Here is a 144179-nt window from a genome sequence, read left to right on the forward strand (position 1 = left end):
CACTACTTCTCCATTTTAATATATCTCTTTTCTTTCCCTCTGTTTCTTTGTTATCCTTCCTTGTTTTTGCCATTTTTCACTCATCTTGTTTTAGTTCTTTCTCTCCATAATTATAGAATCATTAAGGCTGGGGAAAGACCTCTTAAGATCACTGAGTCCAGCCACTATATGTTTTTGTTTTTCCCTCCAGCTTTGATTTCTGTGAGATATTTTTCCTTCGTTTGCTCCTCATAAGAGAGCTTCTGTAGTATTTTCCCCCAGCAAGCATCCACTTTAAGGATTTTCCCCCCAACTACACTTGTCAAAGCAGAGTAATGAATGAATCTTTTTGGTAACAGAAAACAAAGTCCCAGGTAAAAGTTGCACTGTAATGGCTATGAGGTCTTGCACTGTTTTAGTCTGGCTGAATTTCTCATTCGGACTTTTAGGAGAGAGACCTGTGCTCTGAGCATTGCTAATTTAAATCCATGTCACACATTGGGTTACTCACTCAGGAAACCTGTCTTGTTCCTGACATAAATATATTCCTTTACTGGATAATGTCAGCCTAAATTGCCTCTGTGATTATCATGGGAGCTGACAAAAGCAGTATAATCGCCTTTGGCTTGGCTTAGAGAACATATCCTAAATGCTGCCCATCAAAATGTTTTTGATTATGTAACATTTGTAATAGAAAATACAGATTAATCCAAACTTCAGTATTTTGCCAGATGATGGATCTGCCCTTCTATTCACTGTCTGGAGGTGAAATTGCATTTTTTAGGCCAGCTCTTTGGCATTCTAGGATATTCAAGAGGATTTGAGGGCACAATTTGCTCTTCATTTCAGAATCACTGAAAGGATGGATATTATATTCTTGCTGCTCTTGTGTAGTGCAGGATTCCCTTATTATAGGAGTCCTGCTGGGGGGCCTGTGAAGAGGGGAATTTTTTGTAGCATGACTTCAACTTAGACACAGCCAACACACATATAGTCAGGCCTGCACCATACATCCTCCAGGATCCAGTAGAGGCAAAAAAGAAGGTGGGCTAGGGGAAAAAGATGTCTTCAAGAAGCTCTGCAAGAGCTGTTGCCTCATCTCTTCCTCAAGGTTCTTCTTCCCCTTTTGTCTGAAGTCCTGGGGAAGAATTAATTCTAATTGGGACTATAGCCCAGAAATTATGATGCACACCACCATGTGCTAGGCCATACATTTGCTTCTTCTTTCTGTGGATTTCCATGCAATCCTACTGCTAGGTGGGAAATGGCCTTTAGAATCATGACAGCTCTCCAGTTGATTAGTGGAAGAGTGGATTTTTTTCTGGTAAAAAACACCTTTTGAAAGGAAATCTACACTACAAGGTATACTACACTACTGTATTCTAATTACCATGCTACAAATGGAATCTGCTTGCAAGTGCAAGATAGGTGAGCATTGACTTTTGAGTTATTAATCAATGAATAAAAAGAAATTAGAAGATAGAATTCTAGTTGACAGGGTTTTTTTTCTGTGCATCAAGGAAGCACCTTGTTCATCTTTCCTTTGGAATCAGAATTATGAACTCAGTTTCTCAACAGAAAGGAAGTTATAGGTAATATTCTCTGACAATTACAGAATGGAGCTACACTGGGATCAGCATTTTCAATGTCAATATTTAACATTTCTGATTGTATTGATATTGTAAGGAAGCCAGAGATAAAAACAACTTGGCAAGTGTTCTCCTTATTAGTTAAAAAGTGCTCCACTCTTATTAAAGTGCTAGTGCAAACATCTATAACCTTCTGAAATGAAAATACACCCCTGAAAATGGTCAATACATTTTAAAACTTCTTGAAGGAAAACTTGAGAAAGTAAAAATGTTCTTTTTTCCATGTTAAAAGAAAAATGACTGGCTCCAATGCATAAGTTCTCAACTCCTATGAAAACTGCAAGCCAGCAAAAACTGCTCCCCAAGTGCTTTGTATTGTGTTATTGTTACAGAAAGAATTTCTTTTCATTAGCTTATGCCTGGCAAGGAGACATTTTATACCACATCACGTGAGGGGAGGAGACAGTGAAGGTTGTGATTCATAATTTTTGAATGCAAAAGTCTGGCATAAAATATAAAACCGTTGAACAGGCACAGCTAGCTCACTGTTCTGCTGGTTTACATGGCATTCCTTTCTTTCCCTCTCTTTTTCTTTGTGCCTTCACAGAAATTGATCTTGTGAAAGATCAGTTGATTTTTTTCCCATAAGTTGCCATAGTTTTACTCATTTATTACAAAAAACTATAACTCCAACTGAAAATTCCATTGCTAAGAGCTGTAGCCTCACCACTATGCAGACAACAGGCCTCATTTTTATAGCACAGTTCCTGGAATGGTTTGACTTTCTTTGTCTCCTTAGAGTGATAAGAGGATAAGAAATATTTATTATCCACTGGCTCCTGGAAGACAGACAAAATTCCTTGACAAGATGAAAATTAAGTATTCTGTTTATTTCTAGCAGGACCTTGATGAGCGTGGATCGAAATTATGAAATTAAGAAATTATTGGTTCTGTAGAGAGCAAAAGGGAAAGACATTTGTCACATATACACTGCACTGAGTTAAGCAGTTATACACTCCTAGGAATCTCCATTTCATTTTTCAGAGTACACTGTTTAGAAATAAATTTTACAAGAAATGTATTGCACAGATTAAGCATCATTATTTTCCTGTTTTTAATAATAATAATTATCATATGTCAGTATTATTTACACATCCTTAGGTACACTAACAGTGCAGCCACCCCTGTTCTGTTGGCCCCCAGGCTGAGCATCCTGTGCTGTGCTCTGTCATGTGAAAGACACCAGCAATGGGTGGAGCCACATTTGGAAATGCACCAAGGACAGATGGAGCTGCAAAGTACAAACCTCGCAGACCCACATGTAAAGCAGAAAGCATGTTTAAATTGCAGTAATTCTGTATTATTTAAAGGGTGCAAATTGTGCACAAATTTTCTTCCTTTGGGATGGCAGGAGAAAGAAAGGACTTAATGGTAATTCTCTCTGTTTTCTGCCAATGACTTTGAGCTCCATATTGGCTATTTTGTCTTCTGGTGTTTTCCTGCATTCTCTATTGCTCCATTAAAGTAATGTTTCTGTTGTTTACCAGTGATAGCTAAACCTAGTTTCTCTCAAAGGAAATAGAGCCTGTTCTTTCTTACCACTGAACAGGCTGGTTCATAGATTATGAATGAGGGACAAGTCCCATCTGGTAAGTCCTAATTTTCTGCCTGGTGTGTGATCAAGTTCTGACGTTGGACCTCAGACTACTCCAGCCCGTGTTTATCTGAGAACAGTGCAGAAAGGCTTGTTTTCCAGAGTGTCCAATCTTGAAGAATTCTTCAATAAAGTATTATCTGATATTGTATTTTTAGATTCTACTGCACACCGATGCTGTGCTGTTTGCAAATAAGACACTGGAAAGTTTTTTTTAATGAGGGACAATTAGAAGAGTGTATTTTTGTTTAGCAAGGCAAAATAAAGCCTGAAAGAAGAAGAGACTACTGCCTAAAAATAATCAAAGACACAAGAAAGACAGCAATAGTGAAGAAGGGCATTCATGCAAGTAATGAACACTATCTGCATAGGAGCAAAAAGGTCTAAAGGGGTGCCAGTGTATGGATAGACTGTAAATTTGACAAGATTTATCCATTTGGGCAGGCAAGCCTATAGCAGCCTCCCAATGGGAATGGCAGATACAAAAAAACCAAGCTGTATTTGTGATTATGCTGAAAACATGCATGAAAAGGGCATTTGGGGTGGTGCATGGATGGCAAAGAGTGAACCTCAGCAACCAGTGGGTCTCTGGTAATTCCACATTCACTGAGAAAGATGTGCCAGTGAAATGGTGCCAGGGACAGCTGTAGGAAGTGCTGGGTGAGGTTTAATGAGAACCACAGGCTGTAGCACAAGGTGAAATTCAAGATCATGAAAAGGATCCACAAGTTTCCCAGCTGCACCAGGGTAAGTATCCTCTGCACTTCCTGCGTCACACAAAAATCATGTTTTCTGATGACATATCCATGTCAATGCCAGGTGAAAAATCAATCTTCCAGGGAAAAAAATGTCAGGACACACTCCTACTGAGCAGCTGCAGCAAGATGTGTGATCAAGCAGGCATTATGGCTCTATTTGCCTGTAAAGGAGGTAAAAGCCTCTTAATTGGAAGGGAGGCTGTCAGCGAGGAGGAGCGGGAGGGTGAGGAGAAAAGGACATAGACTGTAAGCTGTGCCAAGGGAGGTTTAGGCTGGATATTGGGATGAACTTCTCCACAGGAGGGGTGATTAACCATTGGAATGTGCTGTGGCCTGGCTGACGGTGCGGTGTTCAGCCATAGGCTGGACTACACCATCTCAGGGGTCTTTTCCAAACAAACTCTGTGACAGGGCAGCCATAGATGGACTCCGGGCACACAAGGCAGCCCTGGGCGGCAGGGCCGCAGACAGGCTCAGAGGCAGAATCCGGCGAGACACCTCACGGCTCCAGCGGCCATTCCAAGGCCGGGAAGGCGGACCCGCCGTCCCGGGGCGCCGCCGGGCCCCGCACTTCCCTGGGGTGGGCGGGGCCTGCAGTCGGATTGGGCGGCTCGCCTGTCAATCAGCGCCCGGGCGCGGGCACCGCCCTCTCTTCCCGTCGTGCCTGCGCGCGGCGGGCGCTGAAATTCAAATCCCGGCAGCGGTTGGGGCGAGCAGATCGGCATCGGCACGGCCATGGACCCCTTCACGGAGGTGAGGGCTCGGCCTGCCCCGCTCCCCTGGGCTGGCAGTTAGGGAGGGGCCGCACCGTCAGTTAAGGACAGGCGGCGGGTTGTCAGTGTCCGGGACCGCGGGGACACGGCAGGGAAGGGGCCGGTTGGGGTCCGGAGGGAAGGGAGTCACTCCTTGCCGCGCTCTCGGGGCGGGATGGTCGCTCCTGGCTGAGCCCAGCCAGCCGCGCTCGTCCCCGCTGGCCGCGGGGTTTGCGGGCTTGTAGCGGCCCTCTTTCTCTGCAGCGGGGTGACCCTCGCTGCCCCGCCCGCCCCGCCGTGCTCCTGCCTCTGCCTCTGCTCCTGGGGCCGCCCGGGCCTTGTCAGCTCCTGCCGGCTCCAGGGTTTGCGGAGGAGAGAGAGGCCCTTTCCCGAGCCGGGTGTTTGCCTTTCTGCGCGTCTGGCAGATAAGATTTCCAGCGTGGACTGAAGGATCCCCGGAGCGCTGTTGACACTCTGTGCCTGCCATACCTAGAGGTCGGATTATAAGTCTGTCCAGAGTGGAGACTGTCTGATAAAAAATGCGTCCTATTTGGCACTATTGACACCTGCGGTTGGTCACTTTTCTGGCAGGCACAGTTCCTCTTTTTTTTTTTTTTTTTTTTAAAAGGCTGCTAGTTGTTAGGGTGAATTGGCTCTGTGTGTGTGCTTAAGTTTTACAGAGGCAAAATTGTAGTAAAATGAGGAATTGACCACCTTGGATCTGTATGAAGGTTGAAGGTTTCTTAAAGATGGTGTGCTGTACTCTGATTTCATGTCAGAGGTGTGAAGTTTTGGAGCTGTCTTGTCAGTGCTTTGAGAAATGTCATAGTAAAAAGGGCCTTCAATCCACAGCCTGCATAAATAAAATCTTAACTACTTTAAAAAAATTCAAATCAGGTACACTGATGAAATACTCTCTCTTCCCCTTGTAAACAATTTATCAAACTGACATGCTTTAAGTAATTCGAGTGCTCAGAAAAGGTGACTCCACAGATCTGATTTTAAAGAAGGGTTGATCTGAACAGATTTACTAAATGTGTTATGCTATGCCAAGGCAGTTCTGCCCTATTCCCATGTAAAGTCTTGCTAAGTGTAAACATCTAAAGCCTCTTTCCTTAATTGGTAGTGAATGGCATGATCCAACTTGTCTTCAGTAAACTTCAGCTCTGGACTACTGAATCAAGTTTAAAATGGTTTTGCATGTTGGGAGATGGTCCAACCTGTACACGCCCTTCTTGTACATAGCTGAATTTGAAATGCTTTGAAAATGACCAACTGTGAGGCCGCTCCCCAGAGTAAACTTCATTCAAGTGTTGGCCAGTATTGCAGAGTGCATAAAAAGTCGCCTTATCAAGAATATTTCTGCTGTGGAGGACATTCCACTGTTGTGTAAAGTTCTGACCAGTATTAGTGTCCTAGTATTGAAGTTAAGTAACTCTCCCCAAAGTTCTGTGAAAAGAAAGCATTTACCACCTATTTTTAAATATTTATGTTCTATGGCTTTTGTTGCTTTTTTTTCTCCTTTTTTTGCTATAACCTTCCCTTAGTTTAGCTGTTTTCAGATAGTATCTGTCTCCAAATTACCATGCTCTGTTACTTGCAGTGACCTGGTGAGGCATCATAAGTGTTGATTATGAAAAACAATGTAATTCAGGTCTTAATTGCCCAAAGCATGCTGTTAATTCAGTGTATGCTGATCCCTTTGCAGTAGCACATTTTGTCTCTTTCTCAGGGGATTTAAGCTCAAATGAATCTTGCTGTAAGATTCAGTGGAATGCTTTCAAATCAGTTCTGAAATAATGTATATTTTGGTTAATCTTGCCATAAAAAGCTGATAACCTTCTGAATCTCAACCAAATTATTAATACAGATATCACAGAGGAGATGGTGTAGTGGGTACCTTTTCAGGATTGCAATGAATGTGCTGTTTGTGACTTTGTTTATAGCTGATTTTGTAACTCACCTTTCTTGGACAAAAGGGTTTGTGTTTGTTATTACAGAACATTAAAATAGTCTAGGGTATTTTGTACTTTGAAGTAGTTTTTACCAGTCATAGAGGCAAGTATAGTTTTCTAGTATGGAGGATGAGCAAAGAGAAATAAGGGATGTGGTTGGTTGGGGAAAATTTGCAAATGTGAGGTTTGAAGTCAGACTGTTCCTTCATTTGCTCCCTTTGCTCTATTCCGCTAGTAAAGCAGGGAAGTTAGAGCAAATTCTTGTAATCATATATGAGCCTAGGTATTTTCTCTAATATGTACTTTAAAACATACTTTTGAAAAACTGAGGTTGTCCATTAACATTTTGAAGTGGGAAGGTTTTTTTCTGATTTCTAGGAAGTGCTTTTGTAACACAGACTTTGACTTAGTAGTCCTCAGATTCCTTGGTATAGTAAAATAGGTAATGGTCTGAGGCACATAATGTGATTCTTGGGGCTGTTTTGTGCAGGGTCAAGAGTTGGACTTCTAGCGGGTCCCTTCCAACTTGGAATATTCTAGGATTTTAGACTTCTATGATACTCTGAAACTTTGTCATCAGAACAGCTAGAGAATGCATGTGTAGAAAATACCCTGCTGATGAACTTGGAAAGTAAGCCTTAAGCTGTGGAGTGTGGCTTACTCATCGTGTGTAACAGCACCGTTGGAATTATGGCAGTTGAATGGAAAAATTTGAGAAGCAAGAAGCCAATAGGAGCCAGAGCTGAACAACAGAGGCGTGCATTCTTGGGAAGTGACATCTCATTTGTAACAACTGAAACTGCCTTCTGCTCAGCTAACAAAACAGGAAGGAATGTGCCTCTATTTGAATAGAACTGTAGGAATAGTGTTGTAAGACATAATCAACTTTTTGCCAGGCAAACTTTTAATTTAAATCGCCTTTAGGATTTTTTAATGTAGATATTGCATGTTCTTTGTAGTTCTGCATTGTAGAAATAAGGAAAGTTGACTTGTGGACACAACTATCGTGGAACCTGCATTGAAGGCATTCATGGCATTTCATGCATTTTATTTTTGGGATTTTTTTTTCCCAAATTCCTCCTCTTCTGTGAAAGTTAGCAAAACTGAGATTTGCTTTCACAAAAAAACTGTTGAGATTGACATTCCATTTGTCCTGTGTTGCCCTACAATGGAACATTGTTTAAGACTTCAGCCTTAGACAGTTAAAAATGTGAAATGTGTATTTAATTGCTGTGCAACAGGACAGATAATGGCTGGCACAGTTCTCACAATAATTTATGTGCCACCAAACAAGTGCAGTTTATATGCTTCCTTTTAAAGGCCGTTAGTTCAACTGCACAATTTCTTCTCTCAACCTTAAAACCTAGATCAAAAGAGTCATTAAGTATCCTTTAGATGTGATCAAACTGAGTGTTAATGCCTTACAAATGCTATTTTTAAAACAAATAAACCACAACCTATTTTATACTTGAGTACTATAAGGAATCACTTTGTACTAGTGTGGAATGTTTACTAAAACAGCTATTTTATATGGAATATGATCAGTGTACTCAAATTTCCAGTGGGTAGGGAATGAAAAAGAATGTTATGTAGCTTAATTGGTATCTCTTCATATGTTTTTCTGTATAGAGATGTCTTAATAAGCAGGCTATTTACCATAATATAGCTAGGTATAACATCAGTCTGTTCTTAAAGTTTAAGCTTGAGGCAAAGAAATTTACCTTTTCTTTTAGAAGGTGTAATAGCATTTTTCTTTTTAATGTTGAGCACCACGCTTTTATTTGTTGAACTTTTTTATGACCTCATGACAATTGCTTCAATGTTATTTTGTTAGCAGGTTAGTGCCTGTCAGGTGACTTGACCAGAGGCTTTAGCAATGTGTCAGAAAACCCTGCTAGCAAGACTTGACAGATAAGACTGTCATGTGGTGATTCAGCATGCAAAAAAAAAAAAAAAATTACTTTCAAATGTTTCTGATGACTTTGGGGTGGATAGGAGCCCCTTTTCTTTAATGTTGCCATTGCTTGTGTCCCTGTAGCCCGATTTTCTTTCAGAGTCAAGCTAGCTGGGGACTGTAGTTGATTTAAAGATTGAAATTTGGAACCTACTGGCTATATATGCTAAAGAGAATTCCAACATGTTTTACTCTGAGCTGTTACCAGTTAACACACTGCAATGTCTGGTAACATGTGACTTACTGACCACTCAGAAACTCCTGGAGAGAACCCGCGCCAGGCGAGAGAACCTGCAGAGGAAAATGGCAGAGCGGCCCAAGGCGGGGGCGAGACCCACAATGCAGACCAAGAGGGCCAGAGAGCCTTTGGCAGAAACTGGCAACCAGGCATCTCTTCCCAGTGATGAAGGTATTTTGTAATGTTTAATAAAGATTGTTTTGATACCAGTCCCATCTTTTTTCCAAAGGGAAAGTGAAAACATTGATCTTGAACTAAGGTGTGATGGATACATTTACCTGGCCACTAGGGCTAGCTCCTGTTTAACTGGACCTGAGAGCAGATGTGCCAGGTCATTAGTAAGCTATTTAGAAATAATTGTATAATGCCAAAGAGAGTGCCTTGTGCTTGGTGCATTTGGGAAGGGCATTTTTTTTGAGAAGCATATCAGGGTATTTGTAAATCATAACTTTATTTGCACTACGATTTTGTGTTGTCGGAAAATATTTTAGATTGTTTGAATACTAATTTGCTTGAATACTCTGTTTACCTATCCAGTAAAACCAGACACAAAGCCATCACCATCAAAAAGGCCCTGCCCTAATGATATAGAGACTCAAGCTTCTAGTTTGGAGAACATACAGCCAGTTCCTTCAATTTCCACAAGCCGTGATTCTCCTCAGATGACTTCAGAATCACACGAAACTGCTTCTAACAGTGCTTCATTGGTTCAACCTCTTGAGAAAGAAAAACCAAACACCAAGTCAGAAACTCCTGCAGCTCTTTCAGTCAAAACACGTATGCAGAAGTTGGCAGAACAGCGGCGCTGCTGGGATAGTGAGGGTATGTTTCACTTGCTAAGCACCATTGGTGTCTCTCAGTGTTTGCATTGACGATTATGTTGGCTAGAAGAAGATAATTTTGTGTAGGAAATTTAATGCTTTCTTAAAGAATTCTAAGACAATATGAGGTCAGGCCTAAAATATTGAAACTGTTGTCTACAGCTTAATTTTACCCTTTTTTCCCCCTCTAATAGTCTGATGGCTTGCTCCTCACAACACTGATATAAAATTAGTGAACTGCTTGATTAAAAATGCTTAATTTGCTTAGACTCACTGCTTCCAGGGCTAGTAGTTTGATTCTGTTGGTGGCAGGAGCATCTAGTTGTTGATAAAGTCAATATATAGTATAATGCAAAAGATGCAACTACATCTCAATATATTTTATTAGCAAAATAAATGTGTTTTCCTTTTTTTCCAGATCCCTCTGAATGTGTTCCTCTGTCTCCTCTCCAGTCAAAAGATCTGTCTGTTTCTCCACCTAAGCACACATCTAATGCCCTGGCAAGCGGAACCCCTATTGGGAGAAGAGGCCGTTTAGCTAACCTTGCTGCTACAATTGGTTCCTGGGAAGATGACCTAAGTCATCCATCTGCAAAGCAAAACAATGCACAAGAACAGCCTGGCACTACTTGTTTATCCAAATTGTCCACTACAAGTGGAGCATCTGCTAGAATCAATAGTAGCAGTGTAAAGCAGGAAGCTGCATCCTGTTCTCAAAGGCTTGTTGAGGCTTCTATTAATAAACCAGCAAACTCAAAGAGAGCGGTGAGTGTCTGATTTAGTTGCTGATTAAAAATTGATTTGAGTGTTGTATTGGGGCGGACACAATGTTAGCACATAACTGTTTAATCTGAATTAAAAGATTTGCTGTGAGCAGTCAGTCTATTTACAATTTCTGTTTTTATTGCAATCTCACATGCTCTTTTTTAGTAGCAGATCTTAAGCAGCTTAGAATTCCTTTTATTGAGACTTAAAGATGAGAGTACTTACATGTTTTGTTGATGTCAATGTACCTGATTGCTGCTCTTGACCATCAGAAGGGGGCTTGTTACAGAGATACCGGGTTTCATTCTGTAATTTCATGTAGTTGATTGAAATTGTAAATGTTATTGCTGTATGAAGACTCAACTAGAATGACTAAATACATAGTACCAGACATTGTTCAATTTCTGCAATGACAATATCTGCCATGTGTATTCTTGTTAAAGGAAACGTGACATAATACCTGAAATAGCTGGCAAGAGCACCTGGAATCAAATGCTGAGACAATTTGAATACTGGATGAAAAAAAAAATCTATCAAAAGCTTAACACTTGTTCTTGGATTTTTCTTTTGTTAAAAGAATAGGTGTATTAGGTAATAATATGCTGTGCAGGGTGCTTTCCTTCTTTTTCCTCTTGAGAGGATAAGAACATGTGTCATCTATTTTTTTTTTTCCCTTTTTAAGGATCCAAACAATTTTTTAACACAATCTTCAAGAGTCACTACTCCTTGTTCTAAAGAATCTGAAGTACAGCAACAACCAACAGGGAATCCCTGCAGTCCTTGGAAAACTGAACAGCGTACACAAACAGCGAAGTCAGCTTTGCCTCAACCAGTTCAGTCCAAAGCAGAGCCAGTCAAAGGAACACATGTGCAACTTGAACCTAAGGGTAAACCCACAACACCAGGTAGGCTGTTTTTAGGCTTCAGTAAATATTCATTCAAATTTAGGCCTATGTGTGCTATGTTGAAAACTACATATTAGTCAAGAATTTAATGTACCATATCAGATAATGCCTATTTCCAGCTGTAACTTAAGTAAAATGCTGATGAGTTCTGTGGTAATTATTGTAAGTTGTATGGCTTCTGTATTTTGCAACATTTCTTCAACGTGGTTTTAGTAACTTTAAAGAGCAAAAGCAGCCTAACATGTTAATTGAGATTATTCAAAGTTTATTTCAGATTGTTGGATACTATATGTATCCCTTTGATATAATGTTAAGAGCCTGCATATTTAGAAGAAATCAAAGTTTGGTGCCACACAGGTGTTCTAACTTTGCAGTGTCTTTATTTTCAGTGATAGCATTGATGTTAAAACAAGTGAACACCTTCAGTTTTAAATTCAACTGCTTATTATATCAGAAAACTGGACTAGCAGCCTGAAATCTTAAAAATGATGGCCAGAAAAAGCAAGTTTTAGATATGCTGACAGTAAAAGATAAGCTCAGTCAAACAGGGTGGATGCCAAACAACATATCTTCCTCATGAACTAGGATCTTCTTTCTGTGAAAGATATAAGTGGGGCTGATTGTAGAGGAAATTTGGAAAAGGCAAACCAGTTTAAATAACTAGTGTATTACATGTGGACTGTAGTAAGACAGACATCTGCTTGCTTTGATTTACTGTTTTATTAACATCACTGTTACGATTTGCATTTCAGGTTCAGTTTGTATAAAGTATAATGGAGTAAGAGCTGTAAAGGAGACAGCTTAATTGTTTCACTGGGAACCTTCATCAGGATACAAAATTGCAGTGATTTTTTTAATTTCGAGAGTTTCTTTCAAGGCAAAACAATTGTTGTTGTAGGGGGATCAGGAATTAAGACCTTCCTGGAACGCTTTGGGGAGCGCTGTCAGGAGCGTAGTGCAAGCAGCCCTGCTACAAATACTCCAGGGTGCAGAACACCCATTGTCACCCCAAATACAAGGACGATCCAGGAGAGGCTTCTCAAACAAAATGAAAATTCCTCTACTGCCAGTTTAGCGCTTCAGCTTAAACAGGTACGACTTGTTACATTCCTAGCTAGCTTGTAAGTTTGGGGGAGGTTATTACTGTTCTGTACCAACCTGAGGAATCTGAAATGTTGTGACATCTTAAAGCTGTCAGCTTTTCTCCCATTTCCCTTCATTCGTTTAGGAGCGTGAGCGAGAACTTGCATGCCTTCGTGGCCGATTTGATAGGGGCAATCTGTGGAGTGCGGAGAAAAGTGACAGCTCACAGACAAAGAGGAAGCTTCCAGAAGCTAAAATGGTAATGTGTTACCTCGTCAATCAAAATACGATACTCTGAATTGCTTTAACATATTCTGAATACAGAGTTAGATGTGGAAGTATGTATGAGGGATAAAAACCTATGCTTTGGGAGTGCCTGGGCTGCACAAGACCACTTGTTGAGTGATTTGTATGATTATTAACAAATTGAGTTTTGTTACCTCTTGTAGAATCAACTAAGACAAATGATACTGCTTTGAGCCAATTGATTTATCTACTTTTTGATGATGTTAAGTGTGGGGGCGGGTTTATGTTCTATAACTGCAAAAGCAAAAGAACTCCTCACACAAACATTTAATATTTACTACTTCAGCTAAATATCTTAGATAAATAAATAGCATTCTGGATAGGCAACCTCTGTTTCCTAGCAGATGTTAAAGTGTGTTTCTTTCTGGTAGTTTTTTTAGTTACTTTGAACATTACCTCCTCAATGCATTCTGTTTTTATTCTTGCCAGGAGAGCCAATCTCAGGCTAGTCCAAAACATCCTCCTAGTTCAGATGCCTCTCCTCTTGGATCATCAGAAGACACATCAGCAGGTGACAAGCCAGCAAAGTCTCCTAGCGTGGAGTCTTCAGGTGAGAACTGTCACAGTTTGCCTGTGACTAGTGCTGGACAGGAGCACTGCACTTGATATTCATGAGCAGAGAGAGAGGCCAGTAACACTGATGTGTGCAACTGGATCTCTCCTTTGGTTACTGATTATCTTATCTAAATATCCTCAAATGATAGGAGTACTATGCACCTCTGTACCACTTGGAAGGATGGTAAGGCCAGACTGTCTTTTTGTTTGTCAATGGCTATACCTATGTTTCAAACTTTAATGGAGGTTAAGTGCAGGGAAGTGAATGAGAATTGTCAGTTACATGTTTAGTCTATCCTGTACATGAGTATCCAGATTTTCACCAGAATCTAATGGGAGGGAACTCTTCCCATGTAAATATCTCTTTATTATATTAATTTTTATGGTACGACACATGAAAAGAATTGTGAGATGTTCCTGACATCCCTTCTGGTGCTTACAGACTGGCAGAATCTTCAGCTCTCTGTGAAAAAAGTGTGAACTTAATTAACACTCTTGGTAGCCTGTTTACTTGTAAGATCTATCAAATGTCCCTCTAGAAAAATGAGGTTTGTGTGCAGTGGTTTCTGTGTAGTGGATTTTTTTTTTAACTTTCCCTTTTTGCTCTTTAGTGTCTGCACTCTGCTTTGGTTTCAGCACTGTTTCTTGTGATGTCAGTTTTCTGATTGTAAGATAAAAGTCTAGATTGTGGAGGGTGTTCTAATATTTTTTTTCCAATGTGTGGCTAACTGGAATATTTAATCTAGTGGTCTTTGTGTTAGTATATCTTGTAAAATTCAATAACTAAAATAAAGGCTAGATATAATACTTCTTTTCTTTATAAACCCCTTAGATATTTCTAAATGTGAAGAGGCTGATAAACCCAGTCCTCTGAAGACTGCAGAGTCAAAGAGCCCTGTAAAAGCAATGTCTGTCTCAAAACTTGAACAACTTGATGAGAAACCAAAAGGTTTGTATTGAGTAGACATTATATTAGTGACTTTGCTCTCCATTGGCAGTTGTCGAGGAACAATGCATTCACCTTCCATTTGCTGATCCTCATGTGTTTTGTAATGATATAAAACAAATTAGGAAATTTCTTTTATCATATGTAACTCTCCTGTCTTGATGTTCAAGTCTTCAAGGAATATTAAAAAGCTGATATTAAAAGTTCATTGGGAAAGAATAGAAATGACTGCTCTACTGCTGGACTTGCAGTTAAGTTTCAGATGTATTTGAACTAAAAGGTTGAAATTTGTCTAAAATATGCATCTTTTCATTTCCTTTCTGCATTGTTTATGCCATATATGTAAGAATAGTATATTAAAATAGCCATGGAAGTGTACTTTTAGATTCTATATGCCTGACTGTAAGAAGTGCTTTTTAATCAAGCTTCCTTGAAAAGCAAAATGAGTTTACTTCTCTGTTTGTTTAATGAGAGTTTTTATGTTACTAATATATTTTAAAATGCCGTCCTTCAGATGAAATGTACGAAGGCAAAATGCGTGTGGATGATGAGATGAATAGCTCAAAAGTGATAAACGAGATTTTCGAAATTCTTCAAGAGGATGGTCCAGATATAGAAAAGCTGAAGAAAGAAATGAGCATGAGCCTGGAAGGTGAAAGTGATGAGGATGAGCAGGAAGAGTCACTGAACATTTCATCAATGTCTCTGTTAACCCCCCTAGTGGAATCAGTTGGTTCAGAGGTGAGAATTCAGGGAGGGTAGGGAAGGGCTTATTTATCACACAGAGATCTCCAACTGGCTTGTGAGCTGTGATATTTTGTAGTATTAGGATATCTGGGCAAATAAAGAAGTTACAAATGATATTTTGCTAATGAAAGCATAATGAGATAAAGTTATTTTTCTCTGAAAATAATGTAGCATATTGGATGCTCTTCTAAACAAGTGGTCTTCTGCTGAATCAAGCCTGTTACTAGTATTGGACTTGCGGTGGTATGCATGCGTTCAGTGGAGTGACTGCTGATGAAAAATCTGAAGAGAAGTAATTACGTAACTACTGATTTGGAAATGAAAGGTGGCATCTCATTGAGTTCAATAATCCTTGAATAAATAAACTTGCTCTATGTCCACATTTGCAAAATATCATCTGTTAAATAGTTTAAGCAAATTTACTGTTAATACATAAAAAAAGTAAAGGAGAGAGATAACAGATTATTTTGTGAATAGATATCTGTAATGTAACGTTTTTTCCTCAGGCCTTTGGTTCTCCTTCTAAGTCAACGGGGGAAGGTAGCAGCATCAGTGATGTAAGTCTGAAGTCTGAGAAGTTCCAAAGGACTAGAGTTCCCAGGGCAGAATCTGGAGACAGCATTGGGTCAGAAGATCGCAACCTTCCTTACAGGTAATAAACACAACTTCCCCCCCAATTCTGTAAGTGTACAAGTTAAAACACTGTTTTTTTTAGCTCTTCTAATGATGCATACTGCTCAAACTACAAATTAAGCTTTTTTTGCAAGATCTCAGCTTTTATCAAAGATTGTGTGGTCTTTTATGTATCTTAAATTCAGCTGATAGAATACTTCCTTTAAAGCCATTTAGGCCAGTTGGAAAACTTCAATATATAATGCATGTGTGTATATATTAAAAAGAACTTGGCACACCTGTGAAACATTTTTTGGCTTTCGTTTTTTAAGTGTTGATGCATACAGATCCCAAAGATTTAAGGAAACTGAGCGTCCTTCAATAAAACAAATAATTGTTCGCAAAGAAGATGTTGCTTCCAAACTAGAAATGAGAAGAAATGGCCCATCTGATCAAGTCAATATCAAAAAGAAAATGCAGGTACCTAATATGCTTCTTAAAATCCCTTTTCTAATTGACTGTTTCCAAATTTAATTGCCCCAGTGAATGTCCAGGACATTAACATACTGCTAAAAACTGCAAAATTAGATTGTTTAGCATAAATATCGTAATAGTAGGGCATGATGATGCATAATCTGAACAGCTAATGCTTCTCTCAAAAGGATCATGTTATAGATTAGGTCTGTAGAGAACAGAAGCTGTTATTTTGAGAAGGAGACAGAAAATCTGTGTCTTAGCACACTGCCTTTGAATTAGCCAGAATTTGTAACTACCTACTTTCAATAGGTAATATTCTGATCTTTGCTAGTGCTTTGTTCATCTATATTGCTGAATTTCTGGTTAGTACTGCTTCTCCTGAAGGAGGGAAGACTAGACGGGGTATGGAGCATACAATATTGGAGTCTTTCACTCCCCACCATACCTCAGGTCAAAAAAAAAAAAAGTTGTGCTGCACTGTTCTTTTGCTGAAGTAACAGTAGCCTGGAAGGCTTTTCTAGTCTGTCTAAAGGATAGGATTTTCTTCTGAAGTATTGCCCTACAAAAATGCTCATCTTGAGACATTTCCTTGTTTGAACGTAACACTAAATCTCTTCTTGATAATTGTTTTCACTATTTGTTTACTCTAGGAACTGAACAATGAGATCAACATGCAACAGACAGTGATTTATCAAGCCAGTCAAGCTTTGAACTGCTGTTTTGATGAGGAACATGGAAAAGGGTCACAAGAAGAAGCAGAAGCAGAGAGACTTCTTCTCTTTGCAAGTACGTTTTTATACTCAAGTTCAATTCTTTGTAATGAACATTTAGACAGGGTTCATAATTTCTTCCCCACGCATTTGTGTTACATTGTGGCCATTTATTAATAGCTCTTCACCTGGAAAAAAGAACAGGATAGCATCTGTTCTGTCTCATCTCTTTTTATAGGCAAGAGGACATTTTTAGTATCTACCTTGACTGTTATATTCCTACTACTTTTTACTAATTGTAAAACAATTAACATTTAAGTTGCATTTTACATACTTACAGCAGAAATGAATTGTTCGGTACTTCTGTAGAACTATAATTAATTTCTTCATGCAGCTGAGAAGAGAACTGCTTTATTGGAAGAATTGAATAAACTGAAGAGTGAGGGACCACATAATAAAAGAAATAAAGCTGCTTCTACATCTGCTGAATTTGCTCCCTCCAGGGGATCTGTTTCCATTTCAGAAATGCGTCTACCTCTGAAAGCAGACTTTGTATGTGGTACAGTTCAGAAGCCAGGTAAAACTAGCAAACAAAAGCTTTATTTCTTTTCTCCTCCTTGCTCATTCTCCCAATATATATTTCTGGTTCATTCTCCTTGGGCTTTGGATATTTTTGTCTTCTGCATTGATGTTCTCAGAAATCTGAGATAATGAAATATTAGCTATTAGGGGTAATGACAATTTAACTATTGCATTAAGTTCATCTGCTTCTGACTAATTTTTCAATGTTTCAGTGCAAGCTGATATGTGGTTAAACTGGCAGACCTAAGGAGCATAAAGAACTAAGATTATCTGCTAATCTGACTGAAAGTTCTTCCTCTCCCCTTTCACACACTGTTTAGTGTAGGTCTGGCCTGAGATGCCCCAGGCAGTAAAGCAGTTGCTGTGAATCCTGTGGAGACAATGTTACTAGTAGACACAGCATACAGAAAATAGTAAGATTAAGCTTATAAGCAAGTCTCATCTGTAACTAAATGTTTTAATTTTTAAGTAGGGTGAAACAGAGATGTGCTTAATAGCAATGCAGTACTTGGGGGGATTTTTTTAGATACTTGGAGTCCTCTGGCTAACCAAACCATCTGATGTGTACTTACAGAAGCAGGAAATTACTACTATGTAATAATACTGAGATCTGGAGGAGAAAACATGGTTGCAACTCCATTAGCAAGTACTGCCACTTCCTTGAATGGGGATGCTCTTACTTTTACTACGACATTTACTATGTAAGTATAAAGAAACTCTTTTTTGAACCAGTTTTAACTCTGATGATGGAGCAGGCACAAAGACATTTAAAGTCTTAGTTATAAGAATGTCATATTCTACAAAAAACTATGGAGAGATTTTGTGGTATAGCTATTTCCTTCTTCAAAAATAGCTGTAAGACACTTTTCTTAGGAAAGCAACCTAGACTTATTCAACCATCTATCAGCTATTTCATCTCTTGCATTTTCTGCGTTTTGTTCTTTCCTGGAACACCTGCAATGACAGATGGATTGCTGTGCTTGAGATGTTTTTTTCTCTTTTGCAGCAACTAACATTTCATATAGCTATTTGGTTTCTGTATCTGGAAAAAATAGTGCTCTTAGAACTAAAACTTCAACTCTCACATGTCAGTTAAAAAGGTATTGTGAGTTCAAATGGCTGTTTGTTAGTAAGTCTTCAAAATAAATAAATAAGCTCTGTTTTTAAAGTTCAATTGTACTGGAATTTTCACTTGAAGCTATTTACTCAAAAACCCAATCTGTGACAGGGGAAAGTGCAGTCTGAGAAATGGTAGATGTACATTATCTGCCCTTTGTCCTCCCCTGCCCTTTTCTTCTCTGAGTTCTGGAAAGCATTCTTAAATAGTAATACACTAAAATCTTTTTGCTCTTTGGATGGTTATAAGGAGCAAAAGGAGGGAAGAAGTGAAGAGTAACTTAAAACCCAACAAAACCAACCAAAACAAACAAAACTTCCCACAAACCAAAACAAAAGCCTTTTTGCTTCAGTATGTTTAACTTGTTTTTTCTTCCCTTTTAGGCACGATGTGTCAAATGACTTTGAAATAAATATAGAAGTTTACAGTTGGGTATGTATTAGTTCATGTCAAGAGGAGGTGTAAGGGAGAATGATGTGCTGTACTTTCTCAAGACCTTCTTGCCTTACAGGTGCAGAGAAAAGAAATTACAAGCACTGATAAAAGGAAAAAGACAAATAAATCTAAGGTAAATGAAACCTGAAAATCACTGTGTAATGTTTCAACAGAAGGTGCACTAGGAAAACTGACTGATAGTCTTAGGCAATCTGTTGCTTGCTTTTACTCCCTTTTTGGAACATCTGCCATGACAGATGGATTATGGAGACCTACAGTAATTAGTCGATTGGACCTGCAGCACTTGGTTGAGTCTGAAATATGTTGGTGCGGAAGAAGTCTTACTAGTTCTGCAAAATGCTATGCTTTATAGACCTTTATTATTAGGCGTGGGGCCTCTGATAGGGATTTAGTGCCCTTTTTCTCCACTTCAGTTAAATCATGCCAGTCAATATGCCCTACTCTGGAGTTTGAGTTGTCTTAAAGATTTTATTACTCAACTAAAAATTCCTCTTTCTCTCTAGTATTAAGTATAAGCACTAGATGCTTACTTTTTAAAGCAAACATTGTTTTAATAAGGGTGTGCATATGAAGTGTTTGTGCTTTATTAAGGATATGTAAATCTAAACAAGCCTTTCTGGAGGTGCTTTGGGGTTTTTTGTGGTGGTTTGTTTATTTAGGGTTGTTTGGGGGGGCGTGTGTGTATTTTTCCTCTTTTCATTATAATAGAGCACAGGGAACTAATGGCTTCAGGTCTCATTTCCTCCTTGACAAGATATCTATCACATGTAGAAACAAGACACTTGAGTGTCTTTGAAAACAATTGGAATGAGTACTTCAGTCCTGTGTCTGCAAGCAGAAATAGGAAATGTCTTTATTTTTTGATTTGGTACAGTGAAAGCTTCCACCTATTCTCTAATAAAAGTTTCAAGTCCCAGGGTTTACTTCACTCCTGTGCTGTACTTTAAAAGAATTTTTAGTTGAAACTGAATGATTTTGTGCTACTGTAGGTAAGTTGCTGATATGCAGTTATAAGTTTGCCAATGGCATCCTTTATCTGCTTATTGACAAACTGTTTAGACTTGTCATTCACCCTCAATTAGAGTAAATCATTTCAGTTTGTGTTTAATGTATAGTCTCACTTAAACGTTGAGATTTTAATTTGAAAATAGTGATGTATAACAGCAGTATATTGAACATGTCCATATTTTTATTGTTAACTCTTAGCTTTACTTAAGCAAATGTAACTTTGAAATCCCATTATATAGGTAAAAAGGCCTACTAAGATTATGCCAATATGCTCATCATTGCAAGTTAGTGCATGCTTTAACTTTTCTGCAGTAATTATTTTTGATATGGAGCATTTCTTCCACTGAGATGTATTTCATCCAGTCAAAACCCAAGACTTATTCATAGTAATGAGTACTCATTCAAAATTTGAGATCAGCCTTCAGTAGTTTCACTGTTTTCATGCAAACGTGGTGGACAAATTCAGTAGCAAATGCATTTATCTTCTTGTCTTTTGTAGGTTATTACTCCGAAGAGGTTATTAACATCTATTACCTCAGTAAGTATGAATGTAGTATTGTAACAAGATCTGGCTGTAACCCCTTCCAAAGGCCATGTTCTTACACATATTAAGGCTGCGCCCATAACAGGTTCTTTCTGTCCCTTAAGTAAAGCTCTATAAATTGTCCACTTTCCTGCCAAATTTTCCAGTCATCAGTTCAAGAAACAGCTCTGTTACAGATGTAATGCTGGAAGTATGCAGTTACTACACATTTATTTGGACTGTCTTTTCGATTTTTTTCCTACTTGATTGGGTCTTTAAAAGTACTTCAAATCTAATTTCTTTTTACCTTGGCTTTGTCTTCTGTAGAAACTTTCAAAAGTACTTTTTCACTAAGCTTTTATTTCTCTCTCTTTCTAGAAAACCAACCTTCTTACTCCAGGTAAGTAAAGTAAACATCTTATGCCAGGATGAATAATCTACACTTGCTGTCAAAACTACTATATCAATAAGTAATACTTGTAACAGATGATAATTTGTGAGTAATAAACATTAAATTTTCCAGCCCAGAAACTGGCCCTGTGCTTGTATCTGACCTATCATTATGTTTAAGAGAAGATATCTTTACAAAATCAAAACAAAAATCTGGTATCAGATATCTGTGGTTTACATTTTTTTCCTGAAAGTATGAATTCTTACTATTTTAATGATTTTTAAAGTAGAGAACCAGAGTCCGCTGTCAACAAAGTAATACAGAATAATTGGAAAATATGAACAGATCCTGAAATATTGCTTGTGTGTAGTGTTTTATAGATATATATTTATATATAAAATACATATATAAACTTGTTTATGTATTTTTGACTCTTGACAGGGAAAAACAGCATCTCTAAGTGTTTTTCTAAGTATATAAAAATGTTATATACTTCTCTGCCTGAAGTATGAGATACTTGAGCTAGGTTTTGCAGAAATTGCAGCAATAAGGAGCTCATGAACTAAATCTGGAATGTGTATCATGCTGCTGCAACTAGTAAGATTCCAGAACCTGAGTTACAGTGTGTGTTTTTCTTGATGTAAGTGCAAAGGAAAGGCATACAAATTCTGGGAGACTGCAGGGTGTCACTTGAGAACAGGTTAAGAGATTGAAAAGTCACATTCTTACTGCAAGGCATGTGCGCTTTGTAGTGTGCCTCACCATGCTCTCCATCCCCCAGAGATTTCAAATGCTTTGTTTTCTCCTTTGTGAATATCTTCAAAGAGTGTTTCTAAAAGAAAAACTCCACTGAGGAGGATTGGTGTGTATCAAGATTCTCTCTGTATGTGCTGCTGAGCTGCACTGCAAAGAGCACTTCTGGACTACTGAGTAGGGCATGCATACAGTAGTGCAAATGAAAATACTTTTTTTTAAGACTTGAAGCATCATGATTGTGTGTTTTGCTATGACTTCACTTTAACTCTTCTCCACAGCCATGGCCAGTCCAGGTGGCCCAAATGCCATACGCAGTACAAATTTCATCCTTGTTGGATCCCACAAGTTGTCACTGTCTTCTGTAGGAAATACCAAATTTGCACTGGACAAGGTAATGGAAATTATTGGTTACTAATCCATACTCCTAGAAAAATGAATGAGTCTGGGTTTACTTACCAGGTGAAAGTACCATCCTGGAAATGAAACATACATATTGGTTTGTAGATATGTTATTTCTATAGACATAAAATTTTTTTGCATTGTTGTTACTTACATACAATTTCATATGAATTAAATGTAATTTTTAAATAAACAAATAGATAAATGTAGTAAATGTAAAAACATAGATAAATGTAATTTTTAGACTTACATTACTGTGCTAGATGCTCCTTCATTTCTGTAGCTCAGTATAAGCTATGGTTATGCAAAGATAATCAAGGAATATAATTACTGATTTGCTTTCACTGACAAAAAATTGATGTATGCAGTTTGCATCTCTATATGTGGTCTTTATATTGTTGCTCCTAGTCTTGCAGTTATCACTAAAGAAGGCATTTTTAAATGCACTAAAGAAGTGTGTTGTAATGATAATGAAGTATTTGAATTTTTCTGCACTTAAATGACCTAAAAATTGCCATTTGAATATATTTAGGAGTATAAGGTTTTCCTTTCATACCCAAATTAAATTTGTAGAAGCAAATTATCTTAATTTTTTGAGAGCTATTATTGAGTCTTATGCCATTACTTCCTTGTCTAAACAGAATGTTTATTGGCTTTTGCTATGAGAATTTTAAAAAACACATTCTTCCGATCATTGTAATCTCTAACCTTGTAATATCTAATACCTAAAACCTGTTTTAATAGGATAGCTACTGACATAAACATCTAAGCAAGTTTAAATTAATTCAAAAGTTACTACAGTTTATAGTAGTAATAAATCATAGCTTTAGCTACCCAAACAGCAGTATAAGAATAATTTTTTGTTTTGGCTAATCAAGTCTTATTGTGATGATAGTATTATTGCAATTACAGCTTCTGGTGAGAGATGAGAAAAAAATAACTAGTTGTGTTTGTGCATAAGCCTTAAAACATAATATCCCAATAATTCCAACTTGCATTTTAGAAGTTTTACTTTTTGTAGGTAGAAGCAGATTCCTTTACTGAAACAGCTGGCAGGACTTAATGGTTAAGTTTCACTGTTGTTACTGACTGCGAATTTCAGAAGTAGCAGCTTTGGTTCTTCAGCATAAATGTTCCTCTTAACCAGAACTATATCCAGAAATCTTTGTGTGTAGCTTCCTGATTGGAACCCCTTGTTCTTGGAGTTAATGGAATCAGCTTTTGTATTATATTCAGCAGTTTAGGTTTGGACTTCATTGGTTTACATTGTATGACAGGACACTGGACTGGACTACTGAAATACAGCAAAAGCACGATGTTCAAAAAGAATTCCAGGGAAACTATTGCTTGGTTTATTTTTTGCAGATGCAGTCCTACAGTTATCTGGCAAAAAGGGGAATTCTTATTCATTACTTGTTTGGTTTTTTTGGTTAAATTACTACCTCAGTAAAATTTCACTTTTGACTTGGTCTATGGTTGTACCAAACAGCTGCTTTTTAACTTTTTTCATGCATGTTTCTGATGTGGAATGCTTCTAATATGGAGCAAACTGATGCCACAGTGGTTTTTTGAGTATCATTCCTCTCTTTTACATATGTACTGTTAAAATTCAGGGTATAAAGGACCAAAATATACTCATGTATAAGTGTGTCCTTTTTTCTTCTAGATCATAACTTTACACTAATTGCATTGAGCATGTTTCTTTTTTCCCTAGATAAATTTTGAAGGGGAGGAAAAAGAACTGTTGGGCTATTTGTTCCAGGACAAGGTTGCTATGATCCTTTAGTTCATAACTTCAAATAGGAAACTGCTTCCCTAGTGCATGTTGCTCATTTCTGTCTGGCCTTTTTTTCAGCTTTAAAAAAAATCTTCTGTGAAAAAGCTTACAATGATTTACTAACTAAACATAAGATGTTAGAAGCCTCTAAGACTTGCAGAATTCTACCCCTTGTCTTTCACAATAATAAGCATGCTGCTAGAACTCAGTTATTTAGGTTGCCCAGGGTTTTTCCTTAGCTAGCATGTTTCTCTTGTCTTCCTAGATCATTAGAGGAGGATGTTTCTTGCTTCAGAAAAAATTGATGTGTTTCTTAAAGATTTCTAGTCAGGAAGATTGAGCCAGCTTCTTAATAAACTACACAGAACATAAAATCAGCTGCTGTGCTGATAAGAACCCGAGAAAAATGTCTGTCAGCCTAAATATTGGTTTAACTCGTTGTGCTGAAGAAAATTAAAATCTCTCAGGACCTGAATAATCTTTCTTCTTATTCTAACCTTGTTCTGACAAGGCATATCAAGACTTTTTTTTTTTTTTAACAAAAAGTTTTGAAAATACAAAGTATGTAAAAAAGAGCCTCTTATTTGTACACAGTTGTATGAACTTAAAGTATTTTGGTTGGTGTACATGTTTTTGGCTTTAGAAATTATGTGAATTGATATCCTTAACAGAAATAATTTGTCTTTAACCTATGAAAGTAGTTTCATCTAGTTAATAGTTTGAGTCCTGCAGAAGAAAGTGTTTCAGTTGAATTTTCAAGTTTTCTCTCAAAATTAAGAAAGTGACAATTTTAGTACTGTTCATCTCCTTTTTTTAGTCAAAAGTCTCCTAAGAAACCATTTTTTTGAAATTCTTGAGTTATCTTGAGACCCTTTACAGATAATCTTCTATCACAGTAAGCTGTGTTCCTATGGCAAAGAACAGAATGACTACACCAGAACACAAGACAGCCTAGTGATGGGCTTTAGTTCTCTTTTCATCTAGCTGGGTATTTGTCAAACTGCTTTCTTTCCATCACCTTTAACCCTTTGAAAGAGATACTTTAAGTAGAACTCAGTATTTTCTCATTATGTGTACAGAAGGGTGTTTTGAGACCTGCATTATTGATTAGTAATGACTGTGTTGTGTTTGTTATACAACATCTTTGCTTTGCCTGTCACAGTTCTTCACTGGTGGGGAAAAAAAATGGATTCTTCTGATGTAAAGCTTAAAGGGGATGCAAAACCCATAAACTTGGAGTGGTGAATAGCCAAACATCTCTGAGGCCTTTATTCAGAAATGGGTTTTACTGTGATTTATTAGGGTTATATGCCATTATCCCCTGGTGTAGCATGTGGGGTTATACTTGTCTTTGCTGACAAGTTGCATCAGTCCTGAATTTTAAATTTTTCTTACATGTGGAAGTGTTTTACTTTTTTTTGCTTCTCAAGTGGTCATGCAGACTCCTACCTAATGCTTGGGATTTTTCTGTGCTATACTATTCCTGTTGAGTACAGGACCAAGCCATGCATGCTGTTCTAGTTGAGTAGATCTAACATATAGAAATCATTTGATCACCTGTTTGTGCATGTCTTATGTCTGGGAGGAAGCTGCAGGATGTCTGCAATTCAAAGGTGATTGATTTCTAACCACAGCATCTATTTTGGTGTTCTGCAAGACTTACTGAGGCCCACAGACGAACACTTTTAACTATTGAGGGTTACTCCTCTTTGTCTTAACTACTAGCAAAATTTAGTTCCATTTGATTGGCGTTGATTCCATAGTTCTGAAAGCTATTTTGTTACTGTGTACACATGCCTGTGCCTATTCCCTGGCAAACAGTTCTTTTTTCTGTATTTGAGTAGCAGCATCCACTTTCCTGTTTTTTCTAGTAGTACAAAAGATGAGTATTTCTGATTTTTTTTTTGTCAATTTCTTTTCAAGATTCTTAGAAGTGTTGCTTATTCAGATTAGCAATAAAATACAGTGTGCAGAATGCCGTGTAGATCGTCATTTGCTTGTTGAATTAACATTTTGCCTCAGTTTCCTTGTGAGGGGGAAGAAAAAAGAAGGGGTGTGATTTCATGGGAGTAGTCAAGGTAATGAGGCATTATGTGTGGAAGGATTGGGGAAGCTCAAAGCAGACCTGTGTATGCTTTTCCTCAAAATTCTCGACTATTAAATAACTGTTTACCTGACGTCTGGTACAGTAATGAAGCTACTTTTTTTTTTTTTTTTTTTCCCAGTGGCGAAAGATAGGACTGGGAACCTTTTCTGATAGAAATTACTTAACAGATGTCTTTAACACCTTGAGTGCCAATTGAGAACAGTTTTCATTACTTTTCCCCTTTCTAGGTTTTTTTTTTTTTTTAAACAAAGATTTATGTGAGTAGGCACTACTACATCATTATCTGCCAAAACTACTCATGGTATCCAACTACCATTCCTGTTTAAGCTCACTTTGATATTTTCCAAACAACTTGGTGTCAAACTGAGGCAGAAGCTTGAAAGGTGTGGACTGCTGCCTTCTGTTGTTTCTAACCATGCTTGCAGTGCCTGTTTTTTATAGCAGGAGTGCATGTTTATATATAATGTCCTGAGCAAACTAATAAATAATTCTTGGGAAGCTTCTAAATGAACTTGAAAGCAGAAGTGATTATTACTGTCTTGCTTGAGTCTTGACTGATTGCTGCTTTCCAACTGAAGGTCCTAAGAAAAAGATAGTGCTAACATCTTGGTGCAGGTGGCTTGCTTGAACTGGTAAGACTTAGTTGAGAGGTGTCAAAATTAAATGATTGTTTTGCATTTTGCAGGTTCCCTTTTTGTCTCCTTTGGAGGGTCATATATATCTGAAGTTGAAATGCCAAGTGGATTCTTTGGTGGAGGAGAAAGGGTTCTTGGTAAGTTATCTATTGTATTCACTTCACACCTCTGCCTTGGAAATTACAGGTCCTATTTTAAATGTAGTAGTTTTTTGATGTCACTCCTGTGTTTGAAGCTTAAAACTGGCTTGATTTTTTTTGTTTGTTTGTTTTGGTTTGGTTTGGTTTTGTTTTTTTTTGTTTTGGTCATCTCTGACCCAGACCACGAATGTTTCTTAGTTTATCTTCTAAACATATCTAAGTTATGGCTACCTTTTAAGAGTTTGTGTATCTCTATTCTAAACAATTTTTTTTTATTATTTTGAACTTCATTTAACCTTCTCTCACTAAAATCTGTGGTGTTAGATGAGATTTTAATTTCTATGGCAGAATATTTTACAGGACTCTTTTTGTGTGTTCTAATAAAAGCAAAAGATTGAATTTTTTCCATTGTGTTCACAGCCTTTTGAAATGACAAAGAAACAACAGCTTTTTTTGTGAAACATCTTGTGCAGCTCTTTCTAAAACTGGACCTAGAAAAGGCAGCTGGTACTTTGGGCCTAAGAGCTGGAACTGTCGAACTGTCCACAAGATGGCAGTAAATGTGCCTGAAAATGAAACATTAATATTTGCTGTTATTTTGGTGTTTCCAGAAATCACGACTTCTTTAGACTCTTTCCAAACACTGCTTTCTGTCTCCTTTCCCTTTAGTTAATTGAAGTTGAACAGATTTCATTAGATGCAAACATTTCGCATACTTATGTTATTTGCTGTCCCATATTTCTGTGTACTAATTTGAGAAAGTCCATATTTGCTTCTACTATACAATATGTAAAACCTGAAGGATGGTGTACGTGCATAATGAATTTGTTCAGAGTAAGAGTTTGGAAACTCCCTGCACCATTAAAAGTTATAATCTGAATTGTGAAGAGTGAGAATCACAAGACACACATTAATTGGAAAAAAGGTGCTGTAGAAGTTCAAGAGGTATCAGGAATAGAAGTCAGATACTAAACTCTCCATTCCAGTACTAAGGAAATGGAGCTTGAAATTGACAAAATCCAGCATCCAATAGAAGAACTGCCAACACAGACATTTAAAAATCAATTTCTAATTTCCTTTGAACTGACTGGACTCTCTTGAGTGTGGCCTCTTGAATAGCTGCATGGTTTTTAATCCTGATTTGTAAGTCAAAAATACTCAAATATCTAATAATAATAAACTGTTTTTTGAACATATTTTGTGAACCATTCATACTGTATATACCATAAATAACCCTTCTTTACCTTAAAATAATTGGAATGCTTGTCACCATCAACATGAAATCTGGTAGCTTTAAACAGCAATGCGAGGTGCCTTTTAGCAAAAGGCTGCAAATCTGAAAATGACAGTGTGAGCTAATTTTCTATGCCATCTGGAAAATAAATATACTGTCTGAGTAGAAGCCTCTCTCAGTATATTTTTTTTTTTTCATTCTCTTTCATTTGGTCCTATGGAGGGTTGCACTTATAGAACCATTCTGGTAGAAAAATAGTCAAGTACAGACCAAACTTTAAAAAGTTACCCCATTTATTTCTTTCGTTTTTAAGACTATGTTTGAAGATGTCAGTGGATTTGGAGCATGGCATAGGCGCTGGTGTGTGCTGTCTGGAAATTGTATCTCCTATTGGACATACCCAGATGATGAGAAACGAAAGGTAATGCTGTTTTGTAAAGCGTAAGTCTAAAGGTCTCTAGTACCCCACACAAATATTTATTCATTTTTAAGGACAGTAATGTTTAGGCTTTAGACTGGTAAAGCATGGGATTCAAGCTCCTAAAGCTAACTTGGGGAATGGTGGGAACTTGTCTTCCTAAAGCTGATCTTAAATCAGGGCAAACATAGAAACTGACTTCCCTGTCTAGTAGGAAAGGGGGAAAAATGATGGAAGATCCATATTTAATTTCCCCTTTAGTCTTAAGGCCTTTCATTGTGCTCATCAAGTCACTATTTAATTGAAATCGACTGGACTTGTAGCGCTTAATAAGCAGACTGTATCTAGTTGCCTTAAGTTTTAGACAAAATGATGACTAACACTTAATATGGTGAAAAATTAGAGTGGGCAATTCTTGTATACTGCAGAAGCATAGCTGTAATTATTTATTTCATTCAAAATCCTTGTCTTCTGGCTCAGCACTGTAGCTGGAACTGACGCTTCTTAAATGGTTCTCACAGAAACCTAAGTTCTTGTTCAGTTAATGAGACAAATCAGAGATTCATTTGTCATTGGAGGTGAACGTTCTTGTCTCCTTAGTGTGTTCCTGAAGTGTACTAAAATGCTTCCTGCTTCTTTTAAAGACTGCTTTGAAGAGGGTTTTTCTGACTTACTGAAGTTATTTATCATTAAAGACTTGTTTATTAGTAGAACATTTTCTTTCCCAAACTCTGGTCCTTTTGGGACTTTCATGTCAATCCAGATGCCTGAGTTTAGTTTCTTCCCTGCTAACAGAGAAAGACCATATGCTGATAGTTGACATTGCCAAAATATATCAATGTACTTTCTTTCCCTGCCAGGAGAGAAGGAAAAATCTCTGCCTACTGTAAGACAAGATAGTAAAAAAAAAAATAAAATCAAATCAGTTAAGCGAGGGGACAGTTCCTATTTTGCTTTTGTCTTCAAGGAAGAAGATTTTGTTTGTTTTCCATATTCCGTTCTGGAAAATCTTCTAGACGTGTTTCACTATTTCTCTGAGAAAGTGTCAGCTGTATTTTTGTGATCTACAGAGATATAACATGTTTTAAATGCATCCCCTCAGCCCTACTGTATCTGTTCCATCATGCAGATATAGATACAGCTCATAAATATCAGTATTAGGCCATGATTACTTTAAATCGTGAAATGTTTTTTAAAATAAATTTCTTACAGCTGCACATATATTGCCTTTTTGTATGGAGTAACTGACTTGCTTAATATTGTTAAAGTTGTCAAAGCATATGTTGTTCAGAATTACTCTTGATAGTAGTGTTCTTGACTGATGAACTGATTTCACTTCCAGCATCCTTTGGGCCGGATAAACTTGGCTAATTGCACTAATCATCAGATTGAACCTGCCAACAGGGAGTTCTGTGCCCGTCCCAACACTTTTGAACTAATAACTGTCCGACCTCAAAGAGAAGATGACAGAGAGACTCTTGTCAGCCAATGCAGAGACACACTCTGTGTTACAAAGTGAGTGCATAAAATCATGGAGGTTGTGGGAGGGTGTTTTACCTCATGTAGTAGCTTTAGTAACACAGGAGCTTTACAGCTTTGTCATAATGATGCAAAGCTCATTTAAATGCTAAGATTTTGAGTGGCACTTGAGCTATTTTGTTCACTTTTAGTCCTAACTGCTTTCTAGAAGTGAAAAGTGCCAGGTGGCGTGGTAGTGGGATTGTGGAATGTTTGACTTAATTTTTAACCCTACTGTTTGGGCTTCTGTGGTTGATCAGCTTGACATTTGTCGCAATAACTAATTGGAGGTGGAGAATAATCCATGGGGTTCCTTGCCTTCTAGGAACTGGCTGTCTGCTGATACTAAAGAGGAGCGTAACCTTTGGATGCAGAAGCTCAACCAAGTCCTTGTTGACCTTCGCATGTGGCAGCCTGATGCCTGCTACAAACCTACTGGAAAGCTTTAAACTCTGGAAGGGAACTACACAAGAAAATAATTTAAATGAAAATGTGGGAAGTCCTCTGGGTCACTTATGCTTTAAGTTTAAAAGAGTATTTAACATTATACAGGACTATGTTATGCAGTATTTTTATTTCACTTAAAAAAGTTTAAAACCTTTTTACTTCCTAGTTTTGAGTATGGTAGGAAGCAATTAGCTGTTTCTAAATGTGCTAAATATTTATATAACTCCTGTTTTGGAAGTCTTCTAGCTAGGTGCATTCTCTTTTATAAACAGCTAAATTATTGCAGGAAATTACACTTCAGGGCAGGAAGGGAGGCACTAGCTAGTGAAAGACAAGCTTTCTGGATAACTCAGCTCTCTGAAAGAAACCATAGTTCAAAATACTCTTAACAAGGATGCTGCTGAAGCAAAAGATTTACTGTTGTTGCATTTGTTGGGGTTCTTTTGTAATGATCAGGCATAGAAGTAACTAGTCAATTTTATTCTACAACATGCAATATAGATAATTCTGCTTGTACAGCATCCTTGTCGTCAGAACAAAAGACGTGCACAAGATATTCATACTACTTTTGTAATTTCTCGTGCAAACTAGTACGGATAAGTGCATGGCACGTACACTATGTGATTTACAGGTGTGGAATTACGTATGCAGTATATTGCACTTTGATAGAAATGGAAGGTCTTGAATATTTTTGTTAGGACTATTATATAAAAAATAATCAAACAGAAAAATTTAGGTTTAGGGTTGTATGCATCAGTATTTCCTGGGACTTGTGGTTTTTACAAACTAGAATTCTCCATTTGAGAACCAGGAATAGGTTAATAGTTTGTAAAAATGACCATTTTATGATTTTGTTTAATAATAGGACTTTACAAAGCTGCTATGTACCAACTAATACTCTGCTGGCTGAAAGAATGGGTCTTCTTCCCCGTGATAGAAATGTCCACAAATCCATATAAAAACAGTACTTCAGACTCATCATGAAAATGGCAACATTTCTCAGTTAAAACTTGCAGTTTTCACAGCTTTTCACTGAGCGTATTGAAATACCAGCTCATTACTTCACTAGGAATGCAGTAGTAGAAAATTTAAGATGGCTATTGCTGTTATATATTCACACTCAAAACACTAAATTTTGTTACCTTATACTGTTTTCATCCTGCCCCTTTTGTACTTGCTTTTAAATCTCATTTTCTTTTCTGATGTCTTTAAATATTTCCAAACTATGTATTGAGATTTATTTTATTCATTTAAAATAAAAATTAAAATGCTTCCTGCTTTTTTCATAATGTCCTATATGCATTTGACATACCAATTTATAGGCTGAAGAAAAGCTGGACTCCACACAGTGTTTAAGAAAGGATTCTATTTTGTGCATGTATCCCAGAATTCCACTTGATAATGTGAAGACTTGGATGTAGCTAGCAGTGAATTTTGTAGTGGGAGGCCAGATTGTCCGTGTGCAGCAGCTCATCAAATATGAAGAGGAGAGATGGTTCTGACTGAGACATGGCAGCAGAATAACACAACATGGACAGTGCAAAAGCAGATTTCAGCAGCGGATGTGTGGTAGGCTGTCTTCTTAAATTCCCAAATAAGTCTTAAAAATCATTAGATTTTTAATTATGAAATAAGTCCACAGTAAGGTGTTAAGAACAGAACTGGATGATAGTCAAGGGAACATTTTTATTTAGGCTAATTGGACTATTATCCCTTGTAGAAACCACGCTGTGTTTGTTCATTGCCCAAGAAGTTCTCCTCATAAAGGAAAAGGTATAAAGTGCAGCAGGTGGTGTTAAGTTAGAAAAGCTGACCTGTGGTGACTCCTGGGCACAAGCTGTGAGTGGTGAAGACATGGGCTTGTGCAGGCAGCAAAAGCATGGGATACAGGCTTAGCAGGAAGCCTGTGCTTATGGCTCTCCTGGCTGGCACTGCTGGGTGCTGCCTCCTCCTCCCATGTTCCTCTGCTCTTTTAAGGCTTTGTGGTGAAAGAGTTTGCAACAATGGTTAGCTAGTTTTTCCATGTTTGGAGAAGATCCTTTGTGAAGAAGCCAGCCTGTGGATTCAATAACTTCCGATAGGTTTAGATGTTCTATACCTCAAAAAGAGTTTCTACTGTCTGATTTCAAGTGAAGCTTTAAGCTTTGTAAAAACCATTTGCAGAGTAACATCAAGAGAACCTTCCTGTGTGCAGGGTGTTGAACCCAGCCAGTGACATAATCCTTCCTATGTTCATTCACATGCTCTGACTCTCCCCAAAAAAAAGACCTTGACAGGCCATTCCTTCTAGAACTACATACTGCTAATAAACTTTGAAGTGCAAGGAGTTAAAATTAGCTTTCCAAGAGAAGCCTTTTTTTTTCCTGTTTCTCTTCACTGTGCATTTTTCACCTTCAACCAATCTAAGCACCAGGAGACAGTTAACCTAATGGGATAGACTAGAATGCATGGTTTGTCACTGCTTTGGTACAAGTAAGCTTTTTTAGCAGTGTTTTTTAAAAATAAGACATGTATTTTTAGAGTGGTATGGGTAAGTGATTGATGGTTGGGGGTGCAGATCTTCAGCTGTTTTTTGCATTTGAAGTAATAGAGAGACATAGTGGTTGTAAAAGCTGATGGCTTAATAGTCCCAAACTTCATCTTTCTTTGCAGATAGACAGTTACTGCATTAATAACCTATTAGGCTTCTACAATGCAGCTGGGTTTGGAGGTGCAGAGCTCACCTTGAGGCACAAGGACATTTGCTTTGGGTATTATGCCTTCAGCCAGGGGCAAGCCCATTCCTTGGTGTCCCTCAGAGACCCTGTATCCAGCATGGAGCAGTTGTACTGGGCAAACCTTTGCAAGGGCTTTGCTTTGGGATTTGGCTGTGGAGGTTTCAGGCTGTCTTTGAAAGGATGTTCTAATTTTATGAGAAGCCCTTTTTTTCCCCATTGTTCAGAAATTCAAGAAGTTCAGAAGTAAGAAAAGTCTGCAAGAGAAAAATGCTTTGCTCTGAGCAGTGAAGCTTATTTTAGCTGAGGAAATTTCAGTTTTACTACTTTGAAAAACTCCTAATTGGTGTTACTAAATCCCAACCTCAAATGAAATACAATAATTTGCAAAGAAATTGCGTTGAAAATTAGGCTTCCAAACATAACTCCCTTCCCCCTTATAAATGCTACACTTCTGTATGTTGATGTAGAGAAAACAATCTGATATTTTGTAATTATTGCCTGTGCTGTACTGGGGCTGTAGTAAAAACATGTGGATGCACTTGTTTCTGTCTTTGTGTTGTATTTAATGAAAGAGTCTTGAATGGGTAATAGGAGGTGCTTTACTTGGGCAGGGTACGTGGAATGTTATGTTGTTTGAAGAGAATTTCTACAGAAAGCAGGGAGATTTTCTTTTCCTTCTAATGCTATATAGTCTTCCCCAGGCATGCCTCTCTGGAGTTGAAACTGTTCCTTAGGAGACTGGATATTTTGGTAACATCTAAATGCCTTGAATGAATTGGGGCCTTATTAACAAGTATCATTCAATTAAGAAATGTATTCCCTTCTGGTTTCGTAAAGTAGGTGACTTGAATATTTACTTAAATGTTAGCAGTCATCCCAAAGGAATTTCTATCTTAATTTCTATCTTAATATCTTAAGAGACCCAGCATTGATTGTACTCTATGAAAAGGATCAGGATCTAGGAAAGCAATAATACATGTTTCAATGAAAATAGAATCAGCCAAGTACATCTCCTGTCTGTTCAAAATGCTGAGTGGGTGCATGTCCTACAGCCAGGCACGATCCTTGGGTTTGGACCACAGCCCAAGAGCCATCCCATGTGTGACACAGCCTTGTGCAAGGGCTGTGCTCAGAATAAGGAGCAGAGCAACTCTACCTGAGCTTTGGGCTGTAGGGGTGGGTTTTAGTCATGTCATGTTAATGCTTACTATTTACTGGATCTTTTCCACCCATAGTTAATGCCATTTTATGCTCTCTATTCCCTCCATCATCAGTAAGGTTGTGAGTAGGGTAGAGCTGTCTCTAATTTTTAAATATTTCTTTATTTTGCTAAGAACATTAGATAAGCTGGTGAAAAACACAGTAATTCTCCATCTTCAAGTCTGCCTATGAAGTAAGGGCTACCTAGTATTTTCAGTGATTCCCTCAACCATGCCTGTAAAAGACAGGACTGGGCATATTATATTTCTTAGGAAGTAAAAAAAGTGAAAATGCATTACAGGTTCAAAAGCCTGCTTTAAATACATGAAGTGTTGTCAACTTAATATCTTATTAATGGGGAAAGAGAACCTGTGCTCAATCAGCCCGTGCTGATGCTGCCAGGCACATCAAAATTGTAGTGCCTTGTTATTCCTGGCACACTTTAATAAGCAAATAGCAGCTAAATAATGTATTGACAGTCAAGGCAATTACATACACACAATTTATAGCAACATAATGAGTTTAGGATCTCCCCCCTCTCCTTCTGGGATCAGATTAACTTGAAACAGTACAAATAGCCTAAAAATGTTCTGCAGAAGGAAAAAAAAATGAGGGGTAGGAGTTTGCTATATATGGAAAAAGAAATATATGGATTTTCAAACTGGTACAATAAATGGTCTAGCTGGCAGCTTTCATTTGATTTTTATTTTTGTGGCTTCAGAAAAAGCATAGCCTACTTGTGCAAATGAGATACAAACTGAAAAGAATGCTCTTGTGTTCTGTCCACTGCTACTGGCTTTGATAACTTCCCCTTCCCCTTTTTTGCGTGTGTCTTTAATCATCTTGACTTGTGGAAGCGCCACCATAAATTGCGTGAGGGTTCCGGCAGTTCGGAAGTCAGTATCCACCTTGATCTTTGAAAATGGCTTCGATCTGGTCGTTGAATGGATTCTCCTTGCCAAGCACTTGAGGCCACTCACGTAGTGCCTTCTGCCAGGTAATGGCTGTTCCAAGGGCTGCAGCAATCTGCAAACCACAAATGCTGTCAATTTCTTGTGCCTCTATAATACAGTCATTTCATGCCAGAGTTTGGAAGACCCCACCATAAGGCAGACTGCCCAGTATAATCCTGTGATGGACACTAACCTCTAAGTAAAGGAAATACCCCATTCCAGTTCCTTGAGCAGGGCAAAATCCTTCAGAACAGTAAAAATAGGGTGAGGGCCATATATCTGCAGCTCCATGACCTGTCATTTATCTAATAATGGTAGTCTGTCCCCAACCACTTCCAGATGCCTATGGTGTCTAGTCCATTAACTGCTATTTAAAAGCCCTGAAGTCTGATTTTAATTTTTTTTCTCCTGTGAAACATTTTGAAAGTACATCAAATGCACCACCTGGATATAATGCATAAAAACTCTTGCAAGTCCAAAGAAATTCATGCTCCCAAATGCCTTTGGTACTTCTAATAAATGTTCTCTGTGCTCTCCTGGAAGGAAACCATAGGTGTTGAGGAAAAAGAGGCCCAATTATTTCCAGTTTCATAACTAACTGTGTCTGATGATCTAAGTTTGCACCTGCTACTGGGTTGTCTTCAGAGTTTTTTCCCCATGAGACCTGCAGAAATAGTAGAATAGCTTTTCTCCTCAATATCAGTCTCCTGCCTTTCACAGAGGTTTTTGCCCTAGAAGTTATGTACCAAAGAGAAATTTTATCTGCTGTATTGCTAGGGCGAAAAACATCAGTGGAAGCAGAAAGGGACAGACAGAAAAGCCTGAGTCTCCCTTATCCAAGTTTTTACACCCTTCTAAGGCATTTTTATTATACTTCTGACCTGCAGTGTACTTTTGGCCTATATGGGAACTTTATTTTCAACCCAAACTTTTCAACACACTGATTGCAGTTATGAGGTTTAAATAAGGATAACAAAGCCTTTTTTTTTTTTTTTTTTTTTTTTTTTAGGGGCCAGAGTGGATTTATGAAATTGCACTATTTGAGTACTGTTGTTTTGGAGTTTGGGAAGATACTGGAGCCTGTGAGGAATTCTTATGTGCTACTTTTTTAATCCTGTGCTTTAAAAGAAGCTCTAATGATGGGCTGGACACAAATCTTTCTTTTATTTAAGGGCTCATGTACAAAGGGTAACATTTGTGGAGTGGAGGCTCTTATACTCTGGTCACTCAAAGTCTTGTTAAGATAATGAAGGAATTGGGGCAGGGAAGAGGGATAGTGGAGACTTGTTCATCAGAGGATTTTCTCCTGGCTGCAGTTTCTATTGTGCCCAAAGGATATTCTGGGACATCCTATGGCAGCCAGGGGGCTGAGACCCATCCCTGTCAGAGTGGTCCGTTCTGGCATGGTAGTCTCCAAACCTCTCTAAGCCTTCCATGTGTTTTTTAGTGAGACAGGTGGGGTTGGTTAATTGGTTGGTTGGGTGGATGGTTTAAAAAACCCTACTGTCTTTCCATGGTACACCCTTTGCAAAGGTATCATTGGAGGTATGCTCTACAGTGTTCAGACTAATGCTGACTCTAATTTAAGGTATATGTGCTTAGACTGCCCTAAATTGAATTAGGGTTCTGCGCACACGTAATTTCTTGACATTCTGACGATTTCAATAATTGATTCTGGATCAGTAGTTTAGCAGAGAGGAGGATTTGTGAAATTGCTTTCTTGCAGGTCTTTTTTAAATTTCAAAGTTCTTGTACTTTGAGATGTGGTATCATTTTTATAAGCTTTGCAATTTTTTTTGTGTTGTGAAGATGACAACCCCTAAGCAGGTTTTTAAAAGGAAGTATAACCTACTCCTCACAGAGCTCTGGGTGACTGCAGCTGGGAGGCAGCTGGGCTTTTTCAGCAGCTTCTGGCTGTTTTCCCCTTTTGCACCAAACAGGTGATAGGCATGATTCTCAGCAAAGTGTAAATACCCAACTCATCTGATATGCGTCACTTCAGCTTTTTCCTCTTTATTTCTGGCTGGAATGAGCTTTGCTATGACTTAAAGAAGAAAAAGGGAGAAGCTAATCACACTCAAGCTGTGCTTTCCTGCCTGTACATAAACATTAAGAATCTTCCATGCATCTCAGGTTCCAGTTTGTGATGCTCAGGGCTTTTGCATTCTGCCTGGAAACATCATAAAAGCAAGAAATGAAGCCATTGCTGCAGGATCCTCTCGAAATGCATGGCCCTGTCATCCAAACAAAGCAATCAACTCTTCTAGAGGGAAGTGGTGTCCTTGAAGCCATCTGGCATTCACAAGGATTTGCAGTGAAATGTTGTAGTAAGGAGGAGATGCTAAAGAAAATCCCTGGGCTCCCTCTAGTCACTGGGAAGAGAAAGTCAGATTTTTTCCAAGGACAACCTAGCTGGACTTTGGGGAATGGTGTCTCAAAAACAGCTCTGGAGGGAACTTGGGAGGCCTGAGTGAATCACTTTGCTTTTAGATGTTAAAAGTAAATAGTGTGAGTTTCCTCCACCTCCATCCTGAGCTGCATGTTTTGGAAAAAATCTTTATGGAAGCAAATTTTCACTTTGAGATCTTAGTGGAATGCAGTTATGCCAGTTATGAGTGTTTTGTTTGTTCCCTCCTGTTTTCCAACTTTAAAAAGAACTCTTTTCCCACAAGTAATTAACAGGAAGAGAATGTGGTTCTGGGCCAAACTCGATAAAACAGTACTTGGTGTTTATCCCATCTTTCACAATTTTTTTCATATAAAATATTGCCTGGAGTGGGGACCATGAGGGTTAGTTTTTCCTGCCTGAGTGCCTAACCTAGCCTTTCTCCAATGCATGGAAAACTGCACTAGCTCTGATGGGACAGGGCCAAGTGTGGCCTTTTTCTTATTTTCTTTTCCTTCTCCTTGCAAGGTCTGCAAGCTTTAGGTACAAATATTCAATTCCCTCCCACATTCCTCTAGAATGTCTGGGCCTCTGGACTCCTGGACACACATCCTGACACCTGCTTCTGACATGTTTATACCAGCAGGCAACTTTTTTTAAAAATTAAAGACACGGTGGATAAACAGCAGGTGAAATTCAGGGGATGACCACAGACACTAGCTTATCTTGGCAATTGCTGTACCACAGTGATTAGGGATCACCTAGAGATCACACTTGCCAGCTCAGCCTTGGGTTGAAAGGTACACAGAGAGTGGTTCTTTCATCCCAAACTTCAAAATTTCTTTGAGTTGAAGGCAGGAGCTAGGGTGTTTATGATTCCCTTGGAGTGCTTCTCAATCCAAGAATTTGGAAATCTTTGCCAGGTGGTTCAATATCTACAGGGGGAAAATTCAGCGGAAATGCCCTGGCTGGGTATCTTATCTGTCCTATTTATCAAGCTGCCTGTGAGGTATGGGGAATAGCTGCAGGGATGGAAGTAAAAGTCTCTGTTCACTTGAGAAGCTGCATGGAATCAATCCTCTCCCACTAGGCAGCTCTATATGCTACAAAAACCATACCTGGCCAGAGGCATTCATGTCAGGGAAAATAAAACTTTAAATAAAAATTTGTATGAGGAGTGAGTGAATTGTTTATCATCTTCCTTAAGAATACTCTAAAACAGCAGTCTCTGCTCACACTTCCCCTTCTATTTATTAAGAGAGTCACTCTTTTGGGGCAGAGTGCTACATCTCAGTCCAAATAGTGGTGTGTTGATAACAGACTTCTCTAACAGGAAAAGAAAAATGGATTTACGATGGTGGATGTTTGGATAAGGCTAATTAATAAATCCTAGAAGGACAATAACTCACTTGAAGTGAGGCATATCTACAGCTGGCACCTTGACTGTAAGGGAAAATGCACCTATAAAAGCATTAACGTCATCCTAACAGCAGGAGGGAGAGATCATAACCACTGCAGGATGCCAGGTCTAGAGGGAGTGAAATATGGCAGTGCTTGACTGCTTCCTGTAGCTCAGCACTCTGGGGGCTGCAAGTAGGTTTGCAGCTGCCCTTCAATGTCCTTTTGTAATTTTCTTGTGGCTTAGGAAGGATCCTGTTAAGATAAATATTTGCTGCCTTCAACTCTGTGCTACCTTGCAGCTGCTGGTTGGATACAGGATTTGGGCAGGAGTCTGGATGAAAAGCTGTGATATGACAAGCCTTTCCATGGCTCCCACCGTGGCCTGGGGTTATTAGAAGCCTCAGGCCACCCTCAGGCTGGGGAAAGACAGGAAAATAATGCAAAGAAAATAACGTAAAAGTTTCCATTGCACTCCAGATTTCGCATTGCAGTTTCCCCAGATGGCAGGGTTGGGAATGGGGTTTGTTTCATTACTGTTTTCACTCTTATTTCATTTGCCAGGTTTTCTCTAATTGCTTCCTTGCGAAAGGCCTGCAGCAAAAAATCAAGACACACTTTCTCCACATCCCCAGGCTGTGAGTTCATACATTCATGCAGCTGTCTCCTGGTACTCGTATGGTATACAGGCAGGAGCTTCTGCTATGTAGGAGTCCTTCTTTGAACAGGAGGATCTTTTAATTTGGCAAGGCTAAGCAAGGCACTGTATCCCCCTGAGTGACTAACATGGGTGTAAATGATAGCACCTAAAGCATCTCTTTTGCCTTAGGACTTCCCCCTGCAGGTCTTCTCTAGCTTAGCCGACAGCACAGGCAACAGAGAAGCTGCTGAAATGCTGGAATCCATCAGTGCTTGCAACTCACTCCTGTTGAAGTGCTTCTCCACTGACTGCTCTTTCCCAGCATGGAAAGCAGCATCACATTGGGTTATATGGAGATGGGGTTGTAGGAGTCAATACATGCAGGGTGTCGTCTCACAACATAAAACTGGCCCATAAAATCCTCCCATGATTCTGAGCAGGGGGAGTTACCAAGTGGTGCTGCCAGTGGCTGGGCAGTGTAGTAGGGTTTGCTTGCAAAGAAGACTGACTGCTGCTTTGCCCTGCACAGGTGTTTGAAACCTTCAGGTAGTGTATAGAAAACCAGCTGGCTTTGTTTGCAGCTGACTGCTGAACATGGTTTCTCCATGTGTTTTACAGGGTCGGAAAAACCTAATTTGAAGTGAGCATGGTGGGAACCAGGCAACCTCACACTAGATTATCGAACCCAAAAAAAGACTTACAGTGGAGCAGCTGCTTCTCCTTCCCTTTTGTTTATTTCTGTAATAAACAGACCATAAACCTTCTCCTGCCACCTGTCCTAGGAGGCCAAGTAAGCAAGTGAAAACGTAATTATATGTAGCTGCTGAGCACAAGCAATTTAAATGAATAACTTCAAAAAGGAATCTTTGTTCCAGACTGTGACAGGCAATCCTGCAGCCTTAAAGGCTGCAAGGCAGGGACAGAGCTGGAGAGCCCTGTTGGGTTTCTGCAGTGCTGCCTCATTGTCCTGATCCTGCAAAACTCCTACAGGTGTCTGGGCAGGCAGCTGACCAGCCTAAGTGGCAAGGATCAGTTTTTGTGATCAGTTTTTTAAGACCTGTTTGACCACGATACTGGTCAGTGAGGGAAAGAGGCAGAAGACCTTGCAGGAGTCAGAGCAGAGTGCAGCCATCAGAAATATCAGAAATATTGTTTCTGGGGCTACAGTCATCATTTAGATTGGCCAAAGAAGACACCCTAGCTTGGTGTGCTTGTGTGATTGGTATCAGCAATGGTATGGCCAGCAAGGCCAGGGCAGTGATTGTCCTCCTGTAGTCAGCATTCCTGAGGCTCCACCTCAAATCCTGTGCTCAGTTTTTGGCCCCTCTCAGTAAGAAAGACATTGAGATGCTGAAGGTCCAGAGAAGGGCAACAGAGCTGGGGAAGGTTCTGGAGCACAAGACTTATTGAGGAGCAGCTGAGGGAACCAAAGTTTTTTAGCCCAGAGGAAAGTCTGAGGGGAGATCTTAGTGCTCCTTACAACTTAAAATGAGGGTGTGATGAGGTGAGGGGTTGGTTTCTTCTCCCATGAAATAATTAATAGGACATAAGGAAATGGCCTCAAACTGCACTGGGTAGATTGGGTATCAGATTGGGTATTAGGAAAAACTATTTCAGGGAAAGGGTTGCCGAGCATTGGAACAGGCTGCCAAAGGAACTGGATGCATTGCTATCCCTGGAAGTATTTAACATGTGCTGCTTTGAGACAGGTTTACCTGTGGACCTGGCAGTATTAGGTTAATGGTTGACCTCCATGATATTAGAGGTCTTTCCACCCTAAATGATTCTATGACTCTCTCTCTTTTAAAATAGACAGATTCCTCAGATCCGCATCCTTGTGGCATACCAGCTGAATGCCTGGGGCACCAATCGTCACTGGCATCCCATATGCTCCCACATCCTCTGTGCTCCCACCCATCTCCTGGGGTGGGGTTTTTACCTGGCTGGGGTGGAAGCCATCCACTGGTTCGATCAGCTGCCAGGGCTCACCTCCCATCTTGCGCCACTCCTCGGCCGCTGCAAAGAGCGCAAGCAGAGGGGTTTATCGCCTGCCCAGGGATGTGCCTCCCTCCTCCTCAAAGCACCACTAGCATTTTTAAGCACACGACAGCTCTGTGTGAAGATTATGATAATTCATATAGAGTTGTCAGAGCCAACAGTGTGTACAGTCCCCTCTCCTTGGGGCAGTATTTAAGCCTTTATTGTTATTTCTTTTCCTCTGCGATATTTATGCAAGGAAGCGCTTTGAACATAAATGATCGTAAAACAATTCACTTTCCCTCCCAACTAAGATGGATGCTGTAGCAAGTAAAGCTGTAAATTATTGAGTGCTGATTTAATACTTTTGCGTTTCCCATGTTAGTTGCATCTTCAGCAGTGCAAAAGAAAAAGTAGAGATAAAGAAAAAAAGAAAAAGTACAGATAAAGAAAACAGTGCTTTTTAGAGAAAGAGATAGTAACGGAATATTCACATGGGCTGAAGTCTGCATGAACAGGCATTTCATTTTTGAAAAATGACAGACAGTCATTTTTGGTTACTTATCTTCCAAGTGGTCTTTTTCAGCTCCAACAAAATAACCTTTTGAATTACATAAGCGTGACATTCAATGCAAATGATGCTGTGCTGTAAGCCCTGGAGCCATTAGAGAAGTAAAAAGCTTTCTCTCTTCAAAAGGGCTGCGGAGCGATCAAACATGGGACTAGTGGATATGGCATTAACAGACTGTAAATTCAATAATTCCTTTCATAATGACAGATTAAGAATTCTTAATAGCATTATGCAAGCATCCTGTCAGGAGGAAAATGTTCTCTATTCAAGTGCCACAGTTTGATCTGGTCCCACCACTGTTTTTTGGACCCTGGCTATTGTGTCAAAAAGTGATGTCTGGGTCCCCATGCTAACTCTAATTCACAGAAAGGTGATATTCCTGCTTTGACTGTAGAAACCCACTTGTGATGCTTTAGGCAGTGCCCGAAGTAACCTGTTTCAAGGCAATGGGCTTGTAGGTTTGTTTCAAATGTACAGTATGTTGGGCATAACACATATTTACCTTTGATTGCACCATGCAGTACACATATAGATGCACAATGAACTTACCTAGCCCCTTATACAGGATATTGTACATGGAGTACAAGGCTGTGTACTGTGTTTTACTTTGTAGAGAGACTACTGTTCCAGTGCCAGAGATAGTAGAGGAGGAAGTAAGATACATAACATTTGTATCAAGATAGGTAAATTTACACTATTTTACCTGACCTCCAAAAATCCTAGAGCAGTTGGGCAAATACTCACCTGCTGAATATATCCAGAGTTTGTCTTTGAAATGCCTGTTGTCTTGGCTGGACTAGACTAGAGCTTGCTCCCATCCAGAACAAGGAAAAGGCATAACAACTCCTGTCTCCCTCTTTATTGCGCTGCTTCATAAAGGAACCACTAATTTCTTCAGTCAAGGTCAACCTGTCAGCCTGAGTGTCCACCTAAATCTAGAATAAAAGCTAATACACTCAAATTTTACTCAGAGAAAGCTGGGAGCTGGTATGTACACGTATATGCCCAGGCCAGCCTGAAATCAGTGTACTTAGTGTGCAACCACTGCTAAATATTTGATGCCTGGAGAGTTTAGGGGAGGATTTGCCGCTTGCTTCAGAAAGAGACCAGAAAAGTAGGTCAGCAGCCTTAGCTGGCTTTTGAGCACACTCGCAATCTGACAGCTTTCCTGATGGCAAGCTCGAATCCTTGGCTCCAGGGCTGCCGGAAATTTTGCAAAGTGTCTTTCAAAGCTGATGTTTGTATATGCATGTGTGATTTTGTTTACTTCATTTATTTAACGCGATGTAATCAAGAACAGCAAATTATATTAAGATGTTTCCTTTTGTGAAAGCAAATAAATTAACTAAAGTTAGTAATTTAACTTATTAAAGTAATTTGCCTACCCAGCAGGTAGTTCATTCCAAATCCTAATGACTTGTTAAATGTTAAGTAGCTGAGGCAAAAGCCGCCAGGAGATTTGGACACCCTTGAAACTCTCTGCTATGAGAATGAACTTGACAGTGGAGCTCACCTCTCTGACAGAAACTTTTGGACAGAAAGACTGCCTCTCCCATCCTCACTTCTTTCCCTCCCCCTCCTCCATATGGTCTTCAAGAGACCCAGAACCAGCTTCCTGAACTGGGTCATGTAGGATAAAATAAGTATGTGAATTTTGATAGGATTTGGCTGCAAAAGGAGATTTTTTTTTTTTTAATAATCTTAGGTGCCGTGGCAGCTTTGTGCTTTCAAGGACAACCTAGCAGTAATGGGGAGAAGTGTTAGAGAAGTACACATTAGAGTATTGACAGGGTGATTCTGTCCCTTTCTGGCTTTGGATTTAAATGTCTGCATGCTGGGATTTAAAATATAGTGCCCAGACAAAATTTTTCAATAAGGACCACATGGAACTATCTCTCTATGTGAATATAAAAACAAAGAAATGCAGATCAAGCTTTTTTTCTAACTATTATATAGCATTTTTTGAATGTAAACATTTAGGCTATCTGGGAGGGGCCCCAGAGTGGTGAGGGCTGGAGCTCCTTGAACAGAGGGTGAGGGACAAGGATGGTCCATTCCAGGGAAGAGTCTGTGGGAAGACAGTGAGGATGGGGCCAGCCTCTTCACAGCAGTACACACTGAGAGAGGGAGAGATAAGTTGTAACATGGGAGATTCAGGCTGGATATAGAAATAAAAAGCTGTTTTCCTAGTTTCCTGTCACTAACTACTTGTAATATATTGCCCAACTCAATCCCTCATCTCACACTGCTCCTTATTCTTGATGAATCTGAGCTGGTGCTGGGTGTTGCTTCAAGCTGGACCCCTGTGCATCTTGCAAGGCAAGCAGAGCTGAGAGGGACTCCAGGACAGGTGTTTGTCCCCAGCCCCACAGGGGCACTGTCTGCTTATGCTCATGCATAATGACAAAAGTTTCCTGGATGTTTTAATTTATTTTTAAGTGTCAGTTCCAGAAGAAAGTGATTTGGATAATGTGCTTACCTACTGTCATTAAAGATCACAGAAGGACAAGTTTTGTAAGCTCTTCAAGTCAAAAGTTACAGTAGTATGTAGGTGTTTAAAGAAACATAGGAAAGATGCCAGTTATTACTGAGAGAGGTGCTTCTACTTTTGGGAACAGTGAGAGGGTGGCTGTGTTACTGAGGCAGGAAAATGGCAGATGAAAGATCTCCTTCCCAGGGTCCTGCTCAGCCCAGAGGAGGCAGCATGAAGCCCAGTCAGTGATGAAGTAAACTACATCTCATGAAGACCTCTTTCACCACTGCAGGTATGCATCTCCAGCCTAGGGAGATATATCCAATCCACTATAAAAGCAACATTCAAAAATAAAACCAAATCTTACAAACCAATATGATTTGAGATTTCTCTTTTTTCTTCATCAGCCTGAGAAGCTGCAGTGGACAAGCAGGAGGCTTTCTTAGCAGAGCACATCTGTTGTCCCTGTCACCTTGCTACCCAAGAGAGAGTGGCTGGTGTGCTGTGCATCACTGGGATTGTGAGTGCTGGCAGCTGGGACCAGCAGGGAGGCTTGGTGATCCCACCAAGGTGGTGGTGGGATCTTGTCTCAGGAAAGGTGCCTGGTTACCCCAATCATGGAAGCCAGGAAAGAAGCTGACATTAAGGACACTGCAGCCCTGACAACAGGGTCACCTAGGCTGGCTGACTCTAACTGCCCTTCTCCTGGTACAGAGCCAAAATATGAGGAGCATTTCAGCAGGCCAGAACTTGAGTAAATGCTTTGTGAGAAAGACAGGGTAAAAAACAACTTACTTTGTCTCAGTGGGAAATCCATGTAGAAAATATCAAAGTTGGCAAATTTCTCAGATCTTGCTATTTCTTTCAGGACATTGGAAAGTTGTAATGCTCTCTGCAAAAATCAAAAGATTTAATAACTGTTCATTGCTATTCATGTTGCTTTGCATGGATTCAGCTTTTGTCACTGATGTGTAGGCAGGAATTTGAAAGTTAATGTTGCTCTTTCAGCTGGGGGACCAGGGGTGAAAGGAGACTCTTCATCAGAACATGGACTTGCATGCGCACCCCCAGCCTTTGAACTACCCAGTTCATCCTCACAGGCTTTACTGAGGTCTCAGCTGGTTTCATAAGTTTATTACAGCATATGCTTATTTCACTGGAAACTTCTTTTAGTAGTGTCTGTACACTTATATAAATACTCTAAGTTTCTTGGGTTTGGAGCCCAGTAATTTTCATTCCTCTCAAAGAAATGCAAAACTTTTTTATGGGAGAAATGTCCTCTTTTCCTATTATCCTTGCCACTACTAAGTTGGGGATGATAATGCTTATCTATGCAGACCAAATTCTACCCTTACTTTCAGAAGAGTAAATTACCATCATTGAGCATCTGCCTAACTGATACATCCAGTGTAATTTCTGCAGCCATAACAGAGATCAGGATCTCCTAAATATTTAAATTGTGCAGTTTGGATAATAACATAGACAATTAGTTTCAGACAGGGGCTCAGAATGATTAATTCATACCCTGCAGACATATGCATTGTTCATGGACAGAAGTTACATGTACTCTATATTCTGTATTGTTGGTATGAATATAGAAGCTGCAATACTGCGAAGATTTAGGAATGTTCTTAATGGCCTTCTCTGAAATCAAGAGACACAGGGCATAAAATGAAATACATATGTAAGCTTTGGTGAAATTAAGGTCACATTAGGTTGTTTAGTGAATGCATACATTAATACAACCATACACAGAGATGGCACCTTTGGTAATATTTGGTTACTGGCTCCTTTTACATGGCTGCAGGTGATTGCTGGAATTAAAAATCACTTTGTACCATAAGAAAATAAGTGGCTGTTATTATGTGTCGTTAACTCTGCAGCCAGATTTTTAGGGTGAGTTTTAAGACATCTCTGCTCTCTCTGTTCCCATCCCTGCACTGAGCCTGGATGCTCCCTGGTCACACCATCTGGTGATTAAGTCCACAGAAATGTGTCTGAGGAAGATTAGCACAAATCCCAAATGAAAACAGGGTAAGGCTCTTGCTCTCAGGACCTGATCCCACAGCCAGAAAAATCTATGCAGCTGGCTTGTCACACCAACAGTTCATTTGATTCAAAAGCCTTTCCTTTCTTATCAGGCACATTTTCCTCTTAAAGAACATGAACCTGAACAGTTTTGTCTCAGAAAGATCACATCCCTTGAGCATAAATTTGGGTAGCTGAGAGGTTGTAACAGCAATACCTTTACAAATCCCTTAACTCAAGCATGCTGCCTCCCAGAGCCTGAGAGGCATTTGAAAGGATGACTGTGGATGTTTCCACATCTTCTCCTTGTCTTTGGAAGAAAAAAAAATGTTCTGATGTCTTGCCTTTGAGGCAATTGGGCGTCTCTTCTCAGACACAGGGCAGAGTGTTTGAGCACTGGGGTTATCCCACTGTAGCCTCACTGAGACTTACCTCCGAGGTCAGATTCCTGAGGGTCTCATTGGGGGTCAGCCAGCCACTGCAGGGGCTCACCTGGGCAGGCAGGAGGAGAGGAGCTTCAGCAGAGGACCAAGATGAAAGGGGGACTCCTATGCTACAGCTGCAGACCTTACCTGGAGGCAGTCGAGGAAAGAGTAGAGTTGACTGTACGTGATATCTTTGTTCAGTTGTCCTGCAAAGCACAGGGAGCGAAATATCATGTGCCCGATGGTCAAATGTGACTTCATTTTGCATGTCTGTGCATTCCCCTGCCTTACACCCCTGGATGGGAAGAGGTACCCCAAGACCCCCACCACAACCCCTACCCCTGGGGTACCCTCCCACCACCAGAGCTGGGATGCAATAGAGGTGGCAGCATCAAGGCATCCTTCCTGCTGAGGTGTCCATGCGCCCACAGTGTGCAGAGCCCCACACCTGCTTCTCCTGCATCCCTCTCCTGCCTTTTACAGGTGATTTGTCTCACATTTGGGAGCCTATGCCAACCTCCAAAATGCATGACTGATATTTTCCCATTAACCTGTCTCTCACCCGCCAAAGAAATGCAGGGTTTGCAAAGCTGAAGGGTGCCTGTATACACTCTGAGTTTCACATTTACATTGCAGAGGTTGGCCTTAAAAGGGAGAAACAATTTTGCTGTTATGGAGGGAGGTGGATATGCTTGTGTGTGTGAGGAAATTCAAGCACCAAGTCAAACACCCAGCTAACATTCCCTAAAACTCACTGTGCTATGCAATAGCCTGGATTGCTGAGAAAATTCTGTATTTTCTCAATCTTTTTGCTTCTTTGGTAACTACAACTAAGATGGGAATTCAACAGCCACATTTTTTTGTATTAGTTGTATTATTGTTTGTAGTACACTGATCATCCCATCAGGCTTTGATACTTTTGCAGTAGTGAAATAGGAATTTCTTATTGTTGTTTTTAGGAACTGCAAAGTATAATCTCTCCTGAGTGAAATTGCTTCTCAGGTTGCTTTACAGTTGCTCCCTGATATAGATGTGTTTCCTGCCTGTCACACAGCTGCCCATCACCCAGCAGCAGTTCTAGCTGCCCAGGAAGCAAAAGGTGGGGAGTTCAATGATCTAGGAACACTTCTAGTTATTTGGATGTTCCAGATTCCTGTAGCTTGAAGCATCAGGCCCTGGGAGGGGCTGTTGTGGGGACCAAGGGTTTGGCAGAAAGACAGACTAATGTCTGGTCACGGCTGACTGGCAGCTGAATGGGGAAACCTGCTCATAGCCTGTTGGAGGATGTGCCAGAAGGGATCCCTTGCTACAAAACGTGTTGCTTAGGATTAATTGGGTTCCTCCAAGGCAAATCAGCCCCTCTGAAAATTTTCCAACTGATCCTATAGTTAATCACTCCTGATTTGGCTACGTGTTGTCTGTGATAATTAGATACCTAGTTAGAGGAACTGTCTCTGTGATAAACATGCACTCAAGGGAAGAAATGGGTTTATGTGACTAAAAATTAATTATGACATGTTTCCCCTGCCCTGAAAGGGGTAACATTTTTTCTTTTGTTCTTTGTTCTTTGTTCTTTTTTTTTTTTTTTTTTTTTTTCCATTGGTACTAGTATAGTGGTTATGAGAGAAAAATACAGGAATAGAAATGGGAAAGATATAGGCCCATTGGTAATTACTAGGGAACCTTGGGGAAACCACAGCACAGCTGCAAGCTTTCTTACGCGGTGGTTGCCAAAATCATCTGAAGTTGTAATCTACTATTTTAATGATGTGATTTAGCTTCTCTCTCTCTTTGCTGGTGAGAACTATTATGACAACAACTTTCTACTTGTCAGATGCAAAAAAGATTCCTTTACTCAAATACAAGTAAGTACATGCTTTTGGTCTAGCAAGCCAAGGAGTGAGTGGTCTGTTAATGGTCAGAGGTACTGTGTCATTCACACCCTGAGATGACAGGCTCCCAAAGGCAGCCTCCAAATCTCTGAAAAAATGGCCCAAAGCACTTTACACTCTGAGGGAATGTCCCAAAACATGCCTGCACACAGTATGATATTTCAATCATCACATATAGGTAGTGTAGGAGGTGCCAGGCACCCAGTGCTGGCATAAGATTTATTTCTCTAATATAAAAAAATCTTTTGCAACCCTCTGACCTAATCTTCTGCCTTGGTCCACATCCAGTTTTACCACAACATCCACCAGTCAGTGAGTGTAAACCAAATATCTATCTCCACCTGTAACATCAATCAGGATGAAGTGCAAGCAGGCTGGCCACCATTTTGGGCCAAGACTGAGGTAGAACAGCTTGTTTACACCACCACAACATGTGTTGAGCCTAGTTTGGAGCTGGGTGGGTATGGCTTCTGGGAGAACTGAGCAGAATGGGGGTCTAACCTGTCCTGCACTCGGAATGGTAAGAGCTGTCACTCCTACTTCTGCAGCACAGCCAATATCTGCCTCATATTTCTCAGATCTCCTCCACTCTGTCAGGTTTGCTTCAAGTCACCAATAGATTCATAGATTTTTCAGGGAGAAAAGGCAACATGAATGGGCAGATAACCAGGAGGAACCCCAGAACACCTCAAATTTACCTAGAGGATGGTATCTGTCATGCAGGTTATCCCAGAGGAAGCGACCATCTACCAAGCCTGTTAAAATCACATGGCTGCCATTTGGAAGATGGGAGTCCAGGTATCGCAGAGCTTGCACCACATTGGAGAGCATTTCTTTGGGTGTGGTCATGTGGGCCAGTGTGTCACGTTCCCTAAAGAAGAGGATGCCAATAGGACATTGTGTCAGGAATACTGTGTCCCCAAAAGGAAATGTGAAACAGTGTCATTTAGTCTGTTTGCTGCTCTTCCACATTAAGTCAGCTGAATAAAACATTAGAAAAATGCCGTGATGTCTCTCACTTGTCATTGCCAAAATCAGACGTGATATAAAAACCTCCCTCCCTCAGCGTACCCCATCTCTCTACTAAAACCAGGCAAATTAATTCCTTTTTTATAGACTCCTGTTGTGGGTTAACCCCAGTAGGCAGCTAAACATCACACAGCTGCTCACCTGCTTTCTTTCCTCCCCTTCCTCCCCGGTGAGACAGGGAAAGAAGACAGAGCAAAAGCAAGAAAATTTGGGTGTCAAGATAAAAAACCCAGACCAAAGCAGTTATTGTTCAATAAGTGAGGAAGAAGTAGAAGATGAGAGAAAGCAAGCAAAGAAGTGATGCAAAAGCAATCCCTCATCTCAGTTGGGTGAAAGTAGGACTTCATTCCCCATGGGTTCCTGTGCATATCTTACCTTCAACATGCTCTTTGATTATGTAAAGTAGGAATATCTAAGGTAGCTTTGTCTCTCACATGTCCTACACCTCTTACTACAGATCTCCAGAGGGGCAGGAGAGGGGTCTGGACAATGTGACAAATATGTAAGCCTGGACAGAGGTGATACCTAAGATTAAAATATTCCATTGGGGTACAGGAGCTGTGTCAGTGTTCTACATGGACTGAATACCCACATTTTGTGACTCATTGTCAGGCGTGAACCTCTTCAAGCCAGATTCCCCAGCTCAAGTTTATCTTTCCCCTCTTGTATTTAGCTGTAAATGCTGCAGGAGTGTGGGGGGAAATTAAATCCTAAAGTTGAAATACATTTCAATTTATATAAGAAAAATAAACAAGCAAAACCACCCCAGGCTGCCTGGAGAACACTGCTCTAGTTATGTTATTATAGCAACCACTTTATTACAGAAGAAGCGTTCATGCACTCTCCCGCCTGAGAGCTATTGCTGTGCTCTCATGGTGCACATGTCCATAACAGGGGCTGACAGCCAGGGGGGATCACAGCCCTGAGGCAGGTGTCCCATCCCATCAACAGAGGATCCATCCAGCTCAGGAAGCAGGGTCTTGTGACAGTTTTCATTCCATCTTGGTGGTGTGGCTCAGCTGACCAAGGTGTTCAGAGAGAAGGATCAAGAAGAAGGACAGGGGATGTCCTTCCAAGCAAGGAGGTTGTACTAATGACCATCCTCATTGTTTTAGTGGTTCCCACAATTTGTCTTCTTACTTGTGCTCTTGGCTTGTAGAAAAGCAATCATCACCTTAGCAGGCAGAAGGCTCCATCCAGCTCCTTTCCTTAGGAAAGTCCTTTCATACCTTTCTTGGCTCCCACTTCCCAGGGGTAAGAGAAGCTAAAACTTGATGCTTGCAGTGCTGAGCAAGCTACTGGTGAATTGGGTCAGATTCCTTGTCAGTGAACACCATAGAAGCAGGAGCTTTCCAAGACATTGTTGTTCTGTCTCGAGGCATTTAAATTGTTTGGATTCAAGGGAGGGAGTGGGTGCTGAGTCCTATGTGGGAAAACCATGTTCCCTTAGAAGGATTTAAGATTCTTCAGTGAGCTGCATTTTGCACACAAAATAATAATTGGGAGAGTTTCCTGGGCCCAGAATTTTATCTTAATGCAGTATGTGCTGCTGAAGTGTTTGAGACTTTCTAGCAGGGAGAACTGAAAAACTGCATTACGAATCAGGTTTATCCTTGTGACAGCCACCACATCAAGCTACTTTTGAGATAAGACTGTGGATTTGCTCTGAAATTACTTCATTTCGCCTACAGGTGTTGCAACACTTGATTTCAAAATACTGATCTGATGTAAGGCCTCTACCACAAGTAAACATGTCAGCATAAGCCAAAATTAATCTGACATTCGTAATTCCACTTTCTCTTGTCAAAGTGTTGAAGTCATGCAGATGTAAGTCAGTGCATTTCTTCACATTTCCTTTCTGTGCCAAGCTATAAAACTAAATCCAAATGAGAAGGAAGCAACCTTGTAGGCACATTCAGTTTTGGTGCTTCCATAAGGACTCCAGGGTGCCTGGGTGAACACCAGGGCCTGTTGTGGTACCCTCACCTCATTCCCCTGGGCTTGCTGTGATGCCTTGAGAAGCTGACCTAGAGCAGAGACTAGACAGGGTTAAAGAATAAAGTAGGTATTTCTTAACAAGCCTTAAAGAATACACTTTGGGCATTACATGAGCCTGGCCAGGGCTACACCCAAGATGGAACCAAAATGGTTGCAAAATGTGCAGCTGGTCACAAGGTTTCACACTTTAATAAGTTTTGGTCCATTTGCATATTGGGGCTAATTGTCCAATTATAGCTTCAGATTTTAAAGTCCCATCCTCCTGAAGAGGAATTTGCTCTCTTCAGTTCACCATTGTTTAAACCTTTTGGGCTTGAGGCTTGTAGCGTTTGTCTTTGGTCTGAAGCTGGAAAAGATTGTTTTGTCTACCTACCCTGCAAAGAGAACTTACTGACACTTTATATAAAGCCCAGAGCTACACATCTAGGCAGCACAGAATCTGAAAAATATGGAAGCCAAAACTTAAGGCATTGGCTTCACAGGGCTGGTATGCACAGGGCATGAGGTGAGGGCTAGAGGTGTTGCCTGCTCACACACTATTTTTAGGGTTGGAGGGGTGTAGCAGCTTTTTGGTGCTGACAGCCGTAGAAATGAAGGGGCATTATGCTCTTGCTGGCACTGGTGTCACTTTGTACAAGGTTCTTTCACAGTGGGTTGCTGCTGACCCTGCTTGGCTGCTGCCACCTTGCTGTTTGTTGCAGATGCCATAAGTGCAGATCTGTGAAGGAAAGGCTGGAGAAATGGTGCCATACCCAAAATGCAACTAATATTTTCAGTAACTGTACAGCATTTGAGACTTCTGGTGCTCATTATTTTCTTGTCTGATTTTTTTTCCCTAGGTCTCTGTATCCCATATTTACACCTCAGTGGGCTGAGAGATACCATTGCCATCTGTCTTTATTTTTCTAACCCCCCCTGTTTGGACACCACAGTGTGGAAACTACTGGGACTGTGTAACACAGGCTGCCAATTTCATTATCTTTTCCCTCTACAAACATCCACATTACTCATTGCCCTGCTTCTTGCATGGGATGAAATACCTGCATTTTCACAATGCTTTGGGAAGAAGAGCTGTGTCTCCAGTATGCTCAGCACACTCTTTCGAATCCAAAATACAGGATAAGGCCAGGAAAGTACAGTTTAGAGCTGTCCTTGAAGAGGCTTTTATTTGCCAAGCCCTTGGTCTGAAGTCAAGCACATCAGATGCTCTGCCTCCTCTGTAACCTCTGTAGGTACATCAGAGCCAGGGCAACTACACAGTATCTGGACACTGAAAAAAATCTCTCTCCACTGTCCATCCCCCTCAATGGAAACAGCATGATGCTACAGAAGCTGTGGCATCTTTCCTTGCAGGAGTCACAGGGATCACTACAGCCTGATAGCCTCTTTTGATGCTGTGAATGTTTTGGAAGAAAACAGAGAGAAAACAGCAGTGAGAATTGGAGCAAAAGACAAACGTGTCTCTGCCAGACAGTGAATGCTGGGATAAAAAGACATCAGAGTTTCAAGCAAGCATTAAATACTGTTCTGGAAGGTTTTGGAATATACAAATGGGTGAGACAAGGTCAAAATGGTTTAAATTTCCGGAAAATTTCTTTTTACTTCAGAAGAGTAGAAAGCAGTGTTAGAGACAGGGTAAGCAAAAGGAATAGCCTGCAGAATCAGGAATAAAACAAAGGAGAAAGAGGTGCTTTTAGCAAAGGTAGTGACACAGCAGAACTGAAATACATGCACAGAGCCTGGGCCAAGCCTATGAGAAGGCACCTTGAAAGTCTCCATGGCAGGAGCCATGGACTTCAGCAAAGGTGGAATTTTTATTTTTTGTGGAGGGGGAAGTAGGGGCTTTATCATCCTGGCAATGGATGCTATGATATCTCCATAAGCTTCCCAGTAAACAGATCCCCAGGACAGTCTTGTCAGCAAGTGCCAGGAAGCCTGTGACTGCTTTTCCCTCTCAGTCAGAGCATGCTAGCATTGCTTTTGGGGATTTATGCATCTTTCCCCAAACAGGAGCATGGTGCTGAGGGCAGATTTGGCAGTGCTGGGCAGGGATGCAGAGAGAGCATGGGCACCAGAGGGTGAAGGTTTCATGGGAGTTGATTTCTGCATGCTGCCTGGATGTGGCGAGGGTGAGGGTCATGCCAGGAAAGGACCTAAAAGGTGTGTGGCCCCACTTCTGCCACAACTGAGGGCTCCCAGGTTCTGCAGTGTCCAGGAAAGGCCTGCCTGGCCTTTGGACATCCTCATCTGGAGCACAACACTTGGCAACACAAAGTTTCAACCCATGAACTGCCTGTTATGCAGTTTTAGGACACTAAACCTTGGCCATTTTCATGGCCACATCTGACAGCCTTCATATAGCTGCCACTTCATTATACAATCTGCAGGTGAGAATTTCCAAAACCCTTGGAAGGAAACTTAGCTGAACATGCAGGATTTATTGAAGTGTGTGTTTTGAAAGTCTCTGTGTAAGTAAGATCGATTTCTTCCATGTACAAGAGAAGCTGAAGATTGACCGTGGTGAAAATAATGTTGCACTAACAACAGCACTTGAACCTCCTGCAAAACCAAACCTGCAGTATGGATGTGCTGTGCATTGGCCTGGTTGCTAGGTGTTTTCTGCCTTCCCACTACCAGGAGGAAGGGAAGCATCCAGCTAGTGACCTCTTGGTGTCTCTGTGAGCATTACTAATGGGTAATACCAGAACTATTAGTTTTGAAAGCTTCAGTTCATTCTCCTGCAGAGCTAATGATGTGAGTAAAGCCAGAAAGACAGAACTCTCATCAGAACATGGCAAAGAGTGCAGGCAGCAGAGGCAGGGTGAAAACAGACCTCGACAGGGGATTATGTTGTCATTCCTTAGAAATGATGAACCAGTCATGCTCTCCCTCCTGAGAGGAGGTGGCACACTGGGTACGATGGATATACATGCTTTTAAACACTTTTTACCCCCTCCTGTTGTTATTATTCATTTCCTCTACTAAGTTAGAAATAATTACTTTAGACATACCATTGGTCATTTTATGACTGGCTTATAAAAGAAAGAAAGAAAGGAAGGAAGGAAGAAATGCAAGCTCCAGATGAGGACTGGTAGGTGCCTATGACAAATACAGGTAAAGAAATAACAAGTATTTTCAGCAGAAAATTAAGAAAGAAGGACCAGTAGCAAAGAAAAATGCCATCATGGAGAAGTATAAAACAGTGAGACACAACTGTCCAGGCAGTCAGCAGTACTCTAAAGAAATCAAATTTGTACCACTATAAATGTTCATTTAGTTTAGACCTTACCCGTTGCAGACATCGTTCCCAATTGTAGCGTAGATAACTATGGCTGGATTGTCCAACAGCTGGTTTCTGGCCAAACTAAAAGATAAATATGGAGCTATGTTAATGGGGAAATACACTCTCAGAGTCTAAATCACACACTATGCTTGTGTGAGATCATATTTGGAAGTATCCTGGTTGGATATGGCCAATACCCAAATGACTATGTTTGGGAGAGGTTTTTTTTTTTTTTTTTTTTTTTTTTTTTTTTTTTTTTTTTTTGTTTGTTTGTTTGTTTGTTTGTTTGGGTTTTTTGTTTGGTTGTGTTTTTGTTTGTTTTGTTTTGTTGGTTTTTTTTCCCCACTCTATTTCTATTTTAGTAAAGTAACTAAAATGAAGGGTTTTTTCACAGCTCCTTTTCACTGCTCATGGACTTGTCTTTTTCACTGTTTTTCCTGCTGGCTTTCCATTTTTTTTGGTGTTATTCAGAAGCCAAATCAAATAGTTTCACTTTGGGGCAAAGACATGAATCAAGATGGAACTTTTTTAATCAGAGATGGGAAAGGAAGACTAGGTTTGGCTGACAACTAAATCTATGTGTAGAATTGAACTCAAGATCAAATCAGGATGTGGTTTGAAACTCAGTGCTAGAGGGCAAGGATTCATTTTTTCTGACGGAGAGAAAAATAAATCCTTTAGGACACAAACTGTATCAGTGTCAAGCAAACTAAATCAAACCCAGCTGACCCACAACCTACCCAAATTCATCTGAAAGGGAGAGCTGCAGCCTCTTACCACCCAGTAGCTACTCAGTTATATCCATATGGAAATAACTGTGGACCTGCCCATGTGTATCTACATTGCTACGCGCAATTAAGGGGGCCCAATGGAGAGATTTATGAAGAGGCTTAATCTCTTTCCTAAGATCACTAGAAATGCTTCACTGGCTTAACTGAGCCAAGTTCAAGGCCACGGAATTGGTGATATCCACACTTAAACCCAGTTTTTCTTCTGTTTTTTAATGTTTATATTAGAGAAGAAACAGCAGCACTTCAGAGCACACTGGTAAGGGCAGCTGTGCTTTTTAGAACACTTATGGAAAATATAATCCTAATAGTACTTTGCTTGTTTCTGTCAAAGAGGTAGAACTCCATCACTGCTCCTGTATCTTGAATCCCGTTAAACACTCACCTTTTTATTAAAGAGAGGAGGTTTCCTGAAGAACCACCTGGTCACGCATAGGGGGAACAAGAGAAATAGTACAACATTGTTATAGTGACAAAAAACCCTGAATGCAAACCCAAACTTCATTGCATATTTTCAAGAATGTAGAAGCACTAAAAGTAAAAATGGAGTAACAATTCATCTCTATAACCTTTTTAGGTCTTGGCACTAAGAAGTGAAGCTATATCCAGGGACCTGCTGCTTTCTTATCTGAGTCGCACACTTCAGCCTGCAGAAAATCAAACACTTTTAAGTGCAGGGTTGTTTGGATCTGGCTTTTAATCCAGATCTGGCAGCTTCTTCCCATCTGTTGAACATAGTAGTCTCCTGTAAACCAGCCAACCTGACTTGTCAACAGTCGATCTATTTTAACTTCCCCTATAAATTGCAAATGGAACTGTTCTCACTCTCCTGAGAGAGTAAGTGTCTCACAGCTATACCACATTGGGACTGATTCAGGTCCTAAACATAGGCACCAAGTGCCATTTTTGACATCCCAGAGTATCCAAGACACCTGCAGTAGGGCTGGCAGATACATCAGAAGATGCATGAGAGATTGTGCACTTCTGGAGAGGCAGCTGGAGGTGGGAAAAATACCATAAAGCACCTTAAATAGCTGGAGACACCAGTGTTTGGGTTCCTGCACTGCTCTCCCCATAGGTGTCAGACTTAGGAAAAGTAGAATTAGGCTGGCTGCACTCCTCCCAAGAGGCTCTGCCTTTCAGTAGCATTTCACCCAAATGGTTGGTTAAAAATCTTTCCTCCTTGAGGAAAGGAGCTGGCTACACCTAAAAATCTGTGAGCATCTGCAATATTTCATTTATGTTTCGAACAAGAAAAGCATTCCCGTTTAGTAAAGCTTTTGTGCATCAAACTTATTAGCAGGTTTTAAAAGGCTATGCATACTCATCCCAACTATCCACAGCACACAAATCAAACTCCATCAGCTGCAGGACAAGAGGGAAAGCAAACAAGGAGCCAAAAAAGACTTTATGCTTTGGTCAAGATGAGACTAGGTCTGTAATTGCAAGAACCTCACCTCATGAACAACGTACAGAAACATAACCTTCTGAGAAGCAGATCCTACAGGTAGTACTTGTTCTTATTTTGCAGTATTTTCACTCTCTCCTCTCTTTTTATTCCTTCTCCTCTTGTATTATCCTCCTCCTATTCTCAGCTCAGCTCTTCCCTGGTGCCTCTCTTCTCTTTTCTGCATTGTGCTTCTGAAGCTTGCTTTGAGGAGTAAATCCTGTCCTCCCTGCAGCTCTTGAGGGGAAACTTGTGGACAGAACATCATTAAATTCCTGCTGGATTGGTATGGGGGAAGAGATCTAAGAGATAAACCCCTAAGGTAGCAATAATACACTTTGCATTTTAATACTGATGCCTTTGTTATTATCACTCAGAATGATGCCAACTACATATATCAAGGAATCCTTTTATGTTTTAAATAATCCAGTTCTTCCAAGCTAAAAATGAATGTATCAATCTGCTGCTTCTCTCCTGGGGGTTGCTGATCCATTCAAAAATCCAGCCCTTCTATTGAGAAGCTCTTTTAAGCAGTGTAAGAGCCCCAGAAAAACCTTAGAAACTATGGTTTGGTACATAACTACCAACAGGTTGTTTTTTTTTTTTTTTTTTTTTTTTTTTTTTTTGTTTTTTTTGTTTTTTTTGTTTTTGTTTTTGTTTTTGTTTTGTTTTTTGTTTTTTGTTTTTTGTTTTTTGTTTAATAGCCCTTTTTTCAGTTAGAGCTGAACACCCTCTGTTTAAACCATTTTGTCACAAGGCTCCCTGGACAGTGGCTGCAGTTTCAGCATAAATAAGCTAGTGGGACCTCTAGAAATTAAAATGTATTTACAATAAAAGCAATAAGCTGTTCTTGGGTATGCATTACCTCCTTACCACAAGCATAGGTAGTTGTAAGTGGCTCTGTGGAAAGCATTAGCACAGTTACAAATCAAAACATCAAGAAAATGAATGGGTTTTTTAAAAAACAATTTTCATGGGTAAAATAAGCCTTCAAGGAAGCTTTTGTGATACAGGATGCAATCTGTGATGAAAACATTTGAGAGAGAAATGGAGATGAAGCAGAAGAGTTACCCTCATAGTGTTGAATGTCCTGGAATCTACCCCTGGATCTTCCCTGCCTCCCTCTCTCCATTGCTTTCCAAATATTCTCAGACCAGAGGGTTTGTTTTTTTAGTTTTGGTTGAGAAATCAAGGTTGGGTTTGCTTCCAGTACTGAGGAAGGGTCCACCACCTCCAGAAGAGAATGGGATTTCTTAAGAAAGGGAAGGTGGAAATCCTGTTAGCTTGGAGGCTGGGGAAGCCTTTCTCCATGAGGAAGATGCATGTCCTGAGAAAAGCAGTGAGGGAATGTCCCTTCATGCTGAGTCTGACACAGTGCTGGACAGGAGGGGAGCTGGACAGGAATATTGTTCTTGGTGCCTGTCTTGGCTTGCCATCCCGAGGGCTCTAGCTCTTGGCTGCATATCTCCTCCAATAGATCAGCATCCTTTCCTTGCACACATGTGGGACTGTGAAGTATCTTTTTCAGAGGAAGGTTTAGTTGTCCCAGCTGGGGTTAGGTCAGGCTGGTGGCCAGCTGTTTGCTTCATTGGCACTGAGGGTGGCTTTTTAAATCCTGCCGTTCCGGGAAACTATTACACCAAATGAGGCAATAAAAGTGAACCTTTACAATGTAGTGTCATTGCGATGATTTAGAGGAGATATCCTGAGATTCTGCTCTCGCTGGTAATTTTTCCCTTTTTTAAATTCACTTCTTAATTTTCTGCAGAGTCTTTTGCCCTGACACAGGCTCACCTCTTTTTATATCCTGCAGGTGTCTGTAGTGTAGGTGGAAAGGGGATATGTGGAGAGAAAAACGAACGATGAACACAGTGAGAGATTATAACAAAATCTACAAGGGAATTGAGAAAAGGTAGCACATGAAGTACTGCTCCTATTAATGTGAAATAGAAGAACAAGATAATTAGGGTATCAGATACTGTGACAAATTGGATATAAATGAGAAGGACCATTGGCCTAGACATCCTTGACCATCTAGTTCGGCCCTTTTTAAAATTCTCTCTCCCCAGAAAGCCCACCTAGGGGGATGCAATAATGGGAGCCACCAACTCTAGTACCCTGCAACTTACAGGCAAGAAAGTCAGAAGCACCTGACTGATGACACCAAAGACTTTCACAGAAGACAAAGCCTCAGGAGCACCATGGTACCACAGGAAGGAGGAAGGCATATGAAAGGCATTACCAGTGTCATTGGTGCTGACACCAGAATGCAATTTTTAAGGTGAAAATGCCCACCTGAGCCTGGAAGTGATCCCTGCATCACCATACCTGTCTGTGCAACCTCTTCTGCCTGGTAAGATCACAGAATCACAGAATCACAGAAGTTTTAGGGATGAAAGGGACTTCTGGAGATCATCTGGTCCAATTCTCCTGCCAAGGCAGAGTGACCTCGAGCAGATGAGATGGGAATGCATCCAGGTGGGGTTGGAATGTCTCCAGAGAGGGAGACTCCACACCCTCCCTGGGCAGCCTGTTCACTGCTCTGCCACCCTCAGTGGAAAGAAGTTCTTCTCCACCTTGAGATGAAACTTGAATTTTATCTTATGGCCATTGCTCCTCATCCTGTTGCTGGGCACCACCAAAAAGACTCCAGCACTGCTCTCTTGGCACCTGCCTTAGGGATATTTATATGTATCTGTTTGTTGGAGGAGGAAGGCTGGGGCAGATCCTTTCTGATCCTATTTTTTTTTTTTTTCAGGAAATTCCAACCACTTAATAAGTTTCTAAGTAGTTCTAGAGGCAGCAGGGCTCCTCATTTGTAGCCAGCATGAATCATCTGCTGGAAAGGAAGAACATCCCATATAGCCAAATTATCTACCCGAGGAAAATAAATTTTCCCAAGCTTCTGCAGCCAGTTTTCTAAAGCTTGAAAATTAATTAAATACAATAGAAACAAAAAGACATAATCACAGCATAATCAAGTGTCTTTTCAACCTGCTGTTAGGGATATCAGCTAATCAAAGACACAAAAAGCTAATATCATAAACCTCAATTTCTAAGGAAGACTACTGTCACCCCTTCACACAACTCCTCTGACAACCCAGGATTTCTTGTTTGCCTTCATTCTTCTGGTTTAAGGTTTTTACTCCTTCATAGTAGGGGTTTTTTAAATATATTTTCCCTCCAAACAGAGATAAGATTAATGAAAATCCATGTTCTTGTGGGTTGTGCTGGTGCACTATCCTCCAGTTTAAGCCATTCTTCCCTCTCCATGGTTTTTGTGCTTCAAAGAATTCAAAATGAAACCTTTTAATTAATCTTTTGCTCAAATGTCAACATGTCATATCATTCCTTCAGAAGTCTCCATTGCCCTAATCCTCCCCAAAACCTTGTCCTGTATCCCCATCAAGGTCAGTCCTGCCTAGATAAAGGAGATCAAAGTCAGAGGTTTTATCAGGGCTAGTGTGAAGAAGGACTGTCTCCCTGTCTCTAGAGAAAATGCCTTGCATGATGCATCTTGCAACCTTCTTACTTCTCTTTCCTCTTCAACCTTCCACTCTTGATGGTTTCTTGGAATTTCTCTTTGCATCCCAATGGCTCTGCCCCTCCACCACCTCTGGCTGAATGGGCCACTAGTTTATAGAGAAGTCTTATCATTACTTCTGTCATGCATGTTTTGTTCAACGGTACTTGCTGCAATTCCTGCCACTGCTGTTCCCAAGCTCATAGAAATTATTCCTGCGTAAGGACGTGTCCCACTCCAGGCTGGTCAATACTTTGGAATTTTGAATCATTCACAGAAGCCATCAGGCATGTGCCTTGGTCTTTGCTCTAAGGTCACCACTCCGAATGTTAAGCAATATTAGCTTCAGGAGAGGTGCAGGAGGGACATGGCTTTGCTCTTAAACCCACTGTTCTTCCCTGCTTACCTGCTTCTCTACCTACTTCTTATTTCTTGTATTAATCTTCTTCATGGCACACTGGGACACTATGCAAGACACTTTCCTTAATTCTAGGTAGATAATTCTGCTCCATATTTATATGCATATATATTAATAGAAAGATGATGTGTTCCAGCCCCACAAAATAAATTAATCAAAACCCAACAGTGTAAAGTTTTGTCCTGTGTTTGTCCCCTCAGTGTTAAGTTTTGTTTATTTCTTTGATTACTTATTAAAATTCAGTTCTGAGAGCTCATTAAAATGGCAGCACCACTGGGTTAAGTAAGTGCAGTTCATTATTTTTCCATAAGAAATGCATGCAACAAGAAGGAGTATCTCTTTTTTCCTGACAGGTGTTCATTAATGCAGCAGCAGCAATGTTAATAGTAATAATAATAATAATAATAATAATAATAATAGTTTTAAAAAGTTTTTAAAAGTTTTGAAAATGAACATACCATTTTGGGAAATGTTCTGCAAATCTCTGTGATTACAGCGATTTCTTTTCCGTAAACGTAGGTACAGAGAGTCTGTCCACCCTCTGAAATAAATGGAGAAAATGGAAACTGCTAAAGTCATATGAAAATGATGAAAATATGGCTGATATTAAAAATGAAGTATGTTCTTGTCTCTGAAAAACTCAGTATCACAGTTATGTATGTACTTCTGTACTTCTATTTCACTATCTCTCTCTTTTTTTTTTTTTTTTTTTTTTTTTGTGGTCATGAATCTTTTTAATCTTGAACAGAGTGGCCTAAAATAAAGCAAAGATATCTGCTCAGAAACTATAAATCCATGAAGAGTTTCTTTGACATTGTTCCATCCAGGAACAATGCTTTTCTCCTGGTCTCTCAGATAAGGTGTTTATAAACCTTTTCGTTATACATCATTTATCAGAACAATTTTGTTGGTTGTTCACAAATTGACTTTTCAATTGGTTGTTATAGAACAGTAAATAAAAGAGAAGAAATATTGGCAGGGCAATCATTTCCCAACATCATAAATCTTGGACAGATTAATCTGAAAACAGGTTATGCTTGACTGTTATAAGTTCTCTCCTTTATTTTGCACTGTTGAGAAAAATGAAAAAAAAAAAAAAAAATCTAATGAAAAGGATAACAGCCTGAAGGGTGATGAGGAGATCAAGCTCCCAGCCATGATACACTAATTTCTATCATTTCTACCTGGGCTGCAGCTGTTTGTTGGTTTGTTTTGTTTATTTTCTTTCAGGACTAGAAGAGATTAAAACCTGAACACTGGACCAAAGCTTATCACTGACAACTTCAGGGGCAGTTCCAAGCTCTGATCACTTGTGAGCATCAGATTCTTTGGAGCCCAGACAAGTACTGTGTACTGAGAGGCTGGGCATTGTAACAGATTTTTAAACATCAGATTTGATATGGCTCTGATAGAGAAGGCTGCATATTTCTGTTGGCTTGTCAAGCAGTAAACTGCCTTAAAGCAGATACTGTGTGAATGTTGCTGAGGCTGAGAGCCTGGATTTTGCACAGAGAGAAAAAAAGGAAATAAAAAGTCCAAGTATATGGTGCAACAGATATTTTTCCTGGAAAAATATGTTATTCTGCCAGCTTTTAAATTCTGCTGGTAGAAAGCCTCCTCAGGCTTGACCCGTGCTTGGTTTGACATTCAGCTGTATTCCTGACCTATCCTAGACGTAAAAAAATAAAAAATAATCTGAAACTTAGGTCAGACCAGGCACTGGTTGATGATTGTATTCTACAGCTCTTGCAGGATTCAAAGGCCTCTTAATGCTGGCCAGAGAGATGATTAATATAAAGTTGGGGTTTTTTTAAACTTCACAGTTACAACTGTAGGCATTTCAAGGTGTTTTGTGTTTGGATTTTATTTTCCTTCCCTTCTGGCACAGACTTACTTTTTTCATCTATCCCTGCAACCTTCCCCATCCACATGAGCCAAACTAACACAGCAAATTAGGTCACAGACTCTTTCAAATTCTCCTCTTGCTATTTCCCTCTAAATGCGTTTTTAAAAAAATATGTGGGAGGGGAGAAGAAAGATTTCCTCCCAGTAGGGAACACTATGAAATAACCATGGGGATACCATTTTTTCCAGTTTCAGCCGCAAAAAGGAAACATGAGGAGGAGAGGAAGATTTAAATTAAACATAAGAAAAGAGAAAGACTGGTTTTTGTTACTTTCAGTAATGTTCTCCTCCTGAATTTTGTAAGAAAACTAGTTGATCTCTTATTTCTTTGAGAGTTTTGGGAGTTTTCTCCTTCTAAATTACAGATTGACTGGTTCTAAAACCTACCCTGAATTTCAGGAAGACTTGCTTATATATATAAAATATATTTTAAATACCCTATATCCACAGTTGATCTTGGTTTTAGAAAGAGCAGATGCAGAGCTGAATAGTATTTTTCTCTTTCCTTTCAAGCACTGTTTTTGTTTTTTTTCCTTGCTGTGCTCTGAGAGGCCTAGAAACTTGCTATGACTTGGCTGTCCTGTGTGTTGGCTTACCCAATGGTGGAATTCAGAAATCCAGTGATCTCTGAGAACTGGGGCCAGTCGAGCTCATCACTGAAAGCCATGGGGAGATTAGCAAATGATTTCTGAAAGAGAAATTTTTAAATCAACCCAATTCACCCTCACAGACAAAAAATCCTCTTAGAAAATTTGAACACTTCTTAGCCAGAGCATTGGCCGGACAGCAGAAATTGTAACTACTGCTAGTAGTCATAACTATGCATGCAGATACTTAAAAAGTTGACTTTTGTAAGAGATGAATATGAAGAGATGAAGCAAGGAAAAGCAGAGGGGATATCTGAATTGTGGCTCTTGGTACCCTTTTTTAATGAAAGAGTGCAAAATTCCTCCTTATGTGAGCATGTACTACAGGTGCAGACCCCCAAGGCAGCAGCTGATTGCTCCAGCGTCCGTCCTGCCCAAAGGTGTGTCAGCCTTGGGCACAGGAAGAGGTGACAGCATGGTGTCCCCAGAGAATATGGCAAAGGCATAATGTCAAATTCTCTCAAACCTCCCCTGCAGGATGAGCTGAGAACACTCAATGAAAACCTATGAAAACCTCTGCGTGGTCCTCACTAAATTTTGGGGATGGCACTAAAGCAACAGAGTCAGAAAGGCCTCTGAGCATGGCAGGGACAAAGGAGAAAAACACATCATCTGACATAACCTTCCTGTGCAAATACATGCATCCTTTACCCTTCTCTGATATTTTGCTGATATTAGTCCCTAATGCTTTTTTTACAGCACCTGTCCCTGTGAAAGCCTCTCTACAAATGCAAGCCATGTTGCACATTCAAAACACAGTGCCCCGTTCTTTGTCTTCTGAATGTCCAAAAATCATGAAAGGTTAGGAAAGTAGCCTTGATAAATTGTGCCACCTCAGAAGGACAGAACATGGAGTAAATTTCCAGCTTCTCCTAGTCTGGGGTATGCTTGCAAAGACAAATGTATAAATCCAGTGTGCTCATAAAGAGGAAAAACTGCTGATGAAAAAGGTAATAACCAAAAGAAGGTCAAAACATAAAATCAGAGAACCTACAGCCTGGTTTAATCCATATAATTTATTAGCTTCATTTTCTCTTCAAGCAATTGTGGGGTTTCCTTAAGACCTCAGTGCTATAAACAACAAGCAGGCAGCTAATTCTTTATCTAGGAGGGTCAGAGTAACTGAGGAGCTAGAGCAGAGCTAAATCTTGTGCTCCTCACCAAGTTCTAATTCCCAGAAAATTATTGTTTAGGTGAATGGGAGCTATACTTAAGGATATGGGTTTAGTATATGTCTAAGAGTTTTGACTGTAAGAGGATGGAGGGAGATGCAGGGAAAAGGGAAGAAAGGCAAGTAAAGAGGAGGGGGTTGCGGGGGACAGGAAATCCTGAAGCCATGCTCTGAGCAGTCTAATGCACAGCAGATGCCAGTTTAAAGCATGTAACAGCACATTTGACCCACTTACAGTACGTCTGCATTAGTTACCAAGGTGAAAAGGGGCCTGTCTAAATTATCTTTCAGTTCGTTCTCTTTCTCTCTCTCACATACATATATGTGTCCTTGTGTGTATGAGTACATACATATAAAAAGAAAAAAACCCCATTTTTTAGGGTCGCAGGGAAAATTCAAATTTGCCTTGATCAAATGTGTTCGTTTTATGCGCAAACAAGCACTTAATCCAAGGGCACGGCTATGAGCAGAAGTGGAGGGATACAGCATAGCTTGGCCATTTGCAATATTTTCCTCCTTGAAGGTTTGCAATACAGGTGAGAGAAACAGTCACCTAGCACAGAAAAAAACCCTGCAGATATGATCTCTTACAAGTGACGCATGTATTAGAGTATAAAAGAGATAAGAATTATTTAATACTTTTTAAAAAACCATTTTATGAACAGTTCTCTTGCTATTTCCCATTGGCATTCCAAAACAATATCTTCATTGGACAAGTCCCAGTAATTTTTAACTGTTTGGGTTTTTTTTCTCCCTGCAAACTTGGCTTAAATATGAATTTGCCAGAACCTAATTGAGCTGCAAATTGATTTGAAGAGGAACATTTGAGCCTAAAATTATAGTTGCATTTGAAAACTGTATATACATTTAGCATTGACACTGTTCCAACAAAGCACTTAAGGGTCAGACTTTTGAAGATGTTTCAGGTCCAAAGGGTGAGGATGAGTAGTTAATGGAAGATTTAGAAGAATGCTGAACCTTAAACTCTGCATTGATGTAGTTTGGAAAGTACAGCCTAACAGACTGTGTTGCTGAGTCTCAGATGCAAATGTGTCCCGCTCTAGGGGTGCAACTGTGTTGACTTTTAGCATAAAACTCTCTTGAGCACAGCCTTGTTTAAATACCATTCTCCAGACTATTCTGGCTGAGAAAACTACTTCAGCCCACGTGCCAGATTTTAGCAGAGAATCAGTAGGAAATTATTCCAGCCTAGCTTCAAATGCCATATTTTAGCTTCAAATGCTTTAGATGGGTCTCATTTCAGTGAACATCCTCCTCTCCTAGATGCATCCTGCCTTGAAGCATGGGGCAGCCCAAGCCATGGCTGATGCTAACCACACACCTCCCAAGCTGTGCTTGGATGGAAGAAGGTTCAGGGTTGCCATGGCATGAGATTTTCAAAATTAGAATACAAAAGGCCACTGGAAACCTAACACCCATACCAGCCTTTAGAAATGTCAGTCCTGAAAAATCTGAAATCATTGTGGTATACCTTAATTTGAAGGAAAATTGGGTGTTTCTTTTTATAATGATTCTAATGCTGTTCAAATCCTGGTGAGAGTGTTAAGTGCTACAAACAACTTTATTATTTCAAAGTATACAAATAAGCAAGCCTTAAGCTCTTGAGAAAAGCATAGCCTTTTTAAAAAGCACAAATTGCATTTATGCTCTGTAAAGCTGCAAGGGACAGAGGTTTGAAATTAGCAAAACTATTACCTTATTCCCACAAAATGCAATATCTTAATCATAATAAGTGGGATAAGTGTTCAGGACATCCTGAATCCACATTTAAAGAAATTATGAATTCTGCTAATAGGAAACAACTAATAAACAGTTACTTTAATGATACCTGGGAACCCCTTGAGTTTGTGGGCAACTAGGTATCTACTGGACTATGGATAAATGTAGGATTTATTTTTCTCTTTATTCAGCAACAAAATAGAAATCCAACAGTTTTAAATTGCATGTTTCTAGAAAGGGTATAATTTCCATCACATTTATAAATATAGTGCTTTTACCTCAAAATAAAAATGTCTCTAAAATGAGATATGAATGTTGCTTCTATTCCAGACATAAAACAGAAAAATGCTGTAATTAGTAGCTATTTGGAAGTCAATTGTAAGCAGATGGACAGAGCAGCAGGAGCACAATATCCATCGCTAGACATACCAGTGTTTTCAACATTAGCTTTCTGCAAAAAACATCTACCTCAAAAAACCCCCAGTACTTCTGCTTTGCTAAACCTTATAAAGTGCATGTCCACTGCATTACACTTCATTTTTAGTGTTCAAAATTTCAGGTTAAAGGGATGAACATTCAGCTCAATTCTTGCTGAAACACTTAAAAAGAGTCTGGCAAACCCAAGAGGTACTGTTAACTAGAAAGACAAAATAAAGTTGACTCAAGACTCAACCCCTTCTTAGAGATGTATAATTCTCTTTGTGTAAGGTACCCCTGACTTCCCCTACATAGGAAAGAGTGGTGGGTTTTTTTTGTCGTTTTGTTTGTTTGATTGTTTCAACTGTAGAAATAGCATGCCTGAACTGCAGTTTTCAAAAGTGTTTCCACCTCATAATGGGTATTTTCCACACTGAGTAATGTCTCCATGTGTTCTTTGTGGGAAGAACATACTCTGAGAGAAATGCTAACTGAGTGTGTGACTGGCTCCTAGGTAAAGGCTTTGGAAATAGCACTGCAGAACAAGAGTTCCCCCTCTGATAACATGCCAGAGGACTTGATATGGGAAAAGTGAATGATGCAACTGGATGCATCCCATGCAACACGAGACGTACAACAGAAGCATGTCCCCCTGCATCAGACTACACTGGGGGTTATGACCCTTACAGGGGAAAGCTAAGGGGGCAGTAAGTTCCTCATTAGTCCAGGAAACCCAAAATCCAATGAATAGCATCTTCCCAACAATGCTCTTCAAGTCATTGGCATGGACATACTCATACCAAAGGTGTTCAGCCCAAATATTCATCTTGTCACCCCCATGTTGAATATCCAGCTACTCAAACAACATCCTGAGTGAATTTCTCATTCACATTCTCTTTCTTTCCTTACTCATCATAGCCTCTTCTTTGCAAGGTAGACTACATGCAGAAAACTCAGGGAAAACAACTGTTCTGCAGAGCCTCTTAATGAAATAGCATCCCTCCTGAAAAATTATTTCTGAACCTAATTAGCTTTAAAACCAGAATTAACAGCTGCCACTGATGTGGTGCTGATTAACAATGGACCCACAGCATTGTTACTAAGTGTAAATTTTACTTTACACTTGTATATGTAAACACTTGTACATGTAAACACATAAAAGGATAAATAGAAATAAGAAAGATGTAAAATGTAGAAAGCATATACAATGAATATGTAAAGATATAGAAAAGCATTAAAGTAATAAAATAATACACTGAATAAATCTGAACTAACAGGTACACAACTTTTTCCTGTACACATGATAAAAAAACTGGACATGGCAGGGATGAGGAAGTGCAAGTTGAAATTCCATGTAGAGGTTTTAGATTCTACTGAAATGGAAATTAAATCTTTGAACTTACCCTAGTATTGACTGTGGATAAAACCATTTAACAAACTAATATTTTTATGTGTCTTACAAGAAATTTTGGCAGAATCAAAGACAAAGTGTCTTGAGTTAGCATAAGCAGGTACACAAAGCTGATGCTTTATTCTCTCCTTTCCAAGGCCTAGCTTCAATTTCTTGCTGTGGTCCCAGATTAAAGATGTTGTCTGTAAAATTAGGACATAGATTCTCTGCACTCTCTCTGGCCACAAAACCATTGAATGTGCTTCAAAATTCTCCTTGAGGGAAGCCTTGCACTGAAAAATCATCTAAGCCAGTTAATTTGTTAATTAAGCCTAGAGATGAAGGATATTTACCAGTGGCATTTAATACAGCACAAGAGGCAATAGCATTGCACCTTCACAACCCCAAGGCAGTGAAATTGCTGCTCTGTTGACATTCTCCACAGAGAAAGCAAGACACACAGGACAAGGAGAAGGAAGAGGCAGTGATAAAGTCAGAATTAGTTCAGAAATGGTATTGCTACCACTTTCGTGCTCAGGTGACAACTTTCACACTCATGGTGAGCTAGCTCCAAATTAAATAACTTTTTACTTTTGCTAGAGTTTAATCAAAGATAATAGTTTTTATACAACTGAGATCTCTGCATGTCTGCATTAATATTTAACTGATGTATTTTTGCCGGGTTGGTAGGAAAGCTTGGAAATAGTCCTAGAAAAAAGCATGTTGTTTCCTATCCCAAACCTCACATATATTTTTTGGGCTTTGCACAGACTGCAGCAGTTCCCTCCCCATGCAAGCTGCTCTACACTCATCAGACAGTAACAAAGAGCCTCCAAAACTCACTTTTGTAATCTGCACTTCAGCTCCCAACCTTGAAGCTTGTGCCTTGGTATGCTATTAGCAGACCTTCACCCACCCAGCTGGTGGATCAGCAAGCTTCAAGCAAGAGAAATTCTTTCTAAACCTTCATTACAGTGATAATAAACTGCTGATATGGTCTATAACTGGTCATGCCCACATGGCTCTACTAGTAGTGTTACTGTCAGAATCATCATTGCCATCAGTATTATGATCATCTTTATTAGATGAGATAATCTCAATTACCATTAGTGCTAATTTATTATGTTCCTCATCAGCTCTGTCATCAGTGTCATTCATCTAATTGTTGCTCATAAGCATTTAAAAAAGAAAAACAACTATTAATCTGCAACATTTAAATCAGCTCTGGGAGCAAAAGTGAAAAAAAACCCCATGAAACTCTCAGACCTCCCACAGCAGTTCAACTACCAACAGTCTGGAAAAAGAATTGTTCTCCAGAAAATGTCTGTAACCTTATTCTACAGACACCAGTGGGTGAGTAGAAGGTATTCATCAGGAAAGGTGGGCAATGATAATCTATCTGCTTACTCCTGTGCAACAGACCCTTGTGCAGAGAAGGACAAGGTACAGTCCTCCCTGGCTAGGGACTGACAGCACTTCAGGATAGGAAACAACAGTGAAGGTCAGGAACATATAATTTATGGACATTTATCTCCACCTCATACTGCAGTTTGCTGGAATGATCTTCTCCTCTCAATTATTTCATTGCATGCCAGTGAACTGCAACAGGCTCAGTATAGTTCACAGTCAAGTGCATTTTGTTGTTTTTTGAAAGTAGGAAATGCTGGGATACCACCCAAGGATAGACATCAGTGTGGCAGTGATATTTTATGGTCACAGGAACTCTTCCCTTGAGGACAAATCTATTATAAATACTTGGATGACCCTCAAACACCTGCGAATGCATTTGTTCAACAATCCTCAAAAACAGAACACTGGAGTTATGAGTCCTATTTCACATATGCCACAGGATGAGGGAAAACAATCCAGGGCATGTCATTTCAAAGCCAGATTCCTAGAGCAGAAATTCCCTGGCTGTCAGCAGGGTCACTTCTGCAAAAACTCTCACAGCAAGGAGCCATCCCAACCAGCCGGCTAATGGCAGGTCTGATCCCACAGACAGCACAGCTCTCCTTGAGCCGCAGGCACGTGCGTGGAAAGCCAGATGTCCTGGTTTGCGTCTCTGGCACAGCACTGGGACACTGCAGCCAAACTCTTCCCTGACCCAATTGCACAGATGTCGGAGGAGCGGCAGCAGCTCAAGGCTGTGCTTTTTTATCTTCATAGGAGCAGATGCAGGAGGGGACTGATACACGTGAGACCATAACTACAAATCTCAGTGCAGTGAAGCACTTTGCACTTCTATCCCCTTGGCAACCTGCAGCATAGCAGAGAAGGCAAATGGCAATCAGTGGTTTTGGGAAGCTGGGTGTGACTCCTCACCGCTGACATCTGCGTGACGGTCATCCACTCGGGAGGGATGTGGAAGTGAGCGCCGGCTGAGTCTCCCAAGAGCACGACCCCTTTCGAGTCTGCACCTGATGGATGCATTGTGTTAGTCACATGGGCAGAGGGAGCAAACTGAGAGAGAGAACAGTGCTTAAAGAGGAGCAGCAGTAGCAGCTGATGGAGTCACAGGGTGACTGACTACACCGCTCTTCACGTGGCTTAAATGTTCAGACACTCCATCTGCAGCAAAAACCGTCTAACAGGGATTTGCCAACAACCCTAGAGAAACAACTGGGGACTGGGCATGGAAAACAGGGGGAGGTCTTGCTAATCTGAAAAGAATCCTGGTTGTATTCAAATTGTGTGTTATTTCAGCAGAGATTCTGCTGTGCAGACAGTGTTTATTTTTACTATCCATAGATTATGCATTAAAAAGTACTTAAACATTTAGGGAAATCGGATTACTCAGAAAATTGCTCAAAGCTTCTTATAACAGAACTGGGTGGTGGATGTGCTACTCATATGAGTGTTTCTGCTAGAACAATCTGTCTGGTTTATAATTAATGTCACTTAACATTTGTAGATTAGCCTTTCATTTAAAAATGTTGAGGAGTCTTGCCAGGCAATGGTTCATCCCCAGGATACTGATTTCAGTGTAAGGTGAGGTGAGTGGCAACTGCAGTCACTGCTGGTTTGTGAGGCTTTTATTTGTGCAGTGTGGACACCCAGGCGCCCACACACATCATGGTCAGAGAGATCAGCTGATGCCATCACTTCACCCCTTTAAGGCCTTCTCTGGGAAAAAATGTATGTATTTATGGCAAGAGGTAAAACTGGACAAATGCAAATGTTAAGCTGCTTCCCTAAATCTCAAAGCCATTACTCTGGATTAGTCTTCAGGCAGCAGAGAAGATCCAGAAGTGACATCTTAGTTTGCTGCTGTCCCCCATCTATGTATTCAACTTCATTATTGAGCTGACTTTTAACAGGAAATTACCAGCAGCCTGTGTTTTTCAAGTTTTCATCTTTACCCATTGTCAAGATTAAAAAAACCTTAATAATTTTGCTTTTCTCATGATGTTACAAAGCCTGTTGTCTTTCCCTTGCCTTGTGAATGTGCAAATATTGAAATATTTATAAAATTAATATTAAGACACAAGGTTTCTTGTGTTGACTCTAATGATTTACCTTTGCAGAATTTCTCCTCATAGGGAATTCCATCTTTTGGATCCACACCCTGTTGGAGAAGAGAAAGGGTAGGTAACAGTACTTGTACAAGTATCTAGCACTTGAAGAGTGGCAGTGCAAAACAGAGGCTGAGAATTTAGCTATTCTTAAATGTTTGCCTGCAGGAGGCACTGCATCATAATAATGATGTTTTCCATTACATTACCTTAATAAGTATATGTACATTTAAATTAATCATATAAGCTCTAATTTAAACAATCATAAGCATCAATAAACAAACTTAATATCAGCTAATAAAACCAGAATAAATTAAAAAGAAACATTTGTAAACCAAATTAAAGACTAAAGAGGACAAAAGAGAAGCAGGAATCAGGAAGGTGCAACTTCATTTACTTACCCATATGCCATTGCAGTTAGAGTCACTATTTGCATCCCAATTATCAGGACTAAAAAGAAGACACAAAAAGATAAGTAATGTCATCAAAAAAATCGGGAAATCAGATCCCCAGTGCCATTCTTCACCAAGATTAAAAAGGAATTAGGAAGTCCTTTCTGCATGGAAGGGTGGGGTTTTTCCCCCTTTGGATCTGGGAGAGGCAATTTTTCTTAGCAAAATGCAAACACAGAATGCAATATTAATTTAAAGTTAACACTGGAAGTTGCTGAATGGAACTTCTCCTTTTAGTCAGTGACATGGCTTCCCTCCCCACCTCTGGCCTGTCTGACCGATTTTAGCTGCAGATGCTTCAGAGAAAGGAAAGAAATGTGTGCACCACCCCTGCAAATGAGTCCCATCCCTGGTCTTGATCATCCCCCTTGTTTCCCTCACAGTGAAATCAAGCAACAAGAAGTCATGTGCTGTGTAAGAGTATGGTCAAAACAAAATCTGGAGCTCATTCTTCTCAAAGCCACAATTAATAGGAAGCCTTTAAAATAATTAAAATCTTTACCGCCTGCCAGGGTACACAGTTGTGTTTTTGTCATTGCAGTCTCTGCCTCGCCAGTGATAGCCCCTCAGTGTCTAAAGGCCAGGAGAAACACGCAGAATAGGACAGTCATTATTACTCTTGCAGTTTTAATTTAAAATATCTAAAATGAGAATCTAATGCAAGGTGAAGGAATAAAACCCAGTAAACAGGTTGTATTCCTGAGTCCATTTGCTAAGCTTTAATAAGTGACGCCTAGCATGCAGAAATAAGACAAGTTGGCAATTTATTTTTTTGTTTAATATGACTTTACTTCACCTCTTATTAATTCAGTAAACAACCACTCAGCAGCAGAGCAATTGGCTTCTGCAGGGAGCACAGCTTTAGTGTGCGTTTCCCCAGGTGGCACACATGAATGATTGCTTTTTCATCCAGGAAAAAACCTGATATTTTATGAGAAAAAAACCTTCCATTCATTTTATTCCTCTACCTATTTTCACATGAATGGATAAGGCTTTTCAGAAAGTAGGAGGAATCCCAGAGACATCCTCATTATCAAGGGATTACTGTACCAAAGGAAATGCTTTGCTTACTGGGAAAGTACTGAATTTATCTCCATCAAAATCTTCAAAAGGCAGTTTATTTCTTAGAACACTGTAAAAAACAAAAACAAAACCCGTAGTGTTAGCATATGGAAGGGAATCTATTAAGAAAGTAAAAAACACAGTGGAGTGTACAGAACAGATAATAAACTGGCATGATGATATTCACTGCTTTCTATTCAGTTGTGGCTCTATGCTTCTACTTCAGCAAAGTGATTCTGCCCAAAAGAGCAAATTCTGTATTTCAATATCCGCTGACTGAGCTCTGGAGGTGAGGCTGATGGATTCTTGTATGGCTTCAATGTCAAACCTGCAGTCTCTAAAACAAACTAGGGCAACAAATATGTTGTAAAAGTTTGGAAGGGTTTTTTTTTTTTTTTTTTTTTTTTTTTTTTTTTTTTTTTTTTTTTTTTTTTTTTTTTCCCTAGCCACAGAAAGAGGAAAGTAAAAAACCAAAGACAGTGAGAGAGATAGAATACATGAGGGAGAGATCAGAAAAGCTGAGCTGAACACATGCAATTCAATATGATACACAAATTCATTCTCACTTCCACTGTCTGAACTCATAGGCCTCAAACTCAGTTTATGTGTTCTGAGTAGCATTTCAAAAGACACTTGCAAGATTTTTCATGTCAATCAACCCATTCCAAACAAACTCCGGATATTTGCAGTTTCAATTAAATGAGCAGAAATAGGTGAGCAAGTTAGTCTTGGCAGTTGAATCAGTCAAACACACAGCTGATAATCCTGATTTATTCTTAGACCTGCTTGAGTATTCCTCCAAGTCACTGGAGTACATTGACAAATACACTTTATGAGTTGAAAAAGCTCATGTCCTTGGCTTAGAAACTGACTCAAAGTCAGCACTGTCTTGAGTTGTTTTTCCTAAATGACATCCACCTGACTTTCTTAAATATTTTGGGATTGTTCTATGCTTCACAAATGACATTAAATTTGGGCTCCTCACAGAGTTCTGCAGATGCTGGTGGCCTTCCTGCACTGAGACATGGGCACCACAACTGGGTGGACAAATGAAATGAAGACGTTTCTTGAGGTCAGAAAATCTCAGGAGAAAAGTGGCTTCCTCTTGGAGATGTCACATCTATGAGTGTGTCCCATATTTGCGCTCTGGGACATGCTAAAATTGAGCAAATGGCTTAAGCACTAGAACAACCACAAGATTCTTACCTGAACTCTGTGCAAGCTCCTTCTGTACCACCTAGACAGTGGTTTTATAAAGGAAACCAACATAAGTATAGTATGGGAAGCTCTGATAGCTAAGGATGAGTTTTGAAAGAAGCAAATTTACCATGTTCTGGTTTTGGTTAAGGACTGAAAATGTATACATACTGTTTAATCTTCTCACACAAGTTAGCCAGAAGAGGAAATGCACATACACTTGAGAACCCCATGAAGGTTTTCTGGAGAGGAAAAAAAAAAAAAGTAGATGGATGCATTAGTTCACAGAGATGGTGTAGCTTGAGGCATTTAGTGTTAGTTAATTACAGAGCTAAGCCATATATTTTCTGTCTAGAAACATCCAAAACCTCCAATGATGCCAATAAGGATGCTACATGCCAGAGGATTTAGACCTGACACAGCAGTCAAGGATTAAGGCTGAACATTTTACAAACCAACTGTTCTTGCTTTCAAAGACCTGTGAAACTCAAAAAGGAAAGAAAAAGTTCTGGTCTTCCCCTCTCTCTGTCTTCTTTCACGTAACTAATTTTTTTTCTTTGTAAAAATTACTGTTCTCATGTTTGATAAACATGGTGGCACCTGACAGAATGCAAAACTATTGAAAACCACACACTTGGAGTCATGAGTCTGGTTTCTACACCCCAAAAGCCAGAGACGACTCCAAGAAGAGGAGAAATGAGAGGATCCAGACTGTGCATAGAATATCCTTGATTTTTTAAATGAGATTTTTACCTGGAAATCTAGATTTTATCTTGGCCAAACTTGCAAGACGTAAAAGACAGTTGCTGCTAGAAAAACTTCTTCAACATTAGTAGCCCATAGCCTTGGGCCAATCCAGTTCATGTCCTGGTTAGCCAGGAAGTTTCAGAAGGTGAAAGAGGTCTTGCTAATGAATTGTGTTGCCTGGGCAATTAATCCCACAAACACACTGCTCATGTGGCTTCACTGTAAGTTCAGTTGGTCTTGAAACACTGAGGATGCTCAAGTGGTCTCTAAATGCAGAGATTGGTGCACAGCCTAATTCTCTGTATTCACTGAGGCTACATTTACCATGTAAATATGGAGCAGGTGAGCAGATGGGCATCCTCATAACTTTATGCAAAGAAGGGTAATTGTTTATACAGACACAGTGCTTAAAGGCTCTGTCCTTGGACCAACTGTGTTACATACTTTATATACACAGAAAAAAAAGAGTAAGGTAGTCCTCAGCCTGGTGATATTACAACCCATTCCCAATGTGAAACAGAAGGTAAAGCTTGGATACAGCTCAGGAGAGGCCAATGGAAGGTTATTACACACTGTGTAGGTCTATAGCCCCAGTGCATACAGCTCTGAGTGACAAGGAGAACTTTGAGGCAGCACAGCAAGGCAGTGGGGCCAAGGAGTGTAGGGCATTGCCTTGCAGCTCCAAGAAAAGTGTTTGCTTGGACAGGTAACAAGGGGGGATGGAGATAAGGGTCTCACACTGCCCAGAGCAGGAGGTTGGGCACAGAAATATGCCATGGCCAGGATCTCACTGTGGAGAGGAGAACTGGGGTGGTGGAGAAGGGACAGAGCCTGTAGTGCAAAGATTGCAGCCAACATTTGTGCTGATGGCTGAAGTGACCATGGGCAAGGTGAGGATGAAAAAGAGTGGTACCTTTTTCAGGTATCACTAAAAAGGAGGAGGAGGAGAGTTCTGCAGCGGAGTAACAGTGCACTTTCTGAAGAAGGCAAAAGTGAAATCAAGGAAAAAAGAAAAAGGAAGGTCAGGGAGACAAGAAACCTGAAAAAAAAAAAAAAAGCCACAAATTAACTTTCTTCAGCTCTGTCCAACACACTCAAATGATAAAATTTTAGTCACACTGGCTTGGAGGGGCAGAAGGTACTGGTGGAGTGAAAGCAGAAACCAGGACACAGCCACAGAAGAAAGGGGGAGAAAAAGCCAAAAGCCACCAGCAAGGGGGCCCTTTTCTTAGGCTGAAAGGCTAACCTGGTCCCACTGCTGCACCTCCAGTTGCCCTCTGCACTTCCCCATCCCTCTGCACCTCTGTATTCAAGCCACTGGCTGCCTTAGGGCTGTGTGCTGCAGCATGGCTGGAACACAGGGTTCCTTTTTGCTCTGTGTGTATGGTCAGGTGGGCAGAGAGCATGGGAGGTACACAGACAGGATGCCAGCTTTTCTCAAAGAGATTTGCAAACCTATGGACACTTCCTGGAAAGAGGAAAGAAATCACTTCCCCTCCTCCCTCACGTAAGACTAATCCTGCCAGCAGAAGCACCAGAGGCTCTTTAAGCCTTCCATCAGGCTAAAATTTGCAGGGTCTTCATCTGAGCTGTCAGCTTTTCACTTCAGCCTAAGTCACAGTATGCAAAGCCTTTGAAGTTAAGGTACCTGGAGCCAAAACTGCACCAGAAAGACAAACTACAGGGCTTGCAAAAAATAAATACATAAAGAAAACCTCCTCTTATTCTGCTCACAGGCTGTGCTAAAAGTTTACTTTTTGCTGTAAACAGAATAAAATCCTTGCTGCCTTTTTCTCAGTTAGTGTTTTGAAAATTGTTGCTGACTGGCTCTCCGTTGATTTCAAAGGAAGGTTATTTTGCAGTCCCAAAGGCTGCCCAGCTTTGGTGGGAGTGGAGGCATGATGATGACCTGGCAGTGCTGTGGGTGTTGCTGAGGACCAGCTGCAGCAGCATTCCAAAGCCCAGCAGCCTCTGGCTCCACAGGCTTTGTATTCCCACAGCAGGTGGGACAGTGAGATCTGGAGGCAATGCTTTAGCTCTGCTCGGCGTTGTGCAGGAGCGTGGCTCATCTGCTCTTTGAGGGTGTCTTGGGGTACTCTCAAAAGACAAGGAATACAGATATAAAGAAAGAGGGAATCTTTGTGTGAACAGGCACTATTGACTCCTTCCCAGCAGAGACAGGTTACCATCGGAGCACGAGTTGACAGAAGATGGACTTGCCCCTGTGTAACATGAGGGGCTGGGCAGGAGATCAGCTTATGTCTTTCTCTGCCTGTCAGTTCACTTTGGGCTCCCTCCATGGCTTCCCATTTGTCCCACTACCAGGCTGTGACTTGCAAGGGCCTCGTAGTCATGACAGGATTGTACAAATGATGCCTGCTCTCATTAAATGCCAGAACTCTAATTCTTTCATTGCTATTTCTCAAAGATGTCCCTTAGTATCTTCTCCACCCACAAGAAAAGTTAATGCTAGAGGTGTTCACAGTGATTGATAGCACTAATATCCTATTCATTGCCCGTTAACATTCCCTAATGACAATTCTGTAATTATTTTAGTTGGTTTTACTAACAAGAATAACAATGAGCCCCTAATGTTTGTTGGTGTTTGGTTTAAGCCAGTGCCTTACAGATGGCTTACTCCTTTTAATGAACAGAGACATTTATTAGAATTTTTCTGGAGTTATGGCTGCTTTCACTACATCTTTACATCTGCTGAATACCTTTTCTTTTTCCTAAAACCATAATGATCCTAAGAAGTTCCAAGTGAATGTGAAATCCTGGGATCCAGATGGATCTCTCATTCTCATTACAACAGCCATCATCATATCTCTTTTTTTATGCAGTCACACACAGCTGCCGTGCCAAGATGGGGACAGTTAACTTGCAAGAACTTTTTCAGAAGGCTTCCCCCAAACATACAATGCAGCAAAAGCAACCAAAAGAGCAGATATGAGAAGAATTAACAGATCTAATTTGACATTTTGGTTTAGCATGAGCCAGAGCATGAAAGAGGCCACCATGAGTGTTTTCCTTTCTTCACTGATGTGGATACAGGGATGTTCTACCATGGCTGGGGTGTTTCTGGTTCCTCACCCACACACTCAGCCAAGTAATCTTCTCCCCAGGCAGTGAGAGCACCTCAGATCTCACTAAGGTGTATCTGCCTGTGTGGGTAACAGACCATGGTTTGGCAGCCTTGAGAATGTGCAGGTGATTTCCTTACTCTTTCATCACATGCTGCTGCTCTGGGATACATGGCTTATGCAAGCATGATTCACACTGTGCTCCCTTCTGGAGATTCTCCTTTGTGTTTCTTACTGTATTGTTTTTCTGAAAATAACTTCAGTCTGGGTGAAAGGGGAAATTGTGAGCTGAAGTAATGTCTCTAGAAATGTTATTTTCTATTTTCCAGGTTGAAAATAAGTTTCAGATTGGGTCATTACAGGAAGCACACTAGGAATAACTGCAGGAGAGGCCCAAGCAAGAATATGATACCTGTTTTAATTTGAGCTAGCCTTGCATTGTGCAGGAGGTTTGGAAATACATTGAAACCCAAATGTGACCTTTCTGCTTCCAGTCTGTTTGTCCTTCCTGCTGGTAAATAGGCAGCTATGAGCAGGAAGGGGCCAAGGGCCAATGGAGATTGAGAGAGGTATCAGGGCAGTATTGAGCAGTTTTGTGGATATAGGAGTGTAAAGGCAAAATAGAAGAGCCTATTGCACACAAAGACTGATGCCAACCATGTCACCCTACCCAGGACAGCCTGAAAGGACATGCCCAGCCCAAGAAAGTGGGATGTGGCTGGCCATGTGAGGGACTCAGCCCAACATGCCAAGGGTATAGCACATGCAAGGCAGCAAAGGAATTGTGTGCCAAGGGGCAGCACCCCTGTGCCAGTCCCTCTCCAGCCCCGTGGCTGTGCCTGATCTCCAGCTGACAGAGAGAACCTGCTTGACTCAGAGCATCCTGTTGCAGGTGTTAATGTGGGGACTTGCTCCAGGGAAAGAAGAATTAAATTTTCATGTAATTTGAGTGGAAATTTCAGACCATCAGCACCACAGTACCGAAAAGGAAGGAAAATGAATAAGAGATCCTGCTGGTTGCTGTTCTGCAGGAGCTGAGGCCCATCTCTCCAGCACTTTGTTTATTTCCCTGGATTGGCAATTTGGCAATTGCCCAAAGGCTAATTAGGCACCTCAATTTTCACTTTTGTGAGTAGCATCACAGTAAAGATTCAGGAACAAGCAATATCAATTATTTCTTCGCAAACAGTTAAAGCATTTCCTGTGCATTAAGTGCCTGAAGACAACTGGAAGCAAACTGGGCTAAACTGAGTCACCTAAGTGAACCTAGCAGAATAAAAGCTGCTACCCTTCTCTGCTACCCTTTAGAGATCCTCTACAAATCTGAAAACTGTTGGAGGCAGAAAGATTTCAAATCCCATTTTTCAAATTTTAGCAGCAAAGGCAGAATCTCACAAATACAGGAAAAATACACAGAATTTGCACTCAGGCCATTGCTTGAGTTTCAGGCAGCCCCAAAGCACAGTTGCTCTGCTCTGAGGCAGTGGGTCAGTTCATGAGGCACCCACTTACATACAGCCAAATTTTCCACGATTTCTTTTTATGCTCTCCCCATACTTTCCCTCTCTTTCTTCCAGTGTCACCTGATAGAGCAGATCCTGTATCAAGTAGGAGTGAGTCAGCATTCAATTCAATGCTAATCAGGAGGATTCACAGTCAGACAAAACAAACAAGGACTCAGTCCTGATAAAATGCCAGTACAGAGTAAAATACATTAATGCCATCTATTTCTTACCAGGTCCTTGGAAGTCTTCATAATTCTTTTTGCTTTTCTTATTGCAATAGTCAGTCCCACCTAGGAGAGCAAGAACAAAATGAAAAACAACCAGGTCAGCCTCACAGTATCCTACCAACTTTTCTCCCCATTTCCTACTATTTTTTTCTATTTAAATATCAGTTACAGCACAGAAATGATGTATGAGCCCACAAACTCCTCATCAGTTACTTTTTATTAGACTAACAATCAATTATCCAGTCACCTTCTATGAAACTCCAGTTGCAAGAGTTCATTTATTTTGCTCCAGGGCATCATTTATTTCCCAAGGAAAAGTCCAGATCAGCTGAAGAGCTGAAATTCATATCCTGACTGCACTGCGTGAGCTGCAGAGGACATACTTCTCTAGTGACTCCTCCTGAAGGAAAACTTATCCATTAGAAGGCTAAAAGACCATTACCCATGTAATGTCACTCTGACTTGCTGTGGGTAACAGAAAGGATACAGAGGAAACATTTGCTCTTGCATGTGAAGAATCCTTTTTCTGACCCAGAGATGGGGCTCCTGAGAGGTGTTTCAAAGACTTTTATTCCATTTTCAGTCTCATGAGAAGGGTGGAATGGTACAGATGTTACAATTCACGCCATCACAATCAGAAGCCGAACTATTTCCTAATTATGATACATTATAAGCATTTTTGGCCTATCAGCTTTGGCCACACAATGCTACCAATGCTTCTAAGCCAGCAATCTAAAAGTACCCCATGTGGGTCTTGCCGGCAATACATCTTTCATAGTTCTATTTCTCCAAAATATCTAGTCTGTTTGCAAGGTCATAATTTGAAACTTGTTTCCAGTTCAATGTCTCTCTCAACAGTGTCTTCTCTGTTCCATGGACTGTCTAAGTCAGCACACCTTATCTCAAAGTTTGCATACAGATGCACAAGACTATGTGAGCCCTCTCTCAGGCTTTCAGAATTCTCTGCAAATCCATCTCCCACAGATAAGGGTTATACTCAGCTGAGGTTCATCCTGGCAGGGGAACACAGCCTGCAGGAAGGTATAAAGCAGGGAACAGAGTTTGGAAGGAAAATCCCCTGCTTAGGATCCAGGAAGGTTAGCTTTTTATTCTGGAAATACCTGCCCTGGAGAGCAAGTTCTTGCTGACAATGACAAGATAGTTTTTTCTGTTGGGTCCATGCCAACTTTACCGAAGAGGAATTTTGGGATACCTCTATAATGTGGATACCTATATATTCATAGAAGGAAATAGTAGGAGAGCCATTCCAAGAAAAGGTCTTGGAGAGGCATCAGGTTGGCCATCATAAGGCCAATAGGTTACAAATAAGTCAACTATCAATGATACAAAAGTAATTCCTGAAATTCCTTGCACACACAAGCTCTTTAAATGCACAGAGGAAATTTTGTGCAAGGGGCACCATGCATGAGTGTGGGTGACAGCCAAGGACCAGCTCTGCTGGCAGCAAGAGGACAGATATGCCATGTGTGGCAGCAAGGCTGTGGCCAAATGCACCCTGACAGCTGCTTGCCATGGCCAGGAACTGCCAAACACTGCCATTGCAAAAACCTCAACAAACACATCTTTGCAGCCCATGTGGCCCACAGCCCTAGGTGCTGCCTGAAGAAATGTTGAGGCATGGGCAATAAGGAGGGGCTGTTTCTGCACTATGCTGTTCAGCATCGACCTGACCTTGAGAAATGTGTCTTGTATCACAGCACAGAAAAATCACACTGCTTCTGCTGCCACAAGGACTCAGGGAGGTGAGGAGATGCCCCAGATATGCTCATGCCATCAAAAATATTGAACAACTGTTTAACAACTCTGATGAACAGCATTTCCTAAATTCAGCCATATCTTAAGTTCTCATAACTCCAATTCAAGGAAAAAAAAAAAGAAAAAAGACAGTCAGAGGAGTCTGGGAGAGTCAAGGAAACACCAGTGTGCTCCCCCCTGCTGCTCCATTTTCAATTCAGAACAATATTCTCGTATCTCAGTGATGACAATTCCTATATGTTGTGCTGCATTTATTAGGCCACCTTTGAAAACAGCCATATCTGTGAGGTAGTAACTAAGTGATGGCCTCTGTCCTTCCCCTCTGCATTCAGTATAAGGAAGGCTGAAAACACTGCCTGTTTGCTCTCTTTCAGCAGGAATAACTACTTATCTTCTGTAGGCTTTGAGAATCAGTAAAAAAACCCCAACCTTAAAAAAAGAGGAGATAAAAATCAAGTATTTTTGAAAATGTTTCAAATGGGGGAAAAAAATAAATCTGGAGTATCACAAAGATGTTAGCACCTAGTTTCTGCTTAAAATTGTTAGTGGGGACAAACTGTTCTGAAAATGACCTGCTATCAGTCCCTCCTACAGCCCAGCCTACGGACATTACTGCCAGCTTAACATCAACTGGGGCTGAGAGCTCTGAGGTAAAGTCAGCACAAGTTTGTATTTATCTGGACAGAGCTACAGGAACTCAGCAAGGGGGAAAATAGGGATTCTTCAGTAAGTGCTATCATTACAGCATTTAGAAAAAAAAAGAAATTGTCCCTCATGTGGTGGCACCTTACTGAACAGTGGCATGCCAGATTAGAATATCAAAGCAGATTTAATTTGTATTTAAAGTAATCATTGCCAGCATTTTTGTGCTGGGGATAAAATTTAGCATGTCATTATAATTGATTTAGGCAGTGATCAAAGCAAATTAATTAGCCATTATATTCAAAGGTCAAAAATTTATGGTGAACAACACAAAGGGACACGGACGAATAAGCATAAGCAGCAAAGAACACAGACTTCTAAGCTGCTGGGTTTTAATATATGTGTCACATTAATATATGTAGTTAATACATGTTTAATCCATGGTGTCTATAGTCTTCTGAAAATCAGGGAATGTCACAAATAGATGAGAGAAACTAGCAATGAGCCAAGACATTGTTCTCTAGTTTCTTCCCCCTGGGCAACTGCTGTCCCCAAAACCAATCATGCCTCTTATGTTTGCCATAGTTATGTTGTACAGTGCCAGCTGCTGTCATTTCTGCAATAAAATTACTTGAGAGGCAGATGTGAAAAATGGCTTGAAATTGAGTATAATAGAAAGAAAATTCCCAGAGAGGTAGGATTTATCAATCCTTTTCTGCTGGGCAGGGTAGGAGAGACCTTTCTTGCTCATAGCAGCAGCACATGAGAAATGCATGCTTCAGAAAGCTACAGGAATATTGCACTCAGCAGAAAACAAGGGAGGGAAAGGCTGCATTGACCTTGTGTGTAGAAAATGCTCTCTCTGAAGCACTAAAGTTGACACCTTCTCACACTTTACAAGTTACTTCAGCCAAGACTCCAGGTTGGACTGCAGAAGACTGGGAGCTGAAACACCCACTAGGAAGAAAACACTCCTGGTTTCACGGGTCATCTGTAATCCCTGGCTGACACTGGCATGTCAAGCCTTCCCCTGAAGGCCATACAACCTCTCCTGCTGCACCTTGGCTAGCAAGAAGCCTCCTGTCCTTCCCATGGCATGAGAACACCACCAAGGAGGGGATTCCTTATGCTTCAGCAGCTGATGGATGAGTCCTGGGGAGCAGCCTGCACCATACACCCCAACTGAAGCAGCCATGCCTGCCACCCTGTGTGCACAAGATTTCCAGCATGGATGGGGCCAAGGGTGGGGTGTCCCTGGGATTTCATTCACTGCCTTCTTTGTGTTCTCCACAGAGACCACACGTTCCCAGTAATGATTTCTATTTTGGCAAACAGATGTATTTCTCATCGTAAACAAATGCACAAACCAACTCTAATCCTCTCTCATTTATCATCCTTGTTAGCCAGCTTTTTCCCAGGAGACCAGATATTTACAAAACACTCCAAGTTTCCCTTCTAACTAATTTTCATCATCCTTTAACCAAGAGAAGCAAGACAGCAAAATTCTGCAAAGCTTGTCAAACAGCACAGCTAAAATTGGGATTTGTTCATGAGCAACGCTTCCCTGTCCTTGCACCTTTATCTGCCACTCTCCCACCCCAAATATCTCTGTGCCTGTGGCTTGTCCTAGGCTTGTTTTTGAGGGTCCTGCCTGAGACAGCTTCTACACTGGCATGGCACAGCTCCATGCACCCCCTGGCAAACCCCATGACACCCTATTTCCTTTGGATTTATTTGGTGGAATGTTGGGGTTGTATGATTTGGCTTTTTGGGCTTGTTTGTGTTTTCGGTTGGGTTAGGGTTTATTTTATTTTGTGTCAGCGAAGAGGAGAAAAGGAAATGCAGAGAAACAAGCAAAAAAGGAAGAACTAGCACTCATATTGTGCCTTCTGCTGTTACCTGTCTATAGGTAATTTCTTCAGGGCTCAGTTCTGGCTGCAGCAGAAACTCACATTTCAGTAGATTTTACCTGTTTCCAAAAACAAAGGCTAAAAGGAAGGCATCTTGCTCCATAGAATCTAGCTCGCCTCCCAGATGCTTGCTTTACTACTTGTGGCCTCAAAAGAAGGAAACAGGTCCCAGTCATGAGGTCTACTTTTGTTCTTAATCAGGAATGCAGAAGCACTCCCACCCTGGAGTTTAGTTCTGTCTCACCTCCCAGGAGGAAGCTCACATTTTTACTGAGAAAGATAACAGAAGGAGTATTTTTATTTTGCTAAACCCCAAAGAGTTTCTTTTTTCCACCCAGAACTCATTGGCTCCTACTTTGTCAAACAGCATGGTGACCACAGTAATATCCATGAGGAGTGTAGCTTTCTAGAAAGTCAGTGAAAGACTTGATAGAGGGTACACAAACCAGCATGAGTGCTTGTGGCAGTGATGCTTATTCTTGGCAAGATAAAATTATAAGATCATAAAGATGTATATTTTGGCTGATGTAAAATGACTTCCACCAAAATCCTATTGATGGAGATAAAGACAAAATATGCGGCCAAAAGGTCTCTGATAATCTGGAGCATAAAAGTGATGGGAAGCATAAAATGCACCCTGAAAGGCAGAAAGATGGAGTACAAATGTCCAGCACAGTCTGTTTTAGTGATTGCTAGAGCACGACCACAGCGCTGAAGTTGAGCCATTATTTTGGCCCCAGCAAATCAATTAAAGGATTGCCATTTAACCAAGCAGGCCAGCTGGCTTAAAACAATCCAGAGACAAGCTGAGATAATCTCCTGCAAACCTGTTTGTTCCCAGGGCCAGAAAGGAAACTTGGTAGGCAGTGTGTAAAACTCTTCACCCTATTTTAGTCCTTTTCACTCACTAGAGAAACATCCCTGTATTACATGACCTAGTGCAGAAAGTCTTGCAGCATATGAGCTGATAAACACTTTTGGCTAAAACATTATCCAGTCATCCTAAACCAGCTATCTTGGATGCCTGTATGTCAGTCTTTTGGCGTGATGCTGCAGCCCATATTAGGATACCTGCTGTTGATGTGTCTTAAACCACAAAGTGCATTACAGATGTACATTGAACCACAAAGCATTTTACAGCAGCTTCAGACACTGTCCACTTTTCAGCCACTTTTAGTAAGCTTTCACTTTGGATGTGCCCCATTAGTTTGTCTCTTTACTTGAAGGAGACCCCAGTGTTGCCACACTCATCCTAAAGGGCAGAGGAGAACCTTTGCTCTGCTCCATAAGCCACTGGTGGCAAAAAGGGCCTCACAGGACCCATTACAAGGGACATCTGGTCTCACAGTCAGGCTGGTGATCCAGGAGCTGCAAGGGCTCCTTCCAGTCTTCCCCACCACCATCAAAGGTCTTCTCCTGAAATTGCTTCCCAGAAGAGCAGCCCACCTTCTCCAAGCCCCAGCAACAGGGAACTGCCCTTGTTCAGGCTGGATGCCCTTCTCCTCCAGCTCCAGGCTGAGAACACTGAGCTCCATGTGAACAGAGTAATATTTTTTATTCATAATTAGAGCAAAGTCTTCCAGAATAATCACAGAGTGCTAATAGCTCCAGGCAGCTTGGCAAAAAAGAATAATAATTTGGGCTAATTTTTCAGAGACCAGGGAAGTATGTAAAATGATGCATGTATCGTTTACACAGATTGCAGCGTCTCCATTAAATAGACAGTTTGAAAGCCTCTGGAGCAGGGGCTCTTCCTTCCTCAAAACACAACCGCGCTAAAGCAACAGTGCACAAACAGAAGAAAACAAACTAATGATGGAAAAAGCAGATACACATTGATATTTTCCACCTTAAAGGTAATTAAAACCTGAGCATTATACTGCCTTCCAAAGACAGGCAACGCTATTTCTTTCGCTCCCTTTGCCAGTACAAATATGATACTAATTCTGGGAAAATGGGAATCCAGAAGTCTAAATGAATAAGTGAAGTACCTGAAAATCAATAGAGTTGAACAGAACAGTCATTAGTATTAAAGTCTTGTTCAAACACTCGGCAGGGGACTGTGCCAACATTTGCAGACTCATAAAACTGAAGTGATCAATCAAATTACAAACTAAAGAAGCAAATGTGAGGTAAACTGTATTTTATGCACCTGTGTCTCTGATTGTATATTAATTTTTTTCAACCATAATTCATCTTTACTCAGTCTGACTAGTCACAGAGTTACTGTGGGCAATTTATCAACCACTTGAGCATGAATTCCAAGCACTGGTCTTCTTTTCTCATCTCCTTATGCTTTCTCAGGGCATGAGGAGAGCCAAAAAGAAGGGCATGGTCAGTGTAAAATTTTTTTTTTGTTGGTAGAGTTCCCTTATTCCTGTTGAGAAACAAATACCTTGACAGAAAGGGGCTTAACTTCCACTTGGAAGGGAAGAGGGTTTGCTTGAGCCACTCACTCAGACAGAGAGTCTCCAAAAAAGAGTCCAAAGTTTGTTTAAAAAAGAAATAAACCAAAGCCCCACCACATTCAGCTGTTTTCCTTGTGGACAGTGCACTCATTGAAGTGGTTGCTGAGGTGGAAGGAGAGAACACCTTGGTCCTACACCTGCCCTGGGGATGGGTAAGATCTCACAAGGATGTGACAGCAATGCCACGAGTGGTATCCTTTCCCCTCTCTCTGATCAGCCTAGCATTTCAGCAGAGGTGTTCTAATTTCTTCACAGGAGCCACCTTGATATAAACAGCCCCCCTCTCCAGGCTCCTTAGCCTAACTCACTGTGCAGCCCTGGCGAGCCCATCCCTCTCTTTAAGTGCAGTTCATTGCCCGCATCCTCTTTCTCTCCAAGAGGCACCTTGCACTTCTGACACTCAGTTCAAGATGGGGGATTTCTGATGGTACCTGTTTGATGAAGTTTGGGCAATATTCTGGCTGAGTCAACTTAGTGTGGGCCCTCTCTGCTGCCTGCAGTCATCGTCTTTCACCCCTGTGTGGTTGCACACCCATAGATCTCTACGTTGACATATCGTGGAGCATAGACTCGAACCTGCTATAAACTAAATTTTCCTGTCATTCTTGGAAGGCAAGTGTTTCTCCAGGCCTTAATATTGGCAGAACTAAATCCACCTTGGAGATGAATTCCAGATCATTGGAGCCCATCAAAAGATTGCCTGATTTCAATGACTGGCAGAACAGACCCTGTGTGAAACATCTCACGCAGGCTGTTAGAAAATCAAACATGCCTTTCTCCAACGAGATGCAGGGAAAAAGATTTCCAAAAATAGGTGCTGAAGTGAATGGCTTGCTTTTCAACATCACCAGACAACCCCCATCACTCCCAGGTTTTAGCGTGACTGGAGGTTGTGATGATGGCTGTGGTGGAAAACATTGCTCATAACCAAAAGAATCCCAAAACAAACAGCACGTGTTTAGACACCTATGCAGATATGTATGTGTGCAAGTACAGCAAAGGTCTAGGACATGCAATCAAGGGTGTGCAAATGTTGTAGGAAGTACATCAGAGAAGAGGTGGTAGTTAAATGTGATTTCAGCTTGTGGCAAAAGATAATGCACATTAGCTTAAACCTCTTGCACTGCAGACTAATCCAAGTCAAATAACCCTGCATTTGCAGCAGGTAACTCGTGTCCATGCAGGCTGTCACAGCAGATCAGGCAACATGGGGATCACTTGTTGTGCCGTGGTAATGTGGTAGCATAGCTATACCTCAGCTGAGTATCTGCTTTGGGATTATTGTATTGCACAACAATAAATTCCCTGCTCTTCCTCTCTTATCCAGACTGGTACAGGAGAATTTGGCCCTGTGACTCTCATGCACCCTCAACCCAGTTGATGATGGTCCACACAGCTAATGTGTGTTATGCACCTTTTGTTCAAACAGACATTTTTAAGGAATATCCGTGCTCTAAATGTTTATTTCCTAGACAATGTATGTGCAATGAAAGCCTTCAAACTGCTCAATTCCATCTTAAAATACCTCCCACAATCAGTAGTTTTAAGAAAAGTGGGAAACCAACTCACCTTTGGAGGAGAGTAGAGATGACAAAGCGGTTGTCCTGGATCCTGTTTACACAGCCTCAAGGCATGGCAAACCACATCAGCATTCATTTCCCTGTCTATGCTGAATGAAATGATGCATAAAGAAAGACTATTATGTTTTTCTGGGCTCTTGAAAGTAGAAGCTATTTTCATGGGAAGCTAAATCTTCCCAACACCACACAATAATCTCAGCTCACTTCACCGTGGCCCATAACCGCTACTCAATGTTGGGTTCTAACGATTTTCTGCCACGACATCCTACTCAGCATTTAAAATTGGAACCCAGGATGATGAAAAAGGACTGAGCTCTACATGCAGCACCTGAATCAAATGCATTAAAAACTATTCTAGTTTTTTAATCAATCATAAGCCTGACAAAGATTTAAAGGTTAAAGTTAATGCATATGCAATTTGGCACATATGAATGTTCAATCATTAACTCAACAAAATAACCAGAAATCCTTCAAAGATCCTTAACCTTTAATCACCAAGCACGAGTGCTAGGATTGTTTCTTCCTTTTTGGGGCACACCTCTAGGCTAATCAGGAATTAAATTAAAATGTTTGATTATAGCACTTCTTAGTCCTGTAAGCACTTTGCAGTCCCTTGGCTAGTTTAAAAACAAAAATAAAAGCCCTAGGGAAGAAGAAGGTCTAGTAAAAGCTCTGTTAATTAAACTAAGAACTTTCAAAGAGGAATAAAATGACCTACATTTTATTTTTTTAATCACTTAGATTAAATAGTAGGCTTCCCCAAGAGTGCATATCAAGGTCGGGGCTGAGAGCATGTAGGGGCTGACAATTAGAAAGCCTGATTAAAGGTAGAATGGAAAGCAAGAGCCAAGCAACTATAGTGTGATTTTATAGAACCTGTCTCACACACACGGGTGATTCAAATTCCTCCCTCAGCCAAATGAGCTGAATTTCAAAAGATAATTATATTAGGTGGGCCTGATCTGAGATTTAAATGGAATATCAAAATGGTTACCAGTGGCAGCCTGTGTTTATTCACCCAGGAATAGCTGTGCCAAATGCCAAACCAGAATCACTCTGAAGCATCTCTGCTTTAAAAATAAGGTGATTTTAGGAGTGAAATCCCTCCACGTCAACTTGACAGCACATCTGTGCATGTCAAGAACAAACTAAATAAAAATCTGAGAGGACACAGCAATACTTACAGTTCAGCTATGTGTGGTCCATAAAGTTCAGCAAGCACATAACAGAAACCTTGCAGTTTTTCTAGAAAACATAAATTTAAATTTTTTAAAGTAATTGAGCGTGGTGAAACCAGTTTCATAGCAGTCAAAATACAGCAGCAATTTGTTCATTAAGGCGAATGCTGATATATCGTAGGGGAAGGCACGTGAATCTCTGACCTCAGTGTAGTACCAGAGAATGGGAAAATCTGAATTTCTAATCTTGCCTAAAACCCTTCTGGCTTTAGGTAAGTCACGTGATAAAGACTAAAAAGGATAACCAGCTTTTTGTTAATTTTTCTGAGTATGGCATAACAGATAAGTCAAAAGAAATTGTGCATGCCACAGCATCTTCTAAGCAGTTTAAACAAACATCTTAGTAGGTTTGAAAGAAGAAAGAAAACAAACACATTAATCAAAGAGCAGAAAGTGATGCTGGGCTTGATGCTACTCCTAGATCTGCCTTGGAGCTTCTGGGGGCTTGTGAATTTAAGAGAGAATGTTCTGTGTAGAGCAGAAGTTGTGCAGGAGTAGTTGCATTCAAAAAAATATCTGACACTTTTCATTTGGCTTCCTTTCCCAGTCTACAGCCATGTCCTTTTTGGGATGCTGGTTCAAGTGGTTTCCTTAATATGTGCAAAGCATGGCATTGATAAGACAGTTCATCAGAGATTTCTTTAAGGTAAAGTTGTAAAATAACAGGTGGTCCATGCTCCCAGGCAAAGACACTGAGGGAGAGTGGGGGTTTGAATACAAGCAGGGCACAGATCTGACAGTTCCCATGGAGGAGAGCTGCCTGTTTCTTGGCCTGAACAGACTACAGTTGGTTAACCATGCACATATCCTGCAAGGAGGCGTCAGGCCTTGCTCCAGCTGGGGTAGTGATGTGAAATGTCATAAGAGGCAATGTCAAGTATTGGGGGTCTTCACAGAAGACTAACAAAGCTGGGTAATTGTAAAAGTAATTTATTGCATGTCTAGATCAGTCTCATGAAGGCAGAGTTGTTACAGTTCGTGTCATTATGCAGAAAGCCTTCTAGCATTGAGTCCCCAAGTCCCAAGCAGAAGTGGGAGGAGCTTATCAGCAGCAGCAAAAACAGCATCCATCCGTGATGTGTGTTCTGTAGCATTCTGAAAGCAGTGCATTTTTATTCTATTTTTACTCAATCGGTTACGAAGACAATTCTACTACTGTCTTGTTGGACCTGTCCGAACCTGACATTGATGTGCAAAAGTGTCGTAATTTCTTACACAAATTCTATGTACATAGCTCTATCTGTTCTATCTAGGAATGCTAGCAAATGCTACATTATGCTTTCATTATGTCTAGGACTTGGTTAACTTTGTAAAAGGTAATGCTACTGAACTTTAAGCTAGGCTTTAAGGCTTTTCTTACTAATACAGTCTCTTATTTGCTTAAGGAACTTAAAATAGTCTCTACTTATTTAAAACTAAACTTACATTTCTAACTCATGTCTGTGTAGATTTATGTATTTTAGTTTCTCTGAAGGTTTTAATTCAGCCCTCACATTTCTGAGTATTTCTGAGCCTGTGTGGATGGAGCCCAGAGGGATTTGCATCCCACCAAGACAGGTTCACACAAGTGCTGTGACAACAAACTTGCAACTCCTCAAACTCCTTCGAGTTGTCGTTTTCTCTTGCACCATTACCCAGACAGATAACTATCTGTACCTGGAGAAGAAAGCAGAGTATCCTCATCTTTCCCAGAGAAAAGCCATAGAAACACCCAAAGCAGATGTTTCCCTCCAACTTTGGGCTGAATATTCCATTTTAAGCAGTGTCAGGCTGGGCACGCCCAGGGCTGGGGAGCTGCTGCATACAGGGTGTATAGTTTTGCTGTGTGGAGGGTACAAATCCTTGTGGCAGGGACTCCACTGGTATGCATGGGTGTGCTCCTACTCCCACAGCTGCTCTCCTGCCAGGACTGCAGGCACCCTGGCTGGCAACCTGCACCTGAGAAAGATGGACTGGCACCAGGAAGGCATATCAGGGAACAAAGAGATAATTTTCCCAACACCCTCTTACTCATGGTGCTGCAGGCAGTGCCTGTAACAACAGTAGCTGATTTTTCTTATCCCATGACAGGTGTTTTATTTCAATCAAGTTATTAGCTTCATTTCTTTGCCTCCTTTGCCACATAACTCCTCACTATTGGCTCTTTAGAAGCAATCTGCAAGTAAAAATTGGTCTCCTGACTAGAATTAGATTTTATTCTTGTTCACCTAAAATGAAAGATGTCGCAGACACCAATAATCCTGTGTTTGGCATCACTGCTGATTAAAACAACCTCTGATGAGGCTTGCCAGTGGGGTACCAGGCTCCCTAAATTGCCTGCAGGAAAATATGGCTGGCTTCCCCAACACCTCCCCTGTGCATCACAGGTGATGGTCTCCTTATGAGTTTCCCAAGCCAGCTGGTTTCCACAACATTTTTGGCTCTGGAGGAGTCAGCTGGCTGCTTTAACCTCTCCTGGTGTCTGAGAAGAGAGTTTGGCTGCCTGTCAGCTCTGGGGAGCTGATATAGGTGTTTTGCTGGTCACACTGATTTCCTTATGCATATAGGAAAATTAACGTGCAGTTACCCCATGGTGTAAAAAACGATGGGAGGTAAAAGGAATAGTAATAATAGTCAAATTATCTTTGAGCACATGAAGTCCTCTTGGAAGATTCAGATGTCATTCAGGTTTTGGCTTTCAACAAAACACCAAGACCAAACCACATACAGTGTTCACAGGACTTGCCATTGGAGCCAGACTGCATTCATGTGTTTGCAAATCTCCAGCTCTGCTAACACATGCAAGGAGAGGATATTGCAGAGAGAAACCTCTGTTAGGAAGAAGTCGTGCAAGTCAGAAAAGAGGGGGAGAGAAAGAGAAAAATTGTTTGTAACTGTGGGTGTTCAGGGGCAAGAAAAGAGCTTAAACAAAACTAAATGCTGGAAAATTTAGAGAAAATGTTGAGTATACTTGCTTCAGGTAAAAGAGATCCCCTAAGATCCCTTAGATCCCCTAAGGACAGTCTGGAAGATTTTCCTATATAGCTTCATAGTCCTGGAAACACGAATGCTGGCTGAATCCCAGAGGACAAATATTTGCTAAAAAGATGCTATTATCATGTTGCCATTTGCACTTGAGCTCTAAGGTGTTTACACAGCAGTGGTCAACACAGAAGCAGAGCATGACTCAGAGACAAAGCCGGAGGCAGAGGGTCTCAAAGCACATTTTGGGTATCAGACACCTCTGTGTCATCAAGCAGACAGTATCCAGGTAAACATACATTCTTGCTAACAGCATCTCTTACGCAGCAAATAGTACCCCTTCCCCCAGACCTGGCCTTTCTATCTGCTCAAGAGCCTTCTTCTCTCATGACATTACTGTTCTTGTTCTCATAGGTTTATTTGCCATGTCGTTTGAATCACACACATTGCAAGTATTTCCATACAAATGAGTCTATGGTTCTGTTTTCTACACAGCCTGGGAAACTGAGTGGGACTGACAGGTACTGAACTTTTCTCTCTTTTTTCCCTAAGCATTTTTTATTCTTGAACATCACATAACTTTACAGAAGGCTTGATCCAAACCTGACTTGATTGTAATCAGAATTATAGGAGGCCCTCAAAAAACCCCACTTTCTAGGGTTTTTGGAGTCCTACTCCTTTTTATGCCTTAGGAAAAGCCTCGCTGCCATTAATTTGTTGCTGTTATTCTTGCTATCAGTTGTAGGCATGTGCATAATAAAGAAATTGTTTCTCCGTGTGAAATGCATGACCTGCTTTAGTATGTTTGCTCCTCACGAGCATCCAAAGCTTTTCTAGTGTCTCAAGCAGCAAGAGGAAGCTGTTGATTCCTGCTGGGCTGCAGTGTTCACCTCCCAGGAGAGGATAAATCGGGTTACACTGTATCTCCCACACAATCCATAGGATTTTTCACTCCTTTCAAGTTCAGGGTCAGTTTTTTTTCTACTGGGTATATCCATGCATCTCAGAAGGTAACTGGATTATACAGATTCAACTAAAGGGATAATAGGATTTTCTGTGTGTAAAGAATGGCAGCTGAAAAGAAATATCTTGACATGTCAGAAGAACAAGGTCCACTGAGTGAATCATGAACACAGAGCTAGCATGTCATAATTTAAAGAAGAAAATTGTATTTTAATAGCAGGATCAGTGCTTCTAATTGCAACTTCATGGTTATGTGCCTGTAATTTAAAACACTGAGGATATGACTTATGGAATAGAAATCAGATAAGCATCATTCTATCAATGAATGAATCCTAGCAATTAGCTCCCTGCCCCATTCTGCCTTGGGAAATCCTCCCTTGGAAAGGAGGGAATTAATATTCTACACATATCTTCTGTGAAACTAGGGTCTACAGAGAGAGATGGTTTCTCAGAGATACAATTCATGAAATCATATAAAAATGACATTTTAATGAAGAATCCTAAGCCATATTTTTACATTAATAACATTAAAAAGATACCATGAATGTGAGATCTAGTTACTTAAATAGTTATAGGATTGGTCTGTGAGGCACAAAGCTATTCTGGCATTCAAACTGTTCTCTATTTAGGGGTGTGCACGTGGAGCTCCAACCTCCTTTGGGTAGATAAAATAAGGGGCAGAAAAAGGGGAGTCTTACATATATTCACATGGTATAGCTATTGCTTTTGAAATTTGTATCACAAATTACATTTCAGTAGCTTTTCTGTGCACACCAAATGCTCACATCTTACACCTGTCAGCCTCATCTCATTTTTCAAATTTTACAATAGCAGTTCCCATACCCGCTGAAAACATTTTCATCTTCACTGTCCCTATAAAGACCCTTATCAACAAGCAGGAGGAGTAGTGGGATATACAGTGAATCTATTCTTAAGCTGCTAACAAAGAGGCAAATGGGAGAAAAAGGGGAGAAAAACGAAGGGAACTGGTCTGCATGGGTTGGTGCTCACGCATGTGGGGCTTAATATAGCCCCATTCACTCTGACAAAATCCCAGCTTTGAATCTAAGTGAAGCCATGCCACTGACTTTCCTGTAAATAGCAACTTGCTATTTCCCAGCTACACACATTTGAGATACTGCACAAGAGGTGGATAAAGGTTTTTTTCAGACTTCCCATGCGAATTTTTAATTAACAGGGAAATACATCAGCACCAACGTGACATATGGTGCATTATTTGGTACTTACCAGGTATGTAGTCACACAGTCTCTCCATGGCTGCCTTTACTGTGCTGTTGTGCCACTGTGCAAGCTGTTCAATGACAGACACCACAAGCACGCATCCTTCAAGAGAACAAAAAACCAAGAAGAGGGAATACTGTTATTGGTGAAATGCTATGAAGCACCCTGTACCACAGAAGTATTTGTGGCATCTTTAGGCATTACATTTCTTCAGATGCTCCATGGCAGTTGGGTGTTCAAGGGGAGAAAATACCACTGAATTCCTGTCTTCATTCAAACCCTGTAAGTTACTAGAGAGAGGATGCTGATTCCAGAGGAGCATACAGAACTGAGTGGCTTTTACAGCAGTGTTTTGATGCTCCTGGAAAAATGACTCCATTCTTTCAAGGTTGGAAATTGAGGAGTGGAGGGGATAGCCACTGCTACAATTTTCTGCCTGGTCACCTGCTCTCTCATTTTATCTCACAAGAAAAAAGGCACAGGTCTGTACTTAACAGGACTTTTATACCCCTCCGCACAAGCTGCACAGAGAGGTACTAAAACTGGAAACCAAATGTTTGTGACTGCCTACAGAAGAGAAGTCACACCAGAGATGTGTGCTGACCATGACAGAGCATTGGTGGCACAATTTCTTCACAGACTTTCCTGTGAAGCCCAGTGATGCTCAGCACACGCAGGGCTGCTGAGCCCAGTTATTTATGCCTTTGTTAAAACCAAAATGTCTTCACAGTTCATTCTGCTCTGCCTCTGTGGTTGGAAAGAAACCACTTCACCACTTCCTATGCCCTACGAATCTGGTTATTTCTCATCACTAATCTGGGTGTGAACAGGGCTAGCAAAGTGTTTTTTGAGATCTGCTGCACTTTTTCTTCTGCTGTTTTGGGGATTAAAGAGATTCAGTGTGAACTCCATGGAACAGTCATTCAAACTCCACATCATGAGCATTCATTTCAAGTCAATTTTAATTTGCTTTAGATCAGCATTGTGTTTTCTCTGCAGTGGCCTCACCATTTTACGAGGAATACAGCTTTGGTGATGCCAAGTCTGCCCACTGTAGTCAGACCTGTCAGTCAGAGTAATGGCCCTGCCCAGACTCAGAACCTGTGCAAGAGGCAGGTATCCCGGGCAAAAAGGAGACAAGGAGCCAGGGTGCCAGTTTCCAGCAGCCTGAATAAAGATTTATCTTTGAAATCCCTGTAACTGAATCCTGTTTCCTCTCCTGTGCAAGCAATCTCATCTCTGAGACTTGCTCTAGCAGGGTCTAGAAATGGAGGTGAACTGCAGCAATTTGATGTGGCTGCAGACTCATGTTTTTCCAAAGCTCAAGAATATTAATGTTCAGGTCTTCAGACTGGAACAACTCTTCAAAGTGAGTTTCTAAATTCCTTCACAGCACCCCTACCTATTTGCTATTAAATCAAAGTGCTGTTTTTCAACATAAATAACTCTGATGCTTCTGTGGCAAGTAAAAGAGAAGGTAGGGCAATTGGAACTTGCTCTAAGACCAATTTCTTCTTCTATCCCAAATACAGTAATCCAGAAGAAATTACAGTGATTTTGTCACTTCTTTTGCAGGGATAAAAGCCCACTTCTCCATACTTATTAAATAAAAGGCTCACTCAAGATCCTCTGCAGAATGATTTATAAAGCATGCTAAGAACCATTACCTCCAGTCAGCCTAAAAGAATTGAAGAATAAATGGAGACAGATAGAACCAAGAAAAGCTGAAGGAAGACATTCCTTCTTTCCTGCCCCCCTCCCCAACACCCTGGTAGCCAGAGGCTATCTAGTCCCAGGAATTAACAGGTAATTAAAAACACAAAACCCCAAAAAAGTTGAATAATAAAGCTGAAAAAAACCCAAAAAAGTTGAATAATAAAGACCCAAACTAAAAGTAAAGGGAAGGTCGGAGATGAAGGGTGTAGCATGTTCAAGTCTTGGTCTCAAAGAACAGGCCAGGGCCCTCTGGTCCAGGTTTAACCTTAATACAGCCTTATCATAAAACAGTTTGGGTTGGAAGGGACCTTTTTAGTCCACGCCCCCCGCAGTGAGCAGGGCCATCTGCACCTAGATGAGATTGCTCAGAGCTTGCCCTGTTCAACCTGATCTCAAATGTTTCCAGGGGTAGGACATCCAGCACTCCCACAGTTGTGGGGGTGGACCTTAAAAGATTGCAAGAGACTTCAGCTGTTTTAGTGCAAATCCTGCCCTTCACTGGCCTCAGGGACAGAAAACAGACCCTGGATCCTTTGCCAAGGTAGTGTGGTAATAGCCTTGCTGGACTGACACTCTTTAGCACTGAGATGGCACTGCACATCCTGAAAACATGCCATAGCACCTCGTCTAAAAGTCATTACATAAAGGTTGTATTAACACACATGAACAACCCACTGACAACAAGGGCTACCCTATGCCTGACTTCTATGTCTATTTTATTCATGAGGATGGAGGCTCAGATAAATTAAATTACCTAAATGATAACTTAACTGCAAAACCACACAATCTTTCTGTGCTTTCCTTTCTACTCTTACCAAGGTCAGATGTTCATCTATCAATCTTGCTGTCTAGAAGTCAGAAAGACAAAAAGGAGTCCAAGCAGAGAGACAGGGAGAAGCTGGTCCTTTCATATTTTCCAAGGTGCATAGCTTTTGTAGTTTTAGCTCTCATTCTTCTGCATCATGAGATTGAGAGTTCTACAGATCATAGAATTATTTAGGTTGGAGCTGACACCTACTGCATCAGAGAGTAGTGTTGCTCATTTTGACCAGGTGCTCCTGCACCTGCAGCCAGGGGCTGCAGACAAAAGGGATTATGGACAAATAGCTCAAAATCCAAGAAATTGGGCTGAGGATAAAAATACCATTGATATTTCCATTTTTCTCTATTATATAACAAGACAATCTCCACTGAAGATGTAAGTTTCTCTCTCATGTTTGTCCAAGAACCACAGAGGGAGTGGGGGAAAAAAAAAAGCTATTTTTGGTTCAGCTCTACAAAACAGAAACCCAATTTTTAATTACAAACACAATCATGCAGGTAGCCCCACTCAAGGAGCAGTCTCATAGTAATTAAAAGAAAATTTTTTATGTTGATTAAGTCAGATAGACACCTTTGTGTCTATTGAACCAGGCCCAAAGGCAAATCTGCTTCACATGAGGATTAGTGGAGCCAACACTGAGTCTGAGCAGTACTTAATGCAGTACCTCAGGCTACTAGATGCTATATGAATATAAATAACAATAATAACAGCCTGATTACTTGGGAAAAAGCACAGAGCTGAACTTTAAAATGTTTGCTCTCATAAACTCATCTTCACTATCAGGGAGGATGTTTCCACCCTCCCCACTCTGTGCACTTGCAGACCACACCTTCATTATCCAAATGCTCCCCCCTCAAACACAGTTATTCCACACGAAACGCCACGCTCCATGGGACAAGCTGACAGAGAAAGTCTTGGCTGACTTTCAAAAGTATCTGCCCTTCCTTAGGCACAACAGTTGGGGTCTCTGGAAGTGAAATTGGAGAGTCTCCAGGTGCTCTGGTAGGAAAGGTGCTCCCAGGGAGCACATTCCACCAACATGTACTCTTGCCTGGTCTGGTCTCTGTCGTCCCCATCTGCCTGAGCTTTTATCAGTTGCCCTGGGTTGACCTCTCCTTCCTCCTTGTGGTCTGCTGCCCTGGGCTGTGCCCTGGGGGATGCTTGCTCATGTGTTGGCTCTGCTGACCTCAAAGCCTTTCATTAAGGCTGATGTCATCAGGAGAAGTTTTTGGGCTGGAGATTCTAAAATACTCAGGAAAAACGTTGAACCCTGTGAGGAGAGAGGAGGAATGTCCTAATGGGACTCATTGCAGCAGAGGCAGCCTAACCTACACAGGCTCCCTGTTTTTTTTCATGGAAACATGCCTCCCCAGTAATTCAGATTTATCCTCTAGGAGAACTTATCTCTGGTGTTGGGCTATAGGTAAAACTTCAAAAGGTTAGTGTCTATAAATGAAAGTTAATTCAGACTACCCATGCTTTTACTACAAACCTGCTCTATTTTTTATCATCTTCCTCTGGATTGAGTGGCAGGAAAAAAAATGCTGACCAGTTTTCCTAGTTATTAATGGGTCTTAATTCCACTGGCTAAAAATGGAAAATAATTATATAGCTAAAAAGGGCAGGGGAAATCAGATGTCTTTGACTGTAAAAATCTCACTGCTTTAATTACTCATGACATGTGCAAGAATATAAACTTTTTAGTACTCTGGCATCAGTAGAAAAGCATGTCCAGATCTGGCCAGTCATTAGCAGCTATTGCTTCCTTTTAATTTACTAGATATTTAGATATGATTTATTTCTCATCATGAGCTGGACACATATAAGGCAACGTAAATAGGCTTCATCATTAAATTACTATCTCTCTTTTTATTATTTTTTATTTTTTACTGTTGCACATGATTTACTTTAGAAACAACTTTCACTAAGTTGATTCTGCTGTCTCACTTCAATAATAGGTTTCAATACCTTGACAGGCTGAAGGATGTTTTTCTCTGAAAGAAATTCATTGGTATTATAATACCTACCAGGCATTAGAAACTAGAGTCTGGTATTAATAAATGCCTGTCGCTTTTAGCGATGGCTTGTCCCATCTGCTATTAATTTCTGAAGAGATAAGACAAGGCCATAACCATTTTGCTCAGTTCAGTAAGGTGAAAACTCACATATCAGGAAGTACTTCTTTCCATATATTTGAAGGTAGTGTGTAATAAAAAAATGTCATTTCCAATAAGCACAAGAAAAAAAAATCATACCCCAATAATAAAATCAGAACTAGAGGAATTCATTGCTTAGCTGTGAAGCCTCTGGCAGTTTGAGCAGACTATTTAACTTAATCCACTTCTGCTGCACAAGTTTGAAAGGCTCTATAATTAGAATTATACCTAGGGATGTCAAAAAGTATCTGGATAGAGAAAGCTGCCTCTCTGTTTTAGATTTGTAGGTATATGTGCCTGAATAGAACTCTGTTAAATGGGTTTTGTGGCACCTGGCACATCCTCTTTTGCCATCCTTTGCTCATGTTTTTGGATGCAGGATTTCTTTGTCACCTCTCCAGCCATAAATTAAATGTACCCCTAGAATACAAGCAAGACATAAGTCCAAACAATGGCCTTGGACACAAATAGCTCTCTGTAAATACTGCTGACCAGGCTGTGACCACTCTGCAGCCACTCTGCTTGCTCCTGGTAGAGCAGGACCTGGAGCCTTGTTTGGTGACAGGGCAAACCTCTGCCTCAAAAATCTGTCTGCTCCAGCCTGGCTCCGTATACATGAAGTAATTTTTCACATTCCTGGCTTTATACAGAAGAAGAAGGCTTTCCCAAAACAGAGTCTTAGCTTCTTGCATTTATGAACAATGCCAAGCCCCAAGGCATTTCTTAAAGCCTACAGGTGAGGAGACCCAAGAACCTGTCTACAAAAGAGGATATTGCTACTCCTTGTGCTGACGCTGCTGTTCTGGCATAAAAACACCTCTTTCCAGATTAGATTTACCCAGTTCCAGTTCAACCTGGAACAAGACATTCTTCTTTGAAACTCACATGGGGAGCTAATAAGAGATAAGGTTTCCTCCTCTGAGATGAGGACATCCATGTGAGTATTCTAGGTGCAGGCAGACCCTGGTTATGCAAAGTTACAATACAGGAATGTTTTCTTTTTCATATAATCGTAGAATGGTTTGGGTGGAAAGGGACCTTAAAGATCATCTAGGTTGAAACCCCCAGTCATGGGCAGGGACATCTTCCAGTGCACCAGGTTGCTCAAAGCCCCGTCCAACTTGGCCTTGAGCACTGGGGCAACCACAACTTCTTTGGGCACTCTGTGCCAGCATCTCACTTACTGTATATTCCTTTGCTAATAGGGGCCAATATCCATATTACCTTCCTGCACTACTTCTCATTACTGAGCTGATACTTTCAAAGAACAGCCCTTTATAACCTCAAGATTTCATTCCAGCTCAATGAAATATTCAGCTCAAATGACATAACCGTATATGCAAAGTAAGAACACTTATCTTCCCATATACAGCCAGAAGATTTGTTGCTTTGAAAGGTAATTTGGAAATGGATCTGAGTGATAAAGTCCTTTAACTCAGACTTTGCTTCCTATGCCATTTACAGAATTAATGTATTTTACAGAGATATTGAGTGATGGAACATAATTATAGGTATCCATATTTAAATATGTTGGCATATACAAGACCCTTTCACCTCTAATTTCCTAAGTCTTATGAAATATCTTGGAAATACTAAATGGTGCACTATTGACAAACCTGCCACTGAGCACTAAATTACACAGTGACTAAAAACATTTTTAAAATATTAATATCAAAATAGCAGCATTTTGAGTGCATTTGTAACAAAATTCCAGCAAAACCCATAACGTCAGTTATTATTTCTGTTGCTCATGCAAAAGCAGTGGGCCACCTCAGGCACCATAATTTCAGAGCTCCAGTCATTCATTTTTGTTTCATTTAGACATACAACAAGGTCTCTGATACAGCTATGACAGTGCAGAAAATTCAGTTTCCATCTAGTTGGAAGACTCTGGTATCCATACCTGGCAGCCAAATGTATCCCTTGTGTTTCCTACTTTATACTTTAAAGACCCCTAATTAACAAAATCTATAACCCCAGGCATTTCCAACAAGAATGTTTTCTGTATTAATTAATATGAAAAAAGCCCCTCTGTTTGTATGTGTGACACAAACATATTTTTCTTTTCCAAACCAGGAAAGGGTATTGAAAATTAACTGAAGCCCAAATGCTGGTATAGTGTTAATGTAGGTGGATAACTTTATCCTTGTTGTAAAGGCTTCACCATTTCAGGATTCTAAATGCAAGAAACCTTTTTTCAGATGTACAGTTACAAAAAGCAGCAAAAGTGATCACCTTAAACATGAGCAGTAGTTGCATGTAGGGTTAACACATGAACAAGAGTGAGAGGCACACACGTGGGAATCAACATCCAATCAATAAAATTATTATTATACACAAGGCAAACATCAGTAATGTAAAATTTACAAGACTACCTATGTCTACATATGCACACAGATGTGATTGTGTATTTACACACACATAGATATAGATGTGTTGGCATGGTGAGCACATCTTTTCATGGTAATCAATAGACCTATATACATTTTACAGTCATAAGCTTTCAGTAAGACTGGGAGTGATTTTGGAAATTTTTACTATCAGTTGCTGAAAAGTTGCTGAGTGGTTGCTTTAGTATCTCTACTGTACTATTCCCATACCTGTGTTTGTTCTAGCTAAAGTATAATCATAGGGAAAAATGTTATGGTCAAATTTAGTATTTATTGATGATCATCAGGTCAAACTTTGTTGCTGATTAAAGGGAGCAATGCTGGTGAAGTGAGCAGAGCTGCTATGGCTTGGAAACTGACTTAGCTGTAATCAAAGTTGATTCTCATCCTTTTAGAGTAAAATACTTTGTGGTGCTACACTGATATTGGGCAAGGCTTTTTTACAGAACTCACTGAGCTGTAAATTATATTTTTTGTCATGGTGCCCCCCCAGACAATATGTGCACAGCCACTCTTTCTGAACGCAGTTGTTAAAAGCCTCCAACTCCATTTGGCATGTTCCATTGTGCGAAGTTATCGCGAACTCCCAACGTCATTGGTCCTGCTGCCACTCCAAGGGGCATATTTCATCCCTGCACTCATGCACAGCTAGACAAACTGCTGAGGACAATGACTATCATGCAAATCAGCACAGGTAGAGGTCAGCATTTTACTCTGCTGGTAGCTCAGAAACACCCATCCTTTAATGCAATCAGAGCTGAAAATACGTTTCAAAAACATGCTTCTTCATATGCTAGGAGCTGTGTGCTCCTGGCTGAATGGAGCTGGTGACCCGCAAAGGCTGCTGAGAATGGCATTATATTGAGCACAAAGATGGGGAAATTTGCTTTTCTGGCTGCTGACACACAGGATCTCTGCTTCCTAGCAGAGAACTGAGAGAGCACTGCTGTCTGGCCCTATTGAGGGCTCCCTGACTAAACACCTTGTTCTGAAAAGGGCAACCAAAGTTAACCGCCAATAGAGCAGGGCAGTCTGCTGTGGGGAGGGGAAACAAATAAATGCTGCTTTTTGCAAATGCTTCTCACAGTCACAGCACAGAACTCCAGAAATGCTGGCCTGGAGTAAGTCCTCCTACAAACCTCTGTCCTAGCAGGTGATCTACACTGTCTAGGCCATTGCAAAGGGACAGGGCAGACACAATTTGTAAAGATGTCTAAGATTTCTCAAGAACTTATTTCTCTGCTCACTTATCACTGTCATAGGAAAATCCTCTTCCTAACCTGAATGTCCCCACTGGTACCCATTTCTGTTCCTTTTTGCCATAGCTCTTATGAACCTGGAGAATGGATCACGCCTGTAATGTTTTCACGGACAGATATGTCTTTTCTCAAGTTTTCTTCTTTGGACTAATTAACTCTAATTTATTCACTCTTTCTTTTATAGCTTATGCTTGTTTTTCTCTGAAACCTCCTGTCACTCTGCATCATTCTTGATGCAAGGCCCTAAAAGGGAAGGCAGAAATTCCTCTGAGGCTTTGTCAATGCTGAGAAAGGTAACAGGTTACTTCACATGTCTTGCAAGCTGACTTCTGTTCGCACGTCTCGGTGCGCGCGTGCTGTGTGTGCTTCGTGACAGCATGCCATCCTTGTGCCACTACAAGCCCAGATGATCTTCCTTAGGGATGTTACCCAGCTGGTTGTTCCTCATCTGCTGTGTGTGTCACTGACTGTTTCTGCTCAAGTGAGTGCCTTCAACATTCCCATATTGAAATTACCTTTTCAGATGCAAGTACTCCAAGTTGTCAAGCTTGTTTTGCATTTAATTCTGCCCTCCATTTTACTTGCAAACAATTCCAGCTTTATATGAACTGATTTAATTTAATAGCACGAATTTCATTATCCTGGCTAATTAAAAAGGGGAATGCTAGTATATTCAAAAGAGAAGTTCAAGAAAGAGCTGATTTTGTCCATCCTTTTGCTTAGGGAGTGAGTCACTAGTATTTATTTTCTGAACAAGACTACCCATCAGTTTTGTTCTGCCCTATAGAAGCTTAATCACTGTCACACATCTCTCAAGCATAAGATTAATGCTGATATAGTGCCAAAAGCCTTACAAAAGCCCAGCTATAATATCTGCTTCTTATTCCGTGCCTACATGGCATTACCCCATTGGCAAAGAAAATTAGATTGATCTGACAGTACTTTTGAAAGATGTTTTAAAAGTTTTATTAACTATTGCAGAATTTTTCTAGGATTTGATGTTTAACTGACTGATCTACTATTCCCCAAATTTCCTTTCTTACTATGTTGAAGGGAGATGAATACAGAAGTTCCTGTCTGTCTTTCAGTGCCTCCCCCACTTTCTGCATCCTCCAGGCCAGTGTCTGCCTTTTTTGATGTTGCTTCAGGTACGTCTGAATGGAGTCACCTTTGCTAGAGAACAGAGCAATTAGCGAAAAACCTTGAAGGGCTCTGTTGTAATTAAGGGTGGAATTGAATAAAAGCTTTAAAAATCAGTAGAAAAATGATGAAACATTAACACCAGTGTCAACAGTTTACCAGTGTTACTGTACTGTCTTTCGGTACCTTAAGATTAACTTAAGTAAAACTTTGCTTGCCCTTTGAAATTGGCAGCATTTTCCTCATTTAGATGGGAAAGTAAAGACCTGAGTATATGAAGGGTTCATTCATGTCTAATTTTTGAGAAAAAAGTACACAGCATCTCTTTCTCAGGATGCCACACTGAAACAGCCAGGCTGAACTCAACAAAAGGATTTTTAGGCCTCATCCCAAATAAATCCCTTAAGCCATGCTGCCCATCAGTAACAAACCCAGAAAAGAAAGCCAGAGTCAGCATCCAGCTCCCAAACCACTGCACAGAGCAAAACCTCACTGCCTTTGCAGGAGGAAAACAGCTTCACAGGCTTTTGCACGTAGGAAAACTTACAAAAGCCCTTTTATCTCTCATAAGGGAAAACCAGAAAAATATATCACATGCAAAGCATGCAGAAAGCCCAGAGGAAGGTCCTGAGCTGATTTCACGGAATGCAAAAGTGGTGGCATTTTAGCAGCCTGGGGAGAAAGGAAATACTGATGGAGAAAAAAGACTGTCAGATGTTGGGAAAATTTTTCTTGTGACCAGGCCAAAGAAAGACTATTTATCTGATTGTGGCTAGGTACTGCTACAGACCAGTTATCTTAGATGGTTAGGAATTGCTTAGGTATACTACATCTGATCCTGTAGTTGGTTGGGTTATTATTGGGTGCTTTTCCCCTCTTTGCCATAGCTCTAAAGTGCAGTAGTATTAAACCCCCTTTTATAGGTGGCAACCCTCCAGTTGTTTTGTCTGTGCATCAAGTCAATTATGAAAAGCCCTTCTCTGAATGAAGCAGCCAGATCTTTCAGGAAAATGCAGAAAAATGATGTGACTCTTTCTACAGTTAGTGAAAGGTGATTTAAACTGCTGTCTAAACGTCACCAGAGGCACACCCTCCTCTCCTCCAGCCCTGTTCCATATCAGCACATAGGTGCCTACCCAAAATACATTTCCCAGGATCTGCTAAGGGCAGGGAAGCTCCTTGAATTGCCTGGATGCTTTGCCAGTATGACTGGAATATACTGGGGCAGATGGTGGTGCCTACCCAGGGAGTGCTGCAAGCAAGGGGAACAGAAGGAGGAAGCAACCAAGTTGTATCACATTGAACAGGGGTAACAGGGCTGCACTTTGCTCTCCTGTCATATTATTTCCACATACTTCTTCAAGAAGTGTGATACTCTCAGTGGAAAGTCTTAATGGAAAATATTTTCTTGGTTTTGTTACTGAACGAGCATTCACTTTCTGACTGGGTTTGGCTACTAACATAGCAAACTCAATCATGCAGGTGACACACAGGAGTCATCAGAAATTAAATTTGCAGCCACCTCATTTCCCTCACAAAAGTGAGGCACATAACTTTGAAAGGTTAGACACTTGACCACACATTTAAACTTGAATGAAAAAATCCATTTCTTCAAGGAAATCTCCTACGCATTTAGAAATAGGAATTTCTCACATTAAAAATTAGATAAGATTTAAGGAAGAAATTCTTCATAGTGACAGTGAGAAGGCATGGGAACAGGTTGCCCAGAGAAGCTGTGGATGCTCCATCCTTGGCACTATTCAAGGGCAGTTGGATGGGACTCTGGGCAAACTGATGCAGTGGAAGCTTCCCTGCCCATGTCAGGGGGGATGGAACTACAGGGTCTTTAAGGTGTCCTCCAACCCAAACTATTGTATCATTCTCTCTAATTCTATGAAATCATCTTGGCCTTGATCTATAAGGCCAAGAAGACACAGAAGAAGTACCCATGTCTCTTTCTCATTACCTTCCCAGATGGCAAACTGAGCCAACTAAGTATCTGGGGTTGAGCTGTTGGGAGGAAATCACAAGCTGATTTTGCCTTACTCTCTGCTCCAAAGAGGGCTGGTCACTGATTCAAATGCAAGAGCTGACATTACCCCTGCTCCAAGCCATGGCAAGTGCAACCATCAATTCCTCCGTACCTTCCCTTTCTGCTTGAGAAAAGGAAGGGACACAGGATTTTTGAGACTTATTCAAATGAGCAGCTAATCAGTGAAAGCCTAGGGGTGGGCTAGCAGCCATCAGCCCTCCCTGCCAGGCCTGGCTCATGCTCTTTTAGCACTACCCACACATTTTTATCTTGTGGTTTACAGAGGTGGGCACAGTTTGTTTGAGTCCTGAGTCAAGCTTACAGGATGTTTTTAGCTGAAGGGACATTTCTGAAAGAGAAACTGGTATGGGAGGCAGTGCTTTTCACGTCTCCTCCCTGAACAAAGAAATGCTCAGTGGTCCCAGCAATGGGGCTAGCACAGCTCTCCTCCCTTTAGAAGGGAAAAAAGATAAGTTATCTTGCACAAGGCAAGTTCAATGTAACACGTGGAATTTAGAACTTTTCTGAGTCAACAGGATGGAAAGGGTAGACACACTCACAATCTGACATCTAAAAACCACTAGTGTAAAAATCCCACAGATGAGCATGATCATTGCCTTTCCTGTGCCATCGAAACTGTAGCTGCCTTCAGATCTCACCACTAAACAACAACACTTCCCCCTAGCTCTGCCACCTGCTTGGTCACCACTTGCATGGCTCCAGCCCCTCACAGACATTTCTGCTTTTCACCTCTTATTCTCATGTTCTGGCTGGTGGCTGAACCCCCTCACCACCCTGACTCTGCTACCCTTTTGATTCACCCTGTTCCACCAGAACAGTCAGGGGTACCGTGGGTGGCTCAGAAGTGAAGCAAAAACTTGCTTTTATCAAGTTTAGGATTATTATTTCTAACTGTATTCCCCAAGCCACAGTGGAAAGAATTACTTCCTTCCAAAGGATAGAGAGCTATGACATAGCATAAAGGTGCCTTGGGAAAAGAATAATAGAAATCTTTAGGGTGAAAAAGGCCTGTAAGATCAACAGGTCCCACTGATGACAAACTAAAGCATTTGATTGTAATGCATAAGACATATCCATTTGCACACATAAAAATATAAGCTACCACATCTCCCTAGGTATATGGACTGCCATGCCAAGGATATTTCTGGTGCAGAGATAGCTGCAGATTACATTGACTCCAGTGTTACCAGTCTTGCTCTGGGAATCAGCCAGCTGAGACTATAGGATACCTGCCCTCAGCTACAGGTGCTGTGGGGATGACCACAGTCACTGAAGTCACGTGAGAAGGGGGTTGCTGACTTGCCCCAGTTCAGTAGGGGTCATGCGGACACATGTGCACACAGAAAGGAAAGGAAATATGAGGAAGCAGCCTTTGCAACCCAGCTATCCAGAGAAGACCATCCAGACCACAAAGATCTCAACCACTCTTAAGAATAGTTTTCCAGGAACTGAAATCAATGAGGAGACCCTGAGCAAGTCTGAAGGGAACTGTGCCTTCCTGCCAGTGAAGCAAAATGCATTCTGAACTCTGAGAAACATTAGGACCTCATAACATCCTATTTCCAGATCCCAGACCTATAGACATTAAAGCCAACTTTTCAGATGCCGTTCCCCGCAGAGCGAAAACATGAACTTTGGGAAGCAGCCAGTCAAAAACAAAATCATAAAATAATTCCAGATCCCATGATGGCCTTGCAAAATCTTCAGTGGCTGTTTCAGCAAAGACTACAAGTATTTTGCAGTACAGCTGTTAAAATAGATAAAGGAGCAATTTATGATGTGAATAGCAACTCTCAGCTCACCAGTGAAGTAAGGAATGCACTAGTCCAGCAGACAAACAAAACCTGGATACATACCAACACAGGTGTGTCCTTTGTACAGCCCAAAGGGGAGCGAAGGGGGTCGTGGGTCTTTTCCACGGGGTAGAGGGGAGGAAGAGGCAGCCTTCAGCAGAAGCAAGAGCCAGATGATGCAGAGTAAATTAAGGAATGTTTGCCTAGACTCCTTCATCCTAAGGAAGGAAAAAAGGAAGAAATCAGGCAGGAAGGGTGCAGGTGGACCTGTATTCCCTTAACTCTGAAGGATTATCAGTGCAGCTGATACTGGAGAAAGGAGTGCTGGAGAAAGGAGACTGGCATGCCTGTGCAGCTGTAAGTAACACAGGGACAGATTCCCAGGGGGGACAGAGATATCTGCCCTCTCAGGGGATGCCTGGAGGATCCCACACTCACACATCACAGGTGGTCTCCCGACTCCTCAGCCCCTCTCAGGCCCTACCACCCATTAAACCCAGCAGGTCCCACAGACCTGGGCACGCCGTGGCCAGGCTGGGAGGATGCCCCAGGCTGGGAGGATGCCCCTGTGGCCCTGGCCCCAGGCTGCTGTCCACACCCCCACGCAACCCCGCTGCCCCATGTGCAGCTCTTCCCAACCTGCTGGCCTGGGAGGACCAAGAGGGTTGGATGAACAGCTCTGGCTCAGCGCTCCTGTGTCTCCTGCAGTAGCAGCAGATGACTAACGACCTTGAACCACAGTGGTTGCCAGAGCCACTCAGCATTAATAACACAGGACACTCCCCTGAACAACTAGTGTTGCAAAAAGGGAAAAGAAAAAAAAGAAAACCAACTCTACAAACCCTTCCCCCTGCGCCGTCACTCCTCTGCCCTCCTCTGCAGAAAAGAAAGAAAACATCCTCTGGCTGCTTCTGTGAAATTTCTGACCAGGGTTTCCGTTCGGGAGGACTGAGTGTGAAAAATGAAAGAAGCTGCTCAAGACAGAGCCGCAGGGCCAGGAGGGACGGGGATGCCGTGCTGGGCTTCTGCCAGGGCTCTAGTTCTGCTGGGACTGAGGCATAGGGATGGGAGGCAGCTGCCAGTGTGAGGGTAGCACTGGGAGCTGAACCCCTGTTCCCATCAGCTTTGAGCACATTTGCTTGTTTGCTGAGAGCCTTGAGAAATCCTGTGCTGTTCCTGCTTTGGCAGTGACAACAACTAAAGGTTTCCCTGGCTCTATTTTTTTTAATCCCTCAGACAAGGCATAAACCAGCCATTCCCCAGCCTGAAGCAAAAACACAGTAAAACATGTTTAAATGACATGACTTCAGAGGTGGAACGAGTCCAAACAGCTACATCCCAGACACTGTGGATGCAAGGATGACTTTAAGGAGGTGATTTAGGACTGAGGCACCGGAGGGCCAATGCTGTGTCCCACCTGGGCAAGTCTCTTCCCCTCAGAGTGGGCAATGGGTACTCATCTTTCCTTTCCATTCTTTGTCTGCCTCTTTCAGAAGTGGGCAGGCCAATGACATGGGTTGCTAAAGAACAATGAGGAGTCTGTCTCATAAAGTATCCCTACATGCTTCCCAGGAATAATTAAAACAGACCTATAAGTGGTGTTGTAAAAAGAAAAACTAGAGAAGATAATAAAATCAATGATTCCCATCCAAATTGCTGCAGATCAACATGGTCACACATGGATTAGATCTGCTTCAGTATTTAATGTGTTTTTTGCAAACCACTTCCTTCCTTGGGCGCCTCCCCTATGACTTTCTGAAGACAGTCCCAGAAAGTTTGCCTCAACTTTGATAAGGAGGATTTGCCTTGTGCTAATGGTGATATAATCCAGTGGCTCTGGGGAAAAAAAAAATAAGACTATAAAATCTTCAATGTGAATACAAATCACTCTGTATTTCCATTCTTTGAGATGAGCCATTTGCTTTCAAATATATGCTTTCCTTTGAAAAATATAAAAAATAATTAAACCCCAAATAAAGGTAATAGCTGTTGCCTGAGTTTTGCAGAACTGTTTCTGCTTATCATTCCCCCTATAGCTAGCAATGCTGATTTTCTTTAATTTTTTTTAATAGTAGATAAACAAAAACCATAGTGCAAAGTACCTTATCCATATGCCAATCCTACTGAAATCTGCAGGATGTTTTTCTTAACGCTGTAAAAACTTGCTATAAAAAGACACTGCTACAGTGACTGCAGCTCCATTAAACCCTTTTTAACACATATCACTTGGTTCCCAATGACACTTTGAAGTCCTTTAAAATTCTGCATATTGCCTGGCTGCAAAAGCAGAGTGCTAATAATAGGCAAGAAAAACCTTCCTAGCAGAGAGGTCTTCAGAATGGTCTCTGCTTTATATCTACTGCAAAACACAAAGCAAAACAACAGCACTTAGAAAGTATAGAGATAGATCCCAAGGTGCTCCCAGGCATGTAAACCTGCAAAGCATGTAGCTGAAGCCTGTAATCAGCTGTGTGATTTTCTTTCATTTTAGCCTGTGGAAAGAGTGGTGAGATAACTCCATGTGTAACACAGAGCTGCTTTGCACTGTACCTCACACATTAGTTAAGCTCTTAAACCAATTGAAGGAAAAAAAAACTCCAAAGCTTTTAAAATTTCCAGTCTGGTGAGAGAAATGAGGGATTTGCATACTTAGATTTAATGGCCAGTTGGGAAGGTGAATCCCCATCCACTGGCCCCTCCTCAGACCGTGTGTGAAATCTTTCTTCTTCCCACTCAAATCAGATAGCAAATCCTGCCTTTTGCCAAGCAGATTTTATATTACTTCCAAGTCCCTGACACATTAATACCTAAAGCTGTCTTGGTACAGGAGCAAAGGAGCACCTGGTGTTGCCTTTTAATTTTAGTAAGTGCATAAATGATGTTAATGGGAGGTAAGAAACAAATTAGACCTGTCCCAAAGGATGGGATTTGATCATAAATGCTTCCATGAGGTTGAGCACAACACCCAAGTCAGAGAAGCAGACCTAGATCAAGGGTGACTCAGGAGATGCTGCCTGCCTAGAAATAAAGAATATGAGAGCTGGAGCAAAGGGACCTCAGCCCTCTGCAAACCAGATGCAGAGAGTGACCCCAAAAGGGTCTAGCAGGGCCACCCTACAGCTTTTGACCATCTTTGTCTTCTCAGCTCTATTGTTTTTTCAGTGTGTTTGCAACCTGGGCTTGCAGCAGGTTCAGCCAGGTGGCAGAGGAATGTAGTTCAGGTGGGTTCTCAGGGCTGGTGGGGTTGCTTAGGGTTGTTATAGCCCACAAGTGCCTAAGAGCCCTGACACTTGCCTTTGGGGACCATGAGAGCCAAGTGGGTGGAGGAAGAAGTGCTCCTGGACACCCCACAAAGTACCTGCCTGCAGCATTACTCACCTAAATAGTGCTGAGAACGCAGTCAACATTTTGTCTCTCTGAATCTCCACCTGCTGCTTTTGAAGAGGAGGCAAGGACAGTGCAGAGCCAGAGGGGCTGTGAGATCACCACCTCTTGCAGATGGAAACCCTCAATGCCCTGTAATAACCCAGCTCCACAGTCATTCTCTTGCTATTAGGCAGAAGACATAGAGTCAGTTGAAGTTTTTCAAGGTTGATTTTGGACTAGTGATCATATATGCATAAATAAATACAGATGTATATCCATGATATACACTGCTGCTTCCTGCTAAAGAAATGGGGAGGCCCACAGCTCCCTCCATTCAGCACACAGACCAGGAGGGATGTACTTTACTTTGCAGAGTTTTGGTTGAATTCTGCTCTGAAGGAAAGTCCTGCAGCTGTCTGTATTTGCCCACAGGATGCCAGGACACACTGAAGAGCTTGCTTAGCTCACCCAGCTTGATCCAGTCTATGTTTTTTGGGTGTTTTAGCACATGTAGGGGTCCTCAGAGCTAAATCTCAGTTACCATATCCTCATGTACAGGCCAGTAGCAAGTGTGATGTGTGGGGAACACACATTGTAGGGGAGAGCTTTGGTTGGGGGTCACTAGAGAGGCTGCAGGGGCCCATGGAGGTGCTCCCCTCAGTAACTCCCAGCCCAAGAACTCCAGCCACACCCTCAAGTCTCTCTCAGTTTAAACAGAACTGAGAGAAACTTGCTCACATGATGGCTGCCAAAAACCTGAGGCAAAACCTGCAAAGACAAGCCCGAATTTCCATGATGGCAGATCGCTGTTAGGGTACATGTGCAGGTAGTGAAGAAATACCATCCTCTAGGCTGATCCCAAGAGTAGGAGTGTGGCTTCAGGAGTTTGAAGGACCCACAACACTTCTCCTTTTCTTGTGTTTCCATATGAGTTCCTGACACCTGATGTTCATCGGTTTGGGTGGTGATACCAAATCAGCCAAGGGACAGTTTCAGCCTCCATCTTTGCTGCCCCTGACAGAGATGCAATGGAACTGAGTCAGTGTTTCTGATTTTCTGAGTCAGGTCTTAAACACAATTCAAGAGTTACCCCCTGCTTTAGGGACCAATAAGTGATTGCCACTAGAACTGTGAAATGAGATGCAAGGATGAAGTTAGTTTCAATGCTGCTTTCTATAATGGGTTCCTAAAGATTTGTTTATGTATACAGCAAATACATTGGACAAAGCCATTGAAAAGAAAAGAGACTGGAAAAACTTCATTGATGCCCCCAAACAGGACAAGCAAGAATTGATTTGTTGTCTGTCAGGATTAGGGGCCACTTAGTTGAAAAAAGAAATATGACATAGTGATCTTACAAAAGGAGCTCAGCTGGCAGTGTATATTTCTCTATCCCATTCTGTCCAAGTCACTGCACACATCACTGCATTTTTTTTTCTTGTTTGGTTAAATTCTTTTACATAATGATTTTTTAAAGATTTATGCATTTTTTCCTCTTTGTCACATTCATGCATGCATTTTTATGATGATTAAATGTTATCTTGAAAGGTTTTCTCTCCCTTTCCTCTTTGACGTGCTGTTCAGTTCTTAAGGGAATAGATATAAGCCTTGTATTTTTGTGTCTGGAGAGATAAAACCTGCAGGAAGAAGCCTTTAGATCAAAGATCCTCTCAGTCCCTTTTCTTCCTTTTATTTTCAAAACGTTGTCCTTTGCGCCCTTTGACTCTGAAGCTCCCAGTGGTTTCTTGCATTGGTTATTTTTCATTACTGCTCTCCAAATTTCTCTGACTGTCATAAGCATCTCTGTGGTTGGTGCATTATCACTGGCACGGATGAACATTTCCAGAGCCCCATGTGGATTTGCGACTGCACCACAGCCAACTGAGTCATTCCCTCTGCCCCAGTTTCCTTATCAGTTGCTGCTTGCAGTTCAAGTTATGCGTCTATTTCAGAGTCTCTCCATCTCATTGTCATTCAAAGCTGCAGGGAAAGCATTCGAACCAGTATTTTCTTAAACTTGTATCCAAAAATTTGTTCCAAGTTATTGCCATGCTGTAGCTGAGATGATTATCCTTTATTCTGCCACCTTTAATGAAATTAGCTGTCCCAGCTTGAAAGGCTGTTGATATCTGTGCTCTTAGAAATGTACATGAGTGACATGACTTACTTCAGTTTGGATACAACAAGATGTGGGAACAAGCCTCTTAAGGCTTTCAAACAGAGAACACATGAAAAACACAGCTACATCACCTTGCACACTTGTTCACAGCAGGTTCTGCACTTCTGGGAAGGTCTGGCTGTTAGGGTTGACAAAAGGGAGTGACTTTGGATTTTCTACTAAAGATGGCTTTCTGCAAAGTGGAGGTCAGATGAACTACATCTTCAGAATTTCTCACTACTGCTTGTAAGGACCCCTATAGAGATTTACATGGTTTAGTGGTGGACTTGACAGTGATGCAAAACTTGATGATCCTAAAGTCTTTTTCCAAACTAAATGATTCTATGACTCTGTGATTATTGGTGATGCAGTACATTTCCTTAGTTGTTTGATATTAGCACAGAAAAACAAACCTTGCTATTGTGTTCTCTACCATGTGTAGATGACCCTACAAATCCAGAAGTAATCTTACTAACATAGATTTTGCAGTTTGAGTTCTGTGGGCACAGCTGTAGGCCTTTTCCAATCTAAAGAAGACCTAATTCTTGCTATTATCTAGACAAAAATACCCCAAACCCTCAACACAGGCAATTAAGGAGCAAGAGAGTGTGGCAATATTACTGAGAGACTTGTTAGAGGCCTTAGATAAGAGAGTCACTCAGAGCCAGTTGTAAATACAAGTCAGGAAGCCTGGGACAGACTCTCTGCTGCCCTGCAGTTTGGGTACTCATTTAAATCCCAGAGAAGCGAGATCCAAGCATTACCAACTCAGTGTGATTATTGCCTTGCCATAAATAGCTAGTAGCCTGCTAGGCAAGCCAAAATCCCATCTACTGCATCGATCCCTGCAGCGCTATTGCTACTGCATTGGCTTTTGTCAGAAATGCAGCCCCCTGTCAGGCTCCCCGTTTAGTGCTGATGAAACTGTGGTGGAGGGTGGTGGGGCAAAAGCTTGTCAGGTTGTAAGTGGTTACAAGGGGAACATCACAACATCAAAGAAGAAGAAAAATAAATGCTTGATTATGGTCGTTCCATTTGATCTTTCCTCCAGTAATGCAAATAAAAGAATTGCAGTTTAACAGCCTCTTAATCTCAACACAGAACAGGTGCTAATAGAAGATAATTATTTCCAGTGTTTGGGCTAGGAAACAGTGCTGAATGTCACTGGAGGCATTTTTAGCACATACCAAAGTTCACAAGATTATTTAAGCATATTGACTGAGGCTTGTACTGGGACTTCTGTACTCAGATATGGGATCTCTGTAACATATGTACTGTGGTGGCACTTTGCCATTCAATAACAGGGTGGGGGATGTTGTGGGGTTTTTTTGGTTATTTTAAATAGATGTTTCACTGATTTGTTTTGATAATAAAAGACCTGCAGCTGATCTGGACAACTTCCATCAGCAAAATAGCCCTTCAGGAATGGTATTCATCAATCATAGGTGAATATGAAAAGGCAGTGCAGGCTGATTTCTCAAATATTGATTAGGCAAGTCACTGGCCAGCCAGCCATGCTCTTTAGAGAAGCCAGGTTGTATGAAAGAACTCAAAGCACTTGGAGGAATATACATCCTTTAATTGAAGAACATGAGGGGGATGTAGCTGTCAGTAAAGACTGCACTGATAATCTAGTCTTATACAGACAAGCCAAACTCAGGCATGAGGTCATCTCTTAACGTTTCACCTTTCAGATCACAAAATCATGGAATCATTTAGATTGAAAAAGACCTTTAAGATAATGAAGTCTCATTGTTATCCCAGTGCTGCCAAATCTACCACTAAACCCCTGTCCCTAAGCACCACATCTGTACATCTTTTAAATACCTCCTGGGATGGTGACTTGGCTGCTTCCCTGGGCAGCCTGTTCTAATGTTTGACAACATTTTCCATGAAGAAATTCTTCCTAATACTCAGTTTAAACTTCTTCTGTCACAATTTGCCTAGCTCTATCATTGAAAATTCATGGAGGGTTTGTTTGCACTTTGTCTTTCAGTTGCATCAGATTTTATGCTGATATCAGATATTGATGGTTTAGACTTGCATATATCCTAGAGGATGACAAAGGCAGCTATTTTTATCTACCACTGTTCAAAGATACCTCACCATAAAGCAGACACATGCCTCTCCAAAATGGCTCCCTATTCAGAACACCTTTCATCCTTTCTTACCCTGTCTGGGCATTCCACAGATCTACCTCTTTCCTCTACCTTTTCTTCTAGCTTCAGACTCAGAGCTGTATTTTCATTTCTTTTCAGTCCCATTTCAAAAATTAGGGGTTTAGAGAAAATATTCTGTTAAACACAGCAGTGTTTGTTTGGGCCCCTTCTTGAGGGATGTGGTAAGGTGAGCAGCTGGGGTTTGATGCAAATCTGACGTGCTAATTCATCCCGAAAGAGACTTGAACCTGGAGAAGGCAGGCATGACTCCTGCCTTCACAATGAAGAATGGCCCCATGAGAATCAAAACCAGCAGCCTAAGGACCATCAAACTGTTAGTGAGAGGGAAAGCAGGCACTGCATCACTCTCCTTCCCCCACTCAAGCTGTGCCTTAAACACAGAATATTTCTGCCTGGTCAGCTGCCTGGTCTCTGGCCCCTCCACACACGTTGGAGTCATTAAATCATCGATCAAGACACCATCCTTCATGCACAGTGGGACAGCTGCCTGCCTCCCTCACTCATTATTGGCCTTCCACAGTCTTTTTCAGCCAATTCAATGAAATATAAATAGTATTTCAGATAAATGTTCACTCTCTTATAATACCTTTCTGGCGTCTTTCTGCTCTTGCTCTGGATGCATAAAAAAGAGCTGTAATATATTTCAATGAGTTATTGAATCCTTTTCAAACCCTGATATATGTTCACTACAAGGTTATTTAAATATCAGGAGTATAGGCATAGGCTTTAGCAAAATCCACCCAACTAAATTTTTCAGAGAAAATGAGCAGGCAATCTTCTGCCTTGCAAATCTATCTGTCTTCCACGATGAAGGACTCTAATCCTGCTGATGCTGGATCAACCTCCTTTTTCTGCACCAGAATGTCCACAGCCATGAAGAAGTATAGTTCAACCTTTCCTCTCCCTTTTTTCTTTTTAATTTTTTTAATTTGTATTTAAATTAAGATGCTGGACACCACACCAGGGATTCTCTTTTCTTTGCCTAAATAATGTAGAGTGAATGCTATACAACCAAATGATAAAAAGAAAGAAGACTCAGGAATTTCATCCAATTTTACTGAAATGTGACACAGAAGTAATATCTCCCCCATCTTCCTGGTATAGAAAACAAATTAACACTGGAGTATTTGTGTATTTTTTCTCCCTGTAACTTTTTTGCCACCATTCATCATTTAGTCTCAGCATTTGCGTATATTTAAAGCTACCAACATAAATTAGCAACAAAGCTTGAGGGTGTTAAATAACCTCCAATAAAACTCCTTTCCCTCACTGGAGTATTTTCTCAAAATGAAAATATCTGAGTAAAGATCTTGTTCTAACACTGTGCCTGGAAGATAACAAAGTGGAGGCGAGTGACTTTCACTCCCCAAACTACACGTCCTGAAGGAAAAGGGCACCTCTTCACCATTTCTGGAAGAATGAGTAAGTGGAAATGCATTTTGGGGACCAAATAACAAATGTAGCTCTCTCAGACTCACAAAAGGGTGGCACACAGGCACCCCAGCAGCAAGTCTCTCACTCTTCACTAGATCCCCATCACACAGAGCAGAGAACAGGTACGTTCTGGAGATCTCTGGGCTATGAATTTAGCACAAGCAGGCAGTCACTTTCAGCAATGATCAGATGCCAAATGATTTTGGGGAAGCGGAAATGATAATAATTGTGTATCTGAGTATGCCCAAATCTAGTCCATGCATATTGGAAACAGCTCTTTTTGCAGTCTCTGTGAGTCCTTCCCTCTGTGCAGCATAGACGCTGCAGATCCCCAGCAGGGAGCCTGAATAATCTTGCCTTGGAGCGATACGGAGATAGTGGTGTTGGGAAATGTCCAGATAAAAGATAAGGTGCAAGACAGGGATTTTCATTTTGTATTAGGAGTTGGAATGGTAGTAGACCAAAGTTTCTTTTGGGCTGCGGCAGAAGTGGGTCACAGTGTACAAGTAGATGTCTCATCAGTGAGTCTGTGGTTAACACCAAGTGGGGTAAGCCACAGACCTTGAGAGAGGCTAATAAAGTTATTTATGAAGCTATCCAGTGATCTGGGTATCTAGCTCTCACCAATGTCTTTCTTCTACTCAACCCTTTCCCCTTTTCACCCTCTGTAGCCAAGTTCCTTGAATGACCTCCAGGAAGGAAGTCCCCTGGCCCAAAGCTGTGATGTGGAAACCATGAAAGTTGGTTAAGAAATTTTAATTATGCCACATTGCAAGTTTGTGGCATTCAGCAATGAGGAAGTAAGAGGAGGTAGAAAAGATACAGAGAATCATGCTCCTGCCTAAAAGTAACCATCTGGGTTTTGTTGTCTGTTTTTTGGTGCTCCATTTCCCTGATGACAGATGGGTTTTGGCAAATGCTTAGCACCGACCTTTTGAAAATCAAATCCTAGTGAAGCCTTTAAAGATGAGAAGCCAAGACCCAAAAACATCACTGTGGCAAAATTTGTACAAAGAGTTTAGAAACTATTAGATGTCAAATAGATAGAGGAAAGTTGCCCAATTTTATTTTTAGGATAAAGAAAGAAACTAATTATTTTCCCTGAAGCTAGTGTCCTTTCCAGTCTTTCAAATCTAAAGAACACTTGCCCTAAATGTATTTGGTGCATCACACTATTTTAGGCAATAATTCATGATGCAAAATTCATAATTCATGTGTCTAGATCATTCCTTTGCTTTAATCCTACATCCAGTTTCTTTTGATGATTAGCAAAAATAACTACAGTTGCTGCAGATGAAGATAAGCTGTAACTTTTAGCTAAAACTCTCCGCCCATATTTATCAGGCATCTGCTTGTTTTCAGGAAAGGGACTTGAACCTGCTCCCACCAAGAGTGCCAGCTGCTCCAAGGGGTCCCAAACCCCAGCTTTGCCAGTACACAACAGCTGGGATGGCATCCTTGGTGCTTCCCAGCATCCCTGAGGAGGATCCACCTCACTGAATGGCTCCCTAAGGACTGAGTGGCTGTTTTCCTCAGAGGATGCCAAACAATTTTACCAAGGATGCAAGAGGGAGGATGCTTTGTACCACAACAGCTCCTCCATGCTTAGCTGTATCTCTCAGGAGAACATCAGGAGACAAAGTCAGAGGTGCATTCCCTTGCCCTAGAGACATGGGCTGTGTGGATGTCTCCTACAAACTGCTGTTGAGTTGTCATTCAGGCTGTCTCAAGGTGGGTTTCACCCCTCTAGAGCAGAGAGTGAGCAAACAGGCCATAGGAAAGCAGGCTGATGGTGCAAGAAAAGCTTATCTGATGTTATGAGATTACAGTACCCAGGTAAAAATGAATCAGTCCTTTCCTCTCACCAAGATAAAGAAGGACACAGGCAAATATGGGCTGTCTGAGGTGCTATTTTGAATTTGCTTATAGGAAGAACAGCCAGCATGATTTCCAGCTGTATGCCCCAAAAAAGATCTGGCAAATTTTAAAATACTGAGTAGCTGGGATATCAGCTACAACCCAAGACTTCATTAAAATTTGACCTGCTAATTGGCACTGCTTATAAAATCAATATGTCAGGGAATCTTTCTATTCTCACCTTAGCTCTGTACTTTGTTTTTCTTGGCATAGTGTGGTCACTCAGATGGTAACATTGGTCTTCAGGGCATGAGTGGTGGGTCCTCAGCCTTTTCAGTGGTGCTTTCTGCCTTTCCACTTCATCTGGGACCACACATGTTTAGAGCTTCCCCTCATAATGTAGCTGTCTGAAATAAGGCATTTCTAAAAGAGAATAACCTCTCCAACAGAAGCCATATACTATATTTACCCAAATGCTTCATTTTCCTGGTACACAGGTAGCTAAGACTTTGATCATTCCTTAAAGCTGCTCACTTCTGCTTGGAGCACTTGGGACACACCAAAGAGAAATCCTGTTGTAACATAAATATTTGATTTCAGCCTTTTTAGAGATGGGCAGTGAGACAGGCAGAATTACTGTCTGTCTTTTTTTTTTTCCAAAGGAAAATTCCACATGTGTGCATGCATGCACACACACCAGATACATCCTGGCAGAAAAGACTCCTATTTGAAAAGACATTTCTTCTATCACATTTGCAGGGAAAGGAAAAAAAAAATGGAAGCACATTCTTTTTCTTTGACTAAAGAAAAATATCTCAGCAAGACAAGAGCTTATTGTAACTGTTCATTTTAAAATATTGCCCGATTGTTTGAGTACTTCTATTTCTTTGGTGATTCAGCTGTGAGTGGGAAAGGTGTTGTGACCCATTGAATGGCCTATCCATCACACCTACTGTCCAGGGACCACCAAACCTTGGCTGCTGGCTCCATTTTTGTGTCCACTGCTTGGCCCCTCAGCTTCCCAGGTATAACCCCATGCTGTAGTACTACCTGAAGGAGAGGAATGAGACCACAATGTCAGCCTGCCCTTGAAGTGGGCATGTATACCTTTGCTAGGACTGTTCCCAGGACAAACTGTTTCCTGCATTAGAAGCACTGGCCACTGCAGTAGAGCTGAGGAGAGAGCACACCAAGCCAAAAGAGCTGGTGGGGACCAGCTGAAGTGTTTGGCAAAAGACCACATCTCTATGAGAAGGGTGATTCATCCTCTGCCTCCTTGAGCAGCAAAATCCTCTTCTCATCCTGACATCATTTTCTCCCCTCTTCTTCCAGATCATGCTGCCACACATGGATGAAATCAAGCATACGTACATCCCTCAAAGGTGAATTTTGGTGAGTTGTCAGTGCAGCACCAATGAGCAACAAATGCCATATCTTAGCTACACTGGAGAAAAGCCAGCAGAGGTTTTCCAAATACTCTCGTTGCTTATTTTTCAGTATAAAATCCAGTAATTTCCCTTTGCTGGGGATTTGGAAAGCAGTGCACCTCACCAAAGTCAGCTCTTTCCCTGCAGGATCATACCCTAGGCTGAGTATAAATCAGTCACAGGTGCTTGAATTAAGAGAATTAATTAATAAGACATTCCCATCCCCTGGAGGTTCGGACGACAATGAGGAAGGCATGGCACAGGCCACCACAAACCACAATATATTAATCCTGCATTTGTCCCAAGTGTGACAGACTGCTGGGAGCTATTCTTTGTGCTCATACCAGGGGGAATTGATGGGACCTTATTCTCTGTTTGCAGGGAACGGTTCATGCAAGAAATTAAATTTCCCAATGTCATTACTAAATCCCAGGATCCTCTTCATGAGTTATTCAGCACCAGTTGCTCCAGTCTTGCACACCAGTTTTATCATCCTCACATCCACCTCCGTCTTTCAGAGATGAATATTAATTATCTTCATTGCAATGGTAGAACCCAATCCTCTCTTACCTTACTAATGCAGTTCCTTTCTTGAAGATAAGCATACCTATCTCCCAAAAAGAGATAGCGTGTGCTGGAAAAAGACACAGAGCATTACCAAACATCCCTGGAAGACAGGGATGGCTGCCTATAGGAGTTGGTGGTAGGCTTCAGAAGCTACAAAACTGTAAAGAAGCTAATGAAAATGGGTCTTCACTAGCATGTTCAAGATGCTACAAAATGCCTTTTTAATGCACTAATCTGTCAGCAAGAGAACTATGAATCCATTAATAAATGGGGAACACATAGAAGTTCTCATCTCACCATACCATAATTTTTTTCTTTTTCAATACACAGTATAAAATTGTACTCCTACAGCATTTTGGGTGATCTGGTTTACTGCTAGTAAGACAAAGTGGTCCTGTGAAGTAGCACTAAGGTACTAATTGCCATCAGGAACTTGGCCAACCAAGCAATTACAGACATGACCTCCTTCTTCTCACAGTGTGGAAAGCAGAACTTCAGCCCCATCCAGCAATGATGGGGTGCAAAGGAGCCACCTTGAATTTCCTGGGCCTGGCATGGGGTGTGAAGGGCTCACACACCATAGGGATGCTGGCAACATCAGGAACTGCTTGCTTCCCCAGGATGACTTTCCTAGACTGCTGCTCTACTCAGCAGCACCACTGGGGAGCCATCAAGTGCCTGGAGATGGCTCCCAAAAGGCAAAGCCACTTTTTCAAGCCCTCAAGGACAAATTTACGTGCTGGGCAGAGGGTGTAAAGCCATGGAGACTGCCTCCTCTGGAGCATCCCTCCAGTAAGGCATCATGACAAAATACCTTCCCTCTGACTAGGGGGATCAGTTCTGAAAGGCCCTGCAGAGGTGCTGTAACAGCACCCTGCTCAGTCTCTGCAAAACTCAGTATCAAGGGTCTATCAAGGCTGATCAAAGCGTGAGAAGAAAGCAGTGCTCCCTCTGCACCTCTTGCCTGCTTGACAGGCTTTCCTGTCATTGTATAAACCTCTAGGAAGCTATGCACAGGGGAAAGTGCTAGAAAACTGCAGATGACAAATCCCTGCTGTCAAGAGCTTGCCTGGCAGTGCAGGCTATTGATGCCCATCCTGGGGTAGACAGGACACCCTGCAGGGTATTTGTGCCCAGGTCCAGGCTAACCACAGTGCTGCTGCCAGCTGTGTTTAATTTCTTTGCTCTGCATGAACAAATTTATTAAATCCACAACACTTTTTTTTTTTTTTTTTTTTTTTCCTTCCAGACAGGATCATTTGAAGGAATACATGCCAGTCACTTGACTAATTAGCTTAATTCAAGAACATGTCTTCAGAAGCCCATTGCTGAGTAGCCTCCTCAATTCTGGAAATGTAAAAGTGACTTGGGTTTGATTAAAATCGAACCAAACCAGTGAAGGAAATTGCTACTTGCTTTCCTGTTTTCCCCTCCCCAACAAAAACAGCTTTGATTCATGGCTGCTGCTAGTCCTGGGTATGTCACAATAATCGGGGGCATGGATTGCTGTTTTCATATTAGAAATGTATTTAGGTGAAAACACTCCATTCATTCTGTATGAATTGATGGAGCTGCTATGTGTACCTTTCTGCCGTGAATCGTTTACAGGGCCAGAAGGGATGATTTTCCTGAGGCCATGCAGGTTTGGTGATGGACGTTCTGGAGCTGCATGAAGGCCAGAACTTCTGATCAAAGGAGGGTATCAAGAATGCTGCAGTTTAATTTTTTTTTCTGGGGGAAAAACAAAGAAAAACTTCTAATAAAAAGTGAAAAAAAAAACTTTTTTTTTTTTTTTTTGATCCCAGCTTTTTATGGTGCTTTAAACCTTAGAAATAAAAAAAGGGCTTTGAAACACTAATTCTTTTCAGAAGAACCATGACTCAGTTGGGACAATCCAAAAGTGAGCTGAGCAGGAAATTTTAGTCACTTGAGCTTCTCAGGTTTCCTTACTGAATCAGTGATTCAGCTAAATTCACACAGTTTTTGTGTGTTAAATCTTCCTTCAGTAGCATTTTCCAACAGAACCACTGCCACTTTCCTGGCCAGCTCAGCACTACCCCATTGCTCTCCTTGCCCTTCTGCTGGGTGAAGCATCTACACTGGCACTGTGCTTCTTCTTCCAGTGGATTCAAGGTGATGAAAACACAGTGATGCAGCTCACCCATCTAAATAGGGCACTTCCACAAGGCATAATAGCCACGGTTCAAAGTAATAACAGTATTAAAAATCTAAAATAAGGTTGCTATCCTCACTTCATCTTTTGCCTGGGTATGGATGCAGGTACACAATATTTTTGGTGGGGAGGTGGCTGCTTATTCATATTGCTCCAACCTCCTCTCCTCACATCCTCCATCCAGCCCCACAAACCTGCCAGCTGCCACCAGCTCTGATATTCTCCATCCTCTCTCACCTCAATGCTGCCTCCTGGAGCATCCAACACTGCCAAGCTGTAAATGAGCTGACTTCAGGCTTGTTTCCTGGGAAAAGGGAACTTGCCTCCTGTGTGTACGTGTGCATCCACCTGCGAGCTGCCAGATTTGATGAGAAGCTGGAGGCTCAAAAGTGGTTTTATGAAGAGTTCTGTTGAGGACTTGGTAAAAATCCTCAATGAAGGAAAAACTCTGGCTGAAAACAACTTTATCAGAAGCTGGAGAAACCACCCACACACCAGCCCATTTTAAGGCCTCAGTTTTCAATGGACCTCAGACTGTGCTGGAATGAAGAGACCCAAGTGCAGTGGTTCGGCTTTTCCAATGGGTGCAGCTCCGGCCAGCCCTGCCGCCACTACATCCAGGGGCCACTTTGCCAGAGGCGTGGGCAAACCCGACCACGGTGCGGATAGTGCGCAGAATAGAAAGGCGGGACTCTCAGGATGTGCAACCAAGGGGTGCGTGGTCCCCAAGGCAGCGCTCCGAGGAGAGACGCTGACCTCGGAATGCCACGGCTCTTTATTGAGTGGGTTACAGGGGTGGGATTGCGTGGGACCAATCACAACCTTTTGCCAACGTATAATGAGGGAATGCACAACTTTTGAACCAATAATAAGTAACTTGGGGAGGAGGAATACATGATGAGGGGGTGGGGAAGTTATATAACTTAAAGATTGACACTTAACAGAAAAGTGGTAAACAACTATTATGGGATGGGGTTACCAGGACAACCAAGGTTTTGGCGGGAAAGTCTGGGGGAAGGGGGGAAGGGGAGAAGGAGAGGGAAGGAGAGAAGGAGAGGGAAGGAGAGGCCATCTTAAACAATAGTACTAATTACAAAATTATAAAACACAAATTATAAAACCAAACTGGAGCAGCGAAAACCCAACTGGAATTGAATTTAAGCACCACCACACCCAAGAGTGTGAGATGAAGGTTTATGTGAAAAACCAGGTTGGCTGGATTGTACTTTGACTATTTAGGGTAAACAAAAAAGTGGACATGTGTAAAGTATCACTGCATGCCCCCTGGACTGGGGACAGAAAGGGGGAACCCAGGGCTTTGAGAAATGTTAGACTGGCAGAGGGTATTGTGAGTGAAGGAACATGTGCAGGGGGACCTGTGAGGGTGAAATACACCCAAAATTCTACTGGTGCTCTTTAAATGTCATACTCCTGGCAAAGAAACCTTTCACATGTTTCTCTACTCTCATCTCCAAGCCTTTTCAAATGCACCAGGCTTTTGCTGCTTGATGGGGGGAAGCGGGAAGCTATGCCCTGGGAAAACCCTGTGGATGAGCCATTTTCTTCTGGGAAAGATGCAAGCAGTCAGCAGCTTTACACAATGTATTGTGCCTGCCTGCATCCTCACTGTCCTCATTTTAAGCAGATATAGAAAACTTGTTTTGAAGCCTGGCTGATTCCTACATGGCTGTTCCTGACTTCTTCAAAAACTACCCTGACAATACAAACTCCCTGTTAATTGGCAGGGAATGAAGTCCCACAGGCTCAGCCTCCCACAAGCACATGGACTGCTAGTGGGACAGCAAAGATCTCCAGGGTGCCTTTGCCCCTTGGGCAAGGTAGGTGGGAAGGGGATATTAAACCTGAGGCATTTGAAGAGAAGTCAAGAAGATACAGATATACCTCATTAAAAAATGCTGCCTCTTATTAAACAAAAGACAGCCAGCCTCCTTCTCCCTCACGATGACCAAGAGGAATCCCAAAACATAATCAGTTTAAGCTGAACACCATGTTGCTGACAAGATTAAAATTAGACTCATGAGGTTTCATCAAGGGAAAATTTAACTATGGCACTCAATCAGGCTGCAGAATTCTCTAATGGCAACTGAAATAAAGTCATTTAAGACAGATCCTTAAATGTCACATGAAAGAAACCCTGCCTTTGGCTTTATCCTTTGGCAAAATTTTATTAAGTATCTCTTTTCCCTCTCCTCCTCTACATGTACTGCTTCTTGTGGCCATACCCTCCCTGGGCTGAAACTACAGGCCAGCATTCTACTTGGAACACACAGCACTGGGTTATCCAGCTTTTTGGCTGTCCCATAGGTCACATCTTACAGGAAATGTCTATAAACAAGAGGCTAATAGGTTTGCAAGAGCCTCCCAACATGAAGAGCCTTGTTTGGCTCTTCCAAGAGAGTATAAAACCACAACAGCTGCTGTTCTCCACACAGCACCTCCACTGAGGTGCCTACAGTAAAACGGAGAAACTCTCTGTTGAAAGAACACATCAGTTCAGAAAACTATTCCACTTCCAACACCAACCTACTTGGAGAGGGATGGCTTATGAGATGTTTCCTTTGCCCTTGTGTGTCCCTACAAGCTAAGCATCACCAGACAGCTCTGCTATTCAGTGATGTTCAAGGTCTTCCAGCAAGAAGTGAAAATAAAGTGTAAATATATGGCACTAAATGAGTTCGAAATGGTCTCCTGTATTTTTAACCTTGCCCTCGGGAGGCTGCTGCAGGACTGCACTCGCTGACTCAGCACTTTGAAATCACCTTACTACCAGAATTCATGGCACTCCCAACATCCATTTTATGACTAGTCTTGCCCTAAAAAACTTGTGCTTTTAATTCTACTCTCCTCTCAGTTTTCAGCATGATTTTGTATTCCTGTTTCAATTCTTTAACTGCTCTTTTAAGTCCCAAAGATGCATGAAGCAGCTGGAGTGATGTTGAATAATCAGACTACCTCCTGTTCAGTCTCTTGCAGTGACCAGAGGTACACAATCCAATTACACATCAGACAGAAAAAGTCATTATTTGCATAGCATCTGAGCATATAGCAAAATCTCAGTAGTAGGTAAAATGGCCTTCCTGCTCACACAGGCCCTGATCTAGCTTGGTCCATGAGCACTCACCTAAATTTAGGTGCCTGTTTATCAAACTGAAATCAAGAGTCTTTTGCTGCATAGGTAAGTGCTTTGTTAATCAGGGAATTTGCTTAAGCTATGTGGATGTTTAATATTCAAATATAATTATCATCTAGGGAGGGAGAGAGCATTAAGCAAGTCTCATCCTGATTTATCCAGCTGCGGGGAAAGCAGTGACAGCTCAGCCAGCAGTGTGACAAAAACTCTGTCCTATGAATGTCTTCTAGAGTTTGCAAAAATTTTACCTTTATCTCCTTTACCTCTAAGGGGAAGGGCTGAAATACACTTAGTAGTCCAGACAGCTAAGATATCCCCAGGTCAGTAAGGGCTGGATTTAGGTTTTTTTCTAACTCTGAAGAAGAACAGAGCAAGGAAGAAGTAGAATCTTACACTAATCTTATTATGCTCCTTAGATGAACGACTTTCACATGACAGTGAAGCTAATTCCATTTACTTGCCAGTGAAGCAGCAACAAAAGAGAGAAGGGGGGGAATATGGCAGTACAAAAGTGTCCTCCTGCTCCCAACATCTTCCTTGCTGGTTATTTCTCAGGATTAGCAGCTTGAATCACTATAGAGCTGGATGCATCCAGAGGCGCCTCTGATTATTGAGTCCAACGTAATGACAACCAAAGAGCAGATGGATTCAGGGTCATCTCAATCCCGAGATGCTCCTCTCTCCATCTTCACCTGACAGGAGCGTGTTTCTTTTCTTCTTTCATCCCTCCCTCTTTTAAAAGCTGGCCAGAGGCTTGGGATTGCAGCTGGTGGCCTACAGGGTTGCTGAGGGGATGCAGGGCTCCCTTGCAGCTCAGCTGTCTGCCAGAGAAGACAGATTTGTTCTGGGCAATGGAACCCACCAGGTTTCCATGCAAGCCTTCACATTCTCATTGACATGACATTGATGCCCAGCACCCTAGGCAAGAAAAATGCAATTCTGAGTAGGGCATGAAGACACAAGAGGATTTCACAAATGAAGTAATCGGGATCTTGCACTGTCATTTTGCAACCCAAGAGAGAGTCAGCACCTACCTGCCTCTTGGCGTGATAATATTATTTCTTCATGTAAGATTTAATGAAAGAGTTCTCCATACTGAAAAAAGAACTGCTTCTGAAAAATGGTAATAAAAGCCCCGTTTCTCTGACACATAGCTTGCTTTGTACAGGATTACTTAGAATTGCTGCTCTTCTCCTTGTCCTTACAAGTAGAGCAAGCAGTTGACTTAAGAAGATAAGTATTTTTCTTGATTCAAGTTTTCTGGTACAAGAATATATTAACTTTCAAAAGCAATGTCATTTCCAAAACAGGAGCTAAAATTAGACTGATTTTTTTTTTTTGTTCTCTTTTCCCTTTATGGCTTTTACAAGCAATTACCCACTTAATGTTTTGAAATTATACAAGAAACTTCAATAGCAGTTCTTTTTCCTGCTGCATCTCCTTGAATGTGAAGATTTAAAAGCTTTTCCGGAACACAACAACATGAGAAAATGAATTTGCCATTTTCATTCTCAATTTCTTTTTTTTTTTAAAGAATGGGAAGCAGCGGGGTATTTCTTCATCATTTAACTTTTTTTTTTTTTTTTTTTTTTTTAATTTGCTAATGACGAAGCAAGCCTGTGTGACAGCTCAAGAAACCAAAGGCAGGATTCTTCTTTGCACCACAGCCTTTCAGGCTGCCGTGGGAGTTCTGCTAAAATAGCTGGAAGGGCTATTACGCCAACGCATCTCTTGAGCCTCTTCTTTCTTATGGCAGGGTGGCTGATACAAATTTAGCATTCCTGCTCATGTGACAATCCCACACTGGGTATAACCCATACGAGGAGCCAGGCCATGTGGGGAGCTGGGGATCCTGCAAAGCAGGGCTGCAGGAAGTGGTGAGATGGAGCCACGCAGCAGTGCTGTGGTATCCATCTGGCCTCAGACCTGGATCCTGCTAGTCAGGCTGCACCCATGCTGTGGGGTCCCAGGGCAGGACAGAGGGTCATGGGCTGTGTCACCTGCTGTGGAAGGAGAGGGTTCCCAGCCATTTGTGCTCAAGAGCCCCACGCTGCCTGAGTGGTCTTGATGTGCCTCAGTGTCATGTGGATGGGCATGAGCTGTTGGTAAAAACAGAGGGCTGGGTTGCCAGCTCTCCTCTCCCCACCTCCCCTGGGCTCTTGGGGTGGCATTAGGGGAACTCACCTTAGTGGAGAAGGCAGGTCTAACCATCTCCTGCTCAAGTTGTCCCCTGGAGGAGGGGTTTTGTTTACTTCTCTCTGATAGCCATGCAGATGCCTGCCTGCTAAGACCACAGCATTGGAGTGCCACTGAGCTGGCAGTGTGTTTGGCTCTTACAGCTTAGGAGAGAAAGGTGTTTCTTTTGCCAGCAAAGCAAACCCATCTGAAGCACCAAGTCTGAAATCTATAAGTAAAAAGCAAATCCAGCTGGGTCGGGGAAATTAAAACAACTCAGGCTCTCTGGGCTGCTCCAAGTTTTATCTGCATGAAGGTAAGAGGCAGCATCAGTGTCTCGTATAGAAAAATGTTCCTACCTCCATCCCTCATCCCTGGGACCCCTTAAAAATCCCCTGTGGCAGGCAATGCCTTTGCTCCCAGTATTTCCTGACCATGAATACCTTTGCTACAGTCTGACAAAACTCTGGAGAATAAACCATCTCAAACTCACACAACTCCTATTGTACATCTCTGTTCTCATTAAGACCAAACCTTTTCTCAGGCCACACTTCACCATAACTTCTCTCTCCAGAGTTTAACTCTTATTAACTTAGTTTATTATCCATTACCACCAAAACCAACTTATATCTTCTGTTACATTAAGGCATTCATAAAATACTGCAAGAACAGCTCCAGGAAGGCACCTTCCTTGGGACTTTGATAATTGCATTCATACAATGTTCTCATTATCTTCCTTTTTGTTGCACCTGCAGGACATCATTTCTCTCCTCAACTGGTGTGAGGTCAGTCAGGATGTTTTCCCCATAGCCATCTGGATGGAGCAAAGGTCACCTCAGTTGAGAACTTCTACGACTGTCAGAACTGGAATCACCTTCTGGGGTTCTCACTAGCACTGATAAAACCCCTTCACCGTCTTTTTCATCGGGGTCTGAGCAGGAGAAAATCATACACTGATAAACATCTGTCTTCAGCATGTTTAGTGGGAGGGAAAGAGCTGGCAGGCTCCTCTAGATTTAGACACTTGCAGTTGAACTTAGTGAAATACCTAGAAAAACATGAGGATGAAGGGAATCTATCATGCTAAACTCAGACCTTCCTAATACCAACCTGCTGCAGCCATAAACACTCTCAGTGGAGAAAATGGAAATACAGGAAAACAGTTGCCACAGCAAACACAGGAAAGGCAGCAGCCTTGAACTGACCATAAGCACATCAGTATGCTGGGATTTTGGATTTCACAAAGGCCCTTCTCACAGGAAGGCTCATGTAACCATGGCAATGGAGATCTCTGGATGCATTTCATCCTTGTCACCGCTAACAAACAAGTAAGTTAAATCAGATACAGATAAGAAAGGTCTTCCCACTCCTCAACTAAGCAGTTCAGAATTGCTAGGAACCATAAGGTACAAAAGACAACTTGAGAAAAAAAAAAACAAAGTTCCAAGAATCATCACAACTCAGATTTTTATTCAACAGTGAAGTTGAAGGGAACGGTGGTTTTTTTCCCTTCAGGGCAAATGTTCCAAATGGAAATTAAGTAAAAATATTGTTCCCCAAAAGTACTCACAATGTCATTAGTTTTCATTAAATATATTTGTTTGGCAAAATAAAATAAAAAAATTAGAACCCGTACAAAAAAAATCCCTTGCAAATTTCTAACATATAGCAATGACAACGATGTAAACCTGGATGTTTGGCAGTTGTAATTAATTTGTGAAAATTACTGTTGAACTTTGGACCAAGGAAATAAAAATCACTTCAAATAGCAACAAGCCAATTTCAGAGGCAACTGAGGCTTAGGGAATGCTACAGGAATGGGACACACTAGTGGCTTCATACACGGTTTGTGAGAGTGATCTGCTAGTGTGGGGCTATTGTAAGAGCTGGGAGGAAAAGAAGTTAAAAGCTGTTGCAGCATTGCAGCGTATGGTACAGCAAAAACCTGCAGACTTTCCGTTCTGGGAGCCGATCAGTTGGGTGAAGGCTGGAGGCAAGAGCTGAGATGACAGTGGAGACAATGACAGTGACGGATGGTGCAAGCACTGGGAAGCAGTTAACCAATTTCATCATCTCATTGGATTCAGTGGTGAGCAGACTCTTGTGAGTGTCTGGGGAAATCTTCTGCTTACAGTAGCTGCTTTTGCTCCCTACCTCCCTCCTCCTTCCAGTTAAAGCCTCTGCCCTGCCAAGTGGGTTTCACAGGCATGCAGTTTGATAACAACGTCCTTTAGTTAAGAATGTCTATTCCAGTATTAAAAGTGTAAAAAAAGTCCTCAGGAGGGTGCTTCTTAGTGGCAGTCTTTGCCTTAAGCAAGGCCAATTGCCTGCAATTACAAGTTAATTAAAGCAATGTGGGTTTGGATGAGCAATGGGGAAGATGGGAATGGGGAAGGAAGGGATGCAGGGAACAGGGAGGAATGCAAGTGTTTCTACATCCCTCCCCAAAGCCAAAATCCAAGGTGCAAAAGTGGGTTTCTTTTTTCCCTCACGCTCTTTTTTTTTTTTTTTTTTTAATATCTCTCCAGTTATAATGTATTTCCAGTTTCAGAGCAAGTTTCAGCGACTGCCTCAGTTACAGTCATAAACAAAGTCATAGTTGCTGGGCTCCTTTGGGATGGGTGGGGGAGCATCTGGGATCTGTATATTTTCCAAGTCAAGGAGGCGTAGCTTTATCTCCATGCTGAGCAGCGTGTCCAGGTCGTTCCGTGTTAGGTCACTCAACATATCCTTTCCAAGGAGGGCGTTCAAACCATCGGTCCATACACAGTACTGCACAGGAAAAGGATAAAAACTGTCATTAATAGACTTCTCATACACAAACTCCTTCTCTGGCCTGGTCCTCTACAGTTACTGTTCCCATGGGGATTTACAAAGAGACCTAGAATTAGGTTGATGCATTTTATCAGCTCATATCATGAAGAAGGCTTTCACTGAGCTGCTCAGAAAATGGGAAAAAACATCCATAAAATGAGAAGAAATGTTACTATTTAGTAGTCTGACAATTTGGAATCTCCTCCACACTTCTTCTTGAATGTTCTTCTGCAATTATTGAAGAAGGAAACAATAACTCAGGACAATAAACCTCTGGAGAAATCTCCTTCACTCCTCTCATTGTCATTTTCCCACCATCTATTAAAAAGGCCTGCTTATCTTGCACTAACTAAACTTTTAATTCCAAGACAGTTAAATTAGGTGAACTAAATCCCACCCCCAAATCCTTCTTGGCTCTTACTGTAAAAAATCCTGCACTATCTGCTTTTATCATTGTCTGCTTTCCTATACATGAAGTTGTTAGAGTTGATAGTCTCCCATATCTATGCCTACTTTACCACTATTTTACACAAAATAACATGTTGTGAGTTAATGCTATGTCCTTCATGAAAATTAAATGCCAATCTGCTTGGGTGTAATATTAAATGCTGCAAATGCTGAACTGGCCTCTAAAACCTTTCCTTACTGTTAGCTTTTTCCTAACAGGAGATGCCATCTTTACCAACAGCTGACAGCTTGTGATAAACGTGGGCTGAATAACCATTTAAAATCAGCAACAAATTCAAGGGAGATTGGTGATCTAGAGTCAACTTCTATTGAATAAGTCACTTTCATTTATTACTACAAGCCATTTATTCAACTATGAACAGAAGCACTCAAATGCTGTCATCTAAAAATAAAGATTTCAATCATAAACTTGTGTCCTAGTTTGCAGGAGAAAAATTAAATCAACCGTAACTGCATTTTTATCTTACAAATACTTCTGCTGAATTTCATGCCAAAAAAAGGGTTTTTAAATTTAGCTGACCATTTGCTACATGATGCCGCCGAGTTTAAAGATAGCCATGGTTGACTTCCTCCCACAGCAGAAATGAGGATTATTTTTAAGGAAGAGAGAGAAGCCCCCCTCTTCATCCAGAAAAAGGGCATATTTCAAAAATAGAATGGGTTAGCACATTTTAGCATCCAAAGTGAAATCCAACCCACTTAAGTCAGTAACAAAACAGTAGCAGAGGGAGCATTTTCACCCTGGGTGTGGGCAAGCCAAGCCACAGCTTTAATATGAGATCAGCTATATAGAAGAGACTTTAGAATTCAGGTTGTCCTGCTGACAACTACTAAATAAACAACTTAGCTGGCCTATTCTAGGCTGTGAAAGTGCGCCACTGAAGACTTTCAAAGCGTGCAGTTTTTTTGGGCATATCCAGAATATCAGGAAAAGAAAGAAACTATTCTAGAAAAATAATTATATTTGAACAGACTATAATCTTTTTATGATTTACTTGAAATTTTTCTTTGGGAGAGTTTTCCCTGAATCCATTATGAAGAAAGGGACAGAAAAGCAAAAGGCTCTGCTCAGGTTACAGGACAGCAGAGAATCTTTTCAACAGATGCAGTCCCTGACGTAAATCGTCCATCACCTGAGCAGTGAGTGCGGCCAGCTCTTCCTCTGGGGACGAATCCCAGAGAGCCAGAAAGCAAAACTGCAGTTCTCTCCTCTTCCAGATATAACTCATTCGAGGCCCACAGAAACCAAATTCTGGCCACAATTCTGATGAGTGCAATGGCCTGGAAAAGGGGCTTCCTCTCTAATCTCCATATTGGCAAATGCACCTAATTAAACTCCTGCACATGTTGAGCAGAGAGACACCCTAATGAGATGGTGGGAAAACAGAGGCATTCATTCAGAAGCTTTTTTCTTTTTAATATGCAAAAGAGACTAAGAGCCACTGAAAAATTAATTTACGAGATTCATTTTCATAAAACTCCAATGAAACCTAATTATGGCCTCCCTCATCAGTTTCTCTGTCAAAAATCATGGATAAGATTAATCCAACTTTTTTGCTGTGTAGTTGAAACCAGTTATTAGTATTTAAATGAAAAACAAATACAATGGAGTGATCTCATAGTCCTGAATACCCTGGCTAGCAGTAAGCTCCAACAGATGGCTAAGGGAATTGACAAATTTAAGTGTGCTAGAATGAGGTCCAAATCTCAATGATACTGGTTCTGTAATGAGATTTTATCGAAGAATTATCTTGGGAGACAAGAACTAGAAAGGTTGCACAGGCTTCATCCATCTGGACGCAGCCCTGAGCAACCTGGTATGAGCTCGTTGCTGACCTGCTTTGAGCAGGAGGTTGGACTTGGGACACCTCCAGGGTTCCTTGCAGCCAGAATTATCCTATGAGCCTCATTCAATTTTTCTTTTTAGGACACACTCAACTCCCACATTTCAACCTCACTCTACAATCACGAGGGCTGCACAAGTATTTAAAAAAGCCCTGCAGGTCTGACCTGAAATTGTCATGTACCAACATTATTCCTGGTGCTTCACATAAAGCTTTTAGGAACTTGAGATGTCACCACCAGATCTCCCAAACTGACAATGCTGCTAAACTAGGACTTCTATCAACAGGAACCCCAACTACTTTGATGAATAGTCACAGGCTTCACAACATGCTACTTGCCTTTCCTTGTGGGTTCTTCCTCTGAACACTTGTACTTTCTACTTTAATCACATCTCACTCTTCTGCAGGCCATGGAAAAATACAGAGGAAGTGAGATGTCCTTTTAAAAGCTTTCATTTGGGAACTGTCAAGCGGCAGCAGAGACTGTTGCCTCTGGCCATTTGCTTGAACATATTAATTAATTTTGTTTCAAAGAAGCTGCACAATACCAAAAAGAGAAATGAAGATAAAAGGTGTGTTAACGCAATCATAAGCAATTGGGTTAGTGCATCTCACTGCTACTGCCTGTCAGTGGGATGCAGTTACCAGCTTTTGAACACTCGGACCATTAAAATCTACTTGTAGCTATAGGCTATATTTGAGACACGGTGGCTGAAAAAATTGCTGGTTTTCATGACCATTTGCTCTTCTGAGCTGAAACAGTCTATAATTCAGTTTCTGGAGAATTTATATCAGAAATCATCAAACCTATGTTCAGTTCAGAGGATGAAAACAAACATGTGTTGCTTAGAAATACAGCTCTAGTGGCACATTGTGCCTGGGTCTTTTCTCTTACATGAAAACTGACCAGCAAATACTTCTCTGGAATGAACATCCTTGAAAATGACAATCAAATATTAATCTACAGAAAGACCCAAATGGGCATAACTGTATCTCCTCTCCTAAAATTAACACCTAGTTGAAGGTTTTAGTCCAGAACAACAAATGTTGAAGTAGCATAACTAACACACTTCACTTGTAAAGCAATTTCATGCAGTTTTTTAACACTATAGTTTAATGCAGTTTAGAGCAATCTTCTGTAGTTCGTCATCTTAGCACAGTGTCCTGAACTGAGACCAAATGTGATTCCTAAAAATAAGTGTGAAAATGTGTGCCTAAAATGTTTAATTTTCTGAAATTCATTTCCCAAAGAATTTTCTGTAAACAAAATGTATTTGTAAAAACAAATTTGTTTACATTTTTTCCCTAGGAGAGACTTCTTCTTGATGTTCCTCTAGTCTGACCAATGTGATTGAAGAAGTTTGTCTTCTTGTCACCAATCAAATTGGTCTGTATAAAATAATACATTAAAAAAACACTTCCCAAAAATAAAAAAGTAATTTTCAACCTTCCAAAGTCAAAGTCTTTGTGTAGTTGTAGTGTACAACAACATCACAAATGGAACACAACTCATCTTGCTTTAGAAACAAGAAGGATTTTTTTAAAAGTAGTGCATTCTGCTAAACCTTTACTTGAAATTTCTTTGAGAGAAACACATCAAATGATACAACACAATTAAGGTAAATTAATCCTATCACATTCCAGAAGGTGATAATGTCTTCTATTTTCTTGTGGCTTTTACTAAGAGAAGGGAGCAGGGAAGGGGCTGTCATTCATCCTTGCTATTGGTATTTACCTTGTCTTTATACAAGTGAAAGCCATTGCAAAACACTTTCCCATGGAGAGGAAGTAGAGGGGGCCTTCTATGATCACCTATCGTGAATGGTCTTAAGCAATGTGAAAGTAAGAAAAAGGGGATATGCCATTCTGGAGGGCACAAGTCTTTGCCCAAAATTGAGACCCAATGATGGTATAACCATCATTGATATTGCTACTAGCAATCTACTAGCATAGATTATGCTAGTGAGGCTGGCAATGATTCTTTGAAAGCTTTGCTGTACAAATTCTCAGTGTTGAAAGTTCACACAGCAAAAGTCTCTAGTGTCTAAAGTACAGCAGACCACGAGCAATCAGGAAATGGTGAGTGAGGTCTGTAGAACGTCAAGGTCTGCCCAAGCTCTCTTATTTCTCTTTCTCATGGCTCGCATTTCAGAGGGCTTGGAAATATTGGTCTGTAATTTGGAGCTTCATGTGCTCTGTGATGTAGAAATACAAAACATGTTTCTTCTGTAGCTCAGACATGCAAGAAAATTGCAGAAGGTCTTGTTCCTATTCTAGTCACTTGAATGTCAGTTTGTTTTGAGACATGACACTGATTTAGATGGATCTATACCCTGGGCCATGATGCCCATTCTTATGTTCTTAAAAAGCCACCTGGTGCCTTAAAGCAACTAAGATAACTTCAAATAACTGTACTCTGAATATAACTTACCTCGTGCTTGTCTGGAGCAATGAAATTCAACTGGCCACTTGAGTCATATAATATAGAGAAAGCAAGCTCTAGCACCTCCTGGAACAACACAAAGAAACACATATTAATGCTGCATGAGAGAGGCATTCATACATTCAGGTCTGTTTTTCTTTCCTATCCATTATTCTCCAAAACAAGTTGAAAAGTAGTTTATGGTAGTCTTATGTCTGGCCAAAGCTGAAGCAGTACCAGACCACTGCAAGAGAATGGCACAGCAAGAATACCACCGCAGTTACCTCAGCCAAAACAAACTCACCCACCTCAGTGCTTATTGTGGCCCACTGGGTCATAAATTGCTTTAGCATTTGAATTTAAATTTGAGCTAGGCAATGGTGAAGACTGAAATGAATATAATGAATAATAGTACTCTTGCAAAAACTCTTCATGAAGGTTTTTCTCACTTTGTATAGTTTAAACTCACAAAGTTCTGCAAAGTTTGACTCCTTGTGTTAAAAATCTTGTCAGGACAATTAATATCCTGGTATATACTTATGTTCTTCTCACTGCTGGAAATATATTAAATTATTCACTCTCAGGAGATTGCTGTAATTTTGTTTCCATCTGAACCAGAATTGCCGGCCTCAGTCAAGCCAAACTATGCCAGTTACCTAAAGACCCAAAGGAATTTCAGGAAAGGAAAAAGCAATCTTTCTTTTTTTCCCGTTAGCACTGCAGCTGGAATTGTAAAAGGTATCTAGGAGAATTCATAAAGTGCTGACCTTCCCTAAAAGTCACTTGGACTTGAAATCCCACTGGGAAACTCAGGCAATCTGAATAAATAATGATCTTTCAGTGGCCAGCAGTGATCATGCAAAGATGTTGCCTTATCTGTTGCCATATTATGGCTCCTGCCTGCATCACTACAAGTGCCATAACAAGGATCTCACAATCTGTGAGCTTGGAGGTATGGATATATTAACTGTGGAAAAGAGACCCAGCTACATAGCAGAGTGCTGACTTGTAACTATGATCTGTATCACGTGTCCTGAGCTTTCTACCTCTTGGCTTCCTCAGCCCTGTCATACTGACAGCTTTTGCTGACTCTCAGCTGACAACAGTCCCTGCACTGCCAGTGGTGAAAGGAGAACAGCTTCCTAAACCTGCCACACTAAGCTTTGAAATGAAAGAATTGACTGTGGGGACTGCAGCATAAACATTGTTCTAGATTTTACCCCCGAGCTTCTGGTCTGAGACAGACACAGATATTTGGATTTCTGTAAGGGCTTTCCTGGTTTTGAAGTTGTATGATTAAGAGCAGAGTCTGAACCATAAAACTTGCAATCCTTATGGATAATCTTGGATAATAAGAGATCAGGCTTCTCTTGGGAAATGTTCTTGTTTTCCTTGAGTTTAGTTACTAGGTTTGACTTGATGCATTGCCAAGGCTATAGGAGACAAAGCTATCCTAAATCCTCATTGTGTTAAATCTCCATGGAGGCTGCAAGTGCAAACTGTGCTGGTGCACTCAGCAAACCAATGGCTCAGGGCTCACATGGCCTTTTTGTGTTGTAGGCATGTCTCTCAGCCATACCTTATTAAGAGTGATGTTTCTCATTACAGAAACAAATCTACCTCTGCCCACATGAACCTGGCATTACCTCTTCACACAGTGCTATAAATTACTGACAGAATACACCAAGTAGTGCCACTGAGGTTGTAGCTCTGAAAAAAGGGCTTGTACTCTTATACTGTGATGTTCCTGAATTTCATGAAGGTCAACAATCCCACAGGCCCGATCCCTGTAATTTTTCCTTTGGGAAACTCCAACGAATACAATTTCTTGATCATCTCAAAAAGAGAAAAAGCAAGGGGAAAAAAAATCTCCTCTTGGAAGAGGAATGTGTCAGGATGGCAAGGGTTTGATCATTTCCAGTCAGGCAGAGAATGAGAAAGGACTACATTAAGGACACCAAGCTTCTCTTTCTGGGGTAAAGTGTTATTTTGGCAGTGCTGGTTACAGCTCAGCTTCTTTGCTGGCTGCCCTGGACTCTAATGGCTTGGGAATTACAACTTCCAGGTGCCAGCATCTCTGTTGCTTTATGCACAGCAAACTGTCAAGGAAAATGGAAGCCAAAGGAGCTGGAGTTGCCAGCTGGCCCTCCACACTGATGGTGATCTCAGTGGTTGAGCTGGCTGATATGTCAGGTACCCCCACCTGGTTTTGTTACAGTCCCATCAATGACAAGTAGGAGCTAACAATTCTTAAAGGAGAACTGGTTGGTCTTTATCAGCTGTCTGTCATTTTGTCTTCTTTTCTCTGTTCTACTTCTCAACCTTTCTCACAATCATTTTTCACTCAAGCCTTTTCCACTTGTTTCTCTATCCCTCTGGTCTCTTTAATCTCACATTCCCTCTAACCTGTGCCTTCCTTCTCTGATTTGCTTTTTTCCTCCTGCACCTGAAGCTGCTGAACTCACTCCCTTGGCACTCCTAGCTCCTTCCACATGTCAGACCTCTGCCCTTCCCCAGATGCTTCTCAAAGGTAACAGCATTGGGACCCACAATGTGCCTCTCTTCTGAGCTGTGCTGAAAACAGAGAACAAGAGACCCTGCAACAGCAGGACAATACTTCCCACTCCTTGGATTCAGCTCTGTGGGAAAAGCTGCTATAGGTGGGGTATGAAGGGAAGGCTGCTCTCCCATGCCCAGAGCTTCTCTCTCCCCCAGTCTCCACAGGTCCCCAACACAGGCCAGAAGCCATGAACAGGCATTTTGGGTGCCCATAGCAAAGTGATGCCATGCAGCTGGAATGACCTCACTACTTTCTGCCCACTCTGCCTTCAATACCCTCAAAACACCCAGGTCTTTACTGAAGGCTGAGGCCTCGCCATGTTGAGTTTGCTTGCCAGAGTCAGAAGATCTGCCTCAAAGAACTATCTAGACAGGCAGCAGCAGGAAAGAGAAGAGAAGAGAAGAGAAGAGAAGAGAAGAGAAGAGAAGAGAAGAGAAGAGAAGAGAAGAGAAGAGAAGAGAAGAGAAGAGAAGAGAAGAGAAGAGAAGAGAAGAGAAGAGAAGAGAAGAGAAGAGAAGCTTCATTCATCAGGGATGTGAACAGAACCATTTCAGCTGACTAAAAAGGCAAAAGCCTGAAACCTACCACAGCAGCAGATAAAGGCTGATAGGAGAATGCTTCAAAATATCTGGCCATGTTTTTTTTTTTTTCTTCTAATTTTTCTGTAATGCTTTATTTTGAAGGCTGCAAAATCTGAAATTATTAATTTCCTTGAAAATCATTGGTACTACTCAGGAGTCAGATATAAGGATTTAAAAATTAACTCTAATTTAAAAACACAAGCAAGACCATGGATTCAGATCTGGTCCCATCCCATTGTACCAGCTTCATATGTATGCAAATTCCAGTTCAGTTTAGCTCTTGTTTCTTTTTAAATTGTCCTGCTGAAAGAACAATGGCCATGTGCTGGCAAATGAAGAGATGCTGAAGCCTTTGTTATGGACATGTTGCCAATTCCAGCTATGCTCATAGCATGGCATTCTGCCATTCAATTTTCTTTTCTGCCAATGAATAAAATTGAGGTGGATGTTATATATGTACAAAGAAAGCAGAGAATGAAAAGGCTTCTTAAAAATATATCACTGATTTTGAAATTTCAGAAAGTGAAAGGTTTCATACACCAAATTCAGCTGAATTGCATTTTGTCTGCGTTTTTATAAATTTTAATTGCATAACCCATATATAACTTGATAGGCTGCGAAAAACATGTTATACCTATGTCAGTTAAATAGTTGCACTATTGTGCCTGACAGTTTGATTGGGAGGACAGATTAATTCAAAAATTATGTGCTTCTAAGGGGAAGAAACAAGGAACTGAGGAAATTAAAAATCCCAAGCCCACCAAACCAGAAGCCCCAAACCCCATCAAAACCCCTGCACCACATCAGAAACAGTAAACCCATAAAAATTGCCATTGTCTGGGTCACAAACAGAATGCTCCAGCCAAGGATACTGCCATGCTGCCTATGAATTCCCGATTTTCACATTCTCAGCCAGATATTTTATACCAGCCCCAAGCAATTTTACCTAAGGAAATGGGGCAATGCTGAGAGCTGAGGACAAACTGATCTGCAGCATTCCTCTTTAGCATTAAACACTATCTAGACATTACTGCTCCCTAACGATGACACATTTCCATCACTGCCACCCACTGCTTTCCATCTTTCCCATTTGTGCGGACTTATGAGTGCTAAGACAAGGAAGAACTAAAAATATTTTATATGCATCACATAAATGTCCCAGCCAAATGTGTTGATGGTTTAGCTGTAACATGAGGTAGGAGTTGTACGTAATCTATTGTACTCATGTGTGTGTGTGTTTGTGCCCTGATTCAGAAAATCAACAAGGAAAAATACTCCTGGAATTTTTTTTTCCTCACTTGACATGATTTTTCCTTTCTTACCATGTAAAGCTAATGTTGAAAAGAGAGCAACTTCTCTGTCAGAAAACAAATGCAAAAAATATTCAGGATGCTTTGCCCATCTGTGCACAATTAAGGAAAGAGAAGCTGCAGCTGTGAAGGTGCAACTAGTTGTGGGATGTAGCTTTGACAGTGCCTTCCCAATTTTTATGGCTTCCATCAGAACTGATTTTTCCAATTTTATCTAAAGCATTGAAGCAGGAACTCTTAACTTCACTATTTTATCCATCGAAATCTCCTTCTGATCTGACCCAAAATTTCTCAGTTTCAGGTAATGAGAAATTCTGATTCAAAATTTGTGATCTGGCCCCCAGACCTCCCAGGCTGTTGTTCTAGGTCAGAATGAACACCATTAGAGTCTCATTGCTTCTTGTAAGGTGAGAGAGAAAACCTGATAGAAAATTTATTGCCATACCTCATAGAATATGGTATTCACCGCTAACAATGCCAGACACTGCTAGTAACTCCATTTCTTCTTGATGTGGTGACAATTCTTACTAACAAAAACTCTGCAAGATTCTGGTGCTGCACAATTTTAGTGCTACCTTCAGCTTATAGTTCTTGCTCTGAAATTCTGAAAGGTAGTCTAAATTGTCTCCTACACATTCTTTTTTACCCCTAAATGAGCTGCTGAGCAGGTCCTTATATGCCTCCCTAATTTCCCAGGATTTACCTTATAGCCTTTTGTTGGCAGTTGTTTTGCTACCTGACTGGACCAGCAGGTATCATCAGCTGGACATTAATTGCACTTTTGGCATGTGTTCATTGAATGTAAGTTCATCAGAGAACACAGCTGGAAAAAACTAGTTATTTATCTGAGACAATATAGGAGAAGGTACCAACAACCATTGCTGCTTTGCTTTAGAGATAGAAAACATCACTACTCCAGTTGTGCCCTGGGCATATCACAAAGCAAATCTGCCATGAAATATGAGTAAAGAAGGCTAAGTTGTGCCAATAACTTAACTCAAATGGTCTGAGGTAGAAACAAAGGCTGTACATACATGGAAATGTTGCAGGCTGGAGTGAAAGATACCTGTGTTACTTCAGGGAAGCTCAAGTCGACAAGCTTAGTATTCAGCACAGTATGTGTTCATAACAATTTGAGAACCATACCTTGTTTTGTTTAAGAGCTCCTTTCTCCTTCATGTGTGGGCAGTCTTTCCCAGTCACAACAGCTTTTATATCTGCCACTGGCACTGCATTAAAAAGAAAGAAAATCAAACCCCAAAAAATTAGTTAGAAGCAAGGTATGTAAAAGCTACAGAGTCTCAAAAGAGGCAAGACTAATATGATAAAATTGCCATGTCCTTTGCCATTTCCAGCCTTTTGTAAGAAAGAAGACTGGAAGAAAACAACTAACACAGGAACCAGTGAGTCTTGACAAAATTTCAGGCATCTGGATAAATTCTGAAAATGCATTTTCTTGCCTATTTAGACTACCTGGGGTAAGAGTGTTTCATATAAATGCATACCTGTGTCTGGACAGTATGTGTACTCATGGATCTCAAAACCATCTAGTTTTCTTGTTAATGCAATGTGCTTGCTCTGTTCTAGGCATCCAGGTAAAGCCTCTGCTGGAGAGAGGATGCTGGGCAAGTTGGACCCCTCACTCAGTGCTGCTTTCCTTCATTTAAAAGCCTGCAGGATGTTTTTAAAAATAGTTTCCTATTTTACTCCCATCAGCAGTTTAGTTGCTTTCTGGTACTATAAGGAAAGCTAAGGCTTAGAATGAGCCATTCCAATTGGTTTAAAATGTGAAGTGATCAGGAATGACTGGGGGAAAAAGAAAGGTAAGAAAAAATACTAAAATCTGGTGCCACTCAGAGACACAGAGTGAGGTCACTAAAGCATAAATTTCTCTGAGTTTCAAGCGGAAGTCAATTTTCCAAAGGTAATTACATTATGGAGAATCTATATGCTCTACAATACAATATGGTCCCTGAGTGACAGTTTCTACGATCTATAAATCATTCATTATCCTGTGGCTGCAGAAAAGTATCTTATATATAGAACAGGATGGTAATATGAAAACCTGTTACTGCCCAGTTCTTTACAAACTCTAATGGAAATAGTGAAGAGGAGAAATGCATTTACCCTTCTACTGGGCACAGCAGCACTATATATTTTATTACAGATTACCTCAGCACTACAGCCAAACGGATAGTATGGAATGTAAAAGACATTCTTAAAGTATTTGCTTTGCAAGGAAAGCGGAAAAGAAAGGAAATAATTTGACTCTTCACTATGCAACTTCTGCCTTTAGTCTCAGAATTGTATGCTGTGGGCCTGATGACTTTTTATGCCTCTGACAGTCCCATTTTGGAGAAGAAGAGGTACTGTTTTTGGGAGGACAGAGTAAGCTAGGGTAGACTGGGAAATTAAGGAGATATTTGACTGCAACTATGGTAGGAAGGTCTTCTTAAAAAAAAAAAAAAAGTTCTTGCCATTTTTTGAAAAGGCCCAGAAAAACAATTTCTCTCTTTGCATAAGATAAGATTTTCTGAGGTCAGACCTCTCAACCAAGAAGGCTTTTCTCCAGGTTTCATACACTTGATCTGTTTGATCTGGAATGCAGTTACTGTGGGAGATCACAGACTGATATGACACCCTAATCTTTATTTATCTGGAACTTGGCTTATGCCTTGCTTTAGAAAAATAGAATCAAAGACTTCAGGAGGCATCAGAAGTTGACTACAAGATGCAGGAGGGCATGAGTATGGATGTGATGTGCTCACAATGGATAAAGCCTTGAGAAAGAGGGCAGCTGTTTTCCATCCCAGCTGGAATCTGCATGGCTTGTTATCTCTGCCAGCTTGAAGAGAGGAGTGACATTCACAGAAGTGAAAAGGTTAAAAACCCACACATTTATTTTGGGGATAGATACTAATTATTCAGGCTTGGTAAGAATGCTTGATGCTGCTTCTCTTGGTTCTGTTTTCTTACCCATCTATTCTCCTTTATCTGTAGACCTGGCTCCAAATGCTGAGAAGTTGATCATCATATTCAAACTTAAAGAATTCAAAAATCAGTAATC

The 144179-nt window shown here is 41.0% G+C and overlaps 3 protein-coding genes across 9 annotated transcripts in view; 1 reads left to right on the forward strand and 2 right to left on the reverse strand.

Annotated features, from left to right (window-relative positions):
* Positions 1 to 4702: 4702 nt before the first annotated feature.
* ANLN (anillin, actin binding protein) lies at positions 4703 to 30338 on the forward strand. Its single transcript, XM_083870342.1, has 25 exons — positions 4703 to 4733; positions 8897 to 9050; positions 9417 to 9701; positions 10119 to 10465; positions 11148 to 11370; positions 12269 to 12462; positions 12599 to 12712; positions 13189 to 13309; positions 14147 to 14263; positions 14775 to 15001; positions 15514 to 15659; positions 15952 to 16099; positions 16747 to 16882; positions 17201 to 17383; positions 17963 to 18089; positions 18889 to 18937; positions 19017 to 19073; positions 20469 to 20507; positions 20871 to 20892; positions 21918 to 22030; positions 23753 to 23806; positions 26608 to 26694; positions 28245 to 28352; positions 29692 to 29864; positions 30193 to 30338. The coding sequence occupies exons 1-25, from the start codon at positions 4716 to 4718 to the stop codon at positions 30314 to 30316; spliced, it is 3366 nt and encodes a 1121-aa protein (XP_083726468.1). The 5' UTR covers positions 4703 to 4715; the 3' UTR covers positions 30317 to 30338.
* Positions 30339 to 34582: 4244 nt separating this feature from the next.
* AOAH (acyloxyacyl hydrolase) lies at positions 34583 to 109488 on the reverse strand. 4 transcript variants are annotated; one of them, XM_083868524.1, is made up of 22 exons: positions 109468 to 109488; positions 108689 to 108843; positions 95302 to 95397; positions 90076 to 90136; positions 88881 to 88980; positions 80519 to 80578; positions 75125 to 75195; positions 73766 to 73826; positions 73197 to 73267; positions 72644 to 72692; positions 72247 to 72295; positions 71053 to 71147; positions 63962 to 64053; positions 61919 to 62001; positions 56458 to 56494; positions 55291 to 55365; positions 49673 to 49845; positions 47230 to 47288; positions 47090 to 47149; positions 45425 to 45521; positions 41548 to 41624; positions 34583 to 35257 (listed from the first exon to the last, which is right to left on the reverse strand). In XM_083868524.1, exons 2-22 carry the CDS (start codon positions 108840 to 108842, stop codon positions 35129 to 35131), a joined length of 1749 nt encoding a protein of 582 aa, XP_083724650.1. In that variant the 5' UTR covers position 108843; positions 109468 to 109488; the 3' UTR covers positions 34583 to 35128. The 4 variants fall into 4 exon arrangements, with proteins under 4 accessions (XP_083724650.1, XP_083724649.1, XP_083724651.1 ...); XM_083868523.1 differs by having other exon boundaries at positions 109265 to 109484; XM_083868525.1 differs by lacking the exon at positions 109468 to 109488 and adding an exon at positions 109459 to 109467.
* Positions 109489 to 130324: 20836 nt separating this feature from the next.
* The window catches only part of ELMO1 (engulfment and cell motility 1), a 308416-nt gene continuing 294561 nt past the window's right edge, over positions 130325 to 144179 (reverse strand). For all 4 annotated transcript variants that reach the window (XM_083880270.1, XM_083880272.1, XM_083880271.1 and 1 more), the window contains 3 exons: positions 142259 to 142341; positions 136671 to 136748; positions 130325 to 131885 (listed from right to left, as the gene is read on the reverse strand). In XM_083880270.1, coding sequence (XP_083736396.1) covers positions 131685 to 131885; positions 136671 to 136748; positions 142259 to 142341 — 362 coding nt within the window. In that variant the 3' untranslated portion in view covers positions 130325 to 131684. The remainder of the gene's footprint in view (positions 131886 to 136670; positions 136749 to 142258; positions 142342 to 144179) is intronic.

Source organism: Zosterops lateralis, assembly GCF_965231275.1.
Source record: "Zosterops lateralis genome assembly, chromosome: 1".
NCBI lineage: Eukaryota > Metazoa > Chordata > Aves > Passeriformes > Zosteropidae > Zosterops > Zosterops lateralis.

Excerpts from the sequence above, each read along its gene's own strand:
- ANLN (XM_083870342.1), top strand. Across the intron at positions 23,807-26,607 it reads GCTATTTGTTCCAGGACAAG|GTTCCCTTTTTGTCTCCTTT; the intron begins GTTGCTATGATC and ends TGCATTTTGCAG. Across the intron at positions 28,353-29,691 it reads CAGATGATGAGAAACGAAAG|CATCCTTTGGGCCGGATAAA; the intron begins GTAATGCTGTTT and ends TTTCACTTCCAG.
- AOAH (XM_083868523.1), bottom strand. The coding sequence starts at position 109,389 with ATGCTGAGTGGCTCTGGCAACCACTGTGGTTCAAGGTCGTTAGTCATC. Across the intron at positions 72,296-72,643 it reads CTAACTGCAATGGCATATGG|GGTGTGGATCCAAAAGATGG; the intron begins GTAAGTAAATGA and ends CTTCTCCAACAG. Across the intron at positions 49,846-55,290 it reads GGGAACGATGTCTGCAACGG|GGAACGTGACACACTGGCCC; the intron begins GTAAGGTCTAAA and ends CCTCTTCTTTAG.